The 141699-nt window shown below is 40.8% G+C and overlaps 8 protein-coding genes across 17 annotated transcripts in view; 3 read left to right on the forward strand and 5 right to left on the reverse strand.

Moving 5' to 3' along the window:
- The window catches only part of spock1 (SPARC (osteonectin), cwcv and kazal like domains proteoglycan 1), a 107269-nt gene extending 73191 nt beyond the window's left edge, over positions 1–34078 (forward strand). For all 6 annotated transcript variants that reach the window (XM_005937719.2, XM_005937718.3, XM_005937716.2 and 3 more), the window contains 8 exons: positions 1717–1831; positions 6649–6781; positions 10757–10877; positions 27547–27666; positions 29333–29554; positions 29987–30049; positions 30633–30770; positions 32639–34078. In XM_005937719.2, the coding sequence (XP_005937781.1) occupies positions 1717–1831; positions 6649–6781; positions 10757–10877; positions 27547–27666; positions 29333–29554; positions 29987–30049; positions 30633–30770; positions 32639–32835 (1109 nt within the window). In that variant the 3' untranslated portion in view covers positions 32836–34078. The remainder of the gene's footprint in view (positions 1–1716; positions 1832–6648; positions 6782–10756; positions 10878–27546; positions 27667–29332; positions 29555–29986; positions 30050–30632; positions 30771–32638) is intronic.
- Positions 34079–38015: 3937 nt separating this feature from the next.
- On the reverse strand, positions 38016–47638 carry bicc2 (bicaudal C homolog 2). The gene is made up of 19 exons (XM_005937713.3): positions 47173–47638; positions 45982–46028; positions 45547–45616; positions 45342–45421; positions 45033–45194; positions 44887–44940; positions 44421–44636; positions 44088–44339; positions 43829–43960; positions 43442–43631; positions 43200–43333; positions 42921–43123; positions 42448–42553; positions 41939–41978; positions 40433–40596; positions 39185–39395; positions 38921–39090; positions 38684–38783; positions 38016–38569 (listed from the first exon to the last, which is right to left on the reverse strand). The coding sequence occupies exons 1-19, from the start codon at positions 47447–47449 to the stop codon at positions 38439–38441; spliced, it is 2739 nt and encodes a 912-aa protein (XP_005937775.1). The 5' UTR covers positions 47450–47638; the 3' UTR covers positions 38016–38438.
- Positions 47639–51406: 3768 nt separating this feature from the next.
- dele1 (DAP3 binding cell death enhancer 1) lies at positions 51407–57357 on the forward strand. The gene is made up of 12 exons (XM_005937720.2): positions 51407–51615; positions 52178–52295; positions 52997–53099; positions 53719–53863; positions 54031–54216; positions 54337–54419; positions 54545–54638; positions 54795–54937; positions 55083–55241; positions 55811–55903; positions 56222–56375; positions 56492–57357. Exons 1-12 carry the CDS (start codon positions 51585–51587, stop codon positions 56725–56727), a joined length of 1545 nt encoding a protein of 514 aa, XP_005937782.1. The 5' UTR covers positions 51407–51584; the 3' UTR covers positions 56728–57357.
- Positions 57358–57458: 101 nt separating this feature from the next.
- Positions 57459–94577, forward strand: LOC102289735 (amyloid-beta A4 precursor protein-binding family B member 2). Of its 3 annotated transcripts, none has more exons than XM_005937721.2 (15): positions 57459–57942; positions 60835–62120; positions 62666–62865; positions 63448–63600; positions 63713–63798; positions 63941–64001; positions 65509–65655; positions 67070–67197; positions 82811–82816; positions 85384–85498; positions 88128–88203; positions 92120–92200; positions 92286–92401; positions 92478–92660; positions 92810–94577. In XM_005937721.2, exons 2-15 carry the CDS (start codon positions 60866–60868, stop codon positions 92984–92986), a joined length of 2784 nt encoding a protein of 927 aa, XP_005937783.1. In that variant the 5' UTR covers positions 57459–57942; positions 60835–60865; the 3' UTR covers positions 92987–94577. The 3 variants fall into 3 exon arrangements, with proteins under 3 accessions (XP_005937783.1, XP_005937784.1, XP_005937785.1); XM_005937722.2 differs by having other exon boundaries at positions 62669–62865; XM_005937723.2 differs by lacking the exon at positions 82811–82816.
- Positions 94578–94809: 232 nt separating this feature from the next.
- Positions 94810–115975, reverse strand: LOC102290450 (putative methyltransferase NSUN7). Of its 3 annotated transcripts, none has more exons than XM_014338558.2 (13): positions 115502–115975; positions 114052–114432; positions 109300–109358; positions 106780–106907; positions 106041–106193; positions 105202–105385; positions 104421–104655; positions 103813–103956; positions 103233–103358; positions 101968–102103; positions 101165–101288; positions 95687–95951; positions 94810–95307 (listed from the first exon to the last, which is right to left on the reverse strand). In XM_014338558.2, the coding sequence occupies exons 2-13, from the start codon at positions 114401–114403 to the stop codon at positions 94868–94870; spliced, it is 2346 nt and encodes a 781-aa protein (XP_014194044.1). In that variant the 5' UTR covers positions 114404–114432; positions 115502–115975; the 3' UTR covers positions 94810–94867. The 3 variants fall into 3 exon arrangements, with proteins under 3 accessions (XP_014194044.1, XP_005937786.1, XP_014194045.1); XM_005937724.3 differs by having other exon boundaries at positions 103257–103358; positions 115502–115974; XM_014338559.2 differs by lacking the exon at positions 114052–114432 and having other exon boundaries at positions 115502–115973.
- Positions 115976–120670: 4695 nt separating this feature from the next.
- LOC102306227 (neuronal acetylcholine receptor subunit alpha-9-II) lies at positions 120671–127214 on the reverse strand. The gene is made up of 5 exons (XM_042226971.1): positions 124890–127214; positions 123128–123282; positions 122714–122894; positions 122015–122366; positions 120671–121443 (listed from the first exon to the last, which is right to left on the reverse strand). The coding sequence occupies exons 1-5, from the start codon at positions 125067–125069 to the stop codon at positions 120671–120673; spliced, it is 1641 nt and encodes a 546-aa protein (XP_042082905.1). The 5' UTR covers positions 125070–127214.
- A 111-nt stretch (positions 127215–127325) lies between these two features.
- Positions 127326–133495, reverse strand: ube2ka (ubiquitin-conjugating enzyme E2Ka (UBC1 homolog, yeast)). The gene is made up of 7 exons (XM_005937725.3): positions 133127–133495; positions 132450–132543; positions 132233–132291; positions 132029–132111; positions 131618–131717; positions 128833–128961; positions 127326–128733 (listed from the first exon to the last, which is right to left on the reverse strand). Exons 1-7 carry the CDS (start codon positions 133187–133189, stop codon positions 128659–128661), a joined length of 603 nt encoding a protein of 200 aa, XP_005937787.1. The 5' UTR covers positions 133190–133495; the 3' UTR covers positions 127326–128658.
- Positions 133496–134369: 874 nt separating this feature from the next.
- klb (klotho beta) lies at positions 134370–140877 on the reverse strand. The gene is made up of 6 exons (XM_005937728.3): positions 139863–140877; positions 138548–139061; positions 138171–138439; positions 137813–138069; positions 136712–137643; positions 134370–136325 (listed from the first exon to the last, which is right to left on the reverse strand). The coding sequence occupies exons 1-6, from the start codon at positions 140616–140618 to the stop codon at positions 135904–135906; spliced, it is 3150 nt and encodes a 1049-aa protein (XP_005937790.1). The 5' UTR covers positions 140619–140877; the 3' UTR covers positions 134370–135903.
- Positions 140878–141699: the final 822 nt, after the last annotated feature.

The raw sequence follows: 141699 nt of genomic DNA on the forward strand, positions 1-141699 counted from the left end.
TGTGTGTGTGTGTGTGTGTGTGTGTGTGTGTGTGTGTCTGTTTTCCAATTTATCTAAGAGTGGAGGTCGCCCAATGATCCCAAATTGTCCTCCAATCCTCTGTTAACCAGGTACCTATCCACCCCCTCTTTCCTCCATCCTTCCTCTGTCACTTTCTCCTCGTTTCCTTCATCTCTCATTTCCTTGCAGTGGTAATGCCATCTTTCAGCTAAGTGAAATAAGATGGGTTTCTTCCAGTGCTGATAGATGGAGGTGAGGACAGGCCCCCAAATCAGCAGGCAAAAGAAGCACATTGCACAACAGACAGCTATCAGGAGGGAGGTTGACCTTCCATCTCTCTCTGCATTCTGGAGATTACAAGAGGCCATGCAGGCTTATAAATGTATTTTTGCATCTGTGCATGCGTTTCACGCATTGTAAGGAGGAAGAAAAGTGTGCTGCTCATTTATGACAGATGTCTACAGGGGACTATGAATCTCTTTCCTTGAGACTATCTAAGCTTCACCATCTTTAGTATTTGGTTTGTACATTTTCCTCAGAGATAAAGAAAGCTCTTCCATAATATCTGACAGCTCCAGATATTCACAGTAGCACATGTTTACAATTTATATACATAGCTGTTTTATATATTTTCCCCAAAGATTGTTGAGATTGCAGCACCGTGTTCGGACTTCTGGACAATTTAATGATGATAAAGTATAATGCAAACCGTAGCGCGGTGTGTGATCAGGTCAGAAACTACTTGATGTTGGCATCAGACACCAGCTGTGGCTCAAACACAACCCATTAGTTTCCTAATGGAGACAAGGCCGCTCTTGTTTTATGATGTTAGCAGCCTCATGGTAATGACTTGTACATAATGCTGGGCTTTGATCTATACACTTTGTACTCACTCTTAATTAACTTAGGATTTGAAATCATTTTTTGTCCACTCACTGCGGGGACAGCATGCAGTCTCCGTATGCGGTTTAAAAACCGCTCCGTCTTTGATCTCATTTTATTAGCTTTGTCTTGTCACTCGGGTTTGTCCATTTTAAGGGCTTTCATCTTTCTTTTATACATATCTGGTACAGACTGTGTAATTGACAGAATTACTATGACCACTAGTCCAGAGTGCACTGGCTGGTGTTGGCTGGCCTCTCTCACTCCATTTGTGCTAAAAGCTCTTGTCTTTTTCTTTTACTCCCACTGTCGCTTTCACCTCACACGCCTCCTATGGGGTTTTTTGTTTTTTTCCCTTTTCCTCAGTCTGTCAAATGAAACCGGGTTTGTGCTGTTAGCCTAGTGTGAAATGACACAATGCTCAGAGTCAATGAGCTGCTTTGATCTTTTGTCATCTTGGACACCAGCCAGCTGTGCCTGGCTGCCACGGCAATAATGTCACTCTGGAGATTGATTTGGAGGAAGATGGGGTTGACGCTCGGAGAGAATAGTACTCATTAAGCAGCTCACAACGCGGAAAACTCAACGTTTACTTCATACCTTTTACCATTCTTCTCCTCTGTCGTTTTCTCCAACTCATTATTTTTCTGCCTGCTTCAGTTAGTAGAACATAAGAGCCCGCCAACTGTAAAACCAAAAGAGGAGCTGGATGTTTTGCTGCATCAGTTTTCAACCCCAGCGCTTCATTGTGCTGATCCTCCTGTTCTATGTGTTTCTGATAACTTATTCTTTGCAGCTCAGAGATGAAGTTTGTTTCTGCTTTCTCATTTTTAGGACCAGATGCCACCAAGGATCCATGCCTGAAGGTTCGCTGTCCTCCTCACAAGATCTGTGTCAGTCATGACTACCAGACGGCGATCTGCACCAATCACAAGCAGCCAAGCCACAGGTAAGAGTCAGTTACAGTGCTTTGCAAAAGTCTTCAGCCACCCCCCATTTCTTCATGTTTTGCAAAGGAAATAACTTGAAAGTTGTATTTGGTACAGCCACCTTTATTCTTCAGCACAGCTTGAACTTTCTCGAGCAAGATTTCTTGTACTTTGAGTAATTGTTGGAAATAGTTCTCCAGGCTTCTTGAAGGACATTCAAAGCTCTTCTTTGGATATTGTCCACCTTCTGTTCTGTTGTCTGTCAAGATGATCCCACATCCCACACTGGCTCTGGGGAGGCCAATCCATGATTCCACTTTGTGTGGAACAGTATGAGGTATGCTTTTTGCTACATTACGAGTGTTTCAGGTCACTGCAGAAAAATCATGCAGTTCCCAATTACTTTTCCAGATGGTATTACATGGTGGATCAAAATTTTGGTTTTTTTGCTAAGTTGCCTGTTATGTATAGACACAACAGTGGTTTGTTCCTTGACTTAGGTGCCTTTTTAATGTGTGAACACTTTGTTGTTAAGTGTTTTAACAAACCCAGAAACAGATACAAGGACTGGACTGAAAATGAGTGAAAAAGCAGCCAATGTCTAAGAAACGCTTTGAAAGACCTTCAGAAAGGTGAAGACCACTTTAAAAATGATAAGAAAGTCTGGCTCCTGAGGAACAAAGCATGAAAAATGAGAGATTTGTTATAATTTAAGTTTGTCTTTAACAATGGCCAGCATCTAAATTGCACCTAAGAATAATGTAAAGCTAAAAGAAATCTTAAGATCGAGAAAAATACTGGAGTGAGCTTGTACTTTTTGATGAAAGGGACACACTATTATAATGTGAATCTCCAACATACTCTGTTGCAGTCTTTACAACACATCAGAAACAGGTTTGTGAATGTGATTATGATAATGCAACGTTAATTGTGTTTTTGAGCAGTTTTGAAACAGTTTTGAAACACATATTATCTTTGTCATATACCGAAGAGCAGCGGGAGTTTTTTTTCTCACTCTTTAAATCAAATTTGTGCTATTAAGCGAGCTCGAAAAGCTACAACTTATTATATCTTTTAAAGTGCTATGCCAAGTTTAACTTCAATATTCTAACTACCTGCAAGGCAGTTTCAACAAATTACATCAAGCAAAAGCAAACAAGTATCATTTTGTGTTTTGTGTGTTAGCACTGTGTAATAACTCAGCGTGCTTCAATGACAGACATTGGCTTACATATTCCCAACACCAATTAATTTTAATCACACTATCTGTTTGCTCTGTCACCACCCAATTTGTTTGTGTTTTCAACCATTGCCAATTTTAAGGGTTTTCAATTTTTCAGTTCAAGAAGCATTTCTTCAAGAAGACATCAGAATATTTCTCTGTCTCTGTCTTGGGTTTAATTGATTTCCTCAAGTCATTAGCTCCTAAGAATCTTGACTATAATCCTTTCTTTCCCTCCATTTGTATTAAATTAATTACAAGTGCTATTTTCGCTCTAATGTGACAAATTATTCACCTGGACTGTGAAATTTCCAAGTATTATCATTCACCCGAGCTTTTGACAATGATATGTATATTATTTTGAATCAATTTAAGATAAACTAGTTGCACCAATTGGCATAAAACCGATTCAGTGTCCTCCTAGAGGCCAAATCCAAACTTTGTTGTTCTCCAGACATTGGCAAACACATATTGTGTAATAATTTACACAGTGATGAAGTATGTCCTGTTTATCTAGATTTTACTCACTGCTTCCCTGTAAACAGCACAAACAAAAATCCTTATGCAAATTAGTTTCCTTTTCTAAACAGCTGTCGACACAAAAATCCCAAGCACTCTTTGGTCTTCCTCTTCAAACTGAAAGATTTGAGTATAAAACTGACTTTTCTTATTGGGGTGATAATATTTAGCTGCAGGCTTGAACGTCTACATTAGCAACCAAGCTGTAATTCAAAAACCATTATGGAGGCTCGTTTATAATTTTTCGCCCCCTCTGTCCCGCTGTGACGGGGTTGTACTTATGTCAAATCAGAAACTTTACAGACTACAGCATCTTGGAAACTCTCAGCGGGTAGCTGAAATATATTGTTAGATGAGGGAGATAATGATCACTTTCTTTTGTCTGTTTGAGATGGAAATATCGCTACTGTCTTGTCTTCTAATAAAATGATTGGGAGATGGATGAGGGGAAGCGTTGGCCTTTGTGATGAACTTTTGTCTACATTTAGCTGATTGTATGGGTTATTTTTCAGTGATGTGTGCATGCCTGCTGTGCTTTAGCAGCATTAACTAGTTTAGTTAGTTTGTTGCGCTCTTAACATGATTTTATAATGGAATAGACTTAAATGTACATTACTGGGACAAAGTCTTGAACGACCCCTCATTTTGTATATATAATTTGCTTTGTAGGAGCCAGACTGATTTTTTTTTTCAAGTAATCAGGAGCAATAGTTCAGTTATTCAGGCTTTCTGTAGGTCTGTCTAAGTTTTTCTTTGGACATTGGCTGCTTGTTCACTCGTTTTCAATCCAGTCCTTCTACCTGACAATTTTTTTTAAAGATTTTCAGGATTTCTTAAGCCCCTGAACACTGACCTATGAATCATTCAAACATCAAGAATGCACCCGTGTTGTGTTCACACAGATAGTTTAGCAGAGAACCAGTTTTAAATGCTGCAGTTTGATAGGCATGAAATAGTACTTTTTTTAGATTAGGAAACTGGATGTGTAGACAACAAAAGAAGAAGTTACAAACCTGAAAAAAAAACTATCTACAAAAGATGAACAGTACAGGTTAAGAAACAGTAAAAAATCCAGCAAAGACCTGACACAGGACCTGAGAGATAAATATGGCCTTCAGTCGATTCATCTACTGTTCGCTGAAGCCTCATCAGAACTGATCTCAGTGGAAGGATAGCTGTCAAGAAGCTATTCTTAAGGAAGGAAAATGGGGAGTTTAGGCTGAGGTATTCCAGATTACACAAGAAGTGGACTGAAAATCAGTGGTAACAGGTCTTATATGGTGATGAATCCAAATGTGACATTTTTAGCTCAGATTCCTGTCAGTATGTACGGAGGAGGTCAGGAGAGAGATACCACAGTGAGTGTCTACAGCCATCTGAGAAACACGATGGAGGCTCTGTGGAGGTGAAGACTATTTAAAAAACTCAGAAATTTGAAAAAAAGCTTCTCTCAGAGAGGTCAGGCTTTGTTCAAGAATAAATTTGGTCATAACAAATATTGATTTTCAGGCTTGTTAGAATTGTACAAACTCTGTTTTTTGTTTTATATACTGTATTTACATGTAGGTTTGCACATGTTTTAATAAATGTGGGGTGACTGAAGATTGTAATACCTTAATCCTGTGCTTTTATTATCTTGATCTTATTTGGTGATTTGTTGCATTTTTTGTTTTGTTTTTTATGTATTCTTTAATTTGGTTCATAAATGGTTTCCATGTTTAATCCTTTGACCTTTGGATTATTCACTTCATTTGAAAGCTGCGAGCTGTGTTTATTTAAATTTTAAAATATGGGATAAATAGTTGCAATTTTAAATGGTAAATGGTAAATGGCCTGTATTTATATAGCGCTTTACTAGTCCCTAAGGACCCCAAAGCGCTTTACATATTCAGTCATCCACCCATTCACACACACATTCACACACTGGTGATGGCAAGCTACATTGTAGCCACAGCCACCCTGGAGCGCACTGACAGAGGCGAGGCTGCCGAACACTGGCGCCACCGGGCCCTCATTTTAAGGATATTTGCCAACCATTTTTTTATATTTAGTATCTTTTTTGTAATGCTTTGCTGTATATTTGATTAAGGTATTTAATTCACTTAATGAACGAGTCTCAGGACTGGATAATTTAGCCAACAATGATTTATTTGCTGTGTATGCTGTAAAACTTACCAGTTTACATAACTGTACATGAAACTGTTGATCAGAACAAAATATTTGTGAAAATGTTTGTAAGTTAATATTCCAGTAGGAAAGTTTTTTTTGTTTGGTTTGGTTTGGTTTGGTTTGGGAGGGGGGGGGGGTTTCTGGAATGGATTTTTTTTACTATTTTTTGTTCTTGAATATTTTATACATGTCAGACATTCACTTGGTCAGAGGTGTTCTCCAAATTGAGAAATATTACAGAAATTTACAGAATTTTCAAGAGTCTCTTCAGCTTTATTATCTGCTTGATAGATCAGGAGGCAGCTGGGTGTTCAATGAGAGCACTTAGACAGAAATTGCTGCAAGATTTGGATCAAACATAATTACACTGCTTATTGAAAGGGACTTCTCAGAAAATCTGCTTCTTCTGACTCTGACAAAAAAAAAGAATTATGATCATTACAACAATTTCCCTCTGCACACAAATGTTATTATGCCTATACTATATGTACTACTAAAAGTTTGGCTTCTGGCTCTGTGTAATCTTTTACTTTGTATGTCAAAAGTCAAACATATAACTGTCTAAAACAGCAGTCCCCAACCCCCGGGCCTCGGACCGGTACCGGTCCGTGAGTCATTTGGTACCGGGCCGCGAGAGTAGAGGCTCAGGTGTGAAATGTATGGTTTTCAGGGTTTTTATCGGTTTTCAGCATTATTTTGTTATCGTTTTGATCGTTAACTCGGTTTTCCTGGGTCTTTTCACGTGTGTTATGAATAAATCTTCTTTTTTTCAGTACCGGTACTAGTTTTATTTTGTTGTATTTATCCGCGACACCTTAAAGGCCGGTCCGTGAAAATATTGTCGGGCATAAAATGGTCCGTGGCTCAAAAAAGGTTGGAGACCGCTGGTCTAAAACATTGTTTGTAATGTTTTTTTCTCTCCACCAGTGTGAAACCCAGGAAAGGCAGTGCAGGCCACAAGCATAGGCTTGAAGCTGGTGCTCATGGGAAATGCAGGCTCTGCTCAGCCCTCCAGTCAACTCCTGTTTGTGGTTCTGATGGGCACACTTACTCCTCCGAGGTGAGACATAACTCTGTTAGCATCATTGGAATGTGAGCATCAATAGTTTTGATGCTCTTACTCAATGTGCTCATTCTTCTTCAAATTCATCAGTCGTCACCTTTTCTTCCTACCAGATGCCTCCACTGCATTGATTCATTTTGAGCTGCAGGATCCCTATAGTCTGCTGAGCAAATTTCTCAAAACATCACATTGCCTGTGATGTCACTGGGCATTTTGGAAAAACTGTTCACCCATTGTCCCGTGCAATTCTTTCTAGCCACTAACTCCTACCTGTAAGCGCCTCCTGAGCTACATAAAATCGCACATAGACACAAACTCACCATGTAATTAGAAAAGACATTTCACGGTTTAACCTTTGTGATAAGTCAAGAAGAAAGTAAATAGAAGAAGTTAGGGCTGGGGGAGGCGAAGATCGATATCCAGGGGCAGAAAATGCCGTAAAGAAGTGAGGCTCCGTCCTTGGTATAACACACTGTAGATTCTTATTGACGTCCATGTTCATCTTAACTTCTTGTCCTTGTATTCAACCCTTTGGTTGTCAGCAGTGAAACACAGTCCAATACACAGAAACCGTAAAACATAATGGACAGCACTTTAGTGTCTTACACAGCTAATTCAAAGTCTTAATGACAGTTATTGGCAAAATGCAGCAATCTGGGAACTGAAGACTTTTTGTCACTTTCGCTGTAATGTCTTCCAACATTTCAGTCAGGAACTTACCTTAACAGCGCAATTTTGTCTGATGAGACACAATCAATAAAAGTAGAGCAGTATATGTTTTTGTGTGTTGGAAATTTTTGGGGGGACATCCCAACATTAAGCATGTTAATCTCCTCAGCTCCTTTGGAAGATAACTCACTTCAAGACATACTCTAATCCAATACAATATTTTGTTTGTGAATACTTCCTAAAATGGAGTGGCAGAAGTGTTTTTCTGATATCGCTTCTGAAAAACGGTTGTTGGGAACATATGTATACTACGATCATTATATAATTGTGTGATATATTGTAGTGTAAAACACCTAATCTGACATTTTGTTCTATTCTATAACATTCTACTGGCTGCTCAATTGAACTGTCAAATGTACAAATATATATGATTTTGAGATTTGGATAGAATTTTTGTATAAGCTATATAGATGTTGGCACTCACGGTGCCCTAGGCAATTTTAAGGCAAAGTTTCATCAAGATTGGTCCACTCGTCTAGAAGGAAAAGGGAACATACATGCATACATACACACATACACACATACATTGATCTTTATAGCACGGTGACACTGTGGTTGAAGTGTGCTGTAGATTCAAATAGCCTCCATAAGCTTCCATTTATGTTATGGTTAGAGAACATCCATCCATCTATACATTTTCTTAACCACACTGTTCTAGTTCAGGACTGAGGGGAGAATTCAAATGAACTAAATTTTATTTATATAGCACAAAATCACAACAACAGTCACCCCAAGGTGCTTTATATTGTAAGGTAAAGACCCTATAATAATACAGAGAAAATCACAACAACCACTTGACCCCTATGAGCAAGCACTTGGCAACCTTGGCAAGGAAAAACTTTTAAGAAGAGGAAATCTCTGGCAGCGGTCTGCCACGACCTGCTGGGGGTTAGGGTCATAGGGTAGGAGGTGGAGTACAAAAATAATAGCAAATAGATAATGCTAACTGGCTAATAAACATTTTCATGCGCATCCTTATGTTTTGTTGACCCATGCACCTACCCAGACCTCCATCCTTACTGCACCAGCAAAATCCACAACTACACCTCCAACCAATCAGTATGACACAAACTGCGATTATCAAGGTGTTGTGCCCTGACCCGCAGAAGTCGGGACGTAGGCCTCGCTAATGACCAACACTGCCTGTGAGCTGGGACTGAGCTGAGGAGGAGACGTGTTAAAGGCGAAACAAGAGGAAGAACAAAAAGCCGGGGGAGGGCTAGGAAATCCCTCTGCTCTCTGTGGTAAATTAGTTGGAGGGGTTCAGTTAGCTGCTGGAGTGATGGGTCCCTGTGGCCCAACTTAAACTCTGCTCACCAGTGAGCTGCTGGTCTCAAGCTTATTCATGTTTTATTATTACATTACATGCCTCCCTCATCATAACCACACACACACTCTCACACACACTCAATATCCTATTAAGAGGACAGTGCTCTTATCTCCTGAGAGGCTTCGGCCCACTAAGTTAAATCCATTACTTACTTCCTCTTAAATCATCCTTTCTCCTCTCCTCTCCCCTCGGCTTCTCTCCTCACCTCACCTCTATTTTTACTTGACCAAGTCAGGTGTTAAAATACTGTTTCATCAAAACCACATTAACCCCAGGAGAGAGACAAACATAAAGATTCATGGTGCCTCTCTCTCTCTGACAGTGACTGGGGGAGGACATCCATTTCCCCCACCCTCTATCCCCACCCGTCTCTCTCTCTTTCTCTTTCTCCCTCTCCCATCCGCAGACAGCTAATTCAATATGTTGAAAACAGGACAGAGCACTGTTCCTTTGTCAACAGATTTCATTAAGCAACATTAGCGGCGCTATCAAAGAGGTGACAGGGAGGAAATGATGGATTTGAATTAGAACGTGGGAAATGAAAGTGCTGGAAGGATAAGGCTAAGCCTGTGTAAGGCGTGATATGCGTATAGATGTTTATGCACCGTCATGGTCCCACTCTGACAAATCCTGTCGTCATCATCTCGCAAACAGAATTTACATATCTCATTTCAGTTTTCATTATTCCTCTTGGAAGGGTCTGGTAATTGGATTTTTTTTCCTCCAACTAGTCCAAACAATTTCTTATCCCTCACTTACCTGAAATGAGATTTATGCTGTTAAATTACATTCAGAAGTAGTCCGTCTTGCTTTTTGGGTTGCATTAGGTTTGTACTGCAGTGAATAATAGAATGTCAACGGGAATCTCGGTTTCTAATGGCATGTCTACATGACTGCCTAACGGACATATTTGTTCATCCAAGATAAATGACCAATCCTGTATCAGCAAATGTTTCCCATAATCAGCTCAAATAAGAAATATTCACGTTTTTGTTTTGTTGTAATTTCATATATAGAATAATAAACCACCATGGTTTAAACATACCAGCTAAGGAGCGCCATTATTTGTTTTCACCTCAGGTAACATCCAGTTCCCACATAACGCAGCTCAGTACAAATTCTATAGTAAACACTCACTTCCTGATGCTTGCCAAATCTTCCAAAGTTCACGCTTGTTTGCATGGTGTGCAGAAAAATGTTTTTGCTCATAGTTACCATCTTTCAGTTCAGTCAGGTCAAAGGTGTAGATTCAGGGCAATATTTTGGACTGAAAGTGCTCGTGAAGTGTTGCCTCCTTAGACTGCAGTATATAATAGGGATCTTTAATACACCCATGCACTCTGGTTTTTATTTTTATTTCTTTCCCGCAAACTTTGTCAATGATTTCGTCAATAACAGCTTGTTGTCTTACACTCATAGCGCTTGCAAGGCCACAGGTGACATTATACAACATGCAGATGAATTTATTTTTATTTATTTAGCTGTGTAGTATCTCAAGTGTAAGGAAAAAATGTTTGAAGGATTTTGTATTGCTCATGTTAGGAATAAAGTGGAAATTTCAAGAATAAGTTGAGAATAAAGTGGAAATGTTGAGCATAAGATCAAGTCCATTGACAGCTATTTCACTTACAAAATTAACTATTTCATGTTTAGTTTTATTCTGCACCATCTCTTCAAAGCCCTTATACGTATCACCACACTGTATAACAAATTTATCCTCACAATCCCAATTGTTTTCTTTGAAATACTATTTCAGCATTTTTTTAATCAAAATAACGAGTTTATTTTCAAAGTTTTAACATCATTCTCAAAACAACAACAAAAAAACTTGTCAAATTAGTGTTTCCTTTTTGCTCTTGTCATCAGTGATTGTGGGAATTACACCCTGAAAAGGTCTTTGTGGTTTTTTACAGTGTAAATTGGAGTTCCAGAGCTGCCTGTCTGGGAAGAAAATCTCAGTGAAATGTGATGGGCTATGTCCCTGCTTGCCCAGTCAGGAGCTCAGCAAACCACTGCACAATGGCGAGAAGGCTGGTGAGTACTTAACCTGATAGTCATCTTTTTTCTTTAACCATCAGGTTTAAAGTTGCTTCCTTTTTATTTAGGCGGTTACGTAGTTAGTCGTGTTTGCCTTTATTTGAGCTGAAAAAGATTATCTACATTTTAGCAATTTTCAGCTTCAGAAGCACTCTACTATGTCTCACCAGACACACACACACAAAAACATCCTTTCACTGGTAATCCCTCAAACTCTCTGGTGATTCAAAGTGTTTCCATCCTTTTCCTGTCACCCCTCTCCTTACTTATGTTATTTTCTTTCCTTACCATCCCATCACCCCCACCCATTCTCTGACAGCTGCAGGGATCAGTGATGGAGTGTGTGTGTGTGTGTCTTATTGTTTGTCATGGAAATAGGATTTCAGCAGATGGATGGAGAGATTCTGGTAGAGAAATGCAATCTAAAGGAAAGCAGCAAAGGAATAGGATGGATTGTTATCGTTACAGACTTCCTCTCTCACAAATAGGGGATTGGTGGAATGGTTTTACTTTGTGTAGTGTTGATCTATCTATCTATCTATCTATCTATCTATCTATCTATCTATCTATCTATCTATCTATCTATCTATCTATCTATCTATCTATCTATCTATCTATCTATCTATCTATCTATCTATCTATCTATCTATCTATCTATCATATCTATTACTATCTATCTATCTACACTTCATACAGAAATCAAACTGTACTCTCAGAGGTCTTATCTAATTACTATTTGATTGTGAAGCATTTATAAAGCTCCCGAGGTTCATCAGGCAAAAAAAGGAAAGTGTCTGCTAATTAATGACAACTCTTTCTTTATCTTACAGTCTCGTCCATTAGCTTAAGTCTGAATGAATGGCGGGAACAGAAAGTGATGCGGTTACAGAGAAGTGTTTTAACAACTTGACTGCTGTCTAATTAATTCCCTTCTGTCTTTGCTCAATAAAAACTATAATTATGTGTTTGGTTTGCTAAGAGTCTGGCTCTGAGAGGGAACAGAGTGGATGAGTTTGTGGGAAAAAAGGAAATCTATTTCCAGATCTTGGACACTGTCAGCATGCAGCATTGGGGGGTTTTTTCTGTCTGGCTTTCTGCTTTGACTCTTTTCACTAAGGTCTATTTTTTCTGTTCCTATTTCTCATTTAAATAAGTTCATCTATGGTTTTGTCTTCCTCTTTTTATGACTCTCACTGTCCTTTTCAGCACAGCCTGTCCTAAAAACCATCCATCAGATAGCAGGTCCAAATGTTTGTGCATTCAGAGGTGGCAGGGATGAGTGAAATGTTTGTCGTCTCCCAACCTGATAGAATCTCTCATTAGATCAGCAACATAAAATGGTAAACAGATGGGGGTGGCAGTAGGTGAGGAAAACACTCTGTGTATGTGTGAGATTGTGTTCCTGTGGTAACAGTCAATAGATTGCATCAGGTTGATATGTGCAGTCATTCGACTGTGTTTACGGAGTTTGAACATTGGTACCAGACTAGTAAATATCTCACTTCGCACTACACCTGCGTCTGTAACTGCAGGACCATAAGCATCACTTTATCAGTAAACAGTGCTGTTGTGTTACTGCCCCTCTGTGTTTGCTTGTTTCGGGTTTTTTCTCTGCTTAGATTCAGACACAGGAAGAACGACAGATGGTGTGCACTCTAATGTGTACCTGTACAAGTGTTCATGCAGGCTATTGTTTTAATATTCACTTTAATTAGATTTAATAAAAAGGAATAGATGATAGTGGGGTTTTTTCTTTTTTAAATTTTGCTTGTTTTGTCATATGCACAGTTGTAAATATGGGAAAATGGACATTTATTATTAGATATATGATGTATTATAGATAATGGCGCGTGCACACGCAGCGACCAGCAGTGAGAGTTTGGCGTCCTTGTATAAATGTTCTGTGTGTTTTAAGTGTTTTGCTTTTATGGGTACTTTTATGGATTTTTCAGGTTTTAGGCTTCTCTCGTTTTTACTTAAAGAATAAAATGGCTGCAAATAAACCTGATTAAGACTGGTCCAGTATGAAAAAAGACCCAAATCATGCAGTCAGGTCACTCTGGATGGCTTCTGTTCAGAATTTAGGTTAGCTAATATACTTTATCATTTTTAAAATCATTTTCATACTCTTTTTCCACCATAATGATTCAGGAACTGCTTGTAAGCTTGGAAATAATCAGTATTTTAACATTGCCCTAAGGAGTGATGAAAAGGCTTTCTGCTCCATATGACTAAATATATGTCATGGACCTGACAATTTCTATGGTTGTTTATTTAAATCTTGTGCTTAACAGCTGAGACCTGTATTTCACTGCATTTTTAAAAAGTCTTCACAGGCACAGTGTTGCATGGAAAGAAGCTGTTTTAGTTCCTGCTCCTAAATCCATTTGTCAATTATCTTTACATCAGTTGATAGGAAAATAATTGAAAATCTCAACGAACTAAGTATATCCTTGATCCTATGCAGTTAGCTTATAAACCACACAAAGGAGTAGATGATGCCACAATAACCTTGATGAACATAACTGTTAAACACTTAGAAGGAAATACTTCTCATGGTCTCATGGTCAGCTACTGTTTGTTGAGTTTTCTTTGACCTTCAACACAATTCAGTCTCACATTTTAATCAGAAGGCGACTGGCATCCCACAGGATGTGTGCTTTTACCCTTATTTATTATCTGGTATCTATTATTTATTCCATACACAAATATGTGTGTACAGAGTTGGGTATGAAAGCAGGCTCATTTTAAAGTATCAAGATGACTCTGTTATTGTTAGTCAGCTCCAGGATAATGAGCCCAACCGTGGCACAGTCCTTGATGATTTTGTTAAAAAGTAATATGTGATCACTGGCTTTAGAACATGTACTCATACACAAGAGATCGCATCCATTAAGGGTCAGACGGTGGAATGTGTTCAGTCTTATGAATGTCTTGGAGCAATTATTGATTCAAACTTTGAAACAAACTGTGAAGCTGTGTGGGGACAAAAGGGCATCGGCGGCTGTCATGTTCAAGGAAAATTTCTCATTTCCACTGTGATAAATCCATGCTGATGTTATCTGATTGTGCTTTTAGTGAGACGTTTGTCTTTTTTCTGAGTGTCATGGATTGGTTATTTATCTATAGAGAGCAGAAGTCATATCATAAGTCATAGTTATATCAGAAGTCATAGTTTGCCCCTTAGGGATAAATAAAGTCTGATTCTGATATCGTTGGATGGTTTAATTGACCGTTTGGTGAGCTTCAGCTTGACACGGGCCTGTAGCTGGTTTGATTTTACTTTTTTGATTGTTACAATCAGTTGCATTTAAAAAGTTTCAAGTGTCTATTTTGGGGGGGTTAAAATTGCTTAAAAGTTTTGTTATTGACTCCATAGTATTCATATATTATAAGTGTGACTTCAGGATCCGCTTGCATCAGGAAGGGCATCCATACGGTGGCCCCAAGAGGCCAAACGGACTGCAACTTAAGAAAACACCAGCAATGAGAAAAAAGCTGTAAAAGCATACAAAACACGTTGGAAATAGGAAAAAACATCAAGGGAAATGTTTCTGGGGAGACAATAACCCGACCGACCAGTTGCAGGAACCCAAAACATGCTAGGTGTCTTTTATCATGTTATTGTCTCCTGAGAAACACTTCCCTTGTGCTTTTGGAAATCTGTTTTTTCCTATTTCCGTTGTGTTTTGTGTGCTTTTGCAGCGTTTTTCTTTTTGCTGGTGTTTTCTTAAGTTGCTGTCCAGTTGGCCTCTCAGGGCCACCGTACATCTAGTATAAAAAAAATGCCGCATCAAACACAAACTACCTGCTGTGGTGTGGAATAAGGGAGCAGCAAGAAGTAGCTTGCCAAACTTCATTTAGTTGGCTCCAGTCTTAGGAAATCCACTATTTTTAGCATTAACGTGTCAGTAATTAAATCCAATGGGATTGCTTATTACTTTTGACTGGTATAAAATTACCATGCAGTGCCTTTCTTGACAAACAGCAAAGTTTTACTTCAAAGCTTTTTACTGCAGCAATGACTAAGGAATCACTTTGACCACATCTGTCTGTGCTAAACCTCATGAAACAACAACAACAACATTTTCCTTACGTGGCTTCACTAATTCCCATTCATGCAACTTATGTATGAATGGGAATTAGTGGTGTTTCCAACATATAAGCACAAACAGCAGAAGAACAGCATGCTTTTTAAAGAAAGAGCAAACTATTATATTAGAAAAATGCACAGTGGTTAAGTGCCCAAATCCAACCGGGTGCTAAGCGGTACGTAAGTAACAGAAAAAAAACCACTAAGCATGTGTGCCCTAAGGACTTTAAGTCGTTCGTAACAAGGTAAAAGCACTGGATCAAGTCCATTTAAAGCCAGGAGGCATATCTGCAAAAAAGAAGCACACCATTTCAATTACACGACTTATCAGTACGTGGCACCATCATTAAGGCTCTGGTATATCCAGCTATAATGACAATAGCATATTCCATTAAACCGATGTTATGCTTGCATGTATTCTTATAGTGTTGTAAGACAGTGTGTGCCTGATCGTTTCAGCTGCAACCCCAGAGGTATTAGATGCTCTGAGATCAAGTTTTAAAAACATATAACACATCATTTAAAATCATAAATGGACTTGCTTTTACTTTTATATGATATCAAGTTCAACTGTTTATGATTATATCACTATTTAAAGCTTATAAATTACACAAATTTATTGTAATTGTTAATATCACTGATTTGACCTTGTTATATTTACAAGAAGTGCTTAAATGAGCCAAACATAATATTCTCTTTTTAAATATAATGTGCATGTTTTCATATCTTCCTGTAAACACTGTGGGGCTACACTGAGGCTGGAAAACACATTATGCTCTAATACTTGGGGCTCAAGAGTTGGCAGTTCACCTTGTAATCGGAAGGTTGCCGGTTCGAGCCCCGGCTCGGACAGTCTCTGTCGTTGTGTCCTTGGGCAAGACACTTCACCTACCGCCTACTGGTGTTGGCCAGAAGGGCCGATGGTGCGATATGGCAGCCTCGCTTCTGTCAGTCTGCCCCAGGGCAGCTGTGGCTACAACTATAGCTTGCCTCCACCAGTGTATGACTGGGTGTGTAAAGTGCTTTGGGGTCCCTAGGGGGGACTAGTAAAAGCGCTATACAAATACAGACCATTTACCATTTTACTTAAATTTACTCCTGTAGTCGTTTTATACCGTTTATTTATAATGAGCACATAGACTGTTAAGGTGAGTCTAATGATTAAAACATTTATATAACTGTCAGTAAACCCAGTAAACAAGACACTTTAAATTCCTTTCCATTACATTAAGTAAACACTGAATATAGATGCCTTAGAATTTGCTGCCAGGGCAACATTTAGCACTTTTTCTGCAACCTGAGATCTAATTAAAAATTTTCTGATTAACCCTGTGTTAAACAGTCACCCACTATTCCTTATGTAACAGAAGAGGTAAACTTATTAGTCATTGTATTTTTGTTTGTTTATTTATTGTTTGTTTGCTTTTTTTGTACGCTAATGTAGGATGTAGTGTAGTAAAGTATTCAAGCTTAAAAGTAACAGAATACAAAGCAGTACATTTTGCTATATTGTTGGAGTTTTTCAAAGAATTTGAACTCTTAAATTAGGTGTCACTTCATTATTTGCACTGTGCTAGTATCAGGTTGGATCGCTTTTGCTTTCTAAGCTGCTTTTTTGTGGCACTGATTCAGCAAGGTGATGGAAACATTCCTCAGAGATTTTGGCCTATATTGTCATGATAGCGTCACACAGTTGGTGCACATCCATGATGAGAATGTCCTGTTCCACCACATCCCAAAGGTGCTCTATTAGAGTGAGTTCTGGTGGCTGTGCAGGCTTTTTGAGTGCAGTGAACTCATTGTCATGTTCAAGAAACCAATTTGAGATCATTTGAGCTTTGTGAAATGATGCTTTATCCTGCTGGAAGCAGCCATCAGAAGATGGGTACGGTGTGGTCATAAAGGGATGGACGTGGTCAGCAACAATACCGAGTAGCCTGTGGGAGTTAAACAATGCTTAAGTGGTAGTAAGGGGAACCAAGTGTGCCGAGAAAATATCCGCCTCACCATTACACTACCAGCAGCAGCTCAGCCATTGATACAAAGCTGGATGGATCCATGCTTTCATGTTTGCTAGTGCCAAGTTTTGACCGGGCCATCTAAATGTTGCAGCAGAAATCAAAACTTATCAGACTAACCAACATTTATCCAATCTTCTGTTGCCCTATTTTAGTGAGCCCATGCAAATTGAACCCACAGTTTTCTGTTCTTTACTGACAGGTGTGGTCTCCTGCTTCAGGGTTTGACATGTTGTGCTTTCAAAGATACTCTTCTGCATACTATGGCTTTAATGAATGTTCACCTTCCTATCAGATTGAAGCACTCTGGCCATTGTCCTCTAACTTCCGGCTTCAACGAGTAATTTTCACCTAGAGACCTGCCTCTCACTGGATATTTCTCTTTTCCAGGCCATTTTGTGTAAACCCTGGAGATGGTTAAGTGGGAAAATCCTAGCAGCTCAGCAGTTTCTAAAATACTATCCGGCACAAACAATCAAGCCAGCTTTAAAGTCACTTTAATCAGTTTTCTTCTCCACTTGGACGCTCGGCTTGAATGTCAAAGTGAACACTGAATATATATTTATTATAGCTACATTTTTTTAGTTCATCTTGAAGTCTGCACTTCCATAAAAAGGCTTTTACAAGACAGAAAATATATACACAGACGGAATAGGGCACGCAAGGGGCCACATAGTCTGAGGATTGGGAATAAATGAATTTGTTGCCTGTCATATGACTATGCAAAGGCATCGAACACTTTCTGTACATAGATTTCAGTCTTTGCATCTTCTGTCTGCTGCACACTCCCTTGATTTTGAATGATAGCTGTAGAAGAGTCTACGCTGCAGCATGCAATTTATTTGGAGAGCAGGGTGAATATTGTTGGTTTTCTTTGACAAGGCAGAGTGGTAGTCTTCAGATTCCATGTTTGCGAGTATACTTTTCCCTAAACCACACTAATAACCTTTATTTATCACTGAGTGGTAGCGGGCCTATGGGGAACATGCGTGTTTGTCAGTCACATCACTCCCACTCTTCCCTTTGACTCCTCAGTCTCCTCCTCCCTCTCCCAACTCTATCAGTTTCTCATTTATTTTCTGTCTCAAGCCTCCACTCCATCATTTTGCAGAGTGTTAGGTTAAAGTTCCACCTCCGCTTTTTTGTCTTTCTCATTGTTGCTGTTGTTTCTTGTTTTTTGGGGATTTTTTGGATTGTTTAGAAGACTGTGAAACACATGCATCTCTGAACTGCATTTATATGGGGACAAATTAGTGTCTGCTTGGCATAAACGGATGATAGAAAGTCTCTGCAGAATTGTAACTTACAAAAGCTCTGGGAAAATAAATTGTCTACAACAGAGAATTTAGAAAAATCTTAAGAATTAGGCCATAATTGCAGGTTAATTACATGCGTTAACCGGTAATTTCTCTGAGTTTTCCTAATGAACATTTAATCCTGATGTGCTCAGAAATCCATTGCTGCTGTTTGCCTGTTTGTCAGAGAAGGTTAACACATCGACACAGGGGTGCTGAGGTTTCATTTGATCTGTCATCTCCCCTGAGGCAGCACTCTGTGACATTGCACATCATTACTTTCCCCTGTAAAACAATGACTCGACCTGACATGAAGCGATCCAGCAGATGATCTTCTATAACGGCGTAAGTCAGCGCTGGTTATGGTCAATGAGATTTTTAAAGTAATAATAGATCATTTTTATGTCAGCTGTCACTGGGAAAAAAGACACTGACAAAACAAAGAGCACTGTAAGATGCTGAACAGGCTAAATCCCCTCGCTAAATTAAATTTTCCCTGGCATTTCAGTCTCACAGTTCTACTGAGAGCACACAGGAGGACAGATTGTGCTCTCTTTTCTCCTGCCTCCACACTTCCTATGCTCTCCTGACGTGTGCCAATTGCTCAGGGATTTTTTCCAGAGTCTTGACCAGCGTGAAGAGTGTTTTCATATTTCTTGTTGAGACTGTCTTCACCACTTTCAAACATAAGCTGGATTCATCATTTATTCAAACAGTCTTTGTTGGTCTTTCCTGACTATACACCTTGCTCTTACGTTGATACATAATTCCTAAATGATTTTGCATTAGCGTCATGTTGAGAGTCATCTGCAGGGCTTAGTGTACAACTTTGTGGTTACAACTTTAAGCATGTCGCATTTGCATTGTGTAATTGAGGCCTAAATTACAATTAATCTAAGGCAGAAAAATAGAATTGCATTGACATAAACAGCTAAGATATGCCAGAACTTGTGGCTGCTCCGATATCTCACATTTGGAGATAATAATTACAAGAATGATTAGTTATAATTGGGGAAAATAGTTGCATTTTCTAGAAGTTTAATAAGAATCTCCACTCTTTGTTTTTATTTGTTTTGTGGCACTGCTCTGAATATGTAACACAGCAAAGGGCTGTGCATGCATCACTCCAAACAGAGGAAATAACCTGTTTGGAGTGATGCATGGACAATCCAACATCAGGATAATAGGAACCTCTGCGTTCTGCTGTCTTTGTATAGCTATAGTATCAAACAAGTAGTTTCACATGCCTTATCATATCCAGGCCATGCCGTAAATTTAAATAACCAATAAAATGGTGACTGAAATGGTTACTTTTGGTTTGCTAGTTTATTAATTCCCTAATCCCTACACATTCTCCTCCAGCCTCTCTAGACTGTTTTATATCCAGTGATGTTGGATTACACAGAAAAGTTCCACTTTGAAAAATGAGCTTTAAAAAAGTAGAAGAGATACTGATTTTGCCAAAATAAAATTACTCTTAAGGCTAAACCTGAATTGGTTGTCTGCCTTCTGCTGTTTGTGTATCTGGCCAATTTCTATCTCTACCTGTCTCTCTGCCTGTGTAGACACTGTATTACTGATCATTATCTGGGCGAAACTTAGCTCAGTGCCAGTGAAATCACTCTGGAACGCTGATAGCTCGGGGCAAAGGAAATCAAACATACCTTTGTATCTTTTTAATGAATCTGACCTTCTATCTTCCTTGTATCTCCTTCTTACTGTCGCACTTCCTTTCTTTCTCTTTCTGTTACCTTGTTAAGAAATGCCATCTCCTTCCACTGCCTCTCACCAATCCTCTCTCGCTTTCCATCTATCTTTAATTTTGATTCAATCAGACGCTACTCTCGATGTCTCAAGGTGATCACCACCTACCTTTTACTTTGTCTGGAGCCAGTGAGACGCTTAGTTAATTATTTACAGGTGATAAAGGGGACCCACAGAGGACCTCAAGGCCTAATTTCTCTTGATATTTGGAGTTGTATCTCAGAACGTCTGGCACACACATTTATCTCATGACCTAAACTGCCCTGGAGGGTTTGACATATGTAATTTGGGAAAGTTCTGCTCAATCTCCTCCTAATGAAAGTAACAACTCTAACATCTGGTGATAGTGCAAAAGTGCACAGATGAGTATGGGAGAAGATTTCTAGAAGATTTAGGAGAACTATGCTCTCTTTGTCTTTTCTCTTCTCCTTTTGTGGATGTTTCTTCCCATTAAAGGGAGTTGTTCCTTCCCACTGTCACAAAGTGCTCGCTCATAGGGGTTTGTTTGATCGTTACGGGTTGTTTTCAGAACCTTACAGTATAAAGCACCTTGAGGTGATTGTTGTGGTTTGTATAAATAAACCTGAATTGAATTAAATTCAATAGCTTTGCCTCGCCTTTGTCTTCACTGTTGTCATTGCATAAGAGACATTTAAGGGCTTGTTTAGCACAGAAAAACGCACACAGTATTTTGCATTTTCATGCATCAGTTTTGTAAGATTAAAGTCTGAAGGCAGTAGATGTTGAAATTTTAAGCACTCATGCAGGGATTTTTCCCCCCTTCCCCCCCCCCCCTTTTTTTAAAAAATCTAGTTAATTAGTAGGGGTGTGAGAAAAAATCGATACTGTGTAGTATCGTGATATTTTGTTTGCTAATAATGTATCGATACAGGGACAGCAGAAATCGATATTTTGTTACAAAAAAAGTTTTTGTGGAATCAGAATCAGAATCAGAATACTTTATTAATCCCTGGGGGAAATTATTTATTTGGAACATGAATGGAACATGCTCTGACTTCAGAGCATGTTGATCCTTTTTCTGAGCAAAAGATTAACTTTTTTTTGGCAGCAATAAACATGACAGTTTACTTATTTTAATTTAAGACATTTTTTATTTTAATTAAGTTTAAAACTTTTTTATTTAATGTAAAATTATATTTTGTTTTAATTTACTTTCAAATTCTTCAGTTGCTGAAGGGGCTGCATAGTTTTCATAAATTGCATAGTTCAGAATAGCTATAATTGTACCAGATGGTTGCATTTAGTTAAGTTGGACTAGACTGTAATACAAACCGTTCAGTTTGTCAACATTAAAACTGACTGAAATGAGAGAAAGACTGAGTGCGAGACTTTGATATTAGATAAAAATGAATATTGATAAAGTTTACCTTTATGTACAGAATCTGAATATCGCAAAATATTTTAAAAAATTGCAATAATATCGTATCGTGCATTAAGTATTGTGATAATATCGTATCGTGGGATGTATGGTGATTCCCACCTCTATTAATTAGCACATTTGTCTTCAAGTGGCTAACATTCAATCATGGGCATTGTGACATTTACCGACTAATTACACAAACTATATTTTATTCTTTTATACTGAGAGATCATTGTTTTTTAGTCGTAGTGGTTCCTTGAAACTTGGCTACTACCATTTAGCTATGTGAGCTACCAGGACATTGCATTTTTTTGTCAGGCACATAATAAAGTTTTTCAGGGATAATTAGCACGACAAGTCAACAAAACACATCTGTAAACACAAATGAAAATGTTTAAAGTGGCATCACCGAGAATACCCACAAACCAGTCTTCTTTGGAGCTGCCCGTGTTCATCCAGTGTGCACATAAATATATATATTTATATGTATGTGTGGTGGGAAAATAATAATTAAAGGACACAAACAGTGCTATCGTTGTTGTCATGGTGTTTAGTAGCAGTGTAGTACACTTCAATTTAAAAGATTACAGCTGAAATTTGAGCTTTTAAGGTGTAAAAAGAAAGAAAGGAAAACTGTAATTCCCAGTGAGACAACACATAAACCAAACTTTAAACATAATGAAGCAATTCAGCCTCTTTAAAATGTCCAGCTAGTGTTTGATTTCATTTTCATGTTTTTATTTCACTGCCACTATCTAAGATAATGTTGTTCAACACACTTTTTCATTTGTCCATTTCTCTATCTTCTGTGATGGATTTCAGTTTTAACTTTGCTTTTCCACATACAGCAGGTAGTTTTCCTCTGAATCAGTCTGTGAAGGACTCGTAGACTGTGATTTTTTTTTTTTAGTTAGGTGCCAGATTTTCATCCAGGTTCGCAGTCATGAAAGACAGCAGATGTGAGGATGTGGTGGGTGAGAGGGAAAGCAGAAGGAAGGAAGAAGGATAGATGGTGATTCTAAGCCACGATTCAGTGGTTGATATTTGACCCACAGCTATGATCGATGGCGTCTCATGTGAGAACGCTGCCTCTATATATGTGCGTGTGTCTGTGTGTGTGAGTGTTTGGCTGGCTGACTTGTTGCCTCTGTCTGCTTCATCCCCTGTAAAGGTTCCTCGTCAAACTCTCTTTGATAGATTAGAGTGGGGCTTTGACAAATCTGACACTGCAGTCTCCACACCACCTAAGAACTGATGGAAAGCAGTTGTCTGGTTTATTATTTAAAGTAGAGTGCACATTTTGCTCTTAGTTGTTGAGATTTGACAAAGTAGCTATTTACCCAAAGGTTTTTATTTATTCTGCCCACTGCTGCCTTTTTTTGTCACTCTGCACTGTGATAAGTAAGAGTTAAATTTGCTGCTAAAATATAAAAGCCACCAAAGAGATCTTCCAGTTTCTTGAAGCTGACAAGGTGCAAAACTTTTCAGCTTTGTTTTTCTCACACCTGTTGCATCAGTTATGATTTCACAAGGAAATCAAGGACTGCATTGCTGCTTACTCATAGTTCTGCAGTATCACATACAAAACTCTTTGGAAACTACCTGAACTGATGGATGCTGTCAGCAAACTTTCTTTATGAAAATGCACAATGGAAAAATCCTGACAACTTAATGAAAAGAGGGGGGAAAACTGAGAACCTTAGACAGTTATAAAGTATCCAGGGATAGATTTGGCCTACATTGCTTTTGATTTTGTAAGTGAAAAGAAGTAAATACAACAACTACAGGAACAACCCATTAAAATTTAGCTTTTATACAAATGTTAATGTTAATATGATGTGCAGTGCTGTACAAAAATTTGAGCCACACATCATTTCTTTATACTTTGCTTTCATAGACCCACACTTTCTTGCCTTTCTTTCTGTTTCATTTTCAGTCCTTATAGCTGACATTTACAGAGGAATGGAAGCTTAAAAATAGACCTACCTCAAGGAATGAATGGGTGTTGTCTCTAAACATAACAGACAAATGTTAAATTGTATCTTTTGGCACAAAACCCTTAATTTGTCCCAATTTTTGTAGTCAAATCTATGAAAAATGTGCACAATCACATAGTTAGACATAAAATAGTATTTTACACTGACAAGCTGATGTACCTCAGCATGGTGTGTCACGTGCCCTTAAAAAATGTAAGGAAAATCTACAAGTGGATAAAATAAGAGGTGGCAGATTTTGATCCATCATGCAATACCATCTAGAACAGCGTTCCCCAACCCCCGGGCCGAGTCATTTGGTACTGGGCCATGAGAGTTGAGACTTGGGTGTGAAATGTATAGTTTTCAAGGTTTTTATCGGTATTTGTCATTTTTTAAAATAATTTTTATCATTAACTCGGTTTCCCTGGGTCTTTTCCCATGTGTTTTATGAATAAATGTTCCCTTTTTTTGTACTGGTGCTGGTTTTATTTTGTTGTATTTACCTTATTTACCTTAAAGTATGTCCATGAAAATATTGTTGGAGTTAAACTGGTCTGTGGCGCAAAAAAGGTTGGAGACCGCTGATCAAGAAAATATGAGACTGGCAACAGTTTCTTTTTTCATCGTGATGATGACCTCAAACACACCAACAGTGCAGTAAAAACATACCTGGATAGAAAAACTACACAATGGAGTTATTAGTGTCATGGACTGGCCTCACCAGTCCCCGGACTGGTTACTAAACCAGTGTGGGATTGATTGAAAGAGTGGCTCAAGACTTTTGCACAGTAATGTATTCTGTTAACATAGAAAAGTGTAAGAACAGGCCTTTATAACTCTCTGCATTGGATGTATATGTGAATATTTTCAGCTTTCTAACTTAATGCCCTCTGAAAAGGCTCCTTATGCACTCAGCAGTGCTGGAATTATCAGAAACTATTTCAACAATGCAGACAAAATAAAAAGATAAGAGTCCATCTAGACTCATTCTGAGCCATAGTGCCAAGTCTAGAAACTTTGAGAGGAAAAGATGAGTGTAGTGAAGTCAGAAAAAGTGTACAATAAGATGGAAAGCGATAGACGGAGTGGATATCAAAGATAAAAACTGTTAAAGAAACGCTTAAATCTTTAGAGTCTGTAGGGGGATGTACAAGGAGAGAAATGGGAAATGAAGCACTCAAAGCAATTTAGGTGAGAGAAAGAAATAAAGAGAGTCGGACATATCAAAGTGGCCTTCTTCTTCGTCATAAAAAGAAACTGGCTTAGCGACAGCCAGGTGTGATAAGTGGCTTATATTGAATCTTGAAAATCGACAGAGTTAGAGAATTGGAAATGAACGAGCAATCGAGAGAAATCAGCAAGAAGTCTCAAAGGCAACAAAAGAATCAGAAAAGCAAAGAGTGATACAAAAAGCAATGAGAGGGAACAGAGAGCAAGACGATGAAGGGCAGAGACGATGTAGGAATGCAGTGCAGTCACATAAAGGATCAGGCAGGGACAAACCTTCCAGAGGTTTGAGCTTCGAACGGGCGACGTGCTACCGACTGAGAATTGCTGAGGAGAGATGATGTTTAGCTGTTGGTATTTTGTTCTCTCTTTCCAGACTGTGGAAATGAAGAGTGCTGTGAAATGTTATCTGTCTGGTCCTGAAGGCACACACTCACACATACGTAGTTACGCACATGTACACATGAATTCTACAGGTAATGTCACGCGGATAGCCAGTCAGACAAGTATTTTTCATCCTCTTTTACTAAGAACATCTTTTATGGAGGAAGATGTGCACAATTCCAAACTATTACTGTAAAATGCAGTATGTACAGGTGTATCTCCATGTGTGCATGACCTGACAAGAATGCATGAATACAGGATGTTGAGTGTGGCTCAGCTAAAAGCAAGATGCCAGAAATATGTGCTTATAAACTACCACTGACGCTGAGGAGTGTTTACACTTTGCTTGTGTGTGTGATGTGCTCATATCCTTTTGATCCCATGTTTGCTGACATCTTAATCCACTGACAGCAAAGTGCGATTCAGGTCTTCTCTTTATTTAAGTGCAAGTCCTTGTGTGCGTGTGTGGATGAGTGATTTCGGTCCATTTAGGCGTTCACATTTCAAACATTCAGAAGATTTTCTCAGTTTTCTATCTTCAGATGTAAACACTAGAAAAAGAACGATTGTATCAAAGGAAAGCCACGTGCAACACACCTTCCTCTGTGGATCATCTGTGCTACACGACAAAGCTGAAGGATTTTGATCGGTAATGATGGTTCGAGATGCCGAATGGCTGTTGTCCTCTAGGCACATTTATCAAACTCTCAGACGAAAGAAAATGAGAAACAAATGTGTCAATCAGGCACAGAAGATTGACACACAAAGATGCAGAATGAGACAGGCAGAGGCAGAGGTCTGCTTGAATTGCAGTCCAACCATGTCTGTCCCACGGGGCTGAAGCAACGAGAGCTTTCTTTCTTGTTGTTTATGACTCAAATTAGGGAAATTCAGTTGATGCTCTCTGTCATTAAAGCATCAAAATGGGTGACAGTGCTGGGTGAACTTTCTTTGCATTTGCACAGATGCGAGCGATCATGCACAAAGATAGAAACTAGGGCTGCCACGATTAGTCAACTAGTCACGATTACGTCGACTATCAAAATCGTCGATGACTGATTTAATAGTCGATGCGTCGTTTGAAGCTTTGTAAGATCACAAAAGACGCAGGAATGAGTAGTAGGATTTAAGAGTGTAATAACGGACTGAAACAGAAGATGGCAGCACTGCATGTACAAGGATGCCAGCTGCCATTAAACCCCGAAGAAGAAGAAGTAGCTTTGTCCCAGAATTCATAGCGCAGCCCAGCTCAGTTTCCAACAATGGCAGCAGCTAGTTAGTTTTAATATTACTCTTATTATTCTTTCTGGGTCACAAAATAAACGTTTAACATATTTTCAGGCGAGAATGTAATTGTGTAAACCTCAAATATCTGCTCAGTTTATCAAAACACCACATATTTTGAAAAGCGTTACCCACTAGCTCGATAGCTAGCCAGGGGCAAAGCTCACTAGAGCCGGTGAGAATCCCGGACTCCAGGCAAATCGTTTTCAAACCCACTGTCGTCTTTCGCTACTCAGGTTAAACATATATAAGTCACTTAGATAACTTAAAAATGTTATTGTTTGGCTTTTCTCAGTATTTTATTTGTTCCTGAGTAAATCAGTTTGGCTGAGATTAAAGGTATAGTTTTTACACAGCTGAATAAATGTCAAGCAGACCACTGATTATCAGAAGTGTGAGATGCTCAAGAATATACTCCGGTGTCCTGTTATATTTTAGGTAGCAAGGCGTTTATTAAACTTCACCGAAACAATCTATAAATTTCATTAAAATTTAATAAACTATCATCTTGCCTTTATTTTTAGTTAGCACATATCTTAAACACTTAAAGTTGTAAGCTAACGATAGTTATATAAGAGCAGATGCATGCTGGTGCAATAAGCTGTACGTTTTAGGTCCAATGGATGCATGCTCTGATTCGTCGACTAATCGCAAAAATAATCGGTGACTAGTCGACTATCAAAATAATCGTTTGTGGCAGCCCTAATAGAAACACATGCATTTATCTTAAAATTGCAACAATAAAGTGGCATCTAATGCAGACACATCTATTCTTTTCTTTTTTCTTGTTTTACTATGAAGGCAAAGTTGCATGAGCTGCTAACCGACCTCCACTGGTATGGTGTATGTGTGTGAGATTGTGTCTTTTCCTGCAAAGATAAAGTCATTCATCTGAACTCTGAACGAATGCTAAATGAAACTGGACAGAAATGCCAAGAGCCATGGAAATAACAATATGTATACTGTACATGTGTGTATGTGCATATGTGCATGTCAGATTGTGTTCCTATGGTAACCAGTATTTGAGTATGCGTTATCACCCCACTGTGTTTGCTCAAGGAGAAAAGTTGGACGAGACAAAAGAAAGGAAAGAATACAAAGGAAAAGTACACAGCAGAAATGGAATGAAAGTTTGATGAGGAGCAAGAAAAAGAGCTGTTTTTTTTTACTCAGATGACAGCAGTAGATTGACAGCTTCCCTTTTCCTCATTATTTTGTGTGTCTATGTGTGTGTGTTTCTGCAGCTTGCACTGATACAGAGCTTCACAGTCTCTCTGCCAGACTGAAGGACTGGTTCGGAGTTCTCCACCTCGATGCCAACAGAGACCTCAAATCCTCTGACAGCTTTGACTCCACCACTGGACGTGAGTACATCCCCATGCCATGTGCCTGTGTGTGTGTGTGTGCGTGTGTGTACCCAGTAGCTGCTGAAAAGTCTTGCTTTTTTTCAGTTCTCATGAGGGCTAGCACTGATTTTGACAGTGACCCTGCTCTGTTCTCTGTAATGTCAACATGTCTGAACTAGAGATGGACCGATCCGATATTACGTATCGGTCCGATACTGACCTAAATTACTGGATCGGATATCGGAGAGAAATAAAAAATGTAATCCGATCCATTAAATATCAAAAAAGCACCTCACAAAACTTGCGACATGGCATAACTCGGCTCATAACCTTAGCACGTCAGAGGAGTATGCATCACGTGATAGAGCGGCTGTGGCGTGCCAGACCTGTCGGTGGTCTGGTTGAGCATTTCATCTCTGAGAAAGTTATCCCAGAGAGAAGTAAAGCAAGTGTGTAAGTTCATCTCTGAATGTTTGTAAAGCATTCCTGCGTTAAGCTTAACAACCAATATATGGAGCGACTGCCTCTCTCTCTCTCCTGCTGCTACTTCAATCGTGAAACTGATCAATGATCAGCTGATCGGCTTTTCTGTCGTGAGTCCGTCTCTCTTGTTTGTTTATCGCCCACTTGCGCCAGAAAGAGGAAACCAGCGGCTGAACAACAGCAGCACGTTTAAGCTTGATAATCTGTTGTTAGAATTTATTTAATATTACTTTCTACACCAGGATCTTTTTCTACTCAGCTGACGGCTGGTAACTGTGCAGGGGCGGATCTAGCAAAGTTTAGCCAGGGGGGCCGATAGGGCATGAACAGGGAAAAGGGGGCACAAAGACATACTTTTCTTTCTTATTCTCATTTAAAATGTCTAGCTTTTAATAATTAATTATCTGAATCTTACACCCAAAGTTTTAATCTGATGTAAAATGTATAGAAGTCCATTACTGTATATAGTAACTATTAAGTCTAATATACCCTAGTAAGCTATAGTACTTTTTCCTTTGGGAAGGTACCATCTGTGCAGTCTGCAGATTCTGTTGAAGAAAGATGTTGAATCTATTTAATTATTCTTGAAAAATAATTGATTTCTGTGCATTTTTTTTCACACTGCATCAAATTAAAGTTGATTACGTCGATTAAGCATCATGAGGTGGAGGGTGGTTCCCTATTTTTTATTTTTTTGCTGGGAGTTTGCAACCCTATTAGTTAGGTTGCTTACTCTTTAAAATACCAGAATAGGAAGGATGGAGTAGGTTTAAGTTTATTAGATTGATCAGTATTGCTGAACTATGAAATATTTTGGGTGCAGTGTATTTTTTGCATACAGGTATAACAGAATAGCTTTAGTGGGGTTTTTTTTTACTTGAGTTTGAACTTATACAAAATGCAGCAAGATATTTAAAAAAAAGTTTTATTTATTAAAAAACACACTATATCGGATTCTTATCGGTATCGGACGATATCCAAATTTAAGATATCGGTATCGGACATAAAAAGTGGTATCGTGCCATCTCTAGTCTGAACACATCTCAGCTCTCTGCCACTGAAAACACTCTTGCGCACATACTCGAACTCGAAACTCAGTGTGTTATTTTAAAAAAAGGAAATGTCGGTGACTTGGACATGTTCTGCAGTTTCAGATGTGATTTTTTTTTTCTTTTTTGCGTCTCCATTTTTTCTTCTCTAGACTTTGATACAAGCATCCTGCCCATTTGTAAGGACTCACTGGGCTGGATGTTCAACAAGCTAGACATGAACTTTGACCTACTCCTGGACCAGTCGGAGCTGAGTGCCATCTACCTTGACAAGTATGAACTGTGCATGAAGCCTCTCTTCAACTCCTGTGATTCGTTCAAGGATGGCAAGCTTTCTAATAACGAGTGGTGCTACTGTTTCCAGAAGCCCGATGGTGAGGAAAGGGGGATGAAAGATAAAGGGATAAAAGAAGGAGGGAACATATGAATAAGTAGGAAGGAAAGAAAGCTTAAGTGACACAGATACGAGTTGCCTGCATTACCTCATTTAAGACCAGTTACAGTAGTTCTGATATAATGTAATGAACTAAATGTTAGTAATGGAGTACTAATAAAAACATGTTTTTAATTAATAATGTATTAAGAAGGATAAATAGTCAGGTCATTCAAGGACTGTAAATCAATAATGAATGTAAGGATAATGGGTATTGAGCCTGATAGCAAAGGAGGATGTCTCCAGTATAATATGTCACTAAGCTGTTAGTGGAGGGAAACAGGTTTGAGTGATTATTAACTATAATCTAAGATACAACTAGAGCTGTTTCAGTTTTCAATTTAATGATACTGACTTTCTTCTGTTGTTGTAGGACTGCCTTGTCAAACTGAGAAGAGCAGGATCCAGAGTCAAAGTCGAAGAAAGAGCCTCATAGGTCAGTCTGAAGTGGCAGCTGTCAGTTGCTCGCTCCTTTAAATGCCCTTGGAGGAAAACTCACGACCACAGAGTGAAATGGCAGTTGGATTTCTTTTAATAAATATTTTCGAGTAGGGGAAAAAAGGAGATATTGCACCAGCACTATAAAGCACATCCAGGCACTTTGTACACATGTCATCTGTACCCATTGAGCAGATCGTGTAGTGTTTCAGCTCACTACAAAACAGCTTGAAAAACGAGCTGGGACAGGGTCAAATGAAGGTAAGAGAAAATAGGTGTGTGCGTTTGTGGATGTGTGTTATCAAGCGACTGCTTTTCCTTAAGCAGAATGTATGGTTCCTGTCTGCAACCTTCACAGCAGTAATTGATTGTTGATCTCCCTCCCTGTGTGAATACACAAGAACTTTTGCTGCAAGTTGAGGACGTGTACATGTAACCTCTGCTGAGCAGAGTTTGCATTATATGCTCAGATTTTATTTTTAATTTTTGTCTGTTTAACCTTTTCAGCAGCTTTCTATAACTTTCTGTGAATTTTCGTCATTCCTTCTCATTTCCTCCTGCTTTTCTTTGCTCGTCTCCAGGCACTTATATTCCCCGTTGTACTGACGAGGGCTACTTCAAACCAACTCAGTGTCACGGCAGCACTGGCCAGTGTTGGTGTGTGGACAAATATGGCAACGAGATAGCTGGCTCTAGAAAACAAGGCAATCCCAACTGTGGTAAGACCAAGCCACACATGTAGATATTCTTCAGTTTGCTCTGTTATTCCTCCATTTCTCTGACCTTCTTTCTGTGTTAGTGCTTTGATCCACGTTGTCTGCTTGAACATCTGTCTTTTTTGTTTCATTTGTAATCTTCTACAAATTAGAAAGCCTGCCGATCTCTTCTTTACAACACTGAAACACAGAGAGCACTGCAGCTGCAACTTTGTTCTCTTTCTTTGCTCAGTAATTCTCCCCGTGTGTCTCTATCTGTACCGGTATCTACGGATCAGTTATCATTTAGGAAATAGATAACATTAGGCATGCCTCTGGAGCCAATTCAGCTGTTTCTAATATGCCTGATTCTATCTGCCTCTGATATCCTGCTCGTGTACCTCTGATAAAACACCAGCATCTTGCAAGTCAAGACAGAAAATTTGTCACACTTGTCAGCAGGGAGCAATGTCAAAAGATCTGTTATGAATATGAATTTGAAGCAGTGCTGAGGCGTACCTCACAGGGGAGAATAAACAAATAAACTACTGCCTACTGCATTATATTTTGACAAAGAATATACAAGATTAAGTTTTTTGACATGTTATAGTGATAGCTAACAAGTCAGCCATGGAAATTCAAATGAAATGGTCAAAAAGCCAATAAAAGCACTTTGCTACAAATCAATTGCACTGTGGAAAAAAGAACAATAATTAGGAGGAAAGAATCCAGGCAGACATACTAATTACCAATCAAACAGCCAACTCACTGGCAGATTGCACCTCGCACGGATGCCAGTCTAGTCGAAAACCAGTAAATGCAGGTTCCAGTATTGATGTCCGTCCAGCCTCCATGCACACATGCACACGCGTAGACAACACCAGTCCTAACAAGCTCATCTAACTCTGGCTGAGTGGCCTGAGGCAGGGGTTGCCTGGAGTTCTCCCATTCTGGCCTGCGTAGAACAAACAGGTAGCAATGCAGCAGCTCTCCACTCAATAGCCTGAACACAAGGACACCAAACTGATTTTAACAGCGTAAGTGCCACTCAACCACAGCGCAGTTGTACCCAGGTGTAAATAGGCTGTTTTGAACACAGACTAATTTGAAGTTCGAGCTTCAAAAAATGCTCGAGGCAGAAGCTGATAATGACTCCTGTTCACACTGTAGCTCCACTGGATTCAGCATTAGCCTCCCATTAACCAAACACCACTAAAACCATCCAGTATAATCAACTCCCTGTAGCCGCATGTTGTTTGTTGGGTAAATCAACAGAAAGCAAAAGTTGTTGTTTTTTCATTTATTTTTTCTAGTAGATTATTTGCTCCCCTGAAAAGAATGTATTGGTTAGGCAAAGAGTTAGCTCATGATGGCCTACTCTGATTCTGTGCCCTATTTCAAGAGTTTACACCCAGGCTAATTGCTAACATTAGCAATTAGTGCAAAACAAAATAAGGCTGGAGCTAATGAGAGTGGAATTAGTTTTGAAGGTATTTGGGGGTGAAGTGTTACACTGAATGTTTTGTTTTGCATCATGACCTCCTGTGCCCTCTAATGAAAGTCTTGACACCTCTGTATATATCAATAAAGATGTGGTTTGATGACTATTAGCATAGTTTCCGGGTTTTTCCAAAGGTAGCTGCAGAAGCGTAGACCACCCTTGCAAACTGCCAAAGCAAACCCACTAATTTTGTTATATAAACAGGCCTTAAATATGACAGAAACCTGTCAGTTCAGAAAAGTGCTGGAAGGGTTACTTCCAGTAGGCTTTCAAGTTTCAGGGAGCCCACTGGCAAAGAATTTATAATCTGGGAAATCATTAATATATCATATTTAATGTTAATCTGGAGATATCTGTGTAATCTCTTTATTATGTTTTTCTCTCTCTACAGATGAGGATCAGGAGACATCGGGGGATTTTGGCAGCGGCGGTGCGGTCATACTCCTCGACGATCAAGAAGAGGAGCCATCACAGACCGGTCGGAGCCGGCAGAAGAAGAGACGGGGCCGCATCCATCCCCGAGGGACCATCGAGGACGACGAGGACGAGGAAGAGGACAAGGATGACGAAATCGGCTACGTTTGGTAGCTCCGCTCCATTTTCCTTTGCCATCAGCTGACCAGGAAACTCCGTTAACTCAGCACAGATCTAAAGCCATTCCAATGTCTCTTCCTCCAGTTACCTTGGCAGCAGTCCATCTCCTGGCCCCTCAACCTGCTACTGCAATCTCTATCCTTCATCCAAATCTCTCTCTTCAGTGAACCTCATCTGACCTCTTCATTTTCAAGCGTTTCACTCTGTCCTCAGACAGAAAATAGAGAGACTATTAGATTTCAACAACTGTCAAGCCCCTTTTAGAATTCTGCTCGAGCTGTCCACTTTCTGCCTCCACGTTCCCCCAAACCTGTGATCGTAAACACCTTCTAACAGGGACTCTATTATCTCTGTCACTCGTTCCATCTTCTTTCAGTCGTTCTCCCTTTCTCCTATCATTGTATGTCCATGTCAGAATCTCTGGTCAGTCTATGAGCCCAGATATGTTAGCTGATGTATTGGATGTAAATATGTTTCCTTAAGGGAGGCCAGGCTATGGACTACCTTCCCTGTTGCTCCATCAGCGGCTCATTTTCATATTGTGTGTTCCACCGTCGGGCTCCTTCTGGTGTTCAATGATGTTTCTGCAAATTGCTGCCACAGTTTAAGGCTCTGAGATGCTCCTTCTCCCTCTCTCTCTCACTCTCTCTCTGTTGTTTTAAGGAGGATTGTAAAATATTTGTTGATCTTGAATGTTCCAGGAAGCCCAGGAAACAATGAGATTAATGATGTATTGTCGTTGTTGTTGCATGTTTCTCATCGTGTTTCTATAAAAGAGAGATTTACCTGGCCAGGTCTAGCTCTATGCATCTCAAACAGAAAGTGATGCCTATTTGGCTGCTACAATACTTTGTTGCTATGTTGATGCTGTCTAGTGTCTTTTTGGTTCTTCTCCCAATCTCAGGAGGTAGGAAGTTGCATTTCAAAGTGTGATAGCAGTTAAGAAAAGCAAACTGCAAAACCTACAGTCCAAATCGGTTGGTTCTCAGCCAGCTATTCTTCTACTAATTGGTCAATAGGGCTGCTGAGGATTTTTGACTGCGCATGGACACTAAGCTGCTCCTGAGCTGGGAGGACACATGAAGTCATGCAGAAGAAGAGGCTCAGTTGTGCGTCAAAGCGTTGGATATGTTCAGTGATTTGAAATTGAAATCTTCACCATGTCAACTACGTGAACTTTTATTTGTAACTTTGAGAATTTAAGTAAAGTGGCACTTTGGGTGTCTTTTGAACCTTACAGGTCTGCGTCCATGTGTCTCTTGCTCCCCCGTGATGAAACCTTTTAGGCAGGACGTCATGTGTTTCATCTCATTTCATTTCACAAAATCGTGATAAAAAAAAGTGATGAATAAAAACACATCTCTTGCCTCTCTTTGAAACCACAAACACATTTGCATAAGATTTTTTATTTTTTTCCAAAGCCCGGATTTCGCTGCAGTATTACAATCAAAGCCCTCCATCAATACTGACCTTTTCCAACCTTGAGAAAGCGTCGTCCCTGTTAGAAGCAGACATAAATGGTAGCTGCAGAAAATACTCTTATCACTTGCCTTTGAGAGAGGAGAATCACAAAGCTAGCGGTGCCCATAAGAACATAAAAGCTTAATGAGTGTTTTTGTAATATCAGTGGCTAATGGGACAGCTGACCCCACTGGCTTGAAACAGCCTGCGCAGCACTTTGAAAACACATTGTAGCAACAATCAGAAGCTAAAAGGACAACTGAATCTTCTGGCTTGAAAAAGCCTATTCAGCAGTTCACAGGACTCTCTGTCACACAGAATAGACAATGGGCTTAACTATGTGCATCAAATTATGCTGGAAGCTGTGGAGGGTGTATAATCACCCGATTCTGGGACCCTGGCTCGTGCGTCTTCTGCTGTCATCAGGCTACATGAGAAAAGTTGGAAAGAAAATGTCTGCTTCTTGTGTCTTTACTGTATCCGCCTATATTCCCAGTTGCAGTGCTATATGGCTCTCAGCTATTCCTTTCACTGGAGCCTTAATAATAATAATTAGTGGTAAATGGTCTGTATTTGTACAGCGCTTTTTACTAGTTCCCCCTAGGGACCCCAAAGCACTTTACACACCCAGTCATCCACCCATTCACACACTGGTGGAGGCAAGCTACAGTTGTAGCAGGGGCAGACTGACAGAAGCGAGTCTGCCATATCGCGCCATCGGCTTGTAGGCGGTAGGTGAAGTGTCTTGCCCAAGGACATAACAACTGGGCTGTCCGAGCCGGGGCTCGAACGGGCAACCTTCCGATTACAAGGCGAACTCCCAACTCTTTAGCCACGATCGCCCTAGTGATAACACAGTCTATCAAATCATAAAGAAAATGAAAATACATTTTGCTCAAATTCCTATTACAAATAAATAGCATTATAATAGCTATTTTTTTTTTCACATAAAATGCAAAACAGCTTGCCTGTATGCAGGGATTCCTCTCCTTGATAAGGTCTCTCCAAGATAACCTTTAAATATAGTCATAAGTAGGAATGCATCTACTTAAGCATCTGTGGCACCAAGCCCATGCTTGTCTATCTTCAGGAGAAAGACCTTGCAGTTTCAGCAAAACATCTCTTCCTCTTTAGAGCCGTCACATAAAGTGTTTAATTTCTGTTTCTATTCAGAGTGATGTTTAAGGAGGAAATGGTTTGTTTATTCAGAATTAAGGTGAAATCGGCTTGTTTTCTTCATCTTCTTCATCCTCTCACTCTGTGCTTTTGCTTGAAGACATCTCAGTCTACTGCGTTGTCTTTTTGCATCTTTGTTATGAAATTTTTGTCACAGCATGGGTTCGTCCAGCCACCACCTTTATCTGCAACAGAACTCCAACTCGTGCAGATGCCATTTTACTAAAAGGAGTAATCAGACAAAATATCACTGGGTTCAGGACTATGATGGATATTTTGAACACACGGAAGGTTGTTTAGGAACTTCAGCTAACGTGGTGTACTGCACACCACGGCTCACATTCAGCCACTCACACGCTGTCTCATTATTGTTTCTGTTTTCTTCTGCTTTCCCACTGAAACTCACTCCTCTTGTAGTGAGCTCTGTCTTCATCTCAGAAAAGGGAAAGCTTGGTTGCATTCTATCCTCAGGGCACTTCACTGCTCTGTTTCGTTTCTCTATTGGCTGCTTCTTTATTATCCCCAAATGACTTTTCCTGTTGGGTGGATCCTCGTATCCACCCAGCGTCTCCATAGAGACTGGTGATGGCCACAAGTGGGGCTTTATGCAGTTGGCTGCAGTTATCGTATGGAAATCGAGCTCCTGGGTGGAGTTAAAGAGTTAAAGCAAAAAAAGGAATTTCTTTTAGTCAGGATCTTGTCCAACACATAAAACCTTATGTTATACCTATACTTTGTTTCTTCATGTAGTTTTTCTGTTGGTGAATTTTTATTAAGATGCTTGCATGGAGATTCACATTGAAGTTGAAAGATTGTTATTTAACACTTGGCAAAAATGTAACAAAGCATATTTTCCAAAACTGCTTCCCGTATACATACATTCACACAAGATGTATTCAGTAAATGGCCATGTGACTGATCCACAGTGACAAGGGGTCATCATTTATGTAGGACTGCACAGCATTTTTCTTCCCTCATCCCACATTTGGAGACAATGTCCTACATGTGGATTTGCTCCACTTTATGAAACTCACCAGTGCGGCACAGATGCATTCCTACATTCTGTCTTTATCTAATGGCTGTGAAGAAAACAGATAAAGCTGTCATCATGGCTCGAGCACAGGTTAATAAGTCACCATCTTTTGCCATGTATGTGTTGGTAACAATAAAGACTGGTAGTTTTAAAGGCCATTTGCACAGTTTTGGAGTTTCCCACTGGGGGAAATATGACAGGAAGCTGATTGTATGTAGCGCCATGCATGTAGTTTCATTGATGAGATGCTTATGAAGATGTAGTGATGTTTGAATGCATTCATACTGAAATAATTAGATTGTTTGTTGATATCAGGTTCCCTACATACACGTCAGTTAAATCCATTGGCTTCCATTTAAAAGCTGCAGGGTATACTACAAGTTATTAATATCGACAAGCTAAGTCCAGTACTAAACCAGACTTCTCTAAAGTGGGCAAGCTGCGATTGGAGTCACTCATACCTTCATTTTACATATTTAGCTGGGCCATAAGTCAAGATTGCCACTTTACATGTTAAAAGTCAAAGTGGATCTCCAAAGTCCTCAGGAATGAGAGCACTGCTCATTTTTTTCCAGGTTGTTTTCATTCTAGCTGTGTGATCAAGGACCAATTCACGCTCACAACCCCAGGGGACTGCAAATAACTACCTGACAGGACAGAAATTCAGCATCCCTCCAGAGCCCGAGGACCAGATTTGAGGATCACCAGTCTAAAGCCTGCCTATGTAATTGGCAGACACATTGTAATAAGTAGGGATCATCTCCCCCTAATCTGTCACAGCCCACCACTCGCACTCACGCTCTCTTTCATGCTTGGCTGCCACTGTACCAACCAGCTTGTCGAGCCTCGAGACAGATCAGACCCCTTCATGCCCTCCAGTGGAGCTATCTTGGCCCATTCAATTCCATGTGATAAGCAGCACTGCTATTCCAAATTTGCACATTTCTGTCAGCGCCCTCTCCCTGATGGCACGTATTTTGCTGCATGCAGCCTTCTGCAGATAATATTAACAGGTAGCAAAAAGTGGCTGCACTGGCTTCATTCCAGGGAGTAGCGATAAAACGAATTGAAACTCTTTGTCGAGAAGTCAGAAGATGCATGCAAACCACTATAATAGGAGTTTCATATTACCCTCAAACAAATAAATGTATTTATGGTTTCTAAATCATTTGTCTTATCTGATACTAGGCCCTGTATAATTCAAAACCAAACCCCACCTTGTCCAGCAGGAGCTGTGATGCTGCTGTCACTTTGAAACAAATGACATTATTTTCCATGCAGCACAAATGTGACGTGAATTTGTAAAAAGAAGACTGTGTGTGACACTAGTGCCCTCTTGTGGTTTGCTCCCAGTTTTTACTTGCCTCACACATTTCCACTGATGACATAGGAGGTTATCAATTTAAGGCGTTGAACACATAACTGAGTCCGGCCATAGACGTGTTGTTTTTTTTTTTTAAATATATCATTCACTATTTTTTCACTCTCATAAAAGAAAACAGTCTTTTACAGCAACCTTTTAATTATCATCACTATGACATGTTTTTTTCTTGGGTAAATGTTACAGTTGCATAAAGATTGTGGTTAATATGGTCAAAATATAGAGTTTGCATAAGAAAGGCACTTTATGACAAAAAAAAAAAAAATCAACATTTTCTCCTGTTCCTGTGTGCTTTGTGTAGTTCGTTTCTTGTCATAACTGAGGATGGAAAGCCTCCTTGTTTTGAATTATTATATAAAAAAAACTTTGGGTTACGCTGTAGAAGAAAGGCACCCTGTTTAAATGTTTTACATAATTTTTGTAGTTTCTCAGGATAATCTCGCACCTCTCCCTTTGTAGTAAATGAGCTAGTAAGACTTTTGTACTGGCATCATCATTGTTGTATATTTTCCCATTAGAATATCTCCACATATTTGGCGTCTTCCCTCACCAGCGGTTACTCTGAGCTGCAGCTTCCACATCCATGATTCGTGGAAGTCTACCACTAGCACCACCTTCCAGGTAACCAGACTTCACAGCAGGTGTATCCGAGAGCCTCCTCTTGCTTTTGTTCAGTTCTGTATCAGAGGAAAAATAATCAATTTTACAAGAGGAGAGGAGCACAGCATACTGCCAAAACAGAGAGAGAAGCGGATACGGCATAAATCCCGGCTGAGGCTTCAGAGATTCACCTGAGATTGCTAATAACATCTTGCGCCTTGCTCCAAAGGTAGATACACCCACTTCCTTCAGATCTTCATCAGACAGAGTGAGGAATGTCTGATAATCGATCTAGAGGAGTGTAGACCGAAGTTGCATCATGATGCTCATTTATAATGCATTAACTCTTTCGGCTTGTGTTTGCAAGCTGAATGAAAAAAAAAAAGTGATTTCAAAAAATGATCAAGTGCGACTCTGTGTGAGTTTACCTCTTGCTGTTCAAACACATCGATGTATTTGAGCAGGCCCAGCTGGCCGAGCAGCTCGGGCAGGTCATCTGTCAAGTGGGGGCTGGGGCTCCGCTGACTGCAGGTCGACCCCCTCCTCTGTGAGCACACACTTTCGAAGTAGCTGCTGCCATTGCTCGCAAAGCTCTCCGCTGAACACCAGAGGTCAAAGTTTAGAGGAAAAGGTTAAACGCAGCAGGGAGCAGGTGATCTCTGTTTAGCTGAGTGCACAGAGGTCAGACTTACAGGGCTTGTCGCTTCTACTGCGGTTCATTGAGGAGGCAAATGCAGGAAAAGAGGATGATGAGGAGAAAGTAGTCAGAGGTGAGGATGGGGAAGATGAGGATGAGGACGAAGAGGAAGAGATGGGCTGGGATGAAGATGTGGATCCACGTCTGTCCCTCCAGTTCTCAGAGTCGCTTCCATTAGCCACCTTTCCTGTCTGAGCAGCCCAAGACTAGAAGGAGATAGTAACAGCATTAAAGTGGACCTATTTTTGCTCTTGGACTCTATTAACTTTGCATGATGCAAGGTTAAAGATATTCCTTATTTATCTTTTACTGGGTCTTGGTGCATCCCCTCCATTCATCCACTGTCTGTTTTTTTTTTTTCTTGTATTGCTCTGACACTTTGTCTGACAGGTTTGAAAACCAGGTGGATGTTACTGCTGTTCTTGTATCCAAACTGAAAATATGGGAATCTATAATAAGTTCCCTTATACAGGCTAATGTTGCTTTCTTCTGACAGCGTTTTGCACAATAGCATCATCGTGTCATTTTGCCACCATGCCCTACTGTCATCTCTGCCCTGTCTCTGTCCCAGAGACAAATAGCTGCAAGTGGCCATAAACTTCCTAATGCCTGTAGATCCAAGGATTTAGCCAAATCCATTTAGCGTGTCTCTAAACCAGCTTATTTGCCACTGTGGGCTGATCTGTGACAGTAAAAGTCCTTCACTCGAATCTATCAATGCAGCGGGCATAGCAAATGCTTCCTCCCAGTTGCCTGGGTCTCAGAGGAAAATTGAACTCATTGGAGAAATGCCTCTTGCTTTCATTATCCTAAGTGAGTCTGCTTCTACATCAATGGCCAGTGGGCAGTCAGAGAGCAGCTATTCAAAAGGCTTTAAAAGAGCAGGGGAGATGAGCTGAACCAGCTCAGGTAAACAGGTTGCCAAAGAGTGCCTGTGTTGACCACACCGATGGTATCAGACTCCAGGTAATTGAGCGTACAAATTGGCAGTGCTTACCACACAGTGAGATAAATGCTCGAGACTGTTAGGGGGCAAAACCAATAAATGAGACTGTGTTAGAGGGCCACCGTGGCAGCGCTTGTTTCACTGCACTGCAGTAAAAGCTTCAACTGAATTCAGTCCAACAAAAGTAGCTGTGCCTATAAATCATGAACTCTACCTATAACTTTGAACGAAAACTCAAAATGTTAATCTGTGAGACCATTTTTTCAGCTTTTAAGTAAGCAGTAGGCTCATCTGTACCTGTTGCTGGTTATTACCGGTGCTCAGGTAGGGTTTGTAGTTGCGTCTGCTGATGTTGCGAAGCTCTTTTACAGCCTCGGCTGGCATAGACTTGGAGAAGCCAAGGCCACTCCACGTGTCTGTGGGCGTGCGGACCTCTGTGACTATAGGCTTCCTCTGCATGGCTAACATAAATACACATAAACACAGAGTTAGAAAATGTGACTTTGGGACCAACTGGTATCAAAAGCATTACCGTCTGTGATGTTGTCTGAAATCTGATTGCCAGCTTTCACATAAATGCAGCACGTTGCATGTTCAATGCGGAAAGTCTGACTGTAGTAGTGCTGTGGCAAAAGAAGTGAATAAGGAAACACTTTCAGAAAGCTTTACAGCTTTAAATTCACATAAATGGATTTTGCAGCAAGCATCAATACTCATATCCGCAGTCTGTCTATCATAAAAATGCTTTGCAGGTTTTCCACGTCTTCTTTGGTACTCTGATGTGAGCAGGCTGGGTTCATGTGTTAAATAATGAATCACGAACAGTGTTACTTCTCTTGCCAGCATGTGGCATACTTAATAAAACTCTGAGCGCTAAGACTTAGACTGGCATACGCATTCAATCGACAAACAAGTGACCCTGGGCCTCTTCCATGTGTGAATGTGTGATAAAAACTGCAACAGTACTCCATAAAGAGTGCAATATCAACAGGATTATTACTGGTAGGTTTTCATTCGGGTGTCTTTGTGTGTATTTGTGGCGTAAATGTCCCATTCATATCCTGGCATACGGGTGTCTTAATGGCTGTGAGGCAGATGGCCCATTCAAACTGCTAATTCATAATCCCATAAAGGAACACTGAGGGAATTTGGTACCATTTGGCTGCAGATCTCTTCAGTATCTCTCATTCTGCGTGAGGGATGCTACGTGTGTGTCCACGCACGCTTGTGTATGAGAGCACACGCACCATTCCTGGATGCATGTGTGCGTGGGTTGTCTGCATTGTGTATCTACCCCTGGTGAATTAAGTGGGAGTGCCAGTGCTACTCTATTATAACTTTGGCACACTGCAGCCCATAAACAGGCCCCCTTCATCAGTTGTCTTGGCAGTGAGCACTGCGGAAATGGGACCCCTTTATCAAATCCCTACTTCTGCTTGGGATATTAATGTGTCTCCCCTATAGCATGCTTGAATAAACTTAAAAGCCTACTTCATCTGGCTTAATCCACTGACATTAAGTATTTTTCCAGCAATGATGTGAGCAAAACATGTGATTGTTACCAGCAAAACTAAATTATTCCTGCTCCTGTTCAGCTCCGAAAACAAAACAAAAAAGTGTGCTGATGAGCAAAACAACAATATACTTCACCAAAATCTATTTTCGTGCAACTATCTGCAGAACAGCAACTGTGAATCAATAAAAAAGAAGGAACGCTTGCTTAGCAGTGCTAATCATTGTTGCAGAACGTTTCTGAAACCGCAGCAAGACAGGAAGAAATATTAAACATTTAGGAGGACTAACCTCTGGTTGCCAGCAGTTTCTTCTTTTCATAGTCATAATCCTACAAAGTACAAACAGGAAATGGAGTAGGTAAATAATGCATGAAATTGAATTTTTTTCTTTGGTTACTGAGAGATGGGAGGATAGCGGGAACCTAATTTACAGCAGGAACAAACACTTGCATAAGAAAACACGTCCTGCTGCCGTGGCAGTAAACTTGTTAATCCTTCTTTGCATAACCTTTGCGTATGTGAGATGGGAGAAAAATAAGAGGGGAGACCAACAAAGAGAGAACCCAATTTTCAAAATCAAACCGCAAATCAATAGATTATAGACCGTGACAAAGAAAATGATCTTCCCGTTTTCAGTTTAACGTGACATTTTCAGCGTTCGCTCATCCACTGTCCTACAGAGATGTGATTATCTGTCCACTGAGCATCATCCGTGACCAAAATGTGTGCCACAGACTCTGTGCATAACTTCGTGAAGAAACAAGCAAGGAAGAAACCTGCAGCTCCTGTTTTTCTCACCTCAGCCTTGAATGAGTCAGCGCGAACATTTTGAGCCAGAGTCACACCTCTCCTCAGGCTGTTCCTCCGCTCACTCCTCCCCCCCTCAGTGTCTGCGTTCAGCAGTCTGGCACAGTCAGGAGGAACACACGCGCGCGCACACACACACACACACACGCACGCACACACAGATGGTAAAGCAAGGTTAGGTGAAACTGTGATGGCTCTGTGCAATCTTTGAGTTCTTATTAACTCTTTCTTTCACCTGGCTGCAGCAGTTCTTTCAAAGTGTCATCGTGCAGTTTAAATATAGAGTGTGTTAAATGTGAGCTAAATTAAAACTGCACGCTCTGTAGAGCTGATTTATATCAAATCAAACAGAAACCAAAGTAGAGCAAGTATAAACAACAACAAAAGAATTTTCCAGAAGTTAAGACTTTAAAGATTATGAAGAGTCATCAGAGAGTAGGTGTGTGTACCTGCAAAATGCTCACCTGTATGTTAACACCTGCCCTGTTGAATGGCGCCTGCCCTGGCTGAAAACCTTGGCAATTTCAGGACCCTGAAGGCTCCCCCTCCGACCATTCAGTCCGATCCTGCTGATGCTGCTCTTCAAAGCGTCACACGTCTCAGACGATGACATCGCCACACACTCAGAGCTCTCATGCTGACCAAACTGGTCCTCATTTTCCAGAATCTGAAAAAGAGAATTGGAAAGTTTCAGAAGAATTTCCCATTGTGTTTTGTCATTTTGAACATTAACAGTGAAACACCTTCTCCAGAGGTCGACCATCTGTTCCCTTCGGCCCTACCCTACCCTCCTCAGTGGGAGAGGTGAGGCCTGGTGGAGGTGAGGGGCGTGGCTTTGTACCGCTTGGCATCTCTGTAGCAGGAACAGGCACGGGGCCTGATCAGCAAGAAGAAGGGTGATATGAATGAATCAGTATGAAGCAGAAAATTTTTAAAAAGAATTATTCTGATTGCAAAAACAAATCACATGTGTTAATGCTCTCACCCTGTTCAGACAGGCGAAGCTGCTGCAGCAACATATTGAGCCAGTAATTGGTCAGCCCACTGCCAGGTAGCAGAGAGCCAGGGGTCATTTCAGCTATCTTAACAGTCTCAGAGGAATCCAGCCCCAGGAGTAGACGGCGGGCCTCATAGAGGCAGGAAATATTCCTTTCCAGACCTTTCACCACAACTGACTGACAATTATAAACCAACACAGATTTTTAGATCAGTACTCAACTCAGCAGAAAACTACAGGGGAGAATATTTTGCATTCAAAATCAAAGAAATATTTCAGGGCAAGTTTTTATCAATACAAAGCCCAATCAAATTAGCATTCTTTTTTCAGTTGTGTCTCAAACAATAAGCATCAGAGCCACGAGGTAAAACGTACCTTGCTGGTCTGTTTTACTTTGGGCTTGACGCTAATGAAGACTCCAAGGTTTCGCATCATCTGAGCTAGCTTACAGGGATCGGCCTCCCCATCTTCACGCATGTCAAACATCAAACACACAGGCAGACAGTCCTATTGTGTACACAAATATGCAAACATCACACAGATTGTAAAAGTATCAAACATTAAAAGCAGCAAAGTTTTCTCAGCATTGTTTTTTAGCAGTTATGCGCACACAAAATAAACAGCCCTGCTGTACCATGAGATGCTGCCGAGCCAGACAAACCCCATCAGGGCTGCCCTGAATGAGCAGCGAGGGAGGACTCTGAGGGGCGCTGAGGTCCGGTAGGATGATCTGGGTCTGGGTCTGGTGCATAACGCTCAGGAAGTGAGCGCCATTCTGTCCCAGCAGGAATAGGTGCTGCTGGGAGGTGACGTCCAGCTGGCTGTTGACAATACCGCCTGCAACCTCTGCTCCCAGCAGGAGGTCCATCAAGATGCAGGTCGCCTTCTGTGAGGTGATGGTATATATAGTCACGACATGATACTTAAACCTCATTACCCAGTAGTCTCCTTAATCTTTAATGCTAACCTTTACAACATCTGCATTGCCCTGCAGACCCCAGACGGTGCAGCAGCTTCCATAAAAGGGTGGCTGGGCTTGAGGCTGGGGTGGCATGGCCCTGAAGCTCACACTGACTCCCAGAGTCTGTACTACCTGCTGGATAAGTGGTGAACCCGGATCTGGCAGAGCCTGGGGCACAAGACTCACTGGCAGGTCAAAGGTCAAGGTTAGCGGCTGGAGGTCCTGGGATAAGAAGGGTAAGGGTTCGATGAGAAGGAGACACAGAAGGGAGGGATAATGAAGAGGTGGGAGAGAAACAAAGACAGAGACAAGACAGGCAGTGCATTGACAGATATACCTGTCCTTTTTGTGTCAGCCATCCTCTTAATCACTCTATTGATCTTTCCGTCTGACAGGAGTGAAAATATTGAGTGTTGAGACAAATAAAAATCTATTCTGTGCAGTTTGCTCAAATTACACATTGACAACTCACTCTTATCCTCCTCCTGGCTTCCTCTACGCCTTCTACTGGCCCAGCGATGGAGACCTGGTAATTAATAAATAAATAACATGTAAACGAATTGGTTTTCAGTTTCCTGTCATAGTGGCAGCAGTTAGTGGAATTAAAATGCCATCTACCTGGTTGCTTTTCTCTCCAGTAGCATTGTGACGGTTGGAGTCAGGGAAATGAATATGACAGGATGTGACCTCCATCACTTTTTTGATATTCCCTCCACCTTTTCCAATCACATGAGAATGCTCCGTATAGGCCACGTCCATTTTTAGAGTCACCTTGTTTACCTGGTTTTATATAAACACTGGTTATTTGAGCAGATTTCAATTCAATACTGGCGTTAACATAAAAAAAACATAAAACTACTTTTATTAAAAGCTTACATTCCTCTATGGATTCTTGACATTGTAAATTTAAGGCATCAGCAACCTCACCCTGGTTTCCAACACTTCTAGTATCTTCCTTTTGGCTTCCAGGACATTAGCTCTCTTCCCTTCCACCTTTACGTGTGGATCTAGAAACAATAGATGGAAAATGATAAATCTCTGTTAACACACACACACACACACAAAGCTGTGGGAAAAACACAAAACAAAGAGCACTGATTTTGGTGTGAACGGAACATGAAGAATTTGCCACCTTTCTTTGATTTGGCTCCTATCTTCAGTTTGGATGGCCATTTCACCTGAGTGTTAGTTTCTCTCATTACCTGTGAAAGCACGGACAATAGAAGAGAGTGAGAAACAAAGAAGCTGCTATCACTCTATGCAGGAAAGATCGTAACAGATACAATGAGAACACACACATTCAGAGAACACAGCAGATCTTAGGATACAAAGCTGCCTCCACCTCCAATTATCACCACCATAAAATCTGTAATCACTGAATGAAGAGCATCTAACAAGTAATAAAACTGCAGCAGGGATGTTTTCACTGGTCTAAGATAAATTTCACCACGAGGCTTTAAAACACTAGTGATTACACTGTCAGTGGTTTTTACAAAGGAAAATGGCCAAATATTATTAGTTGTTTGGTTTATGAATAAAGTGTTTGAATGTGTGTAGAGCCACTTACTCTCTCAAAAAACTCCTCTCCTGTCTCGACACCCTCATGCTTTGGAGCTGAAAGAAGAAGTAGGCAAATGTAAAAATGAGGCAGATAAAGATAAAATAAACCCCTAATAAAACCCAGCAGAGAGATTTGTCAGGTTGTATTGGTCGCCACGCAATGTTCAATATGACGCATGTGAACACAAAGTCTGCATTTCAATGTTGACTTGGCTGAAATTTGTCAAGCCAGTGGAACAAGAGGTTGCTGGGAACATAAACAAGTTTAAAAGGCCATTGCTCCATGGTGACATTTACAGGGTTCAGGGGGAGCCCCAGGAATGCCTTCAACCCCCTCCTTTTATCACTACGGGTTACGCTGGCCAGAGCTGAGGAATGAGAAGAAAACACTATGGGGTGGAGCAAAAAGGTGGTGGTTAGGAAAGGCAGCCACAAATTAGCCTGGAGACAACTAATCACATCAATGGCATTTGCTGACGCAAATACCTCCCACTTTACCCAAACAAAAAGAAAAAAAAATTAAAGTACAAAACCAAGGGGAGGGAGGGGGATGTACGAAAATCAGTGTGAAGGCCTGAATGTGGTGTGACAGATTATTACCTAAAGGGTTGAGATGGGATGTTTACTGCCTGATTGAGGCTGCTCGAACAGCAGTAAAAGCAGAAGTCCCAGCTGCGCGCGCATTAAAAACCAAGCCGCGGTTATCAGAGCTGAAGCACTTTCCCATCAAGCGCAAACATCAGCTTGTGTCTACAGCGGTGGCACGCTGTCAGAAAGAGTTTCCCCGGCGACACAGGGGAGGCATTTGTCATGAACCCGCCAAGCAGCCATAACTAACAGAGGCAGTTACCTTTGCTTCACAGACGGGAATGATAATAGCCAAAAGGACCTGCGAATGCATAAGCAATTGCAGGTCATAAATCACAATGATGCAGCAACAGGGGTTTAGTGGATGGCGTTTACTGATGGCGACAACAAGGGCACAAGCGGCTGGAGGCCCCCAGAGGCACGTGGGATCAGGTAGATAACAAGGTCAATGAGGAACACAGGATAGGATAGGTTTCAAAATAACACAAAATTCAGATGTTGTAGAGTTCAAGGCAGACTGTGAGAATGAAGTCGATAAGAAAGCCCTGAAGTTCAGGCACATAGCACTGACAGTTCCATCCATAAAAATTGATAATCCCATTTAACTCACCATACAACATGGTCTCCAGCTTCTTCCTATCGATCCTGAACCTCTCCTCCACCCACTCTGGGTCCAAACTCTTCCCTTTTGTATTCTCCTGTTCCGAATCACAGCTTCTTCCCACTTCTTCATGTTCCTCATCCTCTTTTTCCTCTCGGTCACACTGGGTCTCGCCCAGCTCAGCTTCTGCCTCTGAGTTGGGTTTTAGGCTGTCTTCCAAGTCAGGCTGCTGGGGTGCTACAGTGGTCGGGACTGGAGAGCTTTCCTCTGTGGTAGTGGTGGCCATAGCAGGACTGAGCCCTTGTCAGTGGTTTTGTGTGTGTGTGTTTGTGTGTGTGTGTTTCTGAGGAGTATGTGTGCATGTGTGTGACCAAGGAGACCAACAGGGACAGAAAAAAGGGAGAGAGGGGCAAGAAACACCCCCTGTGTCTTTTTTTTTTAAACATCCCCCGCCCCCTTCACTTAGTTTGGTACACAAAACTCTTTCTCTGCCCGTTCAAGCTTTAGGAGCCTTGAAGGACTTGTCTCTTTGGCTTTCATTGCACAGATGGATAAAAGTAGCTTCTTTGCACCGGCACACAGTCTCTGCTCTATCGTAGTGACTGCAGAAAGGCTAAGACAATACAACTTCAAGTAAGGCTCACTTTTCTCAGAACAAATCCTCAGTAATCCTCACTTCAGTGTCCACAGATTATCTGGATTGATAGTCAAGGTCCAATGATAAGTCAGGACACAAAACTCTCTCACACAGACACACACGCACACATCCTGACATCCAGCTTCACATCAACGCACACAGCTAACAAAATAAACAGGTCATCCAGCCACCTCAGATCATGTCTGCACTCCCTCCCCGTCCTCTAAATGAGACACAGGGGGCTTCAGATTCCAGAGGTCGGGGTGAAAGCGATCAAAGGGGTATAACGCAGCGGTTTTTCAAAAGAAGCTTTCAATTCCTGTCTGTACTAGAAAAAGTCCTACTATCTGCAACTCTACCAACAGAATACTGTAAGATATGAAAACATATATATACTGTATCAAAGTATGATCACATCGTTAGTGTCAGTAGTGTCATTTACTGTTCCAGGTAACACATTTGTAACTACTTCATATGCATCTCTGAGATCCTGTATCAGGTTTTTGTTGGATTTTGTCCTATTTTCCTTCAGATACTGTTTCCCTGATTTCTTTTGAAGACATATTGGTATGCTGAAATATGGCAAAATTTTAATTAACAGCTCTCTGGGAATCACCTTGCTGGTGTAAAATTACTGATTTAAGCTTGTCAAATTGTATTATCTTTGATCTTCATCAAAGATTAACCTAAAGATATGGGAACAAATTATGGGATTTTGTGACAAACCTAAAGATACAGTTTAAAAAAAGCTTCCTTGCTAATCTGTCTGTTATGTAAAGAAACAATCTCTGTTCATTTTTTTGGTTAGGTACCTTTTTCATGCTCGGACGAGTCAAAGGTCTGTGTTAAGTGGCTTAACAAGTGGGATCAGGTGAAAAATGAAGGAAAAGCAGCCAAAGAATAACTTTGAAAGACCTTCTAACACCTGGAAAATAATGAAATCTGGCTCACTGGAAGCAAAATATGAAGAAATGAGGGAGTGGCTCAAAACCTTTACACAGTGCTGTATTTCGTTTAATAGCTACTCATACGAGTCGGATTCTGATTAGTCTTTGAACCACTAAAAATACTTAGGACTGCTGTAACACAAAGCATGAATCTCTAAAAATAAATGTAGCTATCAGATAACAGCGGTGAAGCAAGTTTCTGCTGTCATAAACTGTTTAAAATGGACAAAATAAAAGAGCAAATGAGATTTCTGAATTTGTTTAGCACTTATTATTAAGTCCCCTCACTGCTTTAAATGTCTCACATTTGAGAGCTGAAGTGCAGATTGTATTATGAGCAAAAACAAACTGCTCAATTAGTCAGCACTTGTGGGACTGTGCTTCCAGCTCACCCTGATGTTTTTCCATATTGCCAAGACAAATCTGGCCCCAGGCGAAGCAGCAAACACTATCTGGCTGTGCAGCGATCTTGCTAACGTTACAAACTACTTCAGGCTAGACTTATTTGCCTGAGGAGGATCGTAAATGAAAGACATGAAGACTTTGTCACCATGGCAACTGGTCAGGGAGTGAGTTATTCAAAGTTTAATCTGTCTTTACAATTGCAGACCTCTTACCTCCCGCCCCTTGTTTAGACCCATCTGACGGGAAGGATGTGGGTTTCCAGTAAAGCACAGGGGTGTGCGTCACCGTTTGATCAACATGGAGGGCAGAGAAGGCCAAACGCTCCTGCAGAGTGACTGATGAGGATGAGCTCTGGATGGTTGCTTAGATCAGCCCCTCAATTCATCAATGATTCAGATCAGGAGCATCTTATTCTCCTTATTCATGAGACCACCTTACCAAGAGGGCACTCTGATCCTTGGAAATCTTAACCAGGTCTTACGAGTGCTGATGTGTGTGAGAGAAGTGCTACAGATGCAAAAATAATAATAATATAAAAAAGGCCCATAGTGCAGTTAATCCTTAATCAGATACTATCAGTTAGGCAGGGACTTCATTAAAAAGTCTGTTTTTGCTTTCCTAATGAGCAGACTCTTTAAAAAACTTGTAATTTTTAGAATTATTTAAAAAATGTTTAAGCCCTGCTGCAATATTAAACTAATAAATTGTGAAGTATGGACTGTATCACATCCATTGGCTTATTTATTCAGTCAATATCGCAACGTGTGCCCTCTTATTTAAAAGTCAAGCAGTGTGTTGCTGTGGATGCAATATGAAATATAGCTCACACTTTTGCCAGTGTACTGCAAAGATAATAGTCTTTCTACAAAGTCTTGTTGCCACTGAACCTTAAGATTAAAGAAAACTTTACCAAGAACCGTGACATGATTGAGGGTGTCTTTCAATTGAGTTTTTGTTGTTGGTTGTGTTTTGATCTCCTAGTGTACATGTGCTCCCCCCTTGTCCTCTCTGGTCTGTCAGTTAACTTCACAACTCATTGGAGGCATTTTAATTAAAGTTGTGGTAAATGATTAACTCATTTACTCACTGATGGCTGGATTCTGCAGTAGCATTTCTTCTTCTGTCTCTTGGATGGTGTTATGATCTACTACAAGGAAAGCATTAATGTTATCTGTTGTGAATGTGTGCATGGCTTATTGATGCAAGCACCAGGATTAAACATTGCAGCTTGTCTCAATCTACATTGTCTTTGTGCAGAAAATCATCTCAAATCTAAAGCTAATTAAAGCAGAACAGATCTAGTTCTAGTTCTAGTTCTGTTCAGGTTACTGCTTGTAGTCTAAGCCTTCTTTGCTTACCCACAATGTCAAAACATGTTTTTCATTGTATTCAGTGAGGATATATTAAGGTTGCTATAATATACCATCAAGCACTGCACTGTACACAGGACTTCTAGCCACAGCTCACTTGCAGATCTTGACCATAGTTAGGCTTTAAAGTCATGACATATCAATAAAAAATATGAAAGAAAATGTAACAAAAAGAAAAAAAGACAAAACAAAAATGATTATAACAATAGAAACAACAGGTATCGATAAATGATAAACCTTTATAAACATCTGTTAAGAGCAAAAGAAGATCATTTTCAGTGATCACAGATTTGCATTTCTTTAAGTAATAATTTTGCCTTGGCATTAAAATCAGTTAATGTAATTCAATTTTATCTTCATGTATCCCCAGATAAAAAAGTGCAGGTTGTTTGTGAAACAACAAGAGAAATAAAGAGATGGTCCATACTAAGACACATAGAACAGCAATGCATAAAATATCCAGTACATTCACATGGTGTAAGAGAAGAACAATAATATGGCCTCATACAAATCTGCAGTCTTCATGTAGTACCTAGGAGATTCCAGTAGCTCGCACACAAGAATTTCACTCACATGTGCTGTACCAATGTACCTGCACATGTGATGTGACAATAAAAGTGATTTGATTTGATTTGATTTGAGTAAGAATAAAAATTATAATAATATCAGTGCACAGTTCCTGCAATACAAAAAACTGTGGGTGACTCAGTTCATGAACACAAAATATATATATATTGTTTTTCTCTTTATAAAATGAAATAAAATATCACATGACAATTAACTTCTCAAATTTCCAGAAACCTAAGCGTCTGAAAGTGTGATACCCTCATACACCGCAAGTGGGTGCTGTGAAGATGCAACTGCAAATGCATCGATTGCGTAAACCCCGCCACCCTCCACTTCCGGGTCGGTATTTTTACGGCGTAACTCGTGACAGGTTTTTATTTACCACCAGTGCTGGAAGAAATCCGTTAGCGGTATGGAGCCATACGGACCCCAGATAACTTAAACAGGCCAGTGCGGACATAACCTTTCATTTAAAGGAGCCGTTAGAGACAAACCATGTGGAGGCTCCACGGTTTTGTTGGAAGAGGTGAGAGAAAAGTCGAGAACGCCCCTTTTTCTTCTTCTCTCTTTCTACACTGAAGTCAATTATTATCAACATTTCAGAGTTTACCAAGCGTTTATTAACAGAAAACTGAGGTTATTGAAGTTACTAATCTGTTGTACGGAGCTAAAAGCTAGGGTTAGCTCCTGTTGCAAAACTTGCCAATCCATTTATTGTTAATGCTATGGAGAGTTCCCATACACCAACACTACCTGTCGTGTGTGCCACACGCCAAGACATCTGGATTCCCGTCTGGATTGCACTGCCCACGTCTTAGTTTGCTTTAATTTTCCAAAATTAGCTCATTATCGGATCTAGATCTTCAGAAAAAGGTTTCAGAAAATTTATTAAAGGCAATGTCAGTTCTTTAGAAATGCGTTGTTGTTATTGTGGTTTCAGTGCATAGCGGTCCAGCTGCGGTGCAAAATCTCTGTCTCTCAATGCTTATAAACAACTGAAGTAATTAGGCTGTGTACTAAGGTACAGAGAATGCTTTGTAGTTCTGAGGAGACTGTCTCCTAATTACATTGTCTAACCTTCTGCTCAGTTCTGCATCGATATCATGGCAACAGCACCCTGCGACTGTCCCAAAACCACCATGTGGAGGACGAGGTCATCAACAGCTCAGCTGTCCTCTCCACGTCTGGACACTCCCCTGACAACAGGTACTCCTCCTCTCCACGCCTCCTTTCTTCTTTTACCTGTTTACTTTACAAGGCGAGCTTTGAGCATCTCCCTTTGATGTCCAAATTTTATTGCCCTCAAAATGCAGGCAGTATCATCAGGTGACGAAAAAGAACCTTTGAAATAGGGTAAAACCTCAGACTCTGCCCTCATTGCTGTCCTTTCCTGTTTCTTTAGCCCCACTTTGAACCTATTTTGCCCTTGCTGCTGCCCTTTCAGCTGGTTGCATCATCCAGAAGCATCTGCTTTGTGTGTGTGTGGGTGTGGGTGTATGACCAATGCAAGTCAAGGGAACAGAAACAAAGCCGCCTGCGTTAAAAACAGAATTCATGCAGTGCCTTAATACAGTAGACTGGAAATACAGACATTTGGAAAAGAAAGTTTTCACAGGATTTTGTACAAAAAAACCCGTAACTGCTTCTGTGGCGGGATGAGGTCAGAGAGTTGTGCATAAATACATGCAGTGAGCGGTAGAAGTAGAAGGAGGAAGAAGAGTGGGCCATAATTCCTCCACAAAGATGTGAGAGACTGATAAAGTCCTACAGAAAACAATTCAAGTTACGGCTGTTAAAGGTGGTTGTACTAGCTGTCGAAAGGGTGTACTTATATTTTGACCAGACTGCTGCACAGAATCTTGTGCAAATCTTCTTTTTCTCATTACTCTCTGCTTTGTTTATTGCAGATCTCAGGAAGAGGAGGATGGAGAGAGGAGGAGGAAGCAGAGGACCTTTCAGTCCAAGTATGCTGAGTTTCCGCGTTACACGGCTCTGGATGCTGTGGGATGGGTAAGTCATGTGTTTTTGCATTTAAAATACAAACATGTAACCAAACATATTTCTTAGCATGTCCTGCATCACTTTTTCTGTGTCATTAACTTTATCAGGAATTGCCTTCATGTTCTAATAAGAAAGTTGTCAGGACACATGTGAGGGCTGCTGTTGATTTAATATATTCAGATGGTAACATTCCTGAAGACAAAAGCCACTAAAACGACTGCTAAACATCAACATCATCAACACCGGAGCTGCACAGTTTGCTGCACATCACTGCTGAAATCCACAGTATCTGCACTCAGTGTGTTCTGACTCCTTTAGCACAGCTCAGTGGTTTCACTTTGTAACTGCTTTTTAAGCTACAGCAATGGCAGACATCAGTGGGCCAGCAGGTCAGACCCAGCTGTTTACCCCAGAGGACATTTTGCTCTCATGTTGCTGCAGCAAAACAATAGCTGCACTATGCTTTTATCATAATACGTATGTCCACTGTCTCTGAAATGTTCATGTTTTATACACATGGACCGATTACTCATGAGTTTTAGCTGAAATAGAAAACCTCTGTCACACTTGGTTGGCCGTTCCAGGCGAGGGTGCACTACATCAGATGTTCTCATTTGTTTGTCTGCAGGGTGCAGCAGCAGTTCTGTTCATGCAGCTCTGCAGGAGGATCCACTCCCAGTTCTCCTCAAGCACAGAGCCCAGTCCAAGCCCTGGAGCCCTGTCAGCCCCCTCCACTCTACACAAGTGTGGCTATCACATCCTACTAGAGATCTGTGAGTTCTTCTGCATTGTTGTAGCTGTGGAGTAGATGCACACAAGGCAGATCCCTTGGCAAAATAGTTTCATACAGTGGACATGTAACTGTTTCCACAAAAAAACCCCACTTCTATCTTTTAAGTTGTGTCCTGGCTATTTTGTTGCTTTCGCTCTTTTTACGCAGTATCAAGACATGATGTCCTGCCCAGAGGAAGGAATGTGTTGTGTCTGCAGGGGGTGCTAGAGAGACAGAACCAAGATCAGTCCCCAACTCAGAGTAGTGACAGTGACAGCAGCAGCACAAAGGACCAGCTGACTGCCATCTCTGACCACCAGAGGGAACTCCTGATCCAAGATGCACTTATACCAGGTTGGTTCTGTGCTTGTCATAGTTTAAAGATTGCTTAAAAGTATCTTAAAAAAATACATTTTATTAATTTATATTTTATGAAATAGAAAAATCAACAAGTATTTCCTCCTTGACTTGTAGAGGATGAACTCCTGTCAGCTTCCTGTCCGCTGCAGGATGATGCCAGCCAAGACAAGGCAGAGAAACCCGACACCAGTGATGAGGTGAGTCTTCATCATTTGGTTTGTCAACTTTAAAGAAAGGGGTTTTTTTTTGTACTTTCAAAAAACAGACTTGACCTTTTGTCTTATTTTTATTATTGTGTTTTTATCCTCTTTAACGTTTCCAGGAAATGTTATCTGATGAAGAGAGGCTGGCAGCGGCAGCACTGAACCTCAGACGTGTGGAAGACGTCTGCGTTCCTGTTGTCCTCAACATAATTGGTCATTATTTATCAGCGCACTTAAAAAAAAACATATATATCAGATAAACTTAACACATACTGCTGTTGGAGTCAAATGAAATGGCCTTTGCACGGTTATTTTTTTCCTCCTGTATGTTCCCTTATTTCCTGTTCTATATCTCCTTGTGTACAACAGGTCTAGAAAATGCCAAGAGGGAAAACCACCAGGAAGCTTTCACCTGTTTTCTCGCTGCAGCTCAGCAGGGCTACAGCAAAGCCCAGTTTAATGTGGCGGTGTGCTATGAGAAAGGTAGAGGAGTGAGCAAGAACAAGGAGAAGGTGAGACCTCGGCCATCACTCTTGTAGCAAACAGTTTTGCTTTTGTGGACCATGTAAATGTATAAAATTAAGCATGAATTGTTTACTTCTGATATTTAATTTCCTAATTGCATTATTGAAATATCTCCTGTGATTTCTCTTTAAGGCTCTGCACTATTATAGGCAGGCAGCCGCGAGTGGCCACAGACAAGCTCAGTACCGCTGTGCAAAGCTGCTCCTGACCAGCAGAGGGCACCAGAGTCCAGAGGAGCTGAGCACAGCCATCGACCTTCTGGAACAAGCTGCTGCAGCTGGGCTGACCAAGGTAGAAGTCATGATCAGTTTCTCCCAGAGAACCATTGCAACTCTAGTACATTTATATATTATATTGTGTAATTTGAAAGAAAAAACAAACAAACTTGAAAACATTTTCAATACAGAAGAATTCAGCATGTTGCATTTGGAAAAGTACCCACTTACATTTGAAAAATGTAGAAATCAAATAGCTGATAATGTAAATACGATTTTTCATTCATATTTTTTTCCCTGGAACAAAACTTCTCTGAGAAAGTAAAGCATTTGTTAACATGCTAATATTGATACCTCTGCAGGCTCTCTCCACCTCTGTTATCTGAGCACTGAGAGATAATATTCATTTTTTTCTTACATTGCAAGATTTTTGCCTTTTAAAATTAAATAAGCTGAAAGCATCAAACAACTGGCTCAAACTCCACCTGGAGTCTTTTTTTCCTTCTATCTTTAAGCATCTCTTAATTGTTATTCAAGCACATTTACTGCTATCAGCATGTATCAGGGGTTTTTTGGGGTTTTGTTTTTTGCTGATGTTGGCGCTTCCTTACTGAATTAAATCAGCTTTCCATTTCTCCTCTTCAGGCCCAGCTCTGCCTGGCCTCCATCTACGCCCAGGATACAGTGAAATATGGTTGTAAGTCCATCCAGAACCTGGAGATGGCAGCAGAGAGTGGCGTGAGTGCTTCCTTTAGATGTTTCTAGACTTTAATCAATGCTTTATCTCAGAGATCGCCTCCCTTTTTAGAGTCGATCATCCTGGAGGTTGTCAGGATATCCTATAGGAAAAGATTATTCCAACAGTCTCCTGGTTTTTGATAATTAAAAAAATCTGCAGTTACAGATGTTTTGCAACTTTCTGGTGTAGTTGTGTTAAAGATTATAATCAGTTACTGTTTTTTAAAATTCGTTTAGGGCTGGTTTTGCTGACTGTACATTTAAAGTTTGCCCTGGAAGGTTTACCTACTTGAATTGCATGTTTCCTTTTGTTCTCAGGATGACACTGCTCAGCTGTTCTTGGGAAATTGCTATGAGAGCGGCTTTGTTGTGCAACAGAACTTGAGGACAGCTATTAAATTTTACAAACAAGCCGCTCGAGCGGGGAACAAGCAAGCTGAGAGATTACTGAGGCCTCCTAATGAAACCTATAGTAAGGATGCAAAAAATGTGCATTAATGTTAGTCACTGCATTGTTGTAGTACAGTTTCAGTGAGCCAAACAACAGTGATAATACTTTTATTTTTATTTTTCTGTCTCCATCTGTAGCAAAAGAATCCGTGTTGCGGTCCATCCATTCAGCTCCATGCTTCTCAAAGACATTTTCTCCTCTGTCAAGCTGTGTCACTCCCTCCACAAGTCAACCCTCCACCCTCCCTCTCCTGCCTCACTCCTGGAGCACCGGGAGCCTCAGCGGGCTCCCATCTTTGTCCTCCGTACCCCTCCATCTCCATTCTCCGAGCACTGAGAGAAGAAGCTGCCAGTGGACTGTAGGAATAGGATAAATACCGAGAGCCAGCCGCATTACAGATTGAGGAATGTATTTCAAAGTATGAATGAGTTTTCAGAAACCTGGGAAAGGTCAAAGTGTGTTCGGTGTGTGAGGTCTGAATCGGAGTGAATTGCTTTTATACTCAAAAAAGAAACAAGTTTTATTTAGTTTTTAAAAGATGTGAGTTATTTTTTTATGTCAGAAAGAGCTGTGGAGCAAAAGGTCTTGGAATCAGAGAAGAAGCCATCTGTCATTTGTTTTTGTACACTACAGTTTTGTTTCTTACAATCTTCTCTCTGCTAAGTTCTCCAGAAATGTGCCTTTTGGGTGGATCAGGTGGTTACTTATTTCCCTCCTTGCTAATAAGGATTTAATCATGAGGTATCTGATATCTTCTGTCTACTGCAGACAATAATGCCAACTTTAAACCTCTGAAACTGAGGAAGTGCTTCACATGAATGTTATATTTTAACCTTAAATAATATAATTATGTCTTTAGGTTAAACGGTTCAGTGTGGCTTGCTGTTGTAAAAGAAAGACTGCATGCTTGTGATAAACCAACCAAAGGGAAAATTAATGCACTGTGAGGAGGATGTTGTGTTGTCAAATGCGCACATTAAAAAAAAAAAAGATCCTAAAGGCTGCCTGGCTTCTTTTATCGTTATTTTAATACTCATCACAAAACTGGCTTCAAATTGTAGTTTTTCTGTGTTCGGTGTTGCAAAACAACATTGTCAGATTTGGAAATGGCTTTTCTGTTGTTGTTGTTGTTTGTTTGTTTTTATCACAGTCAGGTGTGCTCGAGCACCAGAAGCCATGCATTTTTCCTCAGACTTGTGTATGACGTAAGAGTCGGATGATGTGTGATTCCATTACCTGAGTCGCAAAATAACACCGGTATATTGATTGCGATTGCGTCTCCTTCCGTGCACCCGAGCGTCCTGCGTTCTCGGCTCCGATTGGTCGGCTGGCTGAAGAGCTCCACAGCGCCACGCCACTCCGGGATCCTCTGGCGCAGAGAGAAAGCGCAGCTTGGCCGCCTGCGAGCAAAGAGCCGGGCTGGGAGGGTTTATGATGTGATGTGATATGATAATACGGGCGGCCGGCTGCTGTTACGGGCGGACTCGGCAGTTAAAAAGCGGCCGCTGACTTCAGCCCTGCTCACTACTGTGTTTGCGTGTCGTCGGAGGAAAGGCAAGCGCAGAAGCCCCGGAGGCTGACCGAAGCGGTGAGTGGATGTAAATAGATGCTCTCGATGGGATGCGCTCCCCTCCCAGTGCGGCGGCGGCGGCGCTGGTGCTGGTGATGGGGCTAGAGAGAGAGGAGGGGAGGCTGGATGCTAAAGATTCACTGCGTCTGTTCACATATTAACAGATTATCTTCCGCAATAATGGCATTTACGGCGATCCATCCGCGCATTTCTCTAGATTTAAAGATGGGGTGCTTCCGATTTGTCAGTGAAGGGAGTTTATTAAGGAGGCAGCAAGAAGCGGGGAGCTAGAATACTCCACCCATGACATCATCGACTTTTTCAAGTTCATTTCCCCTCCTGCTTGAGCTTTCATCTGTTGCACTTGCTTCTGCGCTGAGGAAAGGAGGGCCCACCATAACAAGTTGGTTTCCCAACATATCTATACATATAGATTTAGAAATTATGTGTTAATGTCTAAAGCTATAACACACAGGAAACTGATCTTTTCCTTTTTTTTGATGACCTTTAGGTGAAAACACTTTTCCTGTAATCCCCACTATCGGCAACAAATGAGCAAATAAGTCATAATCTAACACTTACCTCCAAAACTAGTACTAGTATGCTTTTCCTGTCAGTACCTTTTAAAAAAATTTTTAGCAGTCTCCTTTGTCATCCATGTAAATCTGCTCATTTCCTCACTAACTTTGGTGTCACGTTCACATTTTGCATCATCACAACAGACAATGCAGCGCCCGGCAAGTATCAACAGCATGAACAACTAGACTGAGACCCAACTGTTTAATAAGGATCCACGTTGCTGACCAGCTGCTAACATCTTGTGCATCTCATGAATGACCTCTGCTGTTACACAGCACAACAGATTTATTGAGGACAACAGTTTCACTACCTCCGTGTGTTAACTGTGCCCTCACTGTCCAGCAAACTGCTGTGTCATCCTCCCCGCTTTATCCCTCTTATAACCATCCTTTCTCCTCCGCACACTTCACATATTCTCCTTGCTCCACTTTTATTTAAGCGGCAGAGACCTGCCTGTGCTGTTGTAGAGGAAGAGGAGAAGGAAAAGAAAAGGCCGTAATCTCTGTTTAAGATGATCCAGTTTGTCTGAGGCTCATACCCGACACAAATATGGGTGAAAGGGATGATTTGGAGTTGTGTTGATTCAATCAGTGTATTTGTTAGGATTTTTATATTTAGTAGGTTGCAGCATATTTTGTTTCCATCTAATTTAAGGCTTGTATTGCTCAGATGTCCCATTTTGTGTGTTTTAGTCATATATTAGTGCGTCTGTATGTGAAACTACAGGCAAGAGAATTTAGGACATAGCATTAAAATGTGGCTTTAAGGACCTGTAAATGACAGTAGAAAAAGAGCATTGCTTGAGACATGGCATGGCACAGTCTGCACCTGTTGACCTGACTTGATTGTGTTTATGTCTGAGTCACAGGCGTGAAGAGAGAAGTGCAGGTTCAGCACAAACTGGGTTACAGAGGCGACAACAACCACCCAGAGGGAGGAGAGCAGATAGGGGCCTCCGCATGGACAAAAGTGCACTGTCCGGGGAATCTGCTCTCTTTAACTTACCGCCTCCATCTTTTCCCAGGATCTTGTCAAGCTTTGAAATCTGCTGTGTCTGACTTTTCCATGTTTCTAAGTAGAGGTGCCAGTGATGACTCCAGCATTGTTTGAGATGTGTGCATTTGTGAAAAGATGTTTATACATTAAGATTGCGTGTCTGGGCATGTTTTCCCCCCGCATCTATTAGTTGTTTACCAGCTTTCTGCAGGGTGGGAGCCTAATTAAATTATCTAAAAAGCCGTGTTACGTGTCACATCTTAAGAGCAAGGTGATTTTCTGCCGCCGCTGTCTTTGTTTCTATCCATCTGTCTGCATTCCGCATCACAAAGCTGATCCACCCAGAGATAAAAGAGACACGGCTAGCTAGTTAGCAGGAGTTGGCTGGCACTTCTCCTCCCCACAGACCAGCTTACCGCTCAGCTCGGGCTTTGAATGTCAGTCCTAGTTGAATAAATTGAGGGTCTGACTCACTCCAGATATCATATAAATGCATTCCAGCTACATGACTTTGATGCAGTGTTTCTTTTTAACACTTCAGAAGTGACACCTTGTGTGTAAAAGGGGTGTGAGGCTGGAAGAGGATCTGCACCATCGTGCATTGATCAAAGCCTCTGAGACTGGTCAAGCCACAGGAAGAGAGATGATCAGTTGTGAGGCTGGGGAAATGTGTCAGCGTGATAATGCTGCACATTGAATGATGTCAGTGAGCAGTTATTCCAAGCAAGTAACGTTAAAAAAACTAAATTATATCATGTTATATGTAAAAGTAATTATTTGGGGAAGCATGCAAGCAGGAGAGTCCAGAGAAACAAGGATTTTAAAAATATAATAACCCAGTGACTAAACAATAGGCAGTTGTAGAGTAAGTGGGCGTAAAAGAATCTTGCAACCACAAAAAAAGCTCTTAAAATAAAGTGAGTGAGCAGTAAGGCTTCAAGGCTGCTTGATATTTATAAATCTTTTATTTTAAAAACATATGTAAAATAAGTGTATCATTAATGTGGTTTTATGTTATGTTTTTGTCAATCCATATATTATTTGACCCAATAAACCTTTTTAAATTAGACTACATAGCTCAAAGTGCCTCATTTGGAAAGACCAAAACATCACCAAGACTTTTTAAGGTAGTATAGTCAGTGAACCCTTTTGGGGTTAGGTCGGGAAGAGCATCTGGTGTTAAAAATCTGCTGCGGCAAACGTGGCAGAAGCCAAAAATAGCTCCTCTTCATGCTTAATCAATACTGGCAAAAATAATAATAATTACATATAAAGCTGTAGGTCAGGTTATAATGTGTTACTTAACCTCTAACAGGCCATCTCCTCTATCATCAGCTCTATCTCTGCAGTGATTTTCCAGTCAGCCATGATGTCAGTAAAAACTCCTCCCCTCTCCCGCTCTGGCTCCTCGCCCTCCACCGTTGGTCTAGCGAATCGCAGCGGGGCCTCTGCCACCCCTCCGACCTCTCTCAGCCTTCGCTCATCATACAATCAGCTGCTTGGACGAGATGTCATTAAAGAGTCCATGGAAACCGGAAGTTCGGCCACCTTGCCGAAGAGCCGCCAGAGGTACGCGATGACCAGCGTGCGCAGCGCCATGGGGATAAGTGACAACTTGGCTTTGCTGTCTAAAAACCAACCTGTAACCAGAGGACGCGGCCTTCCCACCAAGTCCTCCTCCAGCTCCGCCCTTTACTCCTCTTCTTCCTCTTCCTCGCTGTTTAATACAACTAACCCCAAACTGGTGAAGAATGGCGCCAACATGCAGAGACGAGCTGAGAGCCAGCAGCTGGAGCTCAGCAGGGCCAATACAGAGGGCAAAATTGACAACGATCTCATCAATAATCCCTCTTCAGACTGGCTAGAATTTGAGAAAGATAACTCGCAGCTTCCGCCCTTTCGAAGAAGGACCAAGAGCTTCTTGGAGTACCATGGAAAGGGCTGGGATCTGGACCTAAACCAGGGAAACAAAGAGGACAAGGGGGAAAAGAAGCAGCAGCCCTCCCCAGAGAAGGAACAGGCTAGTCCTGCGAAAGAAAGGGAGAGTCAGAAGGAGGAGAAGGCCAGCAGCAAGCAAACCTGCCAGGAAGAGAAGGAGGAGGTTGAGCCGGTGGCGGAGGAGGATGAAGAAAATGATGAGCCCACACCGACGGCAAGACAGCCACTGCTACCTGTGGTAGTCGAAGCCCCTCTTTCCTCCACCCCCTCTTCTTCTAGTAACAGCCCAGAGTGGGTTCCAGACAACCACAACCACCTGCAGAACCAAGTTCCAGCCCAGGTCAAAGAGGAGCTCTGCGCCCAGGTTCAGGCTAGCCCACGCAGCCCTGCAAAGCCTCCCCGAAGCACCCAGCCCCGGGTGATCAAGGTGGAGCTACACCCCAACAACGAGAACCAGTTTCTTCAGCAGTACCCACCCTCTTCACCTAAACAGGCCAGAGCTGCAGAGAAGACCACGCCTACCAGGAATCGTGCGCCCCCTCCTCAGCCTGAACCAGAAACCGGCCTTCCAAAAGTGGGCTTAAGAATGGATCTCACTCCTGAGACTCCATCAGAAGATGAAGACTCCAGTTGGACCACCCTATCTCAGGAGTCACCCTCTCCACAGACTCCAAAAGAGACAGGTTCAGTATATATATCTGTGTGTGTGTGTGTCTGTGTGTTTGTCTTGCCATCTGATCGTTCCTTGAAAAATTTCCATAGCTGTGTCAGCCTTTAATCATGCCTCAATTACACCTTCCTTTCATTCCTCCTCTCTCTCCATTTCTCTACCTCCTACAGGCTGTGTGATCTGGAAATTTATCAAAGGCATCACATTAAGCAAGCAAGTCACTTACTCCAGTGAAATACTGCTCGAACCTTTAAGCCCCCTGTAAACCCCATGTGGTGCAGAGATGATTAGGATGGGCATAATGACAAGATAGTGCAGATAGCAGTTTGCGAAGATGGAAGAGAATTCAGGAAGAAGAGAAGAGGAGGGCTGGCTGTAGTAAAATATTATTGTAGAGTATAAAGCACAAGTTCAGGGACAGGCTGACCACATCTATCTTGTGTTATATATGTGTTTTTATCTTGTTGTTTTTTTGTTTGCTTTATTTTTGCAGAGCCCATCTGTGTGTAATACTATCTGAATGATAGTATGTGTTTATTTGTCACTGTCATCCTGCAGCAGATGTATGGGTTGAAGGGGAGCTGCCCCCAGGCTGGCGGGAGATCTCAGACTCATCAGAGGTCTATTTTTGGCACGTGCCCACCGGCACTACGCAGTACGACCGACCTGTTGCCTCAAGCAAACACACCGTTTCTAGCAATGATGCTGAGAATGACCCACAACAGGTCACACAGGACTCCCTTAAGCCACCCAATGAGGTGAGACGACCCAGAGAACTAAATAGACTTCAAGATTAAAAGCACGTTTAAAAGTATAATGAGATCTTTTATGTATAAGATCTTAACAGCATTATGTATCTTAACGCTCTCAGTCAGGATTTAATTCTGCTGAATTTTAACCGCAGCAAACAGATGTAGATGCAGATGTTTAAATATAATGTATTAATGCAGATACTTTTAAAAAGTTCCCTGCGTTTTCTTTGAGAGAAATTTATGTTTAGATGTTCACTATATGGGATTTTCGTCCTTTGGAGATGTCAACCCTACACTTTTTACACTACATAACTACAAGCAGATGCTGATGAACAGTAAGATGTGGTTGAAAGGTCTGAAAAAGCTTCAATTTACAAATTTATTAAAAAAAAATGTTGCTTTTTCGAACAAGTCCATGTAGTGGCTTGTAAAAAAACCCAACACAAATTAAAAGACAGGCTTTACCATCTTCTGTGTTGTGCTTAGAAAGAATCCTCCATATATGAAAGCTGCTGCTGATCAATGATGTACCTTCCATCATCAGTCTGTTTGTGCAGCTCTGTCATCACCCATCTGTCTCTCCCACAGCGCCCCAGCAGCCTGATATCCGACAGCTCCGTGGAGCCGGTACCCTCGCCCTCTGGATCCTCCCCCTCCCCTTCCTCCTCCTCCTCCACCCCTTTCAATGACATCACCTCTTCTGTACAAAGTCTCAACACCACCACCACCTGCACAGCCACCGTAAGTCACAATTATTGAAACTGTCTCTTTTTTTATTTGAGAAGAAGTCAGTTGTTTAAAAATACAAAGATTTTTTCCTTTCTGAATATCTGTTTTTTTTTTCATGCTCCAGGATCTAAAGGACTATCCAGTCTATCCTGATCCCAGTCTTAAGGCATTTGAAGGAGCTACTCTTCGCTATGCTTCACTCAAGCTCAAGTAATAGTCACAGACATACTCACACTTAGTGCTACAGACTTTCTTCTCGTGTGGCAAGGACTCAGTCGTGATATTTTGCATGTATTCACGTGTAAAATGTGATTTTAATGTGGCTGTTTTAATCCCTGATGTTTCTCTGCAGCCCTCCTGCCCAGCTAGAGACAGTGGACCTTAACAGCACATTCTCTGATCCGGAGGCAATGGTAAGTTCAAAACAACAACATATAATAACACAGGCTTTATAATGGCATCTGAAATAACTATAATATGCTGGGATTTTTACTAAATAAAAATGCTCACTGAATAGAGAGCGTTCCTTATAGTTTGATTATTTGTTTTCTTGTGGTTTACTATAGCCAGCAGGGGCGAAGTTACAGGCATTTACAATACAGTTAAAGGCCCCAAAACAAGTAATGTCATTTGTGAGGAGGCTTATGAATAGCTTACGTGTGTGTGTGTGTGTGTGTGTGTGTGTGTGTGTGCGTGTGTGTGTGGTTTTATTTACACTTTAAAAACTTGAACCTTTCAAAAAAAGAAAATACTGCTAATGAGAGGAAGTCACCAGGCAGTGCATGCAATGATGTAATGCACCTGCTCCTTGCTCTCTCTTTCTGATTGCTGCAGTGCCACGCAGTGGTCACTTCGTGAACTGACACATGGTGAACGCATTCACAGCAAAAGTATTTTTAACTGCCCCCCTGTGGACGAATCTCACGTACACATGCTTAAGCATAGAGATGCTGTGATGCCTGAATATAAGAGCAGGCAGCCTAATAGCCCAATGGAAGGGGATGCTACTTAACATATAACAATAGAGATAAAGAACAACAGAAAGAACAGTCTTTTGAGTGGAAGTTGTTGGCTCAGATGGAACAAAATTGAGTATATTACAGCAAAATTATTTATATTTATATATCCCCCACCCCATTTATATAGCTCTGAGGGAATTGTGGGGATTAAGATATGGACTTAGAAAGTGTGAAAGTTTATTGAGGAAGAAACCCAAAGGGAATTTTATGGCCAGTGGAAAAAAGATTGTGCGTGTGGGTGTGTGTGACAGCTTAAGAGATGCCTCCTCTCCTCAGCAGAAAAGAAACCTCCTTGATATGTTAGTGAGTGAGGAAGAGAAGAGAGGATGGTGATAGCTGCTGACCTGAGGCAATCAAAATTGCCCCCCGGATACACACACACACAGACACACACACACAGTCTTTCATAGTTTATGTGTTGCCTTTCACGTCAGGCAGCTCTCAGTTACTGCTGAGTTGTTCCTGCACACTACACGCTCCCACTGTAAGCATTATTAAATTACAGCTGAAACTTCTGTGTGTGTGTCTCATATTCATGCGCTGTGTGGATTTGTGTACCTTGGTTAAAATTTAAATAAATGATAACAGTAATCATTGAAGTGTTTTGTGCACCTTTGTTTGTACTTATAATAAGATTATAACCATCATGTTACATCCTGAGATCTTTAATCATGGTAGCATTCAACAACAAGAAACACGAGCACTTACACAGGTTTTAAATAAACAACCAGAGTGCTTAAACCTGTTTTAAAATGATCACCAAACATATCCAGTAAACTTGATCATGACAGTCTGTGGAGTGACATCCTGGACCTCACTCGTGTGCTGTAGTTGTGCACACACGTACACATATTTGTTGCGCTGATTATTAGCGATATCACAGAGTCTGTGTCTCTTCCAGTCATTTCCAGTGAGATCTCTGGGCTGGGTGGAGATGGCCGAGCAGGATTTGTGTGAAGGGAGGAGCAGCGTGGCTGTCCACCACTGTATCAGACAGCTGTCCTACTGCAGGAGGGACATACGAGACTCGGCCGGTGTCTGGGGAGAGGTCAGTCCAAAAGAGATCAGCTCAACATACAGTATTTACACTGTTTACATGTTTATGAGTCAGTATTGCTGCGTGTCAGTGGAGAACCAGCGTTACTGCCGGCTGCTTTGTACATTGATGTCCATCAATTAATAATTTTGTGCTATTAGACATTTGTTTGAAATGATGTCACAAATAGTGCATAAATTAAATTACAGTGATGTGTGTGTGTGATGTGAAATCATAATAGTTCCTTGAGTCCAACTGAAAATGCCTCGCAGGCACACATTGTAGGAAGAAGGTTTATGAGTGCACAACCTCTGATGTATATGTGAAGTCAGTGAACTGTTGTTCCTGGCTATTAGTGATGTGTCGGTCGCGAACGAAATGGCTCTTAGAGCCGGATCTTTGACGTGAACGACGCGAGCCGGCTTCTTATCGCGAGTTTTTTTTTTTTTTTCTTTCTCTCACCCTCTCTCTCGCACTTTTTTTCCGTTCACTCGCAGCGAGCCTTGTGCTTTGCGCTGGGAAGAGGGGGGAGGGGCGGTAGTTACACTCGCAGTAGCACAGGAACAGAGCAGGGAGGGAGAGAGAGAAAGAGAGCCAGGGACAACAACGTCACATTAGAAAGGTATAGTAATCATCCACAACTATTTTCAGTTGCAGATGATAAAGGATTCAGAAAGTTTATTCATGCAGGCCCATATGACAGAGAATATGCATCTTCTTTTTGTTTTCATATTTTAATTTATATTTAATTGTGTTGTGGTTTGCAGTGTTTTGTGTTGTTTCACTTTAAATTTGTTTAAAAGGAAAAAGCTGAAAATTTAAATAGTTAAAAGTTGAAATGTGAATAGTTGGTTTTTGTATTATATGATTTAATTACATTGTGTGGTATATATTATTTGAATATATATGAGTGCTGTGTATAAATACACAAACAATACACATATGCTTTCAATTGTGTAATTTAAGTGATCTAGGTAGCTCTGATTTGGAAGTTCAGTTAAAGCTAGAAATGTGTTTTGGAGTTTGTATGTGTTTTGTCTCTAGGGGCCACCGCATATATTTATATATAAACATATATAAATAAAACCACTTTTTTTTACATTAGTAATTCCTTTTGTGCATAATTTTATATTATTGTTATTAATAAATTAATTAAAGCAACATAACAACCTGAAGAGCCGGTTCGGAGCCGAAGGAGCCAACTCTTTTTAGTGAGCTGAGCCGAAAGAGCCGGTTCCCTAAAAAGAGCCGGAAATCCCATCACTACTGGCTATATTTCATTGAAAATATTTCCCTATAGTTTTCAAAGTACTGTCAAGTTGTTTTTTTAAATCATATTGCAACAAATTATATAACTTACCTCACAAAAACCTCTGGCTGGCTTGTGGATGACAGCACTGATGTATCCTTGGTTGCTATCTTGCAGGGCAAAGGGATGCTTTTAGTGCTTCAGGATCGCATGTTAACTCTTGTTGACCCTGATGATCGCAGCTTGCTCCACTCTCAGCCAATCAGCAGCATCCGTGTCTGGGGTGTTGGCAGAGACCATGACAGGTAGGGAGGACATTACAGAAATCTTTACTAAAACCATGCTGTTCTGTTTTTATAACTCTTCCCCTGTGGAGGCGATATTTTGATGACCTTCCCTGATGAATTTCAATAAACATGTGGTTTAACAACCATTAAAATAGTTTTAAGGTTTTCCAAAGGGTAACTGGAAGGGCCACCCTCATTCACTTCTGACACAAACCCAGTAATCTTGTTGTATAAGCAGCCCTGAAATATGACAGAAACTGTTCAGTTAAAAAAGAGTTTCAAGGGTTACTCCTAATAGACATGAGTAAAGAGTTAATGACTGACATTCTTAGTGAAACAGACAAGAACCCACACAAACATGTTGAGCAGATAATCCTTCTGTATATGTGCAAACACAGTTTTATACGGGAACCTTTTAAACTGCATGTGTGTAAAACACTCAGGAGTTTTAACTAATCATCAGAGAACAGCATCAGCCTTGTTATTATTCAGTCTGTATTTTCACAGACTGTGCTAAAACTCCACAATTATTCCTAATGCTTCACTTCCACACTGAGGACCTATGGGGCCTTTAGTCATTTGGCAATATCCCATAGTCTTGGTTTTCACTTCTCACCATTGAGCTGACAGTGTGCTGAGGGCAGCGTAGCTGCTAATGAGGGGAGCTGGCCAAGCCCTCATTGATATGAGCCGCTCTGGGTTTCCATTAACCTGCATATTAACCTATACACTCGTGTGGAAACGTTAGCGCTGATGCATGGCATGCATGGATTTCATATGTATGAGACACCTATGTGCATTTGGAAGCTTAGCACAGACAGAGCAAAAGTCTTGTGAACACAAAATGCTAAAAATCTAAGCACTTTAAAATGTTTTGGTTTTTTTTTTGAGGATTTACTTTAAAGATGTGTCAAATGAAATAAAACGAGAAGATGGGCTGGAGGTTTCAGTCCAAGAAACGGTCGGGTCCTGACATGTGTAATCAGCTGTTAAAGAATCGGGTGAAAATGGAGTTTAAAATAGAGTCTGTGTAAAAGGCTCACTCGCACTCAGCCATCCTTGTTACCCCCTCTCCTTCTTCCTGCCTCAGTGTCTCTCTGTCTATCTTATTTCCGTCTTTCTCTTTTAAGTACTGCTATAGTCTCTTTCTCTCTCTCTCTCTTTCTCTCTCAGAGCATCCCTCTAATCCTCCCACTCTTCTCCATCCCTCCTGTCTTCCTCCTTTTTGACTTCCCCCAACAACAACACTACAGCAACATTAGCTGTATGTGTGCGAGTGAGATAAAGAGAGTGAAATAAAGAAAGAAAGTCCCTCCACCCTCTTCCATCTCTGAGGATTGAGAAACTTTCAGTGGCTGTCTCTCTCAGCGGTAATGGATAAAGCGTGTAGTGGAAAGAGGAGGGGAGGGTCATCTCAGGATAGCTCTCCCTCTTATCCTTTATTCCCTCACTGCATCTCTTTCTCTCACTTATAACATTACAGCTTCCCCCACCACCACCACCCCACCACCACCCCCACCTCACCCAACAGCTCTTTAAAATCTGCAGGGTGCAGTCTTGCATTCCTCTGCTTGGTTTTACGCTCATGACTTTTGGATGTACCACAATCAGAATGAAAAAGTCAGAAACACTCTTGCTCTCATACGTCACAAAAAGGAAAACATTTACATTCACTCTATTAGATACATGTTCATACATAAGTAACTAAAACAATATTTTCTTCAATGCTTTCGATATCCATTTAAGAAGTAAAGTGCTTAGCATGTGGTCCAGGGGACAGGATGAATCCACTGGGATTTTTTGTGAAGCCGCTTTCATGGTGATAAGTTGTTTGGGACTGATGTGAAAAACTGGATAGCTTGGCCTTCAAACCAGCACAGGGTGTTAAAGCTGAGAACAAACAAGGTGACTCAGAAGATATTTGATGCTCTGGAGCCACATGGAGCTTTTCCATGTATGCAGCAAATTGTTTTACAGCAACCTGCATTGCAGTTTGTGCGTGTGCGATTGTATCTGAGATTATTTTGCCACAGGTTGGAATTTTTGCTCTGTTAGTCCTGCCACTAGAGTGCACTGTAATCAAAGCCTGCTCATGGAGAGAAGCCGCTAGCTTGCAGCTGAATCCTCAAAAGTATATGTGAACACCCCTGCTCCTGTGGACTGAGATGATCATTTTCTCCCGGGTTGATTATTTTAAACAGTGCCTGTTAAACAGCATTAGTAGAAAAATGAAAAACTTGGTTGTTTGTTTTACAGCTGTGATTTTTATTTATTCTTGTAGGAGTGTGCTTTTTCTGTCACTACTGAGTGATTAATATTTTTGCATTTGTTAATTTGCTCAGTTATTTTGTGACAGTCTTGGAGTGATACTGTGATCCTGTGAAGCGTTGGCGAGATGTTGCTGACGTCAGCTTCTTCGTGTCATGCGTTGCTTGGTTATTCTTCTTATTTTTAATGTTATGTGCTCTGTCTAAAAATAATGACTGACCCAAAATGACAAAACCCTAACATTAACCACATCTAATCCCCTTGTGGTTAAACTGGAGCCAGGTCTGATTAGGGTACCTCTGTATAGAAGCAACTCCTGCAGGGAGGTTTGAAAAGTCTCCATAGAGCTGAGATTGTAATAGCAAAAACTTTAGGAATAGCCAGGTTTTGGTAGTCCACTATATGTTTTGTATGATTGGCAGCTCAGTGTGCTGCCTAAGTGGTTGACTTACTTGCCTGCACACTGTGTGTGTATAAAGTCAGACTGGTAATATTGTTAACTGACTGAAGCTGGTAGGCGGTGAAAGACATGCAGAAGAGAAATGTCTTTCTTAATTATGTTTAAAAGGCCATAAATTGACAGGGAAAGAGGAGGAGGCAGAGGTGAAAGATAAAGGCTGTTTCTGAAAGCAAGCATAGAAGATAGCTCGCACTTTGCTCTCTCTCCATCAGCTGTCTCTTTCTTTAACCATCTATCTGTGGAATATTCCCCGTCTTGTCCCGAATGTTCGCTCTCTCGCTCTCCTTCAGCTTGATTCAATATGAATGAGTCCCCCCGTCTCGTAAGCAGGGCGGGACGATGGTAGAGGAGGGGTTAGCGCTTCGATGAAGTCATGAGGCTATATCTGGAGCACTCAGCAAGTCTGACCGCGTGCACGCCCAAATTGCGCGTGCACGCTGTTCGCATTTATGTGTATGCATGCGGACTTGAACTGATGAAGTCATAGGTCTAAATCCGGAGCGCTCTGTTTGTGTGTGATGGTGAATGAGTGGGTGTGCATGTGTTTTCCCCCACTTTTCCCATCCCATCTTTCTGTCTGTGCTATTTCCACTCTTTGTCTCCAGCGCTCTTTCTGCCTCCCTCCTGTGCCATTGGCTGCACAGCTTTGCCTCTTCTTCTTCTTCTTCTTTCTGACTCTCTTTCTTTGTCCTGCCACTGCACTTTAGTGGGGTTGAAGCCCCCCCTTTTTTCCCAGTTTCACTCAGGCAAGAGAAGGAGAGACAAAGATAGGACGAAGGCGAGAAGATACTCAAGACAAACAGTGAGAGAACGGGGAATAAAGCGCGGCACTGCTTTTGAGAGAGTGTGTCGGGAATGATCAGCGTGATGGAAAGCCAATAAGAAAGGGAGAGAGGCATGCTTCCCTGCTTGCACTTTACACAGCAGGACCTCGCAGGACACTCTCCGGACCAGGCAAGCAAAGCGAGGGAAGCCGGCTGTAGAGGAAGATAGAGAAAAGGTGTAGCGGAAAAAAGTGGAGGAGGAGTGGGAGAAGGAAGGGGGAGGGGAAGAAAAGAGGGAGAGGAGAAGGGGGAAGAAGCCCCAGAGGATTAAAAAAAAAAGGATAAGAAGAAAAAGAGAGGAAGCAGACAGGAAGAGATTTACCCTGGGGTACTGCTGCGAAGGGGCTGTAGCAATGTCACCGCGGCGAAGGAGCTAACGAGGCAGAGAAGTAGTTGTCGGTAACGGGTCGAGGATGCCTGCTTGTGTGAGTACTCTGATCTGTAGTTCATTCAGTCCTCTATTCCCCATCTATCTATCCATCCATCCATCCACAAAGCCATCTATACACTTACAGTGACCCATTACCACCTCTCTTTCCACCTTACTATCACCCTCTCTAGCCTTTCTGATGATTTCTAACTGCTCCGTTTGTTTAAAGGACACAGCATACGTCCCTTGGCCCTACTTTTTCTAATTAGCTTTCCCTTGATTTTTTCACTCATTTACGTCTCAGCTTCCTGCTGTGTGTTTGACTTCAAGCTGTGTACCTTGTCCCTCTGACTCTCTCTCTCTCTCTGGCTTGCCAGCAGGTGTAGGGATGCAGGCTGTTGGCAGCAGGTTTGCAGCCAGAGTCACTGAGACAAGAGCAAGACATTCATTCAGGGAGTCAGATGAGAAAGAAAAGGCATAAGAGCAAAAGAGAAAAGAAAAAGATGAAGTAGGCAAAGGAGGGATGAGAAAGACAGGATTAACGGGTTTGGATATGCTGCAGGGATTTTTTAAAGTGTCTGTCATGGCTGTTTGGAGCTGTTTGATATGTGTGTGTGTATGGGTGTGTAGGCTTGTGTGTGTGTATTCTGCAGACATATACATCATGAGCTTAAACCTTAATTAGTTTAAATACCTAGGTGTGTGTGCGTGTGTGTGTGTGTGTGTGTGTGTGTGTGTGTGCGTGTGTGTGCATAGCAGAAGCTACTATATGCATACAGGGAATTTCCCTTTCTCTCTCCTAGCAGAGGATGAGGAGGGGAAAGCGGGATGAGGGATGAGCAGGGAAGCACTAAGCGTAGAACAAAAAGCCACAGAGAAATGATTTATGGCATCAGAGAGGCCCTGTCTTCTTGTTTTCGTGTCTTTGGCATGTGACACTTGTTAGGATTGAGACAACGCCGTTGAAAACCCAATAATGTACGTTTTTAATAGCATCTTTGCGCCAGCCTGCTGTCTATGTCCCTTTTCCTACTATTTAAATGAACTAATGTTACCTGTTTTCACTAATGGCTCAACGGCAGATGCTCGAGTTCACACCCACACACACAAGCAGAAACATATCATACCAACACACTCCAACAAATGCACACTGATTCCACATTTCATTCATATTCATTAGTGGGGAGCAGTGAGACCCTGCTCGCCTATTCCCTCCAGCGCTCGCTTATTTCCCCCCACTGCTTGACCTTCTATGGACAGGCATGGCATAGAGAAGAGAAGAGAAGAGAAGAGAGCCCGTCTATCATAAATGTTTTAATGCTGAACACACTCTTGCGTTCTCCTCCATTTATGTCAGTGAAATGAGTTTGCATGTGCGTGTTTGACTTTTCATATCCGCTCTTCGAGCTGTTTCAGTCATGATGCCCCAGTGTAACCACAGCCTGTTTGCTGATGTCAAGGCCTTTGTGGCTTTAATTAACATGCAAGACCCCACTGATGGCCCACAGGGACAGAGCCCGAACACCTAGACCCACTCGATAGACGCCAGAGTGATTGATGACCTTTCCTCCCCAGTCCTGCACCGATTTGAGCCCTATGCCTACGTCTTTCTTTCCCGGCAAGTCATCGCTCCTCTGCGTCAGCTCCTTCCATTTACCCACAATCCATCACTCCCACTTCTCCGCACAGCCCTTGTCAGGATGTGTCCACCCAGCCACCCAGAAACCCTCATTCTCCAAAGGGTCATTATGATGTTGTGTCCCCTCATCTCTCTCCAACCCACAGTCCAATGTCTCACACACACAGACACACACACACATGCATTCACACAGACAGAGAATTACAAACAATAAGCTTTACAAAAGAAGCTTCCTTCTTTCTCTCTCAGTTTGCTTTTTCACTCTCTGTCTTACATTAGCATTGTTAGGCACACCTGCTGTAATCCTTGTCTTCCTGACAGATTACTCCTCCCGTTCCCCCTATAGATTCCCTCCCTGGCCCCACCAACCAATAAATCTCCTCACAGATAAAACTCTCCCTGGTCCTAGCCATGGTGGGCACAGATGTAAGCTGATGTTAGCTGATCATACAAGGCTGAACGCAGCGGGACCCTTGTGCAGTCAGTGTCTGCCTGTAGCTCTTCCATTTATTCAGACTACAGAGACTGTTTAAGCTGAATATATTTGAATACTTTAACACTGTTTTGTTTGAGCTTTTGATTACGTTTTCAGCCGGCCTGCAGCAGACATGTCTACTATGATGACTATATCAGGTGGTAAATTAACCTCCTGTCATTTATTTTCAAAGTTTACACATTTAATGTTTCTTAGAAATATTACCTCAGCTCCCTCTACTCACAAAAACACAAAGAAATGATTTAAAACCTCTAATTGGTAAACATGTTCGTGGTCCACTTGATTTGATAACAGCACTAAGCTGAACATTAAATGGATAATTGGTCGGCTCTGAAAGCTCAGAGTCTGTTTCCCTTGTTGCTTGTGTGGACTTTTACAAGCCAACTATAAAGGAACCCTAATCAAGTATAGTTTTAATTGCTCTGAAAATGTAACAGCATTTAATTGTACAGCTCAAATAATTCAGTGGGTATGTAATTAACGATTCTTTTCATTATGAATGAAAAATGATTATTATTTTCTAAAATGCATCTTTTTATCTACAAAGTGCCAGTAAAACGCTGGAAAGTGTTCTTTATGCTCACAGTGACATCTTCAGATGTCTACCAATAATGCATACCCAAAAAATCAAACAAACTTTAATATTATATGAAACTATTTCAGATGGACTTTCTAATCATTTCAATTATATCTTCTATTAGGCCTTTTAGTTAAATTACAACAAATATAGCATTAGTAGTGTCTAACATCACAACTGCTATTGATAAAAGCATCCAGGTGATTTTTTGTTTTTCCTAGGGAGAGAATATCGATCATTCTCCCTACTGAGCTTCTTGTTGTTTGCAGTGGTGATGGACAGGCTGACAGCTACCCAAAGCAATGGACAGTACACGAGAGCGGTAGAGAAAAGTGTAGACAGAGTGGAATGGGCGGAGATGAATGTAACGGGTGACTTGTGACAGAAGGATAGCAGTAAAAGGGAAAGAGAAAGCGAGACCTGCTATAATGTATGGTTTGGAGACGATGGCACAAAAAAAGGCAGGAGGTGGAGCTGGAGGTGTTAAGGTGTTTATTGGGAGTGACCAGAATGGACATGGATTAGTAATTCAATTTATCAGATGGACAGCTTAGGTTGGCCAAACCTAAATATGGAGCTGGCAGGCAGGAGGAAACGAGGAAGACCACAGAGAAGATTGATGGATGTAGTGAAAAAGAACACACAGAGGGCTGATGTAACAGAGGAGGATGCAAGGGGTAGGGTGAGATGGAGGCAGATGATCCACTGTGGCGACCCCTAAAGGGAACAGCCAACAGAAGAAGAACAAGAAGAACTACCTAGTCTCACTCTGTATTTTTTCGCTGGTTTTGCCTGCCCCACCTGCAGTGGCTCTATGCCCCACCAGTGGGGCCCATGCCACAGTTTGAGAACCAATGATTTAAAGAGCTAGGTCTCAGATATTTCTGCCTGCAGCTAAAAAAGATGGGAATGAAATAGTGATGATCCGTTCTTTAAAAAAAAAAAATCCACTTGAAAAATTCAACAGCAGCAACATTTCTTTAAAGCTGAACACAGCATCCTGTATCTTTAAAACAACTATCTGCATTGTGTTTGCTCCATTGAGGAATTCAGCAAATCCAGTGTACTCCAGTTTACTATATCGCATGTGCAGGAAATGTAGTGATTTATGGCACATGCAGCTAATTAGGTTACATGCAAATGATCCAAACGGCACAGTAACTCCACTCCACTCGTCACCGAATCCCTGCGCTCTCTCCCACACTTTGTGACACATGTTGGTAGGGTACATGAAGAGGGGCGTCTCACTGATGTGACATCTCACTGAAGCTTTGTCGAGAATATTGCGCTCATGTACGAAAACGCACGCACGCGCTCACATAGTTGCACACACCAGTGCATTGTGATGTATAAATGATCAAGAGCAGAGAGAACAGCAGGACATCATCTTTCCCCTGCTCTCTCGTCCACCCAGCATCCCTCTTTTTTCCTCCCCCCACTCATCTCTTGTTCCCCCCTCTCTCTCTCTCTCTCTCTGTCTGTCTGTCTCACCCACCCACCTAACTCTACTCTTAAATATGTAATGAAAAATGACGAGTGTTGACACATGGGTACTGTGTGTGCTCCCTCTGCATGTTGCCCCTCCTTCCCTCCCTCGTTTGCCTCTGCCTCAACGAATGCTCGGATTTGGGTCACAAAGCTGCATCAAAATAAACTGGGGTTGCGTGTTTTCCTTCCTCTCAGTATAACATTTTTTTTTTTTTTTGTGAAGAGAAATTGGCCTCAAATGTATTTTGAGTTATCCTTGTGCTCAGTCATTTAAAACCATGCTGTATATAGTGCCGTATAGAGTGTATACAGGGGGGAAATGTCTGAGCTGTAATCAAGGGGGGAGAAAATGTTTATTATTTAGATGAAAAAAAAAAGTCTTCCTAGAAATTACACCCCTCTGTAATCCACTCTATATGACCCAATTTAAACACAGCTTTTTTGGATATGTGTGAGCGTGCACATATTTATCCGCCAAGGCAGAAGATGCTCAAATATTTTGAGGCGTTTGTATGCGCAGAAAGCCGTCTGAAGATCTGTGAAGTTGGCGTTCTGCGCGTAAAATATTAATAACCATTCAGATTGTCATTTGTGCATTTGTAAAATGTTTTACATGTGTTCAGATTGCTTGAGGATGAATCAAATGCAGGCGTAGCTGCTGCTGTAAACAACATCAACTGGCTGCTCAATTCGCACAGGCAGCGTCGTGCGCCGCGTTCGCTACTTAATACACCGTAGACAAGAGTTTTATTTTTATTTCGACTTGATTTTGTCCCAGTTCTTTGCCGCCTCTGGCAATATTGGTGATAGTGTGTTCTTGTCTCTCTGCCTGTGAGTGTGTATATGTGTGCCTAGAGAAACAAGGAGTATGTGTCATGTGGTACCTCTTATGCAGAGGAGGTTGGAGGGGGGGGGGGGGACTCAAGCCCCGGGTGCTCGTTTTGCTTCTCATCTTGGTGCTGTAAACAAGTTTACGGTGTAGGATGGTAATTACGTGCAGACATTTTACATTAGGCTCTAATGGCTGTGGGTCATGACTAATTCACCAGGTCGCAGAGGGGTTTACCCTGTTCAGCTGTCGCACACAGGTTTAAGTGTCGGAGTGCAACTGTGGAAGAGGTTTAAGTGATGCTGCTTTCACTTAGTTCCAAATTAGCTCAAAACATGGACTGTCTTTTGTATTTTTTATCACTTTGATGCCTGCTATTAGAAGGAGCAGTTCCACGTTTTCTGGAATAAGGAGACCGATGCTACATGTATATCAGTGTTTGCTCATCACCTCAGATATTTCAGTTTATATGCAAAAGAATATGCCAACAACATATATGAGGTAGCTACATGTCAGCAAGTCAACTTTAGTTACATTGTCCTAAATCACAGTTATGTCTTCTCCAAAGAACTGAAAGATATGATTCTGTAGGTAAGAGAAGGCGGAAAGTGCAGCGAAATCCAACATAAAGAAAAAGAATGACAAAGGAAAAGTACACAAGTAGTAACAAAAAATGTACTGGGAGCTTTAACACTTATAAGATCGAGCGTTATAAATGTTATTTTCCTCTATATTTCAGCACAAAGTTTTCTGTTAAAAACTGCTGCTATTAACCACATATTTCTAAATAAAATATCTAATGGGCCACTTCATCCAAGTCATTATGCAAAATTATATCAACTAATTATCAAAGGTGTAAATGGGCAATGATTGATTTTTTTTTACTAATCTATACACAACTAAAAATACTGGAGATGCATGTTTTCTACAACTGGATTTTCCCATTTTTCTCATTTTGTGCGGTGAAACAAACAAATCCTGATCACAACTAATTTATCGACTCATAAATTGTGTCATGTGAAAAAGAAATTCTAAGATTTTATGTATCAAGACATAATAATAATTTATCTAGATTTATCTGGATTTTATACTAGGTTTAAAATATGGTTCCACCTCAGACGAACACATAACTTAAAACACTGCGTTGATATTTGTTTACAATTCCACACAACCGATACCTGTTCAGTTGTACCATCATGAATTTTAACATTTAACATGCTACCTGAGGCCTGTACAGTCTGAGCATGACCTCGGGGTGTGTTTCCGGGGACGCCCACTCCTGGGAAGTTTGGCAGCTGTCTTGAATGTTTTCCACTTGTGAAAATTCTTTTTTACTGTAGAATTATGGAAATTCTACAGTTAAATTGTTCAGAAAAGTCCTTATAACCCTGCCCAGACTGATGGGCGGCAACAGTTTCTCTAAGATCGCTGCTGATGTCTCTGTTTCTTGGCATTTTATTAACCAACACAGCAAACTTCCAAAACATCTGCTTTTATAAAGGTGCTCAGACCTCCTTACGATCAGTTAATCAGAGGTATTTGATTCACCCTCCTAGTTTCTATGCGCGCAGTAACGGTATACTATAATATGTCATTTATCATTGTTCACCCAGACGCATAAAATCTTAGAATCAAAAGAGGATGTACTTTCCTTTTTACGTGACTGTGACTATTTAAAACACCGGACGGACACGAGGACTACAAAACTGATGACACACAACAAATAAACGGCGGCCTCTGCCATCAGTAAATGGCAGTCAACAAGGCGAATATCAGCCAATGCTGATGTTCTGTTGATAAGTCGGTGCAGTAAATACCTGACTGCGCACCACAACACAGCATCAATACCGCAATAAAACTAAGCTAATTACTGTCAGCAGCTCAGTACAGTCCTATTAATGGCTTTGTAAAGTGTGCACTTTGTGTCTCATGTATCTGGTTTTTATCTTTGATTTTTATGCCCTTTTTTATCACCATATTCTGCATTCCATTACAATAAACTACAATTTACTGCCGTGATGAGCCACATTTGCTGTTTTTTGCAAACACAATTATCGACACTCAGGGGTCCAATTTAAAAAATTAAAAAAAAACAGCTTTTGTGCTGGAAAGTTAACTGAGTTTTGACTAACATGTGCAGATTATAATTGTCTGTAAGCAGCTTAGAATGGCTATGAAAGCATTTGTAGACCAGTAAACAGAACTGTTATCTCTAAATTTGTCTTCCAGTATTAACATCAATTTTTTTATGGAAGTCGAGAATTTGCACTGATAAAATTAGTCAGGTTTAATTGTGCATTTCCTTACTGTGGATGATTTTATCTTGCATCAGATTTTCAAGTAAGCTAGCAAACAAAGAGACTCACTCAACAGTTCAAAAAAAGTAGAATAATTGGAAGGAAACTGTTTCCAAATATCAATATACCTGACAGCTCTTTTGTTATTCTCTTTGCAGCATGATGAAAGGGCAATCCTCTAAATCGCTTTCTAGCTGTTGTTTCAGTGTCGCACATCTGTCACAGTTCGGGGCTGAAAATGGATCAGATCCACGTCTGCTTTGGACTCCAGCCAACGTCACAACAGTATCAATAATAAAAGGAAGTTTTTCTGTTGCAGTCAATAGGAAGAGTAACACAACACATGCATGCGACGCACACACCTGGTCCTCGGTGTGGACCTTGGCTCTCGGTGGACTTTTTTGCTGACAGGAGCGCTTCCTCCCAGACGTTTCAAATCAGCATTTGGCTTTGCAATTAGCATATGTAAGTGCATTAGCATAGCGGCCAGCAGTATGCAGACACTCTGCAAAGCCGTTTGATAATTGAAGTCTGTGTGATGCCACGGTGCTCTGTGCGTTAGGGTTAGTGTGTGTGTATGTGTGTGTGTGTGTGTGTGTGTGTGCGTGTGTGTGTGTGTGTGACAGATGGTTTGGAGGAGACATGAGTCTCTACTGAGCGATACTGGAAGCTACAGAGCAGAAGAAAGAGCTGCAGAGCTGGTCGGGGACTAGTTACATGTGTGCTGTTTTGACTGCCTCTTAAACAGCCTCTTTTACTGCACCAGTATTGGGACAGTTTAGCTTTATTATACCATTCCTGCAACCGAAGATGCATTGTGAAGCTGCTTACTGTAAAGTTTTCAAAACTACTTAAATTTAAATAATATCCTGCTGTCAGCAAAATTATCGAGCATTTTGATTGCTGTTTGACGAAAAATCTAAAGAAATTATTCTCCCAGCCCCACTTTTGAAAGAAGTTATTGCTAATTTACCTTCAATACTTGATTTACTGTATGTGTGTGTGTGTGTAGATAACAAAGACTGTGGGTGTGCACATTTCTATTTGAAATCTTTCTCTTGCTTCCTGTGTCCTGTTGCGCCATCCTTACTCCTCACTTGTGTGTGTGTATGTGTACAAAACCACAAACTTTGCAAAGTCGCATTAAATGTACTCATTAGCATAAATAAATAAATATGGTTAATGACATGTATGGCTTTTACACTTCCAATTAATAACCATATTGACTGCAAATTCTTTACTCATTATAAATGTATCCTAAGACACGAGTTGTACATCCACCCTCTGGAACTAGATCTAGACTGTTGTGGATTATACATTTTTGATCCAACTTTTTTCCCCTTACATTTTTAATCAGAATCTTATAAAATGGAGATATGATCCCAGTATTAATATGACAAACCTAAGCCATGTTTAGGCATGCCAGGATGGGATTCTCCTTCGGCTGTAGACTAGTACTACACATCGTGCTCTTAGAACCATGATGGAGGTGACAGTTGTCATCTCTGCAGACACTGACAGTTCTTTGTGACGTTCTCAAACCCAGTTCAGCGCACATCTGCAGCCGTGACCTCATTTATTCTCTGAGTTTTACACATCGTCTTCAGCCGAGGCTGCCTCGCAGCCATCAGGATCAAAGAGCGATTGGTAGTAGTGAGTCAGTCATCCTTTACTGAGCTCTGGAGGTGTGTGCGGCACAGAGAGAGAGAAAAAAAGAACGCACGAGTGGTGGGAGGCTTGCTTTAACTCATCTTTCTGCTTTGGTGCTTTCACACCTTTCATCTCGTACCTCTTTTTTACCTCTTTTTTCCCCTTTCCACCTCCTCCTTCACCATCCAGCCCTATTTCCATTCCTCTCTTCTCCACTCCCACTTTCATTTTGACTTTCTGGCCAATAACTCTCCTCTCTTGAGATCTTACCTCTCTATCCTCTTCCTTAACTTTTCCCTCTAAAATGCCCTCCGACGTCTATGAAATCTGTGTGTCATTCAGTTAAAAGCAACAATCCTCATCATTTTCCTTTTTACAAGATAAATGGATAGATTGAGTCATCTTTTACCACTTACCTGCATCTGGGTTGCAGGGCCAAAGTCTAATCATGCCCAAACCCCCTGTATGTCCTAGTTCTATCCTGGGGTCTCCTCTAAGTTCGACATGTTTGAAACACCTGAGCTTTCGATGTGGAGTAGTTGTTAAGTTCCTACCAAATGACTGAGCTTCGAACCAAGAAGCCCTTTGGAGGAAACTCATTTCTGCTGCTTGAATCCACAATCTTATTATTTTTTTGGTCACTACCCAGATATTTTGGCCACGCCCAACTCTGTCTTCACCACTACTGACAAGTTAAACATCCTCATTATTATAGATACTGCATTAAATAGTGACCTGCTTATTCCTAACTTGTGATTAAAATTTAGGGCAGAACTCATGATTTAACAGCGGAGAACCATGTCCTTAGACTTGGAGGTGCTAATTCTGGGGACTGGGTTCCAGTTAAAGTCAGTTGCATCTGCTTCTGGCTCACTTAAACTAGCTTTAGAAACTCGCAGTGTTGGAGGAAAGCCAAGTTCAGATGTTAGTTGTCTCTGTTTGTCATACAGTTTAACAGATGTGTAATTTAAAACTAGTGCTGTGATTACAGCTTACAAAGGTTACCAAAAGTCACCTGCCAAACTCAAAAACACCCACTGTGGGTCAGTGGCTTTACTGACATTTTCAATGAGTGACTGTAGAACTGAGACACCCGAAACACTTAAGTTACATCAGAAAATGTCATCTTTTCCTCTATAAAAAAACAACACATGCAACTGTTAAAAATGCAGCTGAGTGTTAATGAAATGACACCGCAGGAAGAAAAATGTAGCCAAGTTATCCTCAGACTGGCTGTAAAAGTCTAAATATATGTGGTGTGATCGTGACAGTACTGTAGGTTTTGTTAATGTGAGACTCTATTTGGCACTTCATGTAGTTTTTTCATCAGTAATAAAACACTTGTAACTAGTTGAGACTGACACATGAATTAGTTCTGGCGCCAGAACAACAGGCTTTCATTTTTGAAGTAAATGGAGAGCAGTCACTTTTGGGCCATTCAGAATTTCTGACTCTGAAATGTAATTCCAAAGTGACAGACAGCGAATAAAGCAGGGAGCCTGAATTTGAAATGGAACAGAAGGCCGTAGAATCCGAGATAATGGGAACAGGGTGAGGAAAAAAATCATGAATGAAATTCAAACACAATGAGAAAGCAATGCATTTTAAAACGTGTGCAGATGCATTTACATGTGGTGAGTTAGAGCTTTTAGGTAGTTTCTACAAGTGTTGATTTAGTCTCCATGTGTCTCTACTTGTGTGTGTGTGTGTGTGTGTGTGTGTGTGTTAGTAGGTCTGCATGAATAAAGGCTGTTTGGAGATCAGCAGCAGTTCTGATGCTCTGACAATGAAGATAGGATTCCTGTTTGAAATAATCTACCAGCTGTTCTACCCTCCCACACACACACACACACACACACACACACACACACACACACACACACACACGTCTACACCAACACACACGCACAGCTTCTTACAAAGTGGATCATCAAAGAATCAAAGGCAGTCAATGTTTGAATTAGCCCTCTGTTCTTCATTCAGCCTGTGCCTCTTTGTAGTGTTTCTGATAGTGGAGCATCACAGCCTATATTGCGTGCAGCTGTGATGAGTTACGCTCTCGATGTGAATCATTCTATGTTGCATGTTTTGTTTTGGGGGTTTTTTGTGAGGTGGATGTCTCCTGGTGTGGAAGAAAAAGTGAGTGAAAGAGTGAGAGATGGAGACGGCTCAGGGAAGTGAAAGCAAGATTAAAGAGCAGAAGCAAAGAGCTGAATGAAAGACACTGGGAGAAGGAAAAGGTAGAGGGAAATGGGGTAGGGTGGGTTCACGCGTCTGTGTGTGTGTGTGGTACGCAAGTATGCAGCCACAAGAAAGGTTTCCTGCGTTATAATGTTGCAGAATGCTAATCCGCTGAAATGAAAAGTACACACATACATCACCTAACGGGAAGGCGGTGACTGAAGCGAAAGAACATTGTCTCTGTTTTTGACTCTGTATGTTTTGTGTATTAACGCTGCTGTTGTGTCTTTGCCTTCCCTATCCTCACCATCATTTTCACTTTGCTTTTTTGTTGGTTTTCATCTTCTCCCATAATATAACTTTCCCATCCCACCACTCTTATGTGTCTTTTTATGTTCCACACTCTTCCTTTAACACATTTATTCTTATTCCTTATGTTATGTTTCCTTTACAACCATCACCTTTATTTTCTTTCTTTCTATTTTTTAACCACCATCTCTTCAACAACCCCTCTTGCCCTCCTTCTGCCTCCTTCTGCTTCCGGGGACACAGAGAAAGGTAACTGCTCTTTGTGCCGTGCTCACGTGCGATCTTGCTCTTCAGCTGTTTTCTGTAATCGTTGTGTCAGGGCTCCCGCCCTTGTGTGCGATCACATTTGTCACTTCAGGCTTCAAATCAGTGGCTTTGCTTCGCCTAGAGTCACTGTTGCTCTTTACAAGAGTGCAGGACCGACTACTGAAAGTCTAAATCACTGGTGTCAAATCGTCAGCGAGCCAGACTGGCCACGGGCTGTTTCCTATTAAGAGTTGCATGCTGTTTTATAGCATTGTGATCCCTGAGAGAGGATACAGAAGTCATAAAAGAACCATTTGTAGTATGCGAAGCAAGGCCACTCATGCTGCTTTGGTGACGCACTGCTCAGATGTCCCAGAATGAAGTGTACTGGACACCAAACACACACACACACTCAGTCACACATCATATTGCACTTTCCTTTGTGGCCACAATCAGAGAGCATTATCGACTTACAGTGTGTGAGCACACAATTAAGCAGAAGAGACGGGCCAGATAATGGACTCATAAACACAAAGAGCCTGCTGTGATAAATGGCAGTGTTTGGCGTATTTCTGTTTGTGCCTGTGGTTATTCTGAAGTGTTCAATGTATGTGTGTGCGTCTGGTGACACTCCCATCTGTTTTGGCTTCACTCTGTATTCACCGATTACTCATTTGTTTCTGTTCTAGCTGGAAACACATCCTCCTACCTTTTGTTCCTCCGCTTGTCTCACCTGTTAATGGGGAAGAGATGTGTCTTTCATCTTGTCTGTGCGCGTATGTGTGTATGTAGCATTTCCCACATGTGGCTGGTTTTCATCTGCCACCCACACTGAATAAAGTTTCTTTCTTAGCCGAGTTTCCTCCCTCAATATCACCCTCATACTCCTCATTTTACGCTGCAGTGTGACACCACTGAGAAGCTCTTGCCATGAAGTTTCTTCAAGGACATGCACGCACGCACACACACACACACGTCTGCCTAAATATTTGCATAAGCCCAAGTGTTTGTCATTTTATCCAATATTGGCAACTGCCACTTCCAGTTCAGGAATGAATATGAACCATAGACTGTATATAAAAGATGGACATATTCACAGCAAGCTATTTGCTTGTCACCATCTTGGTTGTTAGACATAAGCAGGGTGGGGATATGACCAGCAAAGCTGTGGACACTGCATGTGCATTTGGTAGCAACTAGTCAATCGCAAGGTAGCCACACTGCAATGGTTTAGCATCAATTTAACACTTAGTTGAGTAATAATTTACAGAAATCATATTATACTATACTAAATTAGACTTGAATGACATCATAAATTCATCAAAAGCATGTTTACTGAGGTAATACATTAAGAAAAATGAGTCGTAATCTGCAAAAGAATGCAGATTTAAAACACTTCCTGTAATAGCTTCACTTTTCAGACCCCATAATACATGCCCATCTTTTATATACAGTTTTTGCTATGAAGAGACTGGTCCTAACGTGAATGCCTGCACAGCTCGAGGCAACATGTAAATGACACAAATAATGAAGCTGCAGTTTGTGACTCAGCTAATTAGACACAGCCCCAAAAGAAGTTCTTAGAGAAGAGGTAAATACATCATGATGCAAAATGGGCATAATAATGTTGCTGTCATTTGTGGATTTTAGTTCTTGTGCGTGTTCTCTTTTCTAGCCCCTTTTTACATCGCTGAACAGAAGATAAAGCAAACAGGTGCAGGGAGAGGGCTGGACAGGTCCAAGGACAAGCATCACCTCCTAACAACACAGAAGAGGGAAAAGATGTAAAACCCAGTTCAGTAAAACGCTGTTGTTACAAAGGAGAGAAAAAAATTGGTTGAAACACTGTGTTAGATGTCGCAAGTAATCCAAATATATTCACACTGTAGATGAGGATAAAATTGAACCCAAGAAACAACAAAACAAAAACGGCTAAAGGAACAGTAATATACAAATTAGCGATCATGAATCCATATTGTCCCTGAGCTAAGTGGCTGCAGGGGGATGTATGAAGCCCTTAAAGAGTGTTTGATCACAATATTCAACAATTTTCAAACATGGATCTCCAAGGAATAATACCAGGCGCCTTTGAGCAGAAAAATATCATCTATTTGATAAAAATCCATCTTGCAGGAGCTATTAAGTGCATTAAACCTAAGTGGATAAAACCTTACTCTCCTGCATACAAATATCTGGAATTAAGACACGTTAGACTGAAATATCACTGCAGCAAAAATGTAAATAAACAAAAAGATGGAATCATGTGAAATTAATTCAGTGATTCAGCATCCCACGGCTTATTTCTTTTCCCTAATGGCTTTGTTGCTCACCTCAAGATATGTGCCTCAATTTTCTGGATGCTCCTTCCTTTTTCATTTCATTATCTTGTCCCACTTTTTTTTAAGTTGTCCTTTGTCTTCTAATCATAAATGTTAGAGAGCGTCTGTAAAAAAGCTTAAAAGATTTTTAAATACTGTCCCTTTAACAAGAGTTTGGTTCAACTGCTTTTAGGGTGCCTTGAGATAAACTTTGAGTGTCACATCTGCATGTGTCTTCTGTCTGTGCTTCAGGGATTTTGCCTATGTGGCCAGAGACAAAAACACACGGGTGCTGAAGTGCCACGTGTTCCGATGTGATACCCCTGCCGCAGCCATCGCCACAAGTCTCCACGAAATCTGTTCCAAGGTTTGTATCATAACCTCTCCTGCCTCCTTATCTCCTGCTCTGAAACAAGCTAGGAAGTTTTAATCAGCTCAGATGTTATAAAGGGGATGGGGGGAGGGGGGTTATTATAACAACCCTGTATCTTAGATGATATTCGCACATGCATGTTCCAGTGCCCTGATAAGATTTCTGATTTCTCTTCCCGAGAAGTAGGGCTGTGAGGAGAGATAGCAGAAAGCCTTTACGGCAAGATGATAAGATTGCAGTTGCAGAGTATGTGCAGTGCTAGTTTTCAATATATGTCCCTAAAGTGTGGGATGGGAATGAACATATTTTTATGGACATTTTGATAAATACCTCAGCTATACCTAATCAAAACCCAACATAAGTTCTGCTCTTAGCCTACTCCATGGATGCTAATGTTTACATGTACAAACGCAGAAACTTAACTCATCCTCTAGAACGTGCGCTGCATGCAACCACAGTGGCCAAGGTTTGACCTGCTTGCTTGCTGCTTGTCACTATGTCAGTAAAACAAAGTAAAAAGGCCAAAAAATAAATATTAAAAAAGAACAACCTGCTGATAACTGTCATAGTCATAACTACATAAACATCCATCATCACAGAATACAGTTCTGAAACATTATAGAGCTCTAAATTCTCTTTTTATATCATACTTTTAGCTCGGAGGGTAAATAAGTGACTCCTCATGGACGTCCGCATACCTTTCAGCTGCCAGCATAGCTGTTTCACTAACAGGGCACCAAGTGCAAGTGTGTCCCAAGCCAACTAGAAAGAAGTATAATAAGAACAACTGCGCATCTGTGATGTCCAAAGGTGTCCATGTGCTCATCCACAAGGGAGTGTATGGTTGGAGAGTAGTGTGTTACCTTGCAATGTGTACTGCAGTGTAATGCATAAAGAGCAAATATTATTTTCAACACTAACACAGCACTTTTCCTAGTCAGTGACATAGTTCACTTGTTTAGAGACTTTAGATTTCACACTGACTCATAATGCTTTATGTACAAAGAGAAATCAGTGTGTCCTCAGGCCAGCGCTGACCTTGTGAAGAATGACTGTACCCGGAACAACAGATCTACTCCCTTTGAGGCACATCGACCCATTTAGAGAGAAGATTTAATTTCTTCTTATCTCGAACCCCAAACCGAAGGAAGAGTTTGCATCAGTGCATCTGGATGTGACCATGACTCTTCACACCTTTACGCCACCTATTTTAAACACAGTGGTAGTTTTCTCTTTACTGCAGGGGAAAAACTTGGTGACCTGAGCCTTGCAGCTGCGCAGCACGCTGAATGGCCCTCCTTTGTGTGTGTGTGTGAGGGTGGGAGTGAGTGTGCCTTCTTGCATGTTCCCCTGTGAGCAGAGTTGCAGACTCACCACAGACTTTGATTAATGACACCTCCAATTAATCAAGTATCTGTAGCAGGAAAAGAGTGCAGCAGCTCGAGTGCAGGGACCATGCAAAATATTCAACACTCTTTAAAGAGTGTGTCCACTGCAGCACAAGAGAAAGCAAGAAAATAGAGAGAAAAGACCATTCTTTAAGTGCAGAACTGAAGTATAATTGGGAAAGAAGTAACAGGTGATGTCACTGAGAAGACCAAAACAGCTGCTACATATAACTGATGTAAAATACTGATTTCTCCATTATGTTTTAACTTCTTTTTTTTTTCCAAAATCAGTATGCTGCACTATTATTTGAAGTGACGTCTTTCATTGCAATCAAATGAGCACTGCAGTCTACTTGGATTCAGTCCCACACACCCTGGCTTACCTAAATATTCAGAATAGTGCACCAACTATAAGGCTGAAAATAGTCCTTTGCAAATAGCATTCTTACTCCTTTTGCTAAAAAATTTGGCTGCTTCATTGTTTTATGAGATTTTTTTTTACCTTTTGAAGGACATGAAACTGCATATTTGTAGCCTGTTTTTAAGGAGTGCATTGTCAGCACAGACTGTATATAAAAGAAGGACGTTGCAAAGGTGAAGCTAATGCATTTTTAAAATCTTTCAAATAGTCAAAGTTTTACTTGCTTTATGAGCTTAGTGAAACTATTCTCATTTAATTTGTGGTCTCAGCTGGTGGTTTCAAATTTATTTGTCACAGCATGATGTTCATTTTATGGTTTATGATCACATTTAGAATAAAAAAGAAATATGATTTAGGGAGTGGTTACCTTCTGATTGACTGTTAGCTACAATATGAGTAAGAAATGCTTCTTATCTTTTTCCATTGAGATCATCCCTTTGCTTTTGATGTTAACAAGTCTTCACAAACTGATCGGCAAAAACATGATGGTTACAGCCATCTTTATTATACAGTCTTTAGTAGAAACACTCATTTACTGCTAGTACTAACTAATACCCAGTCTGTTACTGGTGTGTTTTAGCTGTAAATCTTTGATAAAAATAGATTTGTCAGATGATCTAGTCTTATTAATATTTATCACTCCTGTCCCTGTTTTAAAACCAAACCTTTTTCATCACTTTCCTGCATTTTTTATTTATTTATTTTTGCAGTCCTCTTGTGTTCCCTTTTTTCAAATTCCTCTTTTTTCCTTTGCACTCTGTTCCTCTCACCCTGTTTTCACCCAAACACTCTTCAATTTTTCTCTCCTCGTTAGATCATGGCTGAGAGGAAAAGTGCCAAGGCTGCAGCTGGCAGCTCCTCCCAGAACGGCTCCGACGTACCCATGCAAGGTACATGCATGCACAGTCATGTGTTTATCACTTCAGAGGACATTAGAAAAAAGAATTAGGGTAACTATAACCATAATGCCAAGAACTTCAACATAAGCATTACATGATAAGGATTTTTTTATCCTTAGAAGAGAGAAAAAAAAGTAACTTTATGTAACTCTCTAAGGAGATTTATGTGCATTTGGAATTGTAAGCTTATCATTTCTCTTATAGCATTTATCCAAATCTGAAACCACGTATATGCTTCTTAAAAAATGGCCTCACTGCCTGAGAATCAGCTGTGAACATTTGTTAAAAGAAAAGACAGCAGTGTTAGGTTCACTTACATTCACATAACGCTGACACCAGAATAACTCCTCGCCATAAACTCCTCACTCAACAGAGCTTTATCCTCACAATAATTCTATTCACTGTTTTCCATTTCACTAATTCCCACTGCTTGTTCATTTTAGTCCCAAATAATTATAGGAAGACAGCAGAAAAAGCCACGACACAATTCATCCTTTGCTATAACTTCAGCTGCCATGCGTATCTGCTGAGCATGAGGGTTGGGGGGGATGCTCTGACATCAGAATATAAAAGAACTATATCGGCTCTTCACTCGCAGAGGCAGTCGACCTCATTAAAACCCAATTAGTGTTTCTTTGAGGCGAGGCCTGGTACTCCACAGCTCCCATCCCAAACCCAGGATCAAAGAACTTCATGGTGGAAGATCCCTCACATCTTTTGTAGCTGTAACTTGCGTGAAGTCATAGATTGAACTCATACACTTTTCATTAAAAATGTTGGTACAGTGTAAGGTGTTGCCCTTGAAATGGATAGAACGGCCTGTTAGCTTGAAAACTTGGCTGGGTTTTTATTTTTCCTTCTGTGTGTGGAACAGTTTTCGCCTGGATTAGATCTCTTTTTTGGGTAGCTGGTAGCGCATAATCCTGTGTTGGGACACAATTGAGGAGATTAGCACCAAATGATTTGGGATGAGCACCAGCACTAGGATAATCGCATCGGTGTTGTCATCGGATCAGGCCTGTCTGAGCTCTGCTTTAAAACAGAATTAATGTAAGAAAACTCTTTCACAATTCATTGTTCGTGTAAGTACAGTTCGGAAAGCTTTAGCGCCCTGAAAAGGTGAGACAACGTAAGCGCATGTAAATCTATATGCTCAGATTTCTGAATTACTACCTTCCCATGTTATCTGATTCCTATTGCAATTAAGTTGCTTGTGTCCATGATGTCACTGTTGGCTTTGGCTTCAGGTGCAAGAGCGCTCAACTCTGAACACATCGATTTGGCTTAGTGTGGTCACATGTAACCAAAGGCCATTAAAACACTATTTTTTTTATTGTTACTATACTGTGCAAAACGTCAGAGTCAGCACTCATTTCTTTATGTTGCTTCGAAGTAGCCAGTAGTGGCTTTTTTGTAGTTTTTTTAAAGCAGCAGTAGATCTCCAGGTTTTTGTGAAGGTTTTCTTTGAACATTGACTGCTTTTTCCCTCATTTTCAGAGGAATGTTTTTGTTTATTGAATCATTCAAGTATAAACTATAAACATAAAATACAACAAACTCCATGGGTGAACCAGTGTTGCTTCTACATATAAAGAACCAATTTTAAATGATATCTTTAGGCACTTTGTTTCTAGCAGCCTGTCACAAAAGTTCCTATTTCAGGGTGATCGTGGCTCAAGAGTTGGGTGTTTGTCTTGTAATCGGAAGGTTGCCGGTTCAAGCCCCGGATCAGACAGTCTCGGTCGTTGTGTCCTTGGGCAAGACACTTCACCTACCGCCTACTGGTGATGGCCAGAGGGGCCGATGGCGCGATATGGCAGCCTCGCCTCTGTCAGTCTGCTCCAGGGCAGCTGTGGCTACAACTGTAGCTTGCCTTCACCAGTGTGTGAATGAATAGTGGTATTGTAAAGCGCTTTGAGGGGTCCCGAAAAAGCGCTATATAAATGCAATCCATTATTATTAATTCAGTATTATGTATATAGCGCAACAACGCCTCAAGGAGACCACTTTATATTGTATTTTAAATACCCTAAAATAATAGAGCGAAAACCCAAGTAATCAGACAACCACTTACGAACTAGCTAGCACGTGGTGACAGTGGGAAAGAAGAACTCGCTTTTAACAGGAAGAAACTTCCAGCAGAACTAGGCTCATGGAAGAGCAGCCTTCTGTTGCAAGCTATTGAGGGTGAGGGGAGGAAGACAGGACAAAATACATACTGTGGAAGAGAGCTAGAGATTAATAATAATTGATGAATAAATTCAGAGTGGTGTATAAACATGTAATAAGTGAAAAAAGGGGAATGAAGAAGAAAAACACTCAGTGGAAGACCCAACAGCCTAGCCCTATTGCGGCATAACTAAGGGAGGATTCAGTGTGTCTGTCTCCTGAATCCAAACTGGGAGTTGGTTCTACAGAAGAGGGGCATGAAAGCTGAAGGGTCTGCCTCCCATTCTACATTTAAATACTCTAGGAACCACGAGTAAGCCTGCAGGCTGAGAGTGAAGTGCTCTATTGGGGTGATATGCTGATGAGGTCTTTAAGAGAAGATGGGGCCTGATTATGCAAGAATTTTTATGTGAGAAGCAAATTAAATTCACACATCATTTCTTCCCATTTCTTGAGTTGAATCTGTGAAAAATGCCAAAAATAATATGGTTTGACAGGCATAAAATAGTACGTTTGCACCAACATGATTCCCAAAGAGCTATTAGCTGAAAACTTTGCATATCTTTGCATGATGTGCAGAATCTCCTTAATCATTAATAATTAAGAAACTGGACAAGTGGAGAACAAAAAAAGAAGTGACGTGTACGTGAAAATCATCTCATTAAGTGAAATATCTAGCAAAGACATGACACAGGACTGTGTAAAACACAATGCAGGCTATTTTATCCATTATTGTTGGAGCTCCTCTTGGAGATCTGATGCAATTCTGAACGTACGAGTAGTATCGTCAGATTATTGATCAGGCAATACTATGTGGAAAGTCTTTAACAATTGCATAATTTTTTAGCACGATAATGATAAAAGCACACTATCATTGCAGTAAAGGCATAACTGGAAAACACACAATGCAGCATTATCAGTCATGGAGTTGCTTCCCCAGATCATCAGTGTGGGAGCACCTTGATAGAGAACAGAACAAAAGGCAGCCAAAATCCTAAGAAGAGCTTTGAATGTCCTTTAAAAAGCCTGGATAACTATTTCTGAAGACTACTTACAGAAATTAGAAGGAATCTTCCCTAAGAGAATTCAGACTGTGTAGAAATATAAAGGTGCCCTTACCAAATATTGACTGTTAAGCCAGTTAGTATTGTACAGAGTCTGTTTTTGCCTGTTAAACTGTATTTTCATGTATGTTTTCAAATATTTTCCTTTTTCCTGGCAAAATATAAAGGAATGAGGGATGTCTCAATACTTTTGTACAGTACTGCACATTAAAGCCTCTGTGTGTACAAATTTAAACCCCGTACTGACAGTCAAAGAGTTTTCCATAACTTTTAAAGCTAATTACACACATTATTAGATAGATGATGCAAACATTTGTGCCAACTGAGATGCAGGTGATACAACATTGCGTACGACACTATTTTCTGCCTAAAGGCGATCATATAAGCAGGCAAAGCTGTGTTTTCATAGGGAAACCACTCCAGCTCGCTTAAGCTTACATGCTTCTGTGTTTTTTGTGCTCTAATCATGTGAACAGTGCCCCAGTATATTAAAATATTCAGCAGTGTTTGTTTATTTCTGCACTTTAAGCCAATTATCATGTGTGGACTACTCTTTTGAAAATTTGCTTTAGATGTTGTCACGTGATTAAATCTCTTGGGGGCAATCTGTGTGTGTGTGTGTGTGTGTGTGTGTGCGAATGTTAAAATTTGTGTTTTTGTGTTTCTCTCTGCAGAGTTTCCCATGCCAAAGACCGAGTTGGTGCAAAAGTTTCATGTGCACTATCTGGGGATGACGTCTGTGTCTCGACCTATAGGTAAACTCAAACACCCACTGGAAGACCTCATGTAGTAGATTCTTAGATCCTAAACTGCTGAGACTCTCCTGCGTTATGTCACCAGGTATGGACATCATAAATGGCGCCATAGACAGCCTCGTGTCCTCTACAGGCAAAGAGGACTGGACTCCTGTTATACTGAGCATCGCTGATACCACGTTGGCAGTCATCAAAGAAAAGGCAAGGGAATATTTGTTGTGAATGTACTTGTCAGGCAGAGAGCAAAGTCTAACTGTCCTCTTTCATGGCTGCGCAGGAGGAAGAAGAGGAGGTACTGGTGGAGTGTCGTGTCCGTTTTCTGTCCTTCATGGGCGTGGGACGGGATGTTCATTCATTTGCCTTCATTATGGACACTGGAAGCCAGCATTTCCAGTGTCACGTGTTCTGGTGTGAACCCAATGCAGGCAGTGTATCCGAGGCTGTCCAGGCAGCTTGTGTGGTAAGCACTAAAACTGAAGTGTAAAAGTGTATGTGTTGGATTTTATTGCAGCTAGTTTCACATTTTTTTCTTCTTTGTTTAGCACTTTTGACATTGGTTGGAATATTTCCAACACTTCCTCACAAAAACCTTTCCCTTCTCCTTCTCAGCTTCGGTACCAGAAGTGCCTGGTAGCACGGCCGCCCTCCCAGCGTGCTGGCTCTTCCTCCTCGCCGTCTGCAGACTCAGTGACCCGGCGGGTGACCACTAGCGTGAAACGCGGCGTCCAGTCTCTCATAGACACTCTGAAACCCAAGAAACAGCCATCAGAACTCCCCCAGCAATGACCGTCACCTCTGACCACTGCACCCCTCCCCAGCCTGGAAGCCACTCACACTTTCGCCACAATAGCACTTAATCAGTACCAGCCATGGTAACCAACGATGTACATACAGTATAACAAACATCAACACAGATTAAAGGAAAGAAAAACCATTCTTGCCTGACGATTTAAAAAAAAGAAAAGAAAAAGAAAAAGAAAATTCACCTGTTTTGTGTGAAAGAAGGGAAAAGCTGGCATCAACTGTTGAACTTTGACACTACTTTGTCCACGTGGAACATAATTCCTCCTGTATGTGGATTTCTGAGACAGATGGATTACTCGATCGCGCATCATACAGACAGGATACGGGATTACCAAGAAGATGAAAACAAAAATCACATTTCTATTTACAAACTAGTAACGGAAGCCCTCGCCAGTTTTTCTTTCCACTTCTGTCTCCTTCTGAACTCAACTGGATGAGCTGCTGTAGCCTCCCAGGACTGTGGTCACGGATATCTGACAGATGAATGAGAAAAGCACCAAGATCATGCAGCTGGCAGCTGCCCACCAAATGGCATAAAAATGTTTCAATCGTTTCGATGAATGAGAAACTTAAAAAAAAAAAAAGAAAAGGCAAAAACTTACCATCTCCTTTAACGACGAATGAAGTGATTGTAATAATCGAGCATATGTAAATGATTGTATGGGGGAAGAGACAATTTAGGGTATAAAGCTTGTGGATATTAGAGTGACATACAATTTTGGTGACTAAAATAATGAGACAGAAGCGGAGTTTGATTTTGCATGTTTTCTTGATGGGGTTTGTTTTATCTTGATGATTTGGGAAGACAAAAAAAAAGAAAAATAGATGCTATCGGCACAATTCATTTCCACTTGACCATAACTGGATTTACACACTGGCACAAAAAGAAAATAATAAAAATAATCCGGCCTTTTACCAAACATAATTAAAAGCTTGCTTTCTGCCTAATTTACAACACACAAATAAGGATTGTATTTTAATGAGTTTTAACAAATGGGTCCATCAGCAAAAGAAAGTTTTTAATGTGCTAAAAATCAGTTAAGATTGTATTTTTTTCCTGCATACATTATCGAAAAGGAATGTAACATTGCTTCTTTTCAACTTAAATTCCTCAGGAAACTTTACCACATATACCTAAAATGTACGAAGAAGCAAGAAACTCCGCTCGACTTGGCAGATGTGAAGCGTGTTCATGTTGCTGGACACCAAAAAAGATCAGATTTGTGCCATAAGCTGAGGAGAAATTCAGTAAATCCAGCCAGTGTCCTCCCACTCACAAACAAATATTCACACACAGATATGCACTCATAGCAGTAAAAAAAAAAAAAAATGAGAGAGAGAGAGAGAGTGTCAGCTGTCACTGCTGTCAAAAGTTTTTAACGGCGCTCCTTTGGCCCGGGGCCACCACCTGCACTCAGTGTGAACTCTGTGAATGCAGTCTGATCTAAATGAAAACCACACTAAACAAACTAGAGAGATGCTATAAATCATTTCATTTCTGCTCTTCACCCATCTCCACACCATGTAAATGTAAGCTGTTGTGACAATAAATGCATTACCAAAAGAAAAAAAATGTCCTTTTTAATTTTTCAGGTCAGTAGAAGCGCAGAAATATAGGCCTTCATCATGTGCTGACATTGAAATGACACGGCACAGAAATATAAATATATACAGTCTGACTGGACTTGACTAGGTTGTTCTTTATGGCACACAATGACACTTAAATTACGATAAGTAATAATGTTTAGAGTTAGACAACATTCACATGCTGTGTGTCATGAAGCAGTTCATTAACAACGCAGAACTTCTCGTGCAGGTTTTAGGCACTGCTAGCTTTATTTCATTAGACGTTTGATACAAAGGCTAGCTCTTCTTTATGCTCTTCTTTGTGTTTGTGAGGTCAAAACGTGTGAGGACGGGAATTTCCTGAGCATCTTTGGAGAGACTGCCGCCGGAGCAGGAGGAAACGATCTGAGTCTGTCTCTTCCACTTGCAGCTGAGGCTGGGGCTGAATCTGGATCGGCTGTGCTGGGGTGGAAAAAAGTTGGGGAAGTGAACGGGAGGCAGGACGAAGAGCACAGGTTTCAGCACCTCCTTTTGAGGTCCACGTGAGCGGGCCGCTGGGACCGCAGGAGCAGCAGAAGAAGAAGAATAACGCAGAGTGGTGGTGACAGGAGCAGTGTGTAAGCTTTTTTCTAGTTTGGAGGAGGAACAGGAGGAGCTGTTGCATTCTGGTCTGGAGTAAGAGAACGAGCTTGATGTGGTGCCCTTTGTGGCTTGCAAGCGCAGTGATTTGGGTTTTTCTAAAGGATAAAAACAATAAGATGGGACAAAAAAGGAATTTATCATTTTGAAATAAAGTGTAGGAGGCTAAGGAGAAAAGGCTGAACTCCTTCCAACCAAACTAAACATTACTACTGGTACACAACATCTATAAATCCCAGCTTGAAAAAAAAATTACTAAATATAGATGATGCAACCAATCAGTGACACTTAATTATCCACAGCCTATTTCTTTTCTTTTTTAGAGATGTAGGCAAGCTCTGCTCTCATTTCCACATTTTATTCTAACTTAGATGTCATTAGCTTAGTTTTAATGGACACATGAGAGTGGTATCTGTCTTTCCTCTCCACTGCACATTCAGCTGACTTGAGTTATTTGACTGTTGGGTGCACACCCACCTTGTGAAGACTGCTTCATGTTAGTAAAATCCTGATGTCCACAGAGCACAGCGCTGTCACTCCTCTTGGTCTGATGATGCTTGGGCTGAATGCTGACAGAGAGCTGGGACTGGGTAGTGCGAACACTGGCTGCTTTTTTCATCTTGCTGCTGTTTTCGTGTTGTTCTTTTCTAGTAAGGTGGTTGGAGCCCAGTTTGTCCAGTATGCCTTTTGCATTTGCCCTGGCGATCACCTCGTTTGGTGCCTCTTTGACTGCTGGCTCAGGCTTTTGAGAATTGAAAAAAAGAATAGGGACATGAAAAATGCAGCGTTTCATGAAAATTTGTTAATGGACATTGTTCTTTTAAGTGATTAGCATGGAAGGGGAAGTGCACTGAATGGTACATTTTAACTGTATTTAATGTTTATTCAAAAAACAAATTTTTGGAGATGAGAGGAGAGAAAAAGGAGAGAGGACAGGAAAGGAAGCCACCATGTCCTTGCTGCTGGCTGCAGGGTCACCTGCTGTCTCAGCAGCAGCCCACTGCTCTCCTCAATGCCTGAATTATTCACAAGCACAGTGCACACTACAGGGACATGCAGCCTGCGTGAGTCTTTGTGTATTTAGTTTTTGAGTGTTTGCCTGTGCTTTAATGCAAATGCATTTAGGCGTTTGTACAAGCTGTCCATAAGTCTACATCATTTCTCTGTATGTGTGCATGCACACTGTGTCAAGGTGGGAATCTTGCACCTGTGTGACACCGCGTGCTTCGATGCACTCTAGGCAGGTAAACATGGTTCTAGAAGCACCTCAGTAATGCAGTCTTTGGTGGACGCCCTGAACTTCACTGACGTTAACTCATACAGACGGAGGGGGCGCTGAATTATTCAACAGATTCTCTCCCTCGCCTCCTTTTCTTCCCCTTCACCTCTGTAAATCTCACTTACTCCATCTCCACTAACCAACTATGCCATACTCTGTAAATCTCTCGCTTCCGTCTACTCTCTGCCAAACTCAGCTGCCACAGCAGTTCCTGGATTTGAACTCACTCTTTTGTTAACATTTACGTCCGAAATGAATCTCGTCAACAGCTTCCAAATTTATGAACAAAAAAGAAAATAAAGACAATGTTGGAGGGCATTGGATCTCCCATTAATACTGTCCAAATTAATCCGTCAGCAGCAGCAGTTTGTTTTTTTAGATAAAGGTCCACCTGTGACGTGGGTCGCTTTCTCGGGAAATTAGGCCAGAAACGCATCACTTGAATATCTTTATTGTCCCCAGCTGTTCCCGCTCATAAAGAACTTCAGTGGGCACCACTACAACAGGCAATATATGCCAGACAGCATTCAAACACTTATATAATTGCTATTTTTATGACGCTTTTCAGTGTGCCACAATAACTTTTGATTAGCTGAGTTTATTGCAGGTATGGCGAGAAGAAAAAAATCATGTTTGAGGCACCATTACAGCACTTTGATTATCTTTTCATTCCTATCTGTGGAGGTATAAAACATGATGGATGGTCAGAGGGAAACGGTGCGGGAGAGCTCCGTCACACCCGGTGGGGGTAAGATGGCTTAATAACCTCACGCTGGCATCAAAAGCATGAAAGCAGATTTCATAATGTTGTGGCGGTAATGGGGAGGGGTGGTCTATATTGTGAATTATGAGGATGTGGGGAAGAACGGTCACAAACACTTGATGAGAATTGCTGATGCACCTTTACCAAAACAACCCTGAAGATCCAGTGCAACACAGCGCACCTGCAGCCAGTTGGGACAGAGTCTCTCTAAAGAGACACCTACACAAATAAATGAGGGCGAGGAAGACAGGGAGAACAGGCAAAGAGAAGAAAATGAAAGTGGATTGGAGAGCAGATGCGTTTGAGGGAGAGTCTTTATTAAGCAATCAAAGCCCGTGACTAGAAACCACAAAAGAATTTGAGAGAGACAGAGTGCATCCCAATTACCAGTGTTCACAGAAAAGTCCCAAAATTATCAAAACTTGCTCTCAAACACATTACAGCAACAAAACTAAATCCCCCTCTCTGCCCTTTCTTTTTTCTCCTCTCAAGATTTGACTCTTAACAACTTGCTCTCAAACACATTACAGCAACAAAACTAAATCCCCCTCTCTGCCCTTTCTTTTTTCTCCTCTCAAGATTTGACTCTTAACAACTTGCTCTCAAACTGACTTTGGCCTCTCATGTTCAGACTTATGCGTTTGTGTTCAGGCAATGTTCTCTTTCTTCACCTACGTGTCACACCTTCGGTCTAGATGCCAAGTAAACCAGGAAAAGACGCCTGCATCTCTGACTCGACATTCTCATTTCCTCTAGCACCGTGACCTCCTTCCACCCGTTCTTTTTCCCTTTCCTCAAGGGTCTCACCAAGTGCCCGTCACACACTGTGATCCTCATGTTCACCCAATCTCAGCTTCTGCTGCTTTGTCCCTATGCACTGCCTGCCTTCTCTCCAAATATCATAACAACTCAAATGGTTCATGCTTCAGTTTCCCGGTAGTTGCTTGTTTTTGACAGACTGCAGCCAGCTCAGTGTATCTACTTCATCACAATTCCCCACACTAATAAGCTTCGCCAATTAAACTTATTTCACCGTTGTCTGTGTTTATCTATGAGAGAGCCGACTGACTCAGGGGAAGAAGAACAAGATATTTTCTCTGCAGACATAAATAAAGGATCACCCAATCTATTCTGTCTGTGCTTGTGAAAACCATACACACACACAACCTCTGTCGGTACACAGCATTTTCATTTTGAAGGCTGAATAAACTGTCAGCCGGTCTTACAAAAGTCAGCAGCATGACACCCTGGTATCATACCGGCGAGGCACACAGTCAGGTCCAGGACTAATGATGGAACTTATCTGTCACTTGAAACCAGACAGCTTGCCAGTGACGGATGCTACAGTATTGTGCAAAAGTATTCAGACACCCTTTACGTCTCTATAGTTTGCTAGGAAAATGAGAAATATATGTAGAGATTGTAGGAAACTATCATTTCCTCTTTTTACTGTTCCCATTTCTCTACTGTTTCTTATATCAACCCTAAATGAGAAAACATTCATCTGTGTGTTTTAGTGGCGTATTGGGAATACAGCCAAGTATGTGTTAATACTTAGACATTTAAAGTCCATTACACGATACTGAGACAGTCATAAATGGCAGAGTGACATTCACCACACCATGCATCTCCTTTAATCATTATTGATTCATCCGTTTATCTTTTATTTTTAAACAGTTTATCATTTTAACGGTGCTGTGCAAAAGTCTTGAGCCATTCCTTGTTTCTTTATGGTTTGCTAGTCAAATTAGAAAAGGCTGCAGTAAGTAATTGAAACATGTACAAAGAAAATAGAATATATAAGGCAAAAATGGACATTTTTTTTAACACGCTTCAGAGCCAATAATTGGGGTAGCTGTAGCACAGGAGGCAGAGCAGTACTACTAATCGAATGGTTGGCGGTTCAATCCCTGCCTGCTCCAGTCAACGTGCCAAATATCCTCGGGCAAGACACTACACTAACACCAAGTTGCTTCAGCATAGAAAAAAAAAAGTGCTTGCGTGAATGGGTGATTGTGGAATGTTGGAATAATGTGCTTTGAGTGCTCAGTTAGAGCAGAAAAGCACTACATAAGAACCAGTCAATTTACCACCTTCATTCTTTCAGTCTGAGCTCTTTTAGGCAGCTTTCTTTAAGTAGTCTTAAGGTATAGTTCTCAGGCTTCTTGAAAGACATCCAAAGCGTTTCTTTGGATGTTGGTGACCTTTCTTCCCTTCCCTGTTAAAATGTGTGTGTTTGCTGAGAAATGAAGCTGTTGCCAATCAGATTCTTTCAATATGGTATTGCATAGTGGATCAAAATCTGACTTTACTTTACTGTCTTAATACTTACATCAATTTTGACAAGATCCCCAACACCACCGGGTGAAATGAAGCCCCAAATCGTGACAGAGCCTCCTGACCTTCTATGGTCATTGATTTGAACCAAAAACCATTAAGCTGACAGATTTACTCCTCAAAAAAGTTTGACTCCTTGGAAACAAAATATAAAGACACGACGGGTCACTCGAGAATTTACACAGTACTGTAAATGAGCTAAATTTGCCTGTACTTATCTCTTTGGCTGCACTGCCTAAAAGTAGCAGCAGCAGGGGCCTGGAGGAATTTCACTTTCACAGAGCTTAGTTATCACTGATCCCATGTAAGAAGCAAAATGTAGCTAACATTACAAAGTGTTGACTCTGCATGCGAAGACAGATGCGGCTTTTTACAGTGTGGTTGCAGCACTCAGACATCAACAAGGAAACAGCAGCTTTGTAAGATTTCATACTGGCTTCATGAAGGAGCAATAGGAGCTGCGCTGCTCTGTTATGAGAAGTGTTTTCTGTGTACATGTACATTAACCCTTTAAGACCTACCATAGAACCAAGTCCGCCAGAGCTTATATTATATTTTTACATGCTGTAGTGCCATTTTTGGGAGCATTTCAAGTTGATATACATCAATACAACCATTATAGCCCAAATTTTAATAATATGTCTGCATTAAGTGCATAGTAATTACATAAATTGCAAAAAAGTGCAATAAACTACAAAAAAATTGAAAATCGTTTTTGTTTTTTTAACATATATTTCTAGTTAGAGAAATTTAAGAGGCTTATCCCTCAAAACTGTAAATACAAAAAAGTTGCACAAAATAGTTTCCCACCACAGGAAATTTATTTTGAGTGTCTTCATAGTTTTATTTTTGAAATACACCAATTTTTATATACTGCAGGAAAAACGAAAATAAATATTATAATGCAAATTTGCAAAAAAGCAGCATATGCATCAAAATAAACTATTTCCAGCAGTGCAATATGAGTCCTAAGCATCCCAGAAACGACACAGAAAGTCATAAAGTCAAACATAACTTTTAAAAACACCAGTATAGGCTCATAAGGCCCTGATGGTAAAAAACTACATTTCCGCAAAATGACGTCACTTCCGGTTTCGGGCAGGTCATGGCGGACATGCGATAGTTCGCGCTGATGGACGTAGGAAGTGTTACAAACAGCTGATCGGATCGGCAAAGCGTGTTTCTGGAATATTATGTTTTTGTTGCTGCAAGTGCTTTTTATGCAGTTTTTGCAAAGCTATATGTGGAAGGAAACTGTGACCTAGGACAAGCTGATGGCATAAGATGTAAGTACAACTCCTCCGGTTTCATATGCAAAAAAAATTATTGCGCTAGCTTACGTGGTTGCAGTGCTATCGGGATTTTAAAATAGTTACGCAAAATGGAGCGTGTCTACTCCAACCGGCTTTAAATGGTTAATTTTGTGTGGTCACAACTCTCCTTAACACATTATTAAAACGGAGGTCCTGTTGTACATCAGTATATTCTCAAGATAAATAAAGTAGTTACTAACAAGGGTGCGTATATTGTGGCTTATTAGAGAATTCCTTTGCTCATCTGCTAAAGTGATGCTTACCACTCTGGTAAGAACAGCCAGAAAGGAGCCATTGGTGTGCTCTGTTGGCTCCAGCATGAAGAAACTGTCTGTTTCATCCATGGCCTTTGGATACTCAGAGGACATGAAAGGGGAAGGGCTTGGCCTGAATGAAACACACACACACATACGCAGCAAAACAGGAAAATACAGTTTAAAAAACATAACCAGTGACATTAAGAAAACACATTGGAATAACAGCTGAAGATATTTTTTTCTGATTACTGACATAAACATTTTATAATTATAATTTTTTATTACTTTGTTATTTGAAATCCACAAACATTGCACACAGGAGTAGATGTCTGGGTAAAACCAGTATGATCCCTACCAGAAATACTACCTTTGTTTTATTTACGCTAGCCTAAGGCACTGCCAGCACACCAGGCCAGCTTGCTGCAGAGAGGATTCAGCCTTGATGCATTCAAGTCAACAGGACTGAAAAACTTCAACCAGACTCTAGCTCTTAACCCCACAAACAAAGAAAAGAATCCTAGAAAAAAAAAAAAGCAGGAAGGCGAGCTGACTGAAAATCGTTTCTTCCCTGGCCTTTACACAACATTTAAAGACATGAAATGGCACCTTTGATTATATTTTCACCGAATTTCCTTCTGTTCCTGTCTGAGGTGTGCTGAGGCTTTGACAGAAGCCTGTCTAAAGGTAAGCAGACAAACAACTTGCAAAGCTGACAGACAGACAGACAGACAGCAATGCAAACAGACAAAGAAAGGCAATGATGGAGACAGAAGCAGAAAGCACACCGGGGTGCAGAGAGTGAGGCTGACCTGAACTTTGCTTGTTTTGGTTCCCCCTCCTGGTCTGCACGGGCCTGGGCTTGCTGCAACGCTTTTCTAACCACGTCCGCATTTTCCTCTGGGTATGACGAGCATGTGGCGTAGACAATTGCCAAAACTTTGGGGACTATACACAAAAACACACACATTTAGTTAAAAAGCATCCCTTCATCCCTATTTACAACAATTAAATTTGATTATTCAAGCTGAGCCGTCCTCCTCATCAACTGCTCGCTTTGAAGAAATATGCTCTTGAATATTAATTTCTTCGCGCTGCTTATGCATGTACATTGCTCATTTTATTTAACTGCGACTGGCTTGAAGATTTGTTTGGCTGCTGGCAGTCTGACTCCCTTTATTTGAGCTTTGATTTCTTTCTTGCTCGCTAATTATTACCAGACAGAAATAATTAACACTCGGCTGATAAAGAAGCAAACCTGCTCAGATGTGGCAAATCGGCTCCAATCAAATGTGAAATATAACTTGGAGAGAGGTGAAAAGGAGACAAAAAGATTAGAACCAGGCCAAAATGTCATTCAGGTGTCCTGCAATTAGATGCTTCACAACAGACACGAAAGGCTTTGGAGGTGTGTGTGTCTGTGTGTGTGAGTGTGAGAGACGCTGAAATGAGACCATCAACACAACTGAACCACGGCACTCGATACATACCCGCCATTAATTACTAGTCCTATTAGAAAGCATCTACACTGGCAAAACCACAGACAAGGGCTGATCAATAGCTCCTTAATTAGAGAAGCTAGTTTACATTTCCCCCAACCTACAGACTCCACCTGCTCAATGAACACATCCCAGAGCAGAGACAGAAGGATCCCCTGAACAAAACAAGATGGATTGAAGCTAATGAGCATAACTCGCTGATACAGACTGCTGAACAGAGGAAAATGCAGCGTATAAATATATACAGTAGAATACAACTGAGCAAAAACACACTGACAGCAGATTAAAAGAGTAGCATCGGCATAAAACAGAATACTTCTATCACGATCACCTCTAGACAATTTATACAACACAAAGCGGGACACCGAAACACTTTGAAATATGCAAAGACTGCTGCAGAAGACAGCGAATGACCAGCACAGTGTAACATTAGGGTCCTTAATTAAAACTCAGAGAATCTCCAAGGAACACCACAGACTTCAGCCTAATGGCATAGGAGATTAGATAATTAGGAAGTGTAAGCAACATCGTGTCAGAGAGGCTGCATGCTCGAAACTCAGATTATGTGGTGCGCGTACGAGAGCGGGTGGTTGTACGCTCACACATCAAGGCATGATCAATATCCTTCCTCTGCTGTGCTACCAGGGATTCCAGTTTGCTTTGGGCTATGGAGCCTTGGGACAGGTCCTGCAGCAGGTCTGTATCTGAAAAAACAAAGAGGAGCTTCAGAAGAGAATAATCTTTACTTTATTAACTGTTGCCTTCGAGTGGGTATAAAAGCATCTTTAAGTAAGTATGTTATCCGCTAGTTGTTATGCCACAAAGAAAGACTTCCATCAGATATTTGTTCAGGGTGAAAATGTTCAATTTTTAATATTAAGGCTAGTTTAGAGCTTTTTCACTAGAAGCTGTTGCATAAAAACATTAAGGACATGCTTTTGTTTTTTACTTTTTATGAATGCAACTGCAACAACTGCACAGGATAAGCAATAGCAATAATTTGCATTTAAACAATGTAAGCTTGATATATCACATCCTACAGTATATCCAGTGTGCACAACATCTTGATTTGTGCACATTAACCAACTGTATGTTCCCAGGTCTATATCAGTATAGTAAATAAGCCCACAGTGTATGGCTCAGTGCTTAAATCGTTACCTCCATTTTCTTGTAGTATGAAATCAACTGGGTTGCTAACTGCAGACACAGAACACTTGGGGGTCAACAGGATAACGCGCACTCTTTGAAGTCGCTTGTCACCGGTGTGCAAAGATTGGAATTCCTCCAGTATCAGTCTCACATCTGAGCGCCAGACACAGACAGTATAATGATAATCAGCACCAGGCATGCACATGTTCTCCGTGCTTAAATCCATGATGTCCCACTATATTTCTTTATAGAAAAATTCTGTGCCTGAAGGCGTCGTCTGCAATCATAAAAATGTCAACTTTGTTCCTTCCCCTTTTTTATTTCTCTAATGACTAGCTGAGGTGGCAGCCACTATCAGCAAAATAACCTGGTTTAAAGCACACTGAGTTTATATGAGTCCCTAGGATTTTTGTTGACAGCAACATCCATTTTTCTCACTAGAACTCGCCCAGTCTTTGTTGGTCTATATCAAGTTTTCACTTCATTTAAAGACAAAGACAGTTAACAGCCAGGTGCTTTCTTTTGTTCCATCTTCTTCTGTCGCCTCTTTTGTCTCCAACACAAACACAAACCGATACTGACAGCCCACTCAAGGACATACATCTGTTTTCTCTTACTGTTGCAGCCCATTGCAGAGACAGTGAGCTCCAGCTCCTCCCTTTGAGCATCTGTGCAGTTGTTGACACAAACGTAGACGCTGGGCCAATTGATGCTGTTGGCTTTATACTTTTCTGCAATTAGGGCAGCAGTGTGGGAGACAGTGAGGCCGGAGAAGGAGCCCACCATGAGAACATCTCCTTCCTCGTGTAGCAGGGAGCACACAGCATTTGGGCCCAAGCTGCATGACTTATCCTACAGGCACAGGGAGTGGAAGTATTAGTTTGTTGCAGCAATGCTATGAGGCAAACCAAGGAGGAGAAAAAGCAGAAAAACAGAAAATGGAAAGACTGATGGAGAGTCAGTGAACAAATATAAAGGAGAGATGATTAATTAGGGAGAGGCAGTGAATATTTGATTGAATCTGGCCACAAAAATCTGATTTACTTGTGTTGTGGTGCTGCGTACTGTTCACAGTTTATGTGGCAGCTTGACTTTTATGAAGCAGAAATTAAATGATTAAACTGTCCAATCCTCCCAAACAGGATAATTCTTTATGGCTCAAAGTGAAGCACAGCCATATGAGTGGAAGTGATGTGAAATATTTGTATCTGGGTAAACTAATCTTTCTTGGCATAAGCGATTTCAGTCTTACAATCAATTTGAGAAAGTCCATTATCAAAGTGAAATCATAAATATCACAGAAGACTGATGGAGCTAAAGAGATTCCACAGCTATATTAGAGTATTCAGAGAGGAGGCTGATATTGTCAGAAACCTCGTCTCTCAGTGCACCTAGTACCTGGATGATGAGTTTGTGATCGCTGAGCAGCTTGGTGGAGTACAGCTGAGCTTTCAGCTGTGCAGGGAAGACCAGTATATCCCCACAGTGGGGATCCTGGCAGAAGGTCTGGCCCTCCAACTGCCCAATCGATTTGACCTGAGAGAAACCTGCGCTCTTCAGGACACTCTGGATCTCATCAAGACTGGAAGTAAAAGAGGAGAGGAGCGATAAGGCGAAGAGAGAGGAGAGAGCAGATTAGCGGAAGCCCAAGAGAAGGGATAAAAGACGAAGGTCAGAGGTAGCAGAAAGAGGAAGGCTCTCTCCTCTCCTTATTATTATCTCTCATTATTCGATAATAATAATGTTAGAGTGTCAGAGTTGCTATTTGGCCTTTTAAGAGTCTTTATTAGTAATATGGTCTATAAAAGCCATTAAGACACACACATTCATACATACACATACAAACACGTGCACATGTACATACACACCATTAGTCCCAACAGGTGACCTTTACAGTCCCAGAGCTCACTGAGGGTTGCTGCTGATTGAATCTGTCTACAGCAGCAGGATTTACACCTAACTGAATCAGGCTGTCAGGCCCAGGCAAGAACACACATTAGCGCGCGCACACACACAGCGTGTAGGGCGAGCATTTAATTGGATGTCAGCCGGGTACCTGGCCCATAAAACACTGGATAGCGCCCAAAGTTAAAGGTCTGTGTAAATGCAGGTGCGTGTGGACACATCCTGGGTATGCTTACAGTGCACGTCTGTGTTTATGTACAGGTGTAAATGTATAAGTGTGTGCTATCTGCTTCTGGGAAGGTGAGCGTGTACTCTCAGCATGCTCAGCTGACCTGCTCTTCAGCGTGTTGACCCATGCGTAAAGAGGAAGGTTGCTCGACCTCTGCTGCTTCTTCTTCACACTCTCTGGCAGGATACACTCAATGGACAAGAGATCATGTTTGATCCTGCAGCGGGCCAGAGAGGCAGCCAGTTTGGTTTTAAACCTGCACACAAGACAAACAAAAACAAACACTAGGGGCATCCTTGTGATGACAGCACACAGGCCAGATTTCTCTTTGAACTTTGAACATTTTTTATGTTTATCCACCAGATACCTTACATGGAAAGTTACAAATACATTACAGATTAAAAAAAGAATGTGTGAATGGTAACCAGTGAGCTCTTGGCTTCCTTTCTTCTGACTCCCCTTGCTCAGTACTCATGGGTTGGACTACTTCCATCTGCCAAATTGACCTTTTCTTTTATCTCTGTAAAGTTTTGTCACTGTGTTTTGCACAGCTGCAGAGCTATCATGGTTTGTTTGGGGTTTGCTTTTACAAAATCTCTCTGAAGACAATGAAACAGATTTAAAAAAAAACAAAACAAAAAAACAGAACAAATACAGAAACACGTGATGACAAACCCACACACAGGCAAATGTACATGAAGACAATACCAGCCAGGCTGTGTAGATTTTAAATACTTTATCTAAAATTCCTCATGTTTTATTGTGTTTGTCTTTTAATAATTTCACCCGCAGTGATTTCAGCTTTTTTGTGCTTTTGTTTTTTGGTTTGTTTTTTTCCTCACCTGAGGAGGTAGTCCTCCACATGTCTAACTTCCTGTACGATCTCGTCCACCTTGCATTCCCGAGGGAGGAACTTCCTGTTCTGGAAGTCATAGAGCATGACGGCAACAAGGCTCATCTGTTCGTCTGGCTAGAGTGTAAGAGCAAAAGGCACCACGTTTCATTTAAAAGCAAGAACAAGAGCAGAGGCATAATAGAAATATTTCTCATTTTAATAACTTGAGGAACAACCTTGTTTTTATTTAGTGGTAACGGCTCAAAAGTCAGCATATGCTGCATGTCCAGAATTTACACCTGCATCGGTGTAGTTCAGTGGTTTTTAAATGGCCCTATTTCAGCTACATAATGAGGAGAACTGTGGACTGATACTATTTATCTGTATTGATTCAGTGACTGAACTGTTTCTCATTTACACAATTGACACACACACGCACAGTAGCTCAAGGATGTCCTGCCATGACCCAAAGTTTGGTACTTAATTAAAACTCGGAGGAAGTCTGAGTTATGTTTCCACCACTCCCCTACAATTATCGCTCTCCCTTAAACTCACTATCTTCCTCTCTCCACTTCTTTCCATATCCCTGTCCTTTCCTCTCTCTAACCCCACCTTTCTCCCCCTGAGGGTGGGAGGGCACCAGCCGCATTAGTGGCAGATGGTGCTCCATTGCAGAAACAGCTTGCCACATCCTCACAACTGGGCTAATGGGCAGAAGTTAGAACGCTACAAAGGTTTCTGTTTTAGGGGAGGAATTAGGTTGTCCTTATTATTCGGTACAGAGGCCTTTAATTTCTTTTTTTTTCTTTTCTTTTTTTGAAAGGTCGATTTCTGAGACAGGTTGTGGCACTTTGCTTTTGAGCTCAATCGACTTCCCTCATTACCTCAAATTCCACTTGTCCTTCACCAAGGTTAAACACTTGGGTGTGGGAAAATTCCCAGTCACTAAGCTTGCCTGGAAACAGTGTCCCATGGTGGGAAACAGTAAACATGTCAGCTCTGCTTAGCAACTCTTATCCCAGTCTCTTGAGACTGTCTTCATCTCACTCTGTTTAATTTCAGGGCTAATTTCAATTCAGTAGTGTATTACTGATATAACACAACTGAACAAACTATAGATGAAATATCCCGAATGCATGTACTACATTATCTGTGATTAAAGTTTCATATGCTTCATTTTACACGTGGATTGGAACTCTGTCATGTCAAATGCTTTCTACCTTCTCTGTCTTCCTGACTAGAATTTATTCAGGTTACTTCCATCCTCTGTGGGATTTAGGCTTCATTTTCCTCCTCCATTGTGATCAAATGTGCTTTAGGCTCAAAGCCTATGTATACCCTCATTTTTCCGTTCTACTTTTTTTTTTTCCTTCCCTATCCAATACCCTCATGTACCCCCTTTTTTACATGCAGTCTATTCGCTCTCATTCACCTCTTTCTCCCGTCTCTATTTCTCTACCAAGGTTGAACTTTATAGATGCCAGGAGTGTAAAAGAAGGTGAGAGTGAGCTCTAAAGACTGTCTCATTGTGTCTGGGCTTTATTGTCTAGCTAGAGAAATGCAGAGTAACGACCTGCCACTATCCCGTAGGGAGAGCCATTCCTTTCACCCAGGGCCATATTTCACAAGGCTACGATGCAAGTGTACATCTGTGTGCCTGTGGGGATTACACTGCAAACACATATATTCATGTGTATTAATGTGCCCGGGTATGCTTAGGCCCTCGCTGAAATAGACACTGGCTATCTTCGATCTGTAAACTCTATGACAGCTCTGTTTTCTGTTTGCACATTCACCGCCGCTCGCTTTCATTTCGCGTCTCTTTCACCTGCTTCACCAGCCATGCAGTCGCTCTGTATTCTGCCCATGTTTTATCACCATCCAGAACGTCGGAGAAAACAGCTTAAGCAGCCCTCCTCTTTGCTCAGAATCTTTTATGTGGTGTGTTAAAAGTAGGGCAAAAGTACATGCCAGCCTCCTCCAGAGGATACCTCTTCATTTAAGAAGGCTGTAGGTTCACGGCTGTGCTACAAAGCTTTCTTTTACGAGTACACAGCATCATAACAAAATAAAAATTGGTTAGAGGACAGATACAGCATACACACTGTGCAGAATACACTCAGATGGTACATACAAACTCACTGCCCCTGGGTTGTTTTGATTTCATCGCTAATTAATGGGGTGTAATAAAGGATAATACACAGCCAGATATGTTCTGCCACATAGTAACGTTTAGATGTTTTTTACTCCAAAGGGAGACATTGTCATTGATTAGAGGAGGGAATATGAACAAAACGAGACGCTTTGTGAGTTGGTGAGAGGAGCATGTCAGTGCAATAAATCAATATTACTGTTACTGATTATAACATCAGAGAGAATAGGACAAACAATATGTGGAGTGTAAACAGCAAGACATGAACACTGGAGAGTGTTTGTGGAAGCACTAAGGTAAACAAAACTATACACAGAGGGATAACAAGGTAAACTGAGAAATTACGGACATATAAAATTATATGAAATGATTTACCATTGGTTGAGTAAGATAACAGCAGCTGTCAATCATCATGTCCTCCAGCAGTTCTTGATCTGCACAGGAATAATAAAACAAGGTTAAAAGGATAGAAATGCAATAACAGAGATTTCAATAACTAATTGTGAGTGAGTAACGATGATGCATATTAATGCATCTTTTATATCAATGTCTAATTATCCCTCGAAACCAATCCCGACTCCTCCATTTGGAGGAGGAGACGGAGGCACAATAAATTACTCCTATCCATTAATGAATCCACATCTAATGATAAAAACATGAAAACACACACAAAAAAAAAAGAGCTAATGGAGATGAAGACAAAGAACAAAAGAGGCTCCTAGAGGCACCCCGAATGATGGCAATTTAATTTCAAAAGATAATTCAATTAGATCGGGGGTTTAATTTCCCGTGATTAAATGCTTATTTGGTGTTTAATTAGACCTAATCTGATTCTTCATTTGGTTCTTTTCTTTCACTTAGTGTGTCTTTGCTATGAGAGCCCATTTAATTGGAGGAATAATGACACCAATGACATATAAAATAATGAAAAGGTCAGATCGAGACATAATCAGTGAAGCCAAACATAGAGCGCGAGCGTGTTTTTCATACCAGGCTAGTATGTGCCAGTATGATTCAATTTTCCATTTTATTCACACCATTAATTAACCCTCAAGTAACCAAGTAATTTATGATCCCAAGTATATCTAACCATATGCACGTCATTATGATATTTCTAGTCTAATTCTCCTAGAACGTTTTTACCAAGGATAACACAAGGTAGTGTGGGAACATTTATGACCTTGGATATTTTTTTTTTTTCATAACACTACGTTTGCTCACTTTTGCTTTTATAGTAATTATTCCTTAATGAGGCATCTCATTTTGACTGCACGATCTCTGATTATATTTAATTTTTAACAGGAATAAGAAAGGATTTTAAAAAAAATCCATCCTGATTATGGGGATGCTGTAATTTGTTGTATACAGAGTATTACAGAGGTACCCGCTCATCTATACTTTGCTGTCCTATAAAAATTATTTGCACACCGCTATGGTGCAATCAATAACTTAATTCTGTCATTTTAGTCTAGAGAAACTCTTCTTGACCTTCTTTATGAAAAAGGTGACAGAAGTCTGAAAGGGCTGACTTTAAACTGCTAAAAGGTGAGAGCTCGCTATCAGATATCTTTCCTCGGTTTATAGTGGTTTTCCACCCCCATACCCACGCTATCGTATCATAAAAGCAGCAACTGCCCCACTAACCAACAGGATTCTTTCTCTTAAAATATACATAAAAACAAACAGGCTTATCCTTACCATTCCCATCTGTGAACAGCAGGCTCTCCTTTTCGATATGCATGAGATGGAGAGACAGGAACACTTGCCCGTCTATCATGTTAGGATTAAAGAACCGCTGCTTCCAAAGTTTCTCTGCAGGTAGCGTTTGCTCTCTGCACAGTGAGTGAATGGGGCAAAAGGATAATTTCTCTAATATGAATGCGCATCTAGTGAAGAAACAGACAACTGCGAAAGCTGTCAATAAGATGCATGTGTTTCTTCAAGTGTGAAACCACAGTTTTGAAATTTTGTCTGTCACAAGGGTGGTTTGCCTTTTGGTTGATTCCTATTCCTAACAGACACACCTCTAAGACTGCAAATAGGATCTAAAACCAGACCCTATCCACCGAGACACCACGGAAACCACATACTGCTGTTAACTTATCGCAACATCACAAATTCACACTGGGCACCCCTATACAGTGTAGGGCAAGGTAAGCATCTGCATGCAGGTACACACACACACACACACACACACACAGGCAGCTACACAAACAACTGTTTTCACATGATAGAGCTTATCTTTAATTGAGGAAACAGAACTCTACAACATCAGCAGTGGTATAATTTACTGCAGATGCAGGTGAATAAGGTTTAGAATTGTCCCCATTACTGCAGAAGTCCTTAAAGACAATCTCTTAAGAGATAACCGCTCACTGTACACGGCAAAACAGATCTCTAAAGAGGCCATGACGCCTCATTCTGCAGAGGTCATGGTCTTTAACATGCTATAAATCACACACTGCAATTTGAGCAAAACACAGAGGGAATTCTGCTATAAATCACTTACAGGAGACATCTTTGCACAGCAGACGCCACGCTGGGTTTTTACCTGGGGGATGATGCAAACTCTTTTAAGTCTGACAAGCAACAGTCGCTTGAAATGAGTCTAACAAAAAAAAATTAAATAAATTATGATGCATCCTCAATCAGCAGGAGGCACTGTAGGATGCAGAACTGAGGTTATGTGTCGTGTGGCTTCCATCCAGGTGTTACACAATGAGCAGTGACTGATGGTGCCTGTAGTCAAACAAATGCTCAGCACAAGAGCCAGACCTGAATGGCGTCTCTTTTTCCTCTTCAGCAGGTCTTTGTCTCACAGTGTTCTGCATCAGTACACCCAATTGCACATTAATCTAACATTGGAACAGCCATTGAAGGTACCTGCAGTAAGTTATACATTCACCTTTGGGCTAAATGCTCAATCTATCTTACGTATTATGCATCTTGACAATTTAATATTTGCTGAGGCATAGTGGTGATAACTGCCCTGATTGTGGTCAAGGACAAAAAAAAATAAAAGACAAATCTTTCTCTCTTTGTCTTATACTCCAAGTCCAGCATAGCACACAGAGTGGCCCTTTCTCATTGCACAGAGAGAAGAGCAGCCTCAGTCATTTGACAGCCTGGCAGCCCAGTTGGCCAGTGGACAATGAGACAGAAATACTCAGAGGAGCCAGTAGAAAGAGGCAAAAAAAAGGAGGAGGGAGGACTTTTATGGCTACTGACAAGGTCAAATGAATTTCTACCACATTCCCACAAAAATTACTTTACACAGCTTAACACGAGCGTATTCCTCAAGCAATGACAGCACACTGCATGACCACTGAATAAGATATGAAACCTTGAAAACATAACCTGCCTTTAGGTCACTGATCTAGCAGAGCTACACTGGAAAATTGTTTTTTTAAGAGACAAAAGAAGGCACAGAAGAAGAAAAGAGTGAGAATGAAGTGTAAGAGAAGGAGAAGATGTGGAGAAAATCCCAACAGCTTTGTCTTTTGTTTATGAAATGGCAATTCTAAACCAGGGTAAAGATCAACCTCAACACCAACCCCATAACATTGAGCATTGCTCGACACTCCTCACAACACCCCGAAAGGGAGTGTCTGTGTCTTCCGCCACCGACATGGAGCTCACTGAACCTTTTGTTTAGAACAGATAAGAGTTATAATCACAAAGATCAATACCAGTTCATACTCACTGACATTTTGCTCTGTGTGCTTTTCGCTGGTGAAGCGCTTCTTCTTTAGGTTAACATCTGACCTTTGTTCAGTTTTGATTAAAAAAAACAAGTAAAATGTGGAGTAAATTGTGAAGAAGTCTTGAGCCACCCTTCCTTTCTTTAAATTTTGTTACTAGTTACTAGTTGCTAGTTTCTCTTCTATTATCCTTAGCAATCTTCCTAGTTTCAGCTGGTAATGCAAGCAGGCTATGATGACCTAGAGCTACAAATCTAATATAAGTTACTCAAATGAAGTGCTGGAGCTGGTGATGATGGATATTTTTGAGGTGATCTGCATTAACTGTTTAACATGTATGTCTGACATTCATCCAGATTCAGTGGACACACAGCGAGAAGATGAAAAAAATCATCCATGGCTATGGGGGTGTTCTAGCAACCTGACCTCGCCATCCACTGAAAACACGTTAAATCGATTCCAGCCGGCTTCCTGCCCTGGCTGTTGGCTCGCCTCCTCTGCATTATTGCCATGGTGATTACACACCCTGTGACTTCGGTCACCCAGACCTCACCCTAGTCCCAGCAAACAGATTAAGGGACAAATTGATTTGTAGCATGACGCAGAATTCCCACATGACCACTCGAGCATTTTTTTCCCCCTCTTCTACTCGCCCTTCATCAGTCTATCTATATGCAATTCTACCTGTCAATTAACTTGCCCAAAGCTGTTTGTTTGCCAGAAATCAAATCAATTTTGCTTGCAATTTCTAGAAAGAGAAATGATTCAAAATGAGAGCTGATGAAAACGTTTCCTGATGTCGCTTCACATTTACCCAAACCACAGACCATTACCAAGAGGTATAAATCAAAAATTAGGAATCGCTTTAATCTGTCGGTTTGTTGTTTGTTTGTTTTTTAACACTTTTAAGTCGAGGGTCAGCACAGCTTCACAGGCCCAGAGAAGATGCAGTCTTGGTATTTTGTTATTGACTTTTATGACTTTTAATACTATATCAAAGGACAATCTCAGTTTCTTAATCATAAAAAATTGTATGCTTTGTGCTGCACTTGAGATTGGTTATCCACCCACAGCAAACAGTGACTTATTTTATTAATGGTTAAATGAGACTTTAATTGTTTCAGGCCCTTAAACGACTCATCCCATGATCTCAATTAGACTGCCACGTTAGGATCTAATACCAGTCAGATTCTAACAATCAGATGCTAGAAAGTAATGTTTATTAAGACATTTTCCCTTCTGTAGTGTTGTGAAAGATCATCTCAAGGCAAAAACAAACTAAACAAACTATGAACAGAAACATCAGCTGCTCCTCATATGAGGTTGTTGATTTATGTTTATATGGCAGGCGGGCAGAGAAAGGCAAAAAAAGGAATAATAAAGGTTCGACAAATAACCCTGAGCTAACAGTTAATTGCCAACTTACATTTTAGTGTGCTGAAGGCCAACTCATAAGCTGCACGATGCATCTCCTCATCTTTGACTTCAGGTAACCGGAGTCCTCTTTCTTTGCCATAACTCACTAACCGTTGTGCAGCGGGCTTTTCCAGATGGTCATTCTGATAGATTACTGATGCCAGCAGGTAAACTCTGTCTGGGAAGCCCTGCCAGCTTTGGATGGTTATGTGGGGCTGTGGAGGAGCTGCAGAGGTGTCACTTTCAGCTTCATCATCCAGCTGGATCAGGTCTTTGCTGCTTGCGATGTGAGAAACAGACTTTTGTGTCTTGTCTGTGAAAGGGCACCTGTGACGCCCTTTGGCATTTTTTTTTTTCACCATCTTCTAAGGTCAGGTTTTCTCTTGCACACCTGAAAGCATGCCGTGCAGAGTTATCATAGTTTCTTTTTTTAAAATTAGCATTTATTTTTAGTTGCTTTTGTTTCTGATTTATTCAAGTTTCCAGTTGCTTCCAGAGATTCATTTTAAGGTGTTATATTTAGAAGCTAAAGCTAACTATAATGACTTTTTCACCCCTGATTTTAGTTATTCTTCACTATAAAAAACATCATGCCATATGCTCCCATCAGGAAGATACTCCTGCGTACCAGCGGCCAATACAGAAAGATTTCTGAGGAGCTTTTACCCTCAGGCAATTAGACATACCCTACTCAAATACTCACTCTTGGACTATGGTTATATTAGTTATTATAAGAAAATAGACACAAATAGAAAACTCTTTATGCAAAGCTGGACTCTCTTAATATTAAAGTTAAACAATGCACTGAAAATTTTTAACTTGAAGCTCAGAGATTTTCTGATTTGGGGCAATATAAACATAATGGACTCGACTTTACCTAAAAAAAAAGCGATTTTATTTTGTACATATGATGGTTAATTAAGTGAAACAGGATATCTGTAAATAAAAGCCATACAGCCAGAATAAAGGACATGATTAAACTAAAGATTTATTAACATGGTCTCACAAGTGTATCAATTAAAACTTTTTTCCCTGATGGCATTACGTTTAGTTGAATTTAATAGTTAAACACGACATTTTGCAGTGTAAGAAGGCAACATTAAATTCCAAATGCAAAGTTTGTAAGCCAATACAAACACATTTATTAATTTATTTTATTAAGTAACAATAATAATGTATAGAATATATAAATACCTATAATAGTTTCAGTTAGCCTTAAAAAGAGAAACGTTTTAACCAGTTTAAATAAAAATATTACAGATTAGATTATCAATAAAATGACCCTAAATGAACCAATAAATAATATGGAGTAATTGTTATGTTTCACCGTTGCTTACAATTTTCAAAACACGTGTGCAATTGCTATGTATGTTTCGCCATTTACCACAGCAGTGATTTAACAAAGCAGACCTCACTTTCTGTAGTAGCAGAGCTGGAAAATTCGTGTTGTTATTCGTTACCTTGTGAGACGGCCTCCCGTTATCCGAGATTCTCCGTATTTTCCTGCGCAGGTAGCTTAACGGTAGTGGCGCTGCTGCTAGCTGCTCAGCAAGTTTTAATTGCCAACTCCCCGCTACACACACACACAAACCCTGACCCCTTACCAAGCATTAACAGGGGTTTCCTCGGGTTTTACTGCTAGCCCCCCGGCAGCCTTGAATGGGTAATTTATAAAAATGCTACACCGCAGAGTCTCCACTTACAAATAAACTTTCTAAACGTCAACATTACGGTGCAGCTTCGGGTTAGCTTGCTTCCGTCACCAGGGCAACAGCATGCTAATTTTAATGCCCCGTTCTTCACGGATCAAGAGCCTCCTTAACGCTGGATGCCCTCCATCTATCTAGAGCATATGGGCTTGTTAAAATTTTACAGGGCATTATGTCAGAAAACCGCTAACAATATTAGATCGCTTGCAGATGGCACGCAGCTGTTGTTTCATCCAAGGGAAGTTAATAGAAAAGCAGTGGCGTAAATAAAAAGCCTTGGTTCCTTTGCCCCCTGGGGAGGTGGGGGGAACTTTCTGCCACCTTCAATTTCTCTCTGTGCTGCCCTGCATTTAAGTCTTAATACTTAATAACTCATATGATGTTTTTTGTATACTTTTGTATAAGCTGGACCTTTTTTTTTAGTTTTTTTCAAAGTTTTTCTTTGTATGTAACTGCTTTTTTGTTTCTGTTCATGTTCAGTCCAGTCCTGTTCTTTTTGCTTGTTTGTTACGCTACTTAACACAGACTCATTCAAGCACAAAAAGACACTCAAATCAAGTGTTGTGTCTACACATAACAGACAACTGAGTAAATCTTTTGGTACTTTGTTACCAGCAGCTCATCAAAAAACACATCATTTGTTCCCATTTGTTTAGTTAAATCTACAAAAAATGCCAACACAAAGCCTTTGAGAGACATAAAATAGTATTTACATACACAAGGTAATTCCCAAAGAGCTATTAGTGGCATGGTATGCAGTGTGCTTAAGGAATTTAAAATAACTGGACAAATAGAGGACAAAATAAGATCTGGCAGACATAAAAATAAATAAATAAATAAAAAAAATATCTACAGCAGATGAGCATTACCTGAAAGTCATGGCCTTAAGAATTAGGGGAAAAAAATTCTAGAGAAGAAACAGGACCTGAGAGACGCATCTGGTCTTCATTCTCTGAAAACTCACCAGTGAATGATCTTAATGGTGAGTTACTGTCTCGAAATTACACAAGAACTAGACTGAAAATCAGCAGCAACAGGTCTTATGGATTGATGATGCAAATTTGCAAAGTTTTGGTACAAATCGTCATGAATATGTAGGGAAGAAGTCTGAAGAAGGTACAAATAGTCAGTGTCTACTCAGAGGCTCTGTCAGAGTTTGGTGTTGGGGAGCTTGTCAACATTAATGGAATTATTAATGCAGAAAGGTACTGTCAGATTTTCCAAAATTTGATTGCAATACCATCTGGAAAGAATCTGATTGCCAATGACTCAGTGTTTTCAGCATGATAGTGTTCCTAAATGCACTACAGGTGCAGAAAAAGCATATGTAGTTAGAAAACACACACAGAGGAACACCATCAGTCATGAACTGGACTCCCCAGAGTGCAGACTTCAGCATTATTGGGATCATCTTGACAGAGAACAGAACAAAAGGCTGCCAACATCCAAAGAAGAGCTTTGATTGTCCTTCAAGGCTGGAAAACTACTCCTGAAGACTACTTAAAGAAATGATAAGAAAGCTTGCCAAAAAAAGAGTTGTGGCTGTGTTGGAGAATGAGGATGCTCATACCAATTATGGATTTTCAAGCTCATTAGAATGGCAGCAAGTTTTTACATGCTGCATTCTATTTATGAATACATGTTCCTGTGCAGTGATTTATATTTGCAATATATAAAGAAATAATGAAGACTTTGGCACAGTACTGTTTATCGTATGCCAAATAAATGCAGGTTTTTTGTAACAAACACACTCAAATTTTATTGGTTTATTTATTTATTTGTTTTACATTAGAATGGTAAATCTGCGCTTGACATTTTTATCTACTGTGACCATTAAAGTTTTGGATCTCTCCATTTAATTTAAATAGGCCACCTACAAGGGTGCCAGACAGATTCTGTCTTGAAGGATTTGTATAGTATTCTGTATTTTGACAAAAATGAACAGCTGACAATGCCCCAAAAATGCACCAGATGGGTCACAAGTAACATGTCAGCATTGTCTACATTCAACTGATCGCTTTCTCTGCACTCCGGTTCAAACACTGTGGCCAGAGGTCATGAACATCCATCAGAGATCGTCAGCCTCAGCATCCCTCCCTGCCCATTCATTTGTCATCCAGGGAGCTGTCCATACTTCAAAGAAGACAGGAGTCTACACCATTCATTTTTATGGCTCTGACAATAACCAAGAGGACCATTGTATTTAAATGCAATGACAGAATCCATTTTTTTCTATGACACACTAAATCTGACTCTACTGAGAGCACGTCCAAGTTTACAACACCTCACAATTATTAAACATTTTAAGAGACATTACTGTAATTTACCCAGAACAGATCCTCCCTGCTACACACAAATACAATAAATAAAAGTATCCTCCTTTTTTTTTTCCAAAAGTCGCCCATACAGGATGTAAACTGCTAATTGTATTTGTGGGGTATTTGGTCTTTTGTAATTCCTTTGATGTAAACGATGAATTTACATCAAAGATTAATGATTAACATTTATTATATGTCATTACTGAGCCCTGTGATAAGACTAATGACCGGTACAGGGTGTACCCTGCCTCTCGCTCTGTGACAGGCTTCAGCTCCCTCCTCAACTCTGAAATGGATAAGTAAAAGAAAATCGATGGATGGATGGATTTATGTGTGTAATTTGTGTAAAGCTCTATTAAACAGAAATGGTGCAGTCTTTAAAATGCATTAGATGCATAAAGGCTTTTGTAAAGTGTCTCAAAGTAGTACAAAATGCCATGAAAGCAGTTACTTTTCACTGGTGAAATAACCGTATCACAGTGATCCTCATTTTTGTATTTCTGTTGTTTTGTACAAAACAACCTAAAGATAAATAATGCTTTCAAGTGAAATTGTGCCAGGCTCTTGGTAATTTCCCAAGCATTGTTTCCCAGAGTGCCTGAGCTTCTGAGCCTGCCCAGATTACATGGTTCACCTCTCTCTCCGCTTCACCATGACAATCACTTTGGAGAGGTGGAGGGAAAAAACACAACACTATCTCACCATCTCCATCAAATTCTGTCGAACAGAGCCCACAGAACAATCAAAAGTTATGCCACCTACTGCTAAAACCTTTTTACTTAGAAAATTAATTTAATTATTAGCCTCCAGGTCAATTAAAATTAATGAACTGGTTACAGAATGGAAGTGAGTGAGACAGAGCTATAGCCACTTGCCATACTCTACCCCAGAGTACCAGAGGAATGAATACTCTCCAAATATTTTTTGCCTCCTCTCAGTAGTGAAGTTATGTGAGCGGGTCTCTGTAGAAGATGAAAAATGAGTGGGGATGCTTCTGAGCTGCAGATCTTGTACACTTCTGTTGCCACATGCAGCTTCAAACAGTAAGCTTTGGGGCATCCACCACCACTACAATGGTATGCGGGAAGTGAGCGCCCTCTACTGTGAGCTTAAGGTAATGTGAAATTAAAGAATACGACTCATTTTTCTTCATATTTGCAGTTCTTAGCAGGAATAATGAAAACTTATGAGAATGCATACGGAAGAAGAAGCAGCCATCATTTACACGCCTAAATAAGTATATCACAGTGTAATTTTACTAAAGTGCAAGTTTATTTCAAAGTGTTGGCCCATGGCTCTAATGTTGTCCAAAGTTATTAAAACTTATCAGTGGGCATTCATTGTGCCAGTTGACATAATGCATCGCTGCATTCAGCTTGAGTGTTGTAGTGTGTATTTTAATTTCATCCCTGAACTGAAACAAACTAGGACATTTATAAAGTAAACTGAGATAGACCAGTTATTGCTTTGAGGAAGTATTAAACTATAGAATTGCCATAATACGACTTCTATTTATTATGGTGAGAACTCTGGGAGACTATTTCCATGTAAAATGTAGTATAAGTAACTGTATTGTTCAGCAAAAATGCAAATAATTTCAATTATACAAGGCTCAGAAAATGAATACAATTATTTGCATTCAACCTTGATTGCTTTTCATTTTTCCTGCATTCCTTTTGCCCTTACCTCTTTTATTTCTGCCTTTTCTACTTGGCTTTCCAGTGTTCAGGCATGCACACACACACAAACACATTCACTTGACTTTCAAAGTTAAAGGGATGGGCCTTCGGGAGAACGGGGGTGTCAGAGTGCGCACATTGTGTTACATAATTGATGCTCCATATTACCTTACATCCTGACGGCCCTGGCTGTGCTACAAACAAAGCTTGCTCATTAACTATTCACTGGATGATTTTGAACAGAAAAATGATTCTGCCGATCAGGAGCTAGCACTGGCGCTGCGTCTCTCGGCCCCAGGCGTCTGATTACACAGTTGTGAATAAGACATGTGCTGTCTCCACCGGTCATATTTTAACTTGACAGCTGATCCCCTCAAATGTATTCAATGGTCAAATGATGAAGTACTCCTACATCAAAGGTATGATTGATGGAGGCTGTAGCGAGCTACACATTGAGATGCTATAGACTGTATAGCTGACAAAGTAGTAAAATCGAATGTATTAACGAGATGAAGTAAACTGAAAGCAGTGATTTATGAACTGTGGTTTCAATAGATCTGTTATTTGGCATTGCCTGCACATACTGAATGTGTCATGGTCTGGCTCATTTTGTTGCGTTTTAGATCAACAACAAAAAACTTATATCACTATGTACAGTACATGAAATCATTATGTGTTGAAGACATAATAGGTTAAACATATTTTTAAAGGTAAGGAATGCAGAGTGGCTTGAATGCATGTGGACAAAACAATGAATGAAAGCTGAAATTTGTTTTTTCGATGATCAATAAAGAAAAGCTGGAAAGTTCACATATGTTTGATTGTCCCATTTGTTTATAAAAAAAAAAAGGAAAATAGTCCCAATTGACCTTCTGTATAAATATGCAAATTTTTTAAAAAAAATCTGTAGAACCACAGTTTGGTCATGGTGCCTTACCGATGATGAGGATGCTCATGAGGAAAACCATGATAAAGAAAATCCACATGAAGAATCTGTCCATGACCTTAGCTATCTTTTTCCATTCTGCCCCCTTGGCGCACGTGGCTCTCTGCTCTCTAAAACAGTTTGCTATGTACTCAACATTGCGCACTAGCTTAGTGTCCATACCAGCAAAGCCACTGCCATGGGTGCAGAAGACACAGGGGCCAAAGGTTACAGTGGGACCCTGAGGTAGAGGCTTTTTATCCTCAGGGCAGCAGGGAATCTTCTGGTCCTCAGAACAATACAGCACCTTATGGTCTTCTTTATAGTAGTCGTTTATCTGAATTTTACCATTAGAGCTTTCATACTTTCCGGGTTCAAAAGTAGATATGTGGGCGCTCTCATCTCTGGTGATGTGGTGCTGAACTCTTGGATGTTGCTGCAGCTTGGAGCTCTGGGACCTGGGATACTTGTCGCTATGCCGGTCCTCTCGGCTACTTTGCCTACCAGGTTTACCATTTGAATGAATGTGAGTGTTGAACTGCTGGTGACGGACTTCATCCTGGGTGGAGCGAGAAGACGAAGAGGAGGCAGAGGCACAGTTCTCACCCACTTCATAAACAAAACAAATCTTTGACATGTAGTCAATGATGAGGACTTTTGCCCAGTGTGGAACTGGTTTGGCCTCCACACCACAGAAGTGAATGTTCATGATGAAGATGGTGAGAGATGTGGAGGCTGTGACCATTGTCATAGTGGCGATATAGTACTTCCCTGTGTAACAAGAAGGAACAAAAAACAGATGGAAGACAAGTCCATGACCATTAACACACTGTAGGTACTAGAAGGTGGCCCGACATCATTATTAAACCCTATGGATTAGAACTGGGATGTCACTCAAGTTCATATGCATATGAAAGCAGACGAGCAAATACTTTTTGTTCACATTTAAAAATTTCCAACTCCAGGTCAGATTATAGGGTGTGCTATAAATATTTGGACATGTTCGTCCTGTAACATATGGAATGTCATCTTCTCCAGCATGTACACCTGCCTCTCATTCAGTGTCTGCCCCTGTGACCCTTAAAGGTGTAACCTTGTGCTATGCTACATTGCTACATAGATAAATATGGCCCAAGTTTTAACAGTAAAATTCCTAAGGGTACCTTTAATTTGAAAACTAAAAACATACCAATGCATCACTAGATCATAGGTCATTTTTGGACCATGCATGCCTGTACGATTTCTGGTATATTTTTTTTAATAATAGAGTGACAGAAACATAAACCATGCAACAAAAACAAGTTATTAAATATATTTCTAAAAAAAAACAAAACCTTCTTACCTATCAGAGGCACACTTTCTGAGGGCGGCATGCTCTCAGCCACCATGAGCTGGAACACCGTTAAAGCTAGAAGAACTGTCACCCCCAGGGAAACCTTTTCCCCAGAGTCTGCAGGCAGATAGAAGCCCAGAGGGGCCAAGAAGGAGATGAGGAAGCAGGGGAGGAGGAGGTTGAAGATGTAAAAGGAGGAGCGACGCTGCAGGAGTACTGTATAGGTGATGTCTGGATACGGGTCAGAGCAACAACCATACATTATTACATTCTTGGTGGCCGGCATTCCACGGCACTCCCACTCAACATTTTCCACAAAGTCTGACAGGTCACCGCTGTCCATGCCCATAATGATGTCTACCTGGAAATAGAGGGGAGGGACACATTTACTGAGAAAAACGTATGTATACGTATACACAGATGAATGATGACAAATACAATGAGCAATGTGTACCTGATCTACATGTCAAAAAGGTCAATCTCAGTTACTCTCTGATCTAACACAGAGGCCAGAGTCACAGCAAGAGCTGGGTGTTGTGTTATTTAATCATTTTAAGTGGCCTGGTAAATTTAGGTGACCCAGATTGCCACTATCCTGAAAGGAAATGTAAGCTACACAGACTCAATATGGGTTTATCCTCCACAGCATGTTGTTCCATCTACATTTTGTTAAACAAGGTATGGTAGATGGGCAGTATTTCTCCAGACCTGGTTGCCATTGTAAGTCCAGGAACCAAAGGTGAGGTTACACTCCTGGCTGTCAAAGGGGAAGTAGGAGACGTCCACCACGCAGGAGCTTTTGGTGATGGCAGGAGCATCCCAGGTTATCTCCCCATTGTAGCGCAGCCTCACGTTGGTGTCCATGGGCCCAGAGAAATCATCATCAGCTCTAGAGGAGGAAAACAAGTTGAGACTAACTGGCAAGTCATGTGTGTGATTTGGTTAAACAGTGGTCAGATTCAGCGTCTTCTGTTGCTAATTGCTAGTATTTATAATCTCACAAGTAGTCTTTAAACATTGTGAATAAACGTTATATTGAATTATAATATAAGAGACATTAATGGCAGCAAGAAGAGTTGTCCACATTCTGCATTCCTGGAAAATTCATCTATGTGAGCATACTTATTATAGAGGACGAGGTCAGGCCTCCACACCAGGCTGCTAGGGATGTGGATCACATCCAGTCCATCATAGTCCTCCTTATTCCACTTCAGGTAAGCGTCATGCCACGTCTGCCTAATCCACAGGTAGGCAATCAGCACCTGGTTCCTTTCATCCTACAGTCACAGTCATACTAGTCACAAAAAAGGACCTGCAAATGTATGCAAACACAAACTAGCATGCAACCGTTTTGGTGCCTCTGGGAGAATTTGTTTTTGATTACTTTAAGTGTGAAGATATTAAAAAAAACACACACACACAATGATCCCTGCAGCTCATAATGCTAAATTAAATGTTATTGCATTGATCATTTCAATTTATAATTTATACTACATGAAAATAATAAGAAACTGACAGAAAAAAGAGGAACTGTGGTATTTGCCTCATTGACGTATATCACACCTTGCAGAAGCTTTATTGCCAGCTTCTTCATTTAGAAATTCTCTATTATAGTTCCACATTGCTTAGAGCTCTGGGATATTTTTAGACCATGTGACATAGTGCATGCTTGCAATCTGCAAGAATGACATGACCACTGATGGTCATGTCATGGCAGTTGTGAAAAACACCAGCTACAGCTTGTTTTTCCTTTAGTAGTTTGTGGTGAGTTTTGAGGCCTGTTTATGGTTACCATCCTCTGACAGGATATGGCCTTATTTTAGTTTTATATTTTTGACTCTTGCAGCGTGTGCATATTGCTGTCATATAACCCAAAGCCTAACATTAAATACTTCCTCTATTTTTCCATCAAAGATACCTTTGATAACTTTGAATTTCTCTCAGCATCTTCACTCAGATGCTTAGAAGAACTAATTGTTGATGAGTGGTTACAGTTACCAGTTAACACTAGACTCCCAATGTCAAATCCACAACTGCTAAAAACTTTTAAGGTCTATAAGAGGTTATGAATTTCTGCACATGCCTCAGTTACTGTGTCTTATAACTGTATATCTACACACAACAGACAGTAAGAAAAAAATCCCTCTTGATCTTCTCGGTTCACTGCTCATCAACACCAGGTGGACAAACACAAAGCCTCACAGTGGCTGAAATCCAGACCCGTCTGTCAATATCAGGTGGATGAGCACAGTACAGGAGGTTGGGGGAACACATAACCGCTTTGGTAACAGGACACTCCAGGGTGCACACACACTCATTTGCTGTCTGGCTCGCATCCGTTTCTTCCAAAGTATGACAGAGTGACGACAACAAATGCCCAGATATTATATGGAAACATTACATTCAGCAGCTGGTTTTGTGTCTTCAACTACGCACGCCCAAACCCACACTCACTCCACAGTGAATTAGCAATTCACTGTGGAGTGAGTGACGCAGCACTGAACCCAAACGGGAACCTGACCCAGCCGTGTAAGCCACCAGCCGGTCGATTTGTACAATAGGAGGTCATGGACAACGTTAAGAATAAAAGGTCTGTTCACCTCCATGTTTTCCTTCATGCTGGGCTCAGTGTCAAGTTAAAAAACTCAGTTCTTTGCATTTGCATGTTTTCTGCTAAATCGATGTCAGTTTTACTGCAGTGTGGCTAACGTATTGGCCAATACATTATATGCCAACTATTGACTGCACAGTAATGCTGTAAGCAGAACACGCTATTCGTGATTACCACATATTATTCAACATACATAAATCAGATGCTGATGCCCCGTTTGTGTGCATGAATCACCTTAACCGAACCAAGACTTGCTGATGAGAGAGCACGCACCATGTCTTTGATTTGAGAGAGGGTGACCTGCAGGGTGACGTTGAGGGCTCTGTCTGTGTCATCCACAGGCCGCAGGGCACTGGAGTAGTTCTCCATCAAATCATTCAGGAGTTTCTGGGCATAGTGACCCTGAGCAGAGTGAATCACTGAGAGAAGACACAAGTGGTCATCTGTCAACATGCAGGAGGTTAAATTAGCTCCTTCTAGTCACAAATGATTGGTTTACTTTTTCTTGCCGTTTGTTAAAACAATGCATTTTAAGGCCACGTGAAGAAAATATTTTAAACTATTATAGGTGGTAAAAGTGCAAGCATTTGTGACTTTATACAGTTATGAAAAATAATGTAAACCTGAGTTAAATAATATAATCTAGTCTAATGAATTAAAAGCAAAATGGAGAGGTCTCTTTTTTCCCTCAAAGGAAGACAGGCTTAAGTTTGACTCACCTTTGGGAAGCAGCATCACCAGAAAGATTATTGGGAACATTGCTAGCAAGCCTCTTGGTAACTAATAACTCCAAAGAAGAAATTAAAGGTGGCCTCGACAAGTAATCTAACAGTTCTTGGTTTCATTCCTCAAGATCTACATGATGAGCGTTCAACCCCAATTGAACTCAGATGCAGATAGCAGCGAGCTTTTTCCTCTGGCCGTCTTTGCTGTAAGGCCAGCACCTAATGTTTGGCAGGGGAGGCAGCATGTCTGCTGACTGAGACACGGAATAAAACTCCAGCTATCACATAGCAGCAGCAGACCAAGAGAAACAGGATGCCCACGAATCATCGCCTCGCCACACAAGGGGCTATTCGCCTGTGAAGTCAGCTGGGGTACTGGTCTGCTCCTGCAACATGCTGCTGTTTTGTCAACGGAGGAAAGATGGGAATTTGAAATTCAGGGGATTGTAAATCTATCATTCAATCAAGCAAAGTACAGATTGGCAGCAAATCATTGAAATTAATGAAAGGCATAATGAAAAAGTGAGAAGTAGCATTTTTTCAACTGGAATCGACTTCATAAAAAATGAACATTTCATATCAGCTAAAGTAGAACCTAAAGTAGCAGGTTTTGTAAGGCCCAGGCTCTTAAATAGGAAAGGCATACTCATTTTAATTTAAACAATTATTTACAATACAAATATAAAAATACATTTTTCATCATTAATTAGAGAAAAATATGTATGTTTATTATAACACTCCTGAAATGCTTATGATTGGGGTGCTGTTAGTGTGCATCTATTCCCCACAATTAACAAAGTGTCACCTTTCACTTTACAGCTGAGGGATTTCCTTTAGCTTCATATATCACACTGGTAATGTCTTATTGGAATTTGATGCTATATGGCCCTTTTCCAGAAAGATGGCAGCCACACAAAGCACAGCACAGGGCTTTTATACACCACGAAAAGAAACCCCTGCAGTTTCTGCTGCAAGTACATGCTCACAGTGGAAACACTACTCTTAACTCGCTGAAACACCGCGTCAGGATGTTAAAAGCTGTGCGCTTTAGTTTTGCCATGATAAAATATTTAACAAGGCCTTTTGCTTCCCATGCACCTGAATATTACACCGATCATCATCTATGGCAGAACGACTGACAGAAAGAGAAGCAGCTGCGGTGAAATCAGCCGCTTTGAACCCTTCAGGACTTTAATAAGGCAGCGAGTTACTTTATTTTGTGTCATTTTAATAACACAATGATTATCTCAGTGCCATTACCTGAGCCAGGAAGCATACTATTTCGGTGTCACGTATTCAGATTAGAGCGGCTCCGTCGATTAGGGGATGTTATAAAAAGTTCCAGATGGTAGATGCGAGAGACACGTCAGCTTTTAATGAAAGGATAGAAAATGAGCTTTGGCTATTTAGGATGCCTGAGGCTGGTTTACTGTGCAGTGAATGCTGTACAGTTAAATCTACAATATCCCCTTTGGATTACAATACAAATATCAAAGGTTGCTTTTTTCTTGTCTTTGTGGTACAAATGTGCAGGCTGAAACAGCCCTCAGATTACTGCCAGGGTTTCTTGGATAGGTTCAACATGGCACAACATGGTACCAAGCAGGCCACCTGTTATCTGCACTATGAAAAAGATGCTCTGAATATTATCAGAATTCCGGCATCCTTTTGCTTGTTGAAGATCTGACTGCACAGAAAATTTACCTTCTTGAGCAAGGACAAATGATCTATAATACTAATACCCAAAACACTGAAAATTGAATTTCAGTATGGAACTTGAATCCCTGTAATTACATTTCTATTATATGACATTAGTATAGCAATTTTAGTGGCTCAGTCTAGTTTTTATTCAAATTCACACAAAGCAAAAGAAATGTTCAAAATGCCACAAATGATTGAAAAAAAAAAAATCCATTAAAACTGAACTTCACATTACTGTCAAGTGGTGTGCGTGAGAGGCAACACAGAAAAGACAGAGGGTGGATTAATTTACACAGACTTCAATATTTTATTTACAGATGAATCATTGACATTTTATCTGTTGGCCTAGGTAGGTTGATGCTATATTTTTCTATCATTTTGAACCATTTTTTTTATCCAGACTTGTGACAGGTTGTGTTACTGCTGAATGCGTTTATTTTCTCTCCGTTTAAAAACAAGAATCAAAATGTATTCCTGTAGAAGTCATATCCAAATAAAACACGATTTTTTTCTAAAAAAAAAAAAAAAATGTGGGGGTAAAGGAAGAAAGGAAGTAAGCCAAGTGAAGAACAGGTTGTGAGGACAGTAACTGAAGATTGCCTGGATTTTGGGTCAATTGCCAACAGCTGAAGAGGGTGAAACATGGCATGAAAATGAATATGGCTACTGTGTGAACACCTTTTGACACTTGATGAACCGAATTCTAGAACACGGAATAAGCTGATGCACGCATTCTGCGTTTACTTTGTTGCATTTTGTGACTTTCCCCTCAATTTTATGTCCAATTAAAGCACTGTTATTGCCCTGAAAACTCCCACAATATAACAAATATGTCTATGATTGTAATTAGATACTTCCAGTAACTTATTCTCAAAATCCTAATATTACATCTAAAATTATAAATTCTCTGTTCAGCAATCTATGCTGTTAGAAATGACGCCAACATTACTAAGTTTTTATTTTGGGATAGTGAAGGGATTAAGGTATGGTTTGGAAACAGTGCAAGAAAGTTTTGACTGAGTCTCCAATTGAAAAGTTCAAAATCTCAGCTTAATCCTTGTCCAGAAAAAAACAGCCCAAAAGTGCATTAAATCAGGACCAGGTCCAAAAGAGCCCCTCCCCTAAATGGCTTGACTCTCTCCCACCAAGGTTTTCACAAATTAAAGTAAAATGCACTGCATAGGCAAGGATAAGCTGCTGTCAGCTGCTTCTTGCACAGAGCCAGTAAGAGCTGGGAGATTGGCGGATGTGGGCGGGGTCTTAAGTCTGGCATTTGCTTCAAAGGTGGTGAGGTGTGATTGAATTTCTGATTGTAGCTCTGAGTGGAATGTTGAATGAATTCAGAAACCAGAGATAAGAGCTCACAGAGCGGCTGATTGGAGTGTTGTACAGCAGATGGTGACGTGTGCAGATGAGAGATGAAACACAGAGGGGATAAAGGCGGGGCTGGAGAAGAGGGCGAGTGTAGATGTGAGGAGTCCACTTTAAAACAGAGGGTACATTAAGGGAAGAGACGCCTTCAGACAGTGGGAATTCGAGAGAGAGAGAGAGAGGATGTGTTTGGTAGGAAGGAGAGATTGGGATTAAGTGGAAGATGAAGGAGGTGCCAGAAGTACTCAGTTACTGAGCAGCAGCTCTGTCGCCGTCTCCACATCCCAGGATTTCGACGACAAAGCCACTATTACTGCATTCTGCGGAGGAAAACAAAACCAGTCACACATGCTGATTTATTCTGCGAGAGTTTCACATCGCGATTCAAAGCAGGAGAGACAAGATTTCGAGACGCTTACTTTTTCAAAGCCCATGGCACAGAGTTTGTCTATTTTGCGTGTGTACTCCGGACTGGAGACGGGAGCGCCTGCGTAGACGTGAGACCAGAGTCTCGCTGTCTGTTTAAACATCTCTGGATTCTGCTTGTACTGCGCGGTAAAAACAAATGGAAAAAACAGCTTTACATTTGAATTAAAATAATGCACACCACCCTCCATAACAGAAACTCTTGTATATAGGTCATCAATGCCAAGAGAAGAATTATCTAGATTTGAAACATTTAAAAAGCACCATGTTCGCATTGTGTTAAGAAATTAAATATTCAGTGTCACAATTAACATATATTTTGGGGCAAGTGCAATAGTCACTCTTCTGTACACAACAAATTACTAACATGATAATTCAGGGCCAGAGGAAGTGGTAGAGCTGTACTTTGCCAGGTAGCCAATTCTGCCAAGCGCTCTGTTTCCATGCTGTGTAGGCATTATTCAGCTGAAATTTAGAGTGTAGATTTCTCATCACTATAAACTATTAACAACGAAGCTGCTAAGTGAATAAGACATTAGACGCAGGTTCCTGTTAATACAATTTCTTTTCTTTCTTTTTTTGGGCTGGGGGGGGGGGGGAAATTGGAAACTTTTGGTAATACCCAACAATGGTGAGGACATTTATCTCTTGCTCTCTAGAGGATCCGTATCAATACTTGTAAAAATGCATTTTCAGCATTTACTTCAAACAGCAAGAAAACAACTTCTCTTTGAAGCCAATCCAACTAACATGTAGAGGATTGTTGCTGGTGAGGAGAGCCAGGTCCCTAGCTATGAAGTTTCAGTTTCTAAAGTCGATTTAGGTTAGCAGAAGTATGATCAGGATGCTTGTCCTTTTAGGTGTGTGTACTGACAATCACCAAGTTATGTCTCCCAGGGCCACCAGCATAATCATTTGCCATTAGCTCTGCTTACTAGACTTCTTTCTCTGCCAGTTCCACTTCCTCAAAATTGAAGGTTAAGCACCTCTATCAAAATAGAAGCATTCGAGTATGCACCACAGTGCAAAGGTGAAGGAGGCAGGAGTGTAGTCATGATGAAGCAGCGCAGTATCTCACGCTTTTTTCAAGCAATACCATAATTCTAATCTCATGAATAAAATCGAAAAAACAAACAAACAAAAAACAAGACCACAAACTTCACGTCTGGTGAATGTTAAAACATGATTATTATTGAAATCGTTTGATGCAATTGTGGCTGGTAGATGGGTCGGGTAATAAAATACATACAGGGAGCGCATTCATATCCCTTTAACACGCTTTGACGAGTCACCTATCCCACATGGTAATATGATTCTTGAAAGTTTACCCAGATGCACTTTAGAAGTTTTCTTTAGTCATAAACAATTTCAGGGAACTGATACTTCCGTTACTGTACATCACAGAAATTAATCTTTGCCATTGAAACTGGTGTACTATAAGAGACGATCAACTTTGAAACGCTTTTTAGTGTAAACTTAAAAAAAGAAACTCACTGTTGTGATATACATATCAAAAACATTTATACCACTCCTCTTATTTAACCTCATTTCATTACTTTGTTTCTCATTGGAGTGCATTTTGTTCACCAAAGGATAAATTAACTGTACAAGTGATTAGTAACAGTAGGTTTAGTAATATGCTCAGAGTAGGATTACATTTGTTAACTAGAAAAGCTATTAACTATAAAACTGGAATAGCTGGTGAAGGAACATACCTTCCAAAGATTATAGGCTGGATGCCATTGCTACACTGATTACTAGAAAATGAAATCTTTTAAAATAAAAATACAAGACACTGCCCACTAACCTCTCACAGGATCGCAGGATAATGCATTTCCTACACTTAAAAAATAACTGCGATCAACTTTCAAGGGATCAACTGCCAAGTTTTACAGGGTTTGGCTGCCATTTTCCTTGTATGGGAAGAATAAAAGTATTTGATACAAAGCCAAAATAATGTAAAGTCCAAGGGCTTGGGAGGCCTTTTTTTCCTCCTTTTCTCTAAAAAAAAAAAATCCCAGTAAATTACAGTGTATTAGGGCCACATTAAGAAAATACCATTTTGAGAAAAAACAAAGCCTAAATGTGGAGATTAGAGCATGGCTGCTATACCCTCTACAAGGTGGATTAGAGGGTTAATGAAATCATATTACAGAATCAGTTACACAAAATTTTCTTTCAGCACATAAAAAGAAATCTCCACATTTTGACTTTTTTTCTGGAGACAATTTCATTTCTTCTTAAAATTTTGACTGTATTCCCAAAATGATCATGTTTTATAATACTCTGTTTTTGGTAGCAAACTTTATTTACTATGACAACCAAAAAAGAAACTAAACCTACATGCAGTATTGGTATACCACTGAACATTGCTCAACCAGTAAGAAAACACCAAACTGTGTATTTGAGGGAAGAATCCAGGGCTTCAAACTGTAAAGCTAACGCAAGTGGCTAAAAACAAAACTGATATATTCTGAACACACTCTGCACTGCAAGTGATCAGAAGGTGCAGAATCAACCAGGCCTCAAAGTACGTAGCTAAATAGTTAAATAGAACGCTACAAAATTACACAATGACCCCACATTTTTTCAATTTTCAGTATAAATAACATACTGCATATATATCAGCCAGATTACAGCAATACTGTAGTACTGTTAGTCACTATGAGGCACGTCTGTAGTATGGTATACATGTGAATACATATTTAGTAACAATTGCTAGTAGAGATGCATCATGTTCAAGCAGGAAAAGAAGTGAAAACATAAATACACACCCACCTGATTAGCTACCACAGCATCCTGTGGATCATCTGGTTCTGCAGCTGCCAGTAAGGCTTGTAATGACAAGAGAACTGTCCTCAGTGTCATAGCTGCCGCCCTGAAATGACATGCACGCCGTTTTTAAAGCAACCACTATTCATAGTACCTATACACTGTGGCCTCTGACACTTGCAAGTTTTCTTAGAAGGCCTAAATATTATGACTAAAAAAAAAAATGCATTAAACAATCTTTTATTTATATCTAGTCATTTTCCCAAAATTACCATCCAAAAGCTTTGTGCTAATTTCAACTGTTGATCATGTAGGCATTAGAAGCAACCTGCAGTTGGCCTTAAATTTCACAAAATATTTCATAATGGATGTCTGACAGATGAAGAATGTCAAGAATCTTGGAGCACATTTACTCACCACTGGTCTTTAAGAATGTCCAGACATATTGCACCTGTGACTGAGCTGATATTGGGATGCCAGATCTTCGTGATAAACCGAACCTGAGATGAGAAAAAACGCAGAAGAAAAGCATTGCTGGATTCTTACAGTAAATGAGAACTTCTGAGGGGAATACTTTCAAGAGTATTTCATACTGTATGAGAAGGAGACATTGAGCCCTACCTTGGGTGGATTGAATGGATACGTCTCTGGGATTTTAATTTCTAGTTGATATCTACCTCCTGGAAGAAAATAAGGGGATATCATACAGAACAATTCAAGCATTTAAAGAGTTTGGCAGACTTCAGGATCAACCTTTTCTCAGTGATGATAAATATCACAAAAGTTATGCAGCCATGTATTCACGAGAGCCCAGAGCGTGTCCCCCAAAGCTCCTCACCTTCATATGGCGTGTCAGGTGGCCCTGCTATCTCTCCTTTAAGTTCTGTGAAGTTTTCGTCCACCAGGTCCACCTTTATCTGGTTTTTGCTAGTCTGAAAGGTGGAAAACCAAATGTGCGTTATGGCTTAAGTAGAAAAGGAAAACGCAAGGTGTTAAGTCACCAAATATAAAACAAGACTATGCAGCACAAGTTAACACCCCCCCACAGGCGTTAACTAAAGTTGATCAACTTGTTGCGCAAATCCTTTGGATTTAGGTTTGATATACACACTAATCTAAATAGGGAAGAGCTTGTACAGGGTAAATGTGCAAAGAACACCTTCAATAAAACATGCGGACACCACCTTACACTCTTTGCTATGGCTATCCCGATTAGCTTTACCATCACAGAAGGCATGGTAAGCTACCGAGTACTGCTAGCAACAAGAAGTTGTGGATGATTTAATGCGGTCATGCTTCCAAATTGGAGCAAAAGTTAATTTCTTGGCTTTATCTTCCACGCTGTGGTGTATTAATAACTATCGGCGAGGCTGCTAGCTCAAGCTAGCAGTTCGGTGATTAGCAGTCTGACAGCTGAGCCAGCGACGCGTCACTCTCATTCAGCCCCCGCAGTCACGGAAAGAGGAAAGAAAAGAATTAAAGCCACAGCTTCGAGTGGCAAACATGACAACCCACCTCTTCACTTTTAAGCACTTCCTTGAATTCCCGTTTTATCCTCTGAACTGCGATGTTAGCCATGGCTCACCCGTGTTCCCGTCCGGCTTGGGCCTCGTCGCCGTCCGACCTGACTAACGTAAGCTAAAGCTAGCTTGCTCTGCCTACAGTACCTTTGCACGTTTTAAATACACTCTGAAAAATAACAACAGGAAGGCTGCTGGCCGCCGAGCGCCGTCAGTCCTCGCTATTTATACAAAGTTATAATTCGCCAAAATGTCTCAACGTCTGTCTGTCATCTCAAATGTATAAGAACACAATGGTTGGGGCTACTGAAAACATTTTAATACCAAACTGCATGCAGTCTGGAGGAGAGGGGTCATGTGATCAGTATTGCCATCCCGAATCCCTTCTGCTATTGGTTCATCGGCTTACAATGAATATATTAGGGTGTCCGTGGGGGGCATGCATTTACGGTTACATTTAATCAGTAAAATGTGATAACTTCCTTTTAGTCAAAAATGACAACTCTGCTGTTGGTAACTATTACTGTTAAAGCACCACATGCAGTATGAAAACTGCCTCTAACACATTACAGAAATGAGGAGGTGTTTTCATCTGATGATCAGAGCAAAGCTCTTATGCATTTTGGCGACACAAACATATGCGTAGAAAAAGTGTAGAAAGAATAAAAAACAAAAATGAAACAACTAAAAGGCCACTGTGGCCATTCAGATGTGATCCTGCTTAGCTGTATTCTAATTCTGCTTTTAGAGTTAGTGGGAAGAAATCCTAAGGATATCAAATTGTGTCAGGAATTAGAATCTCTTAACATTTGGCTTGAGGAAAATAAGCTGTCACTTCATCTGAGGAAGACCGAAAATATTCTTTTTACTAATAACTCAAAACTTAACAAAGTTATAAACCAATCAGTCAAATGTAACTTGTTTGAAATGAGCCAAACGAATAGTCCAAAGTACCTAGGACCATAATTTATCAGAAACAAGATCGTTACATCTTTTATTTTAAAAAAAGAAGAAGTGATTTTTATATAGGAACATTAAAAAATATATGTTTATTAATGAGAAGGAAAATGCTATGCTCCGTTTTGGTCAAATCGGACTTTCATCATATCTTCAGAAAAGAGTCAAAACCCAGTTAAAATCAGATCAAAATTAACTACTATGTTATAGTCTTAAATATCTGCATCAGCAAACCTTTACAGACTAACATGGCTAAATGCTGTAATCAGGGTGGAATACTTATCTTTAATCTTCATGTATAATATTGTATATGTATGTATATATATAATAACACCAAAAGTACCCCACTGTGCTTTTGTGACTTCTTTGTCAGTTAAACTGCACTGTGCAGCAATCAGACACAAACCCCATTCTGTAGCCACACTGCTTTATCACAGGACACACATGAGAAATATGCATGTTTTTTTAAACAAATAACAGAGAAGTGTTTCATAGTGTTTCATCATACCTGCAAACAGTCACACTAGGGGGCATCATTGCCCCATGAACATCCAGTCTATGAAAAAAACATGTTATAATAAATGCCTTTGTTGTCTTATGAAAAGAAAGCCACTTTTATAAAACTGATTGGTGATTTGAGATCATGTTTTTATTAGATTTTATTGTTATGAGATGTTTTGCACTGGTATGTTTTCTCATATTTGTTTATTATAAAACATAGAGCTGACGTAATCACTTACGTAAGGTTATAAAAAACTCACACATGCCCTAGCTTCTCACTGCAACAGTCATTAAATCTGTTGCCATTTTACAGTCTTTTAAATATGTAGAAACAATAAAACAAAATAGCTTCACAAAAACAATTCTGAAAATATTGGGATGTTGTGTAAAATGCAAATAAAAACAGAATGCAATGATTTGGCAATATCCGACGTTTAAACTGAGACACTTTACAATTTTGTGAAAATGCAACAAGTCCCAAAAAATTGGGAGAGTGACAACAAAAGGCCGGAAAAATAAGTGGTACCACTAAGAAACAGGTAGAGAAACATGATACAACTGTTTAACTTCGTTGGCAACAGTTAAGTAACATGACTGGATATAAAAAGAACATCTTAAAGTGGCAGTTTCTCAGAAGTAAAAATGGGTAGAAGTTCACCACTCTGGAAAAGAACTGTGATTACAAATTGTGGCACAATTTCAGAATATTTTTCCTCAAGGTAAAATACATAAAGTTTTGAATATCTACTGATCTATACTACATATCATCAAAAGATTCAGAAAATTTGGAGAAATCCCTATGTGCAAGAGACAAGACCCGTGATCTTCACATATCCAATAGTATCGTATTGTTGTCAGCTCTCAGTTTAAAAAGCCTGCATCTCATATGGTATGAAAGTGTATTAGTGCGTATGGAAAAGTACCATCAAACAAGAAAGGTATATACAGTTTTATGGCAACATATGATCCCGTCCAGATGACGTCAGGCCTTGCATATTTCAGCAAGACAATGCTATATCAGACATGAATGGGACAATATTCCTCTCCTAAATGATGAACAGCTGGTCTTCTCGATTTCTAGATCTTAATGGACTGTTAAATATTTAATATATTTCCTGTGCTCTGCTGTGAATAAAACTTATGAGATTTGCAAATCATTGCATTCTGCTTTTATTTACATTTTACATAACTAATCACACATTTGTCACATGAGCAGAAACAGACACAAATGGAGCGTACACAAGTCGTTGCCCTTCCCAGTCAGTGAGCCACAGGGTTTTTTATGACACACGAATGAGTCAGTCTTTCCTAGTGTTATCGCTTTACACCAGGTGGACACAAACACACTCCTTCCTTTCTTCTCCTCCTGCTCAACCCAACTTTCGCTTTTCCTCTGCCATGTTTTTGGTTTCTTTTGGTGACTATGACAAAAACCACTAGCGCTGCCAGCATTGCAGCTGTTATTAGGAGGCACCCCCCAAAAACCAGCATTGCTTTGTTTGTGAACATCCATGCGCATATAGAGCAAGGCTCATGCAGCTCGCTAAACCTGCAGGGCTGCACTGAGTCATTGTTAGGGGATCCGCTGAGAGCAATGATTTCTCTGTACACATTAATTGAGGCTTTGGCTTTGGATTGGTGTTGGGCTGAGGTGAAGAGGCCATACTGCGGTACGTGTCGATCTTGGAGTTTCCACACGTAGAAGCCGTGCAAGTTGACTCCATCGAGATGGTAAGCTGCAAAGAAATAGAAATATAACAACAGAAAAGTAAGATGAATACTTTATCTAAAAAACACGGCTTTTATTGTGTTAGAAAACTACACTGCTTCCATGTGCAAATACAGGTGAGTCATAAAGGGCAGTGCCATAAAGGGCAATATGGCCTTTATGGCACTGTTTGTCCTCGTCCCTCGTTTCTGCTTTTATGGTTTTCATGGTTTCTCAGTATATAAAGCTTTTTATAGTAGGAAGCAATAAGGTCATTAAGCCTGTATCACATGTGGAACTGTATCTCTGTCTCAACATCCTGAACACTGCAGACTCTATTTTGATTCTTGCCAAATATTGTTACACAACACATACTGGACTGAGGTAGAAAATTGTCTAAAATGTTTGCCCTACCTTTGAGTGCCTCCTGCAGGTAACTCCTTAGGTAGTGTTGCCGGAGTTTATCCTCAACAGGAGCCTGATCGTCAATCCCACTCCCGGTGACAATGATAGGTATAGCTCCATCATACCTCTGGCTAACCCACTTTAGCATCTTACGCAAGCCCCATGGCACAATAGCTTGCCGCAGGCTAGAAGAGGGCCATGTTGGATCAGAAAGAATCAGACAGTCATGATCAGGAGGTGGTTTCTGCTGAAAACTGTCCTGTGTGTGGGAACGCGGGGAGACCAAACGGGTAGTAAAATGGTTTAGTGCGATAAAACTCAAGGCCCCTCTCAGTTCCTCTCTCTCAGTCTCAGTAAAATTAGGAAGAGGAGATCCAGGAAGGCCCATTACTCGAGCTCTCTCTTCTAGATACGTTCTCATTTCTTGTGGGTAGTCCCCCATGTTGTGCTTCTCCTCACGTCTAGTCCCCAACAATGGGTCTAAGAAGCGACCAAGTTCAAACAGAAGGAATCTTTCTGCTGCCACTGTGTGTGACTCCAGGAAGGGGTTAGCAGGTTTGGCCCAGTCAGCATGTAGTGCTAACGATACCAGTCCTTGCTGTTGACTGTAATGTTCCTTCTCATATAACCTCCAGGCTTTTGCATGAGCCAGAAGAAGGTTATGAGCTGCCAGATGCTTGTCTTCCCCACTCGAATAAACGTCTACAAGTCTGTTTGGCTCATTAATAGTGATCCAGTTCTGAACCCAGGGACCCAGCTCCTGGTAACAAAGTGCTGCATATTCCTGAAAAGCGTTCACTGTGCTGTAATTGAGCCAACCACCTGAGGCATGCAGCGGCACAGGTAAACCCAGATTTGGAGATCGGTGTGTTGGGTAATAAATAACCACAAGAGCCTCGAGATCCCGCTTCTTGAGTTCGGTCACGATACAGCGGTAGTATCTTTGTAAAAGTAAAGAGTGTAGACACAGAGAGACTGATTCAGGCAAAGTAAGTGCGTATGAAATCGAAATTGCTCTGTCAATAACCGGGGTGTGACTCAGGTAAAGTTACAGGTATAACATGAATTGTGTTATTTGAATTGTCACTGTGTGTGTGTGCGCATCTTTACCTCAGAGCTTCTGTGTTTACATTAGAGAGGTCTCCTTGGGGTAAAATCAGAGACCAGTTTAGAGCGAAGCGATAGTGAGATGCCCTTGTCGATTCCAGCAGGTTAAGATGATCACGGATAGCCAAATAGTCTGTGCACTGTGCTCGCCTGGTCTGGAGCTTCACCCCTGGGACCTGATGCAACGATCCGTCACCTGTCAAGTTCCAACTGTACAAATGAGGGTCAGTAAACTGTGGGGAGAAAGGGTAGAAGTTGACCTACAAAAACAAAACAAAACAATACAATTAAAATGTGTTCTTTAGGCGTCCGGAGCATTATTGAACATCTTCCATAGCTGATAATCATAAAGTCTTGTTACCTGTAAAGTGGAGTCTGCAATACCCCAGTGAAAGTTGCAGGGGAAATAGCCTTTCACCTCTTGCAAGGTTTCATCACTTGGGAAGCCATTATCATTAACTATTTCTCTGTAGTACTGAGCGGTGCTCTTGGGGCTCCTAGTTCTGTTTGGTTGGCTGAAGTCCACATAAAAAAGGCCTCGTCTAATACTATACCCATAATTCCACTCAAATCCATCCACTAAAGACCAGGCCATGTACCCAAACACCCGTACACCGTCAAGGTTAATGGCTATGAAAGAAAACAAAGTAATAATAGAGTAAGATAGACAAATGTTTGTGTCTCAATGACTTTATTGTCTAACTCATATTTATTTGTTCTTCCCAGCGTTCTGCTTACCTCGCAAGACTTGGTTGATAAAGCTTTTCATCAGATAGATGCCCACTGTGTCTTCCTTTCCTACAGTGGCTTCAGAGAACCAGCCTCCCTCAGCTACTAAGACACTTGGATTCCCATATTCCAACTTTATCCAGCCCAGGAGTCGTCTTAGGTCTGGAGTCACCGTCTGCCCGTAGCTGATTACACTCTGCCCCAAACGGAGGTTGTTAGGCCCGAAGGATAGGGCGAAAAAGTCAGCTGTCTTCTGCACCCAGAGCTTCTCTTCAGGGGTGAATGCAGGCAGAAGAGCCCCAAGCTTGGTTTTTAAAGAGACTGGGTAGTCCCCATCACCAAAGATGGGACTGGCAAACCAGCCCAGTGCTGCCTCTATTGACTCCTGACAGAGCTCAGCACTTGCATCAATGGCTTTGCCTCTTTGAGGTTCCACCCAGTGGGAGCCCAAAACAATGGACACTTTACCCTTCTGAGTTGTGCGGAAGTTGGCGTTGTAGGCATGCCATGCTTTAGCGTGAGCCTGGAAATAACAGCAGACACATTAGTGTGATGTTTTTAGTTTTGTTGTTTTTTTTCCTGAACATATTCACTGTAAAATAAACTTATTTGACTCAGCAAAATTTACTGTGTCTCTATGAAAAGCACAGGTATACATAACATAGTTAATTCTGGATAAGGAGAGGGAAAATGAGAAGTAAGAGAGTAATTATGAAAACAATTACATATAAATGGTTATTTTATTTGAAATTTTTTTGGTTTTGTTTGCTCACTGGGCGCTGCAGGTACACCATCTGTGCTTGTTTGCGTAAACTGAAAGTGATTATTAATGAGGCATGTCTCCCCAACTTCCTGACACACACCATTTCTCTCCAGTAGACAAGTGCTGATGTGGTGGACTTTGACCGCAGTGTCTCTTTAACTGTCGTGTTTATCACAAGCCAATCAATATAAATAAAATTGACGAGCCATCAAGGAGATAAAACAAAAAAACAAAACAAAGCAAGCAGCCAGGTTTTGCACTTGTTTGCACTAGTTTTATACGCCCTGACCAATTTGATTGTATTAAAATGAAATATCAGGGCTTTCTTGCTTCACTGTCCTCTGACCTAAAATCACTCGAGCAATATAAAGATTCACTGTCTATCGTAAAATGATAAAGCTGTGAGAGTTCAAAGTTTACACAGTTTGTGTATGTTTGTAACTGGAGATATTCTTCATATCGCTGGCGTTGCAACCAAAACAGATGAGGAACACGAAGAGTAAAAATTACATACTTGTGAGAAATTTGACAAAATCTGCTAGGTCCCCATGTGTAACTGACCTTTATCAGATTGTGTGCCACAGTAAGAGAGGTGGCAGGTCCCCCTTTTTCTCCAGGAGCATGGACTCCTGTCCCGTATCCCTGTACAGCCACCAGGTAGGGATTATGCATTGTGAGCCAATACCTAACACGACTCCCAAAAGTGTGGAAACAAAAAGTAGCATACTCCTCGAAAAGTTCCACCATAGTTTCGTTCTTCCAGCCTCCATAATCCTCTTGCAGCACCTGTGGCAGGTCCCAGTGATGGAGAGTGACGATGGGCTCAATTTTCTTTTCCAGAAGCCTCTCTATGAGGTAGCTGTAATGCTTCACAGTAGCAGTATTGGGCTGACCTCTGGCATTTCCATCAGGAAAGAGTCTGGGCCAGGAGAGAGAAAAAGAGTATGACCTTACACCTAGATACTCCAATGCTTTCACATCTTCTTCCCATCTGTTGTAGCTGTCACTTGCCACATTGGCAGCCTCTCTGTCCAAGCTGCCACTGACAGAGGAGTGGGTGAAACTGTCCCAAATTGAGGCACCTTTCCCATTCTGGTTCCAGGCTCCTTCTGTCTGGAAAGCAGAAGTTCCAGAGCCCCAGAGGAAGCCTAGAGGGAAGGTGTCATGTAGAAAAGATTGCCCTTTGAGTGTGGGATCCGGTTTGGGCTGCTGCCAAATATCCCTGCCCTTCCCAAGAGAGCAGGTTGCCTTGTTCCAAGAATATAAGGAAAACAGGAGAGAAGACAAGAGGAAGTGACATTTGGGCTGGTTCAGCATACTGAAGGTTTCTACCTTGATTCCAAAATCCACCTTAATGAGACAGCTGATGTCAGTCCGTCAGCGCACGTTTGAAAATAATGCATTCCTTTATGACTGATAAGAGATCCATAATGTGGGTGAAGAAGAGGCTGAAGTGATCAAAGCGAGCAGAGTGGAACATCGGAAGCTTCGAGGTTTTGCGCTCTCCATCTGACACCCTGCGTCCCTATCTCTCACTCCCAGTGTACTTCTGCTCCCACTCAACCCCTCCCTACCACATAACGTTCACACATACAAAGGTTGACTCATGTCCTCACATACTTGTTTTACTACCGAGGCCATTCCGGCTGATTAATTTAACCCGTCCCTCAAAAAGCGCTTGATTATTCTTGGATCTCAGCCAAATTAATAAAAAAAAAAAAAAGAGTCATAATTCAACACAGCTAATAAAGATAATAGTGAGCTATCTTTCAAAGGGTGCATAGAGACTGACTCAGAGCTCTCAGGCACATGCTGATTGCTGTAAAGAACATTTGTGTCAATAATTAGCTTGTACTCTGATCTTAGCTTCATAAGTAAGACTTACTGCACATTACAAACACACACACTGTATTTTGTAATCACTTGCATTAGGGGATTTCAGCTTTCTAACAAATCAGCAACGGCACATTTTGACACATTTATTAAATAAGAGATAATCTTACACTGTGACGCTGAAAAAACAGGCTGTTTTCTGTTTTCTTACAGCCAGAAGCTTCTAATCAAATCAGTGTTCTTTTAGGATTTGATCAAACTGTGCCAGGTGGGATTAGTGACACTGGCTTATAAGACAATATTCAATTAAGCTCCACTTGCTGTATGCGTAGCAGTCGCTGACCCAAGGCAAGATTAGCACTGCCAGGCTAGAAACACTGCTGGGAAGAAGGTTCATGCATATGTGTGTGTGTGTGTGTGTGTGTCTGTCTGTCTGTACATACACATAGCTTCCCTATCACAATAAAAAGCCATTTTAAAAGAAACCCTTTCTCATCATCCTTCATTAACACAGTGTCTAGAGTAAACAACACAGTGGACCTGAAGCCACTCTGCCTCAAGGCAT

Source organism: Haplochromis burtoni, unplaced genomic scaffold (assembly GCF_018398535.1).
Source record: "Haplochromis burtoni strain Fernald_Lab_line unplaced genomic scaffold, NCSU_Asbu1 Contig_236, whole genome shotgun sequence".
NCBI lineage: Eukaryota > Metazoa > Chordata > Actinopteri > Cichliformes > Cichlidae > Haplochromis > Haplochromis burtoni.

What these genes read in the sequence shown, in the direction of transcription:
- bicc2 (XM_005937713.3), bottom strand. Translation starts at nt 47,449, where the DNA reads ATGGCCACCACTACCACAGAGGAAAGCTCTCCAGTCCCGACCACTGTA. An exon ending in GCAATGCAGATGTTGTAAAG is followed by an intron (nt 44,340 to 44,420) that starts GTTAGCATTAAA and finishes ATCACCTCACAG; the next exon opens with AAGGCGACCTGCATCTTGAT. An exon ending in GGGCAGGTGTTAACATACAG is followed by an intron (nt 42,554 to 42,920) that starts GTGAGCATTTTG and finishes TGACTGTGCCAG; the next exon opens with ACTGCTGAACGCAGACACTG.
- dele1 (XM_005937720.2), top strand. Translation starts at nt 51,585, where the DNA reads ATGTGGAGGCTCCACGGTTTTGTTGGAAGAG. An exon ending in GGACACTCCCCTGACAACAG is followed by an intron (nt 52,296 to 52,996) that starts GTACTCCTCCTC and finishes TGTTTATTGCAG; the next exon opens with ATCTCAGGAAGAGGAGGATG. An exon ending in AGATGGCAGCAGAGAGTGGC is followed by an intron (nt 55,904 to 56,221) that starts GTGAGTGCTTCC and finishes TTTTGTTCTCAG; the next exon opens with GATGACACTGCTCAGCTGTT.
- LOC102289735 (XM_005937721.2), top strand. Translation starts at nt 60,866, where the DNA reads ATGATGTCAGTAAAAACTCCTCCCCTCTCCCGCTCTGGCTCCTCGCCC. An exon ending in CCACCACCTGCACAGCCACC is followed by an intron (nt 63,601 to 63,712) that starts GTAAGTCACAAT and finishes TTCATGCTCCAG; the next exon opens with GATCTAAAGGACTATCCAGT. An exon ending in TCCACGAAATCTGTTCCAAG is followed by an intron (nt 85,499 to 88,127) that starts GTTTGTATCATA and finishes TCTCCTCGTTAG; the next exon opens with ATCATGGCTGAGAGGAAAAG.
- LOC102290450 (XM_014338558.2), bottom strand. Translation starts at nt 114,403, where the DNA reads ATGGTGAAAAAAAAAAATGCCAAAGGGCGTCACAGGTGCCCTTTCACA. An exon ending in GGCCTTCAGCACACTAAAAT is followed by an intron (nt 109,359 to 114,051) that starts GTAAGTTGGCAA and finishes ATTCCTGTGCAG; the next exon opens with ATCAAGAACTGCTGGAGGAC. An exon ending in CCAAAACAAGCAAAGTTCAG is followed by an intron (nt 101,289 to 101,967) that starts GTCAGCCTCACT and finishes TGTTTCATTCAG; the next exon opens with GCCAAGCCCTTCCCCTTTCA.
- LOC102306227 (XM_042226971.1), bottom strand. Translation starts at nt 125,069, where the DNA reads ATGTTGACAGATGACCACTTGTGTCTTCTCTCAGTGATTCACTCTGCT. An exon ending in TCTCTCAAATCAAAGACATG is followed by an intron (nt 123,283 to 124,889) that starts GTGCGTGCTCTC and finishes CTGTGACTGTAG; the next exon opens with GATGAAAGGAACCAGGTGCT. An exon ending in GACCTCGTCCTCTATAATAA is followed by an intron (nt 122,895 to 123,127) that starts GTATGCTCACAT and finishes TTCCTCCTCTAG; the next exon opens with AGCTGATGATGATTTCTCTG.
- ube2ka (XM_005937725.3), bottom strand. Translation starts at nt 133,189, where the DNA reads ATGGCTAACATCGCAGTTCAGAGGATAAAACGGGAATTCAAGGAAGTG. An exon ending in ACCTGACACGCCATATGAAG is followed by an intron (nt 132,292 to 132,449) that starts GTGAGGAGCTTT and finishes ATTTTCTTCCAG; the next exon opens with GAGGTAGATATCAACTAGAA. An exon ending in GTGCCATGGGCTTTGAAAAA is followed by an intron (nt 128,734 to 128,832) that starts GTAAGCGTCTCG and finishes TTTCCTCCGCAG; the next exon opens with AATGCAGTAATAGTGGCTTT.
- klb (XM_005937728.3), bottom strand. Translation starts at nt 140,618, where the DNA reads ATGCTGAACCAGCCCAAATGTCACTTCCTCTTGTCTTCTCTCCTGTTT. An exon ending in TGGCACACAATCTGATAAAG is followed by an intron (nt 139,062 to 139,862) that starts GTCAGTTACACA and finishes TGTTATTTCCAG; the next exon opens with GCTCACGCTAAAGCATGGCA. An exon ending in TTGCAGACTCCACTTTACAG is followed by an intron (nt 138,070 to 138,170) that starts GTAACAAGACTT and finishes TTGTTTTTGTAG; the next exon opens with GTCAACTTCTACCCTTTCTC.